At 44.2% G+C, this 144179-nt stretch overlaps 2 protein-coding genes across 3 annotated transcripts in view; both read right to left on the bottom strand.

Moving 5' to 3' along the window:
- LOC310636973 (uncharacterized protein) overlaps positions 1 to 17579 on the bottom strand; it is an 18259-nt gene extending 680 nt beyond the window's left edge. Inside the window, exons 1-5 of one of the 2 annotated variants that reach the window (XM_083357204.1) lie at positions 17324 to 17579; positions 9622 to 9741; positions 7527 to 7652; positions 2839 to 3969; positions 1 to 433 (exon numbers count right to left, since the gene is read on the bottom strand). The exon at positions 1 to 433 is cut by the window's left edge and continues 680 nt beyond it. In XM_083357204.1, the coding sequence (XP_083213330.1) occupies positions 1 to 433; positions 2839 to 3969; positions 7527 to 7623 (1661 nt within the window). In that variant the 5' untranslated portion in view covers positions 7624 to 7652; positions 9622 to 9741; positions 17324 to 17579. Of the gene's footprint in view, positions 434 to 2838; positions 3970 to 7526; positions 7653 to 9621; positions 9828 to 17323 lie in introns of those variants that run through there. The other variant, XM_083357205.1, reaches the window with a different exon arrangement.
- Positions 17580 to 40038: 22459 nt separating this feature from the next.
- On the bottom strand, positions 40039 to 129174 carry LOC310636105 (complement C4-B-like). Its single transcript, XM_083355632.1, has 41 exons — positions 129071 to 129174; positions 116650 to 116857; positions 113377 to 113566; positions 111988 to 112058; positions 111756 to 111844; positions 110698 to 110780; positions 108786 to 108882; positions 106441 to 106546; positions 104066 to 104189; positions 101689 to 101804; positions 99079 to 99249; positions 97660 to 97839; positions 94707 to 94889; positions 92787 to 92942; positions 91246 to 91372; positions 89180 to 89251; positions 88361 to 88552; positions 87186 to 87294; positions 85432 to 85502; positions 82995 to 83134; positions 81926 to 82135; positions 80766 to 80817; positions 77612 to 77701; positions 76145 to 76348; positions 75645 to 75720; positions 71972 to 72128; positions 71196 to 71336; positions 68596 to 68767; positions 64863 to 65050; positions 62980 to 63141; positions 62586 to 62645; positions 59158 to 59251; positions 57443 to 57614; positions 54805 to 54895; positions 53965 to 54039; positions 52050 to 52155; positions 50757 to 50846; positions 49752 to 49844; positions 45830 to 45913; positions 43655 to 43787; positions 40039 to 40471 (listed from the first exon to the last, which is right to left on the bottom strand). The coding sequence occupies exons 1-41, from the start codon at positions 129145 to 129147 to the stop codon at positions 40330 to 40332; spliced, it is 5154 nt and encodes a 1717-aa protein (XP_083211758.1). The 5' UTR covers positions 129148 to 129174; the 3' UTR covers positions 40039 to 40329.
- Positions 129175 to 144179: the final 15005 nt, after the last annotated feature.

Here is a 144179-nt window from a genome sequence, read left to right as displayed (position 1 = left end):
TGGAAGGCAGCATCCGAATCGCGCATAGCGGCGGCCATGGTTTGGCTGGAGACCCGGATGCTTTTTGCAATGTGCTTGGCGCACCACACGGCAACTTTGCGATCGTCAACCCGCCGCTGCGACTCTTTGCTGTCGAGCTCGTACAAAGCCTCGCGGATGTTCTCCCCCGTTTCTCGGGTGGCGTTAATTAGCTCCTTCGCCAGCTGGACTCGCTCAATTTTCCTCTTGTTCCTGAACCGGGCGGTTCTCTGCGCACTGGTCAGTGGAGCGTCGTCTCCCAGACCTCTAGCAGGCGGAAGACGGTCGATTGGCGGCCCTACGCTACCCTCAAAGCTGGCGTTCAGATCCTTCCGTCCAATGTTGCCCAAAGGAGCACAGATGATGTCGGAATTGTCAAGTGCTTCCCCTTCCTGCTCCTGAATGAGACTTTCAGCTGAGGAAGAGGAGAGAGGAGAATGTCAGGGTTCAGAAATACAAGGCATCCTTTATTTAGCCCAACAATATCACTATATTAACACCACTTAGACTTATATACCGCTTCACAGTGCTTTTACACTCCTATCTAAGCAGTTTTATAGAGTCAGCATATCGCCTGCCCAGCCCCCCCAAAAAACAACCGGGGTCCTCATTTGATCAACCTCAGAAGGATGGAAGGCTGAGTTAACCTTGAGCCGGTCAGGCTTGAACTCCTGGCTTTCGGCATTGAGTTAGCCTGCAGTAACGCATTCTCGCCACTGGTCCACCGTGGCTCTTAAAAGAAACAGAAGTGAGAGTGCTCAAGTAACTGGCTCACATTTATGGCTGCTTGCGGTGTCCTGTGGTCACGTGACTGCATTTTACAACAGTTTGGCCAAAACTGGCATTTAAGCATTATAGCAATATGGCAATAGCACTTAGACTTATATACCACTTCACAGTGCTTTACAGCCCTCTCTAGGCGATTTACAGAGTCAGCATATTGTCCCCCAAGGCCAAGTCAACCTTAGTCGGTCAGGATCGAACTCCTGGCAGTGGGCAGAATTGGCCTGCAATACTGCATTCTAACCACTGCGCCGCCAGGGCTTTGCACAAAGAGCAGCATGTGCAGTGCTTGGAATTCTTGGGCTCTTCACCAGAAAAGATGGCTAAAAATCCAGTAACTACATGAATTTGGGTTGGAAAAGCTGTGGCTGGCATTGAAGCCACATTTGCACCAGAGGATGAGACACCAAGGTACAACAGGCTAACGTGAGCACTAGTCCTGCCTGAGGCACCTTTGGGCTGGCCCCTCTCTTCCAGCCTTAGGAAGAAAGTGGCATGGCAAACCTTCTGAAACTGTCTCCAAGAGGGCTGAAGGGATTTGTGTAGGCAGTTGCGGAGGCAGAGAAGAGCTGGAGTGGCATAGTGGTGAGATTGCACTATTGCAGGCTAATTCACTGCTGACTGCCAGGAGTTCGATTCTGACGAGGCTCAAGATTGACTCAGCCTTCCATCATTTCCAGGTTGGTAAAATGAGGACCCAGATTGTCGGGGGCAATATTCTGACTCTGTAAACTGCTTAGAGATGGCTGTAAAGCACTGCAAAGAAGTATATAGCTCTAAGTGCTACTGCTGTTGCTTTCGCCAAGACTAATGGCTTGGGTCCGGGATATCTGAGGGAACACCTGCTGCCGGCATCAAGTTCCCTTCGTCCAGTGCGCTCCCACAGGGAGGGTCTTCTCAGGGTGACACCAGTAAGAGATTGCCGGCGGACGACACCCAGGGATAGGGCCTTCTCAGTGGGGGCGCCTGCCCTTTGGAACCAGCTGCCAGTGGAGCTGAGGACTGCCCCCGACCTCCGTTCATTCCACCGGGGCCTGAAGACCTGGCTCTTCGAGCTCTCTGGCCCAGGCTGAGGATTAATCTTATTTTAACTGGGGTTTTATTTATGCAGGGACAAATATATTTTAAAAAATTTGCTTTTAACTTTTGTATCTTGGTTTTTTAATCACCCTGTAAACCGCCCTGAGTCCTTCGGGAAAGGGCGGTATATAAATGTAATAAAATAAAATAAATAATAAAATAAATAATTAGCCAAAGACTAATTCAAAGGCCTTCAAAACAAACAAACAAACGCCACCTTCCAGCCTTACAGAATGGGAGCACTCTTGCAACGTATGGATTTTAGCTTTGCTCAAGAATTCTCCTGAGATTTGCTGGGAGTATGAAACAAGAGACTTAATTTTCCCACTTTTAGAAGGAAAAAGCTCCAATGTTTTTAAAATGCAATCCTTAATGAGGAACTGATTTTTAACAGCTGGAAAAAAGAGGAAAAAGACTGACAAACCAAATGGAAAATAATTACAGACTCTAAAAGCTAAATCCGGAGTGTTGTCTAGTGCTTAGACCCCGGGACCACACTTCCAAGAGAATACAGACTTAGAAGAAATAAGTTAGGGCAGCACACAATAATCCCAGTATCGATGGCCAACTCAAAGGGTTCTTAGGTAAAGGTAAAGGTAAAGATTCCCCCGCACATGCGTGCTAGTCGTTTCCAACTCTAGGGACCGGTGCTCATCTCCGTTTCAAAGCCGAAGAGCCAGCGCTTGTCCGAGGACGTCTCCGTGGTCATGTGGCCGGCATGACTAGACGCCAAAGGCGCACGGAACGCTGTTACCTTCCCACCGGAGCGGTCCCTATTTTTCTACTTGCATTTTTATGTGCTTTCGAACTGCTAGGTTGGCAGAAGCTGGGACGAGTAACAGGCGCTCACTCTGCTATGCGGCACTCGGGATTCGACCCGCCAAACTGCCGACCTTCTGATCGACAGGCTCAGCGTCCTAACCCACTGAGCCACCGCGTCCCTTAAAGGGTTCTTACCTGTAGATAAAGCCCTGGATAGTGGATGTTCATGTTTTGGTCTTTCCTGGTCATGGTTGCTCTCTTCCACCCCACCAAAGGAGGAGAATCGGTCTCCAAAACATTGTAGTAAATCCACGGGCAAGTCATCCACCCCTTCGGTCTCATCATACGGTTCTTCCGAATACTCTGAAAGCACGTCTGGGTCAAGACGGGTGCCAGTCGCCTCGGGAGGGTCACTGTCATCCACAAGTTCTCTTTCAAACTTGGCATCAAACTCTAATTCAGGATCATGAGCCGTTTCCTCCTCCTCCTGCTTGACCTCCTCGCACATGGATGACGTGACCGTGATGCCATTCTCATCGATCACGCGCACCTCCATGGGGAGGTGGCTTCCTTGGAGAACCGAGCACATCGAGTTGGGCGGGTCGTCTCCCTCCGGCGACTGTTCCTCGATTTTTGGAGTGACGACTGCCAGTTGGTTGGGGGCAGGCCACGGAGAGGAATGCCCCCTGTGTTTTTGCATAGCCAAACTCCGGTTGGGCTGCAAAAGGGGCCGGTGGCAGTGAGTGGGAGACACCGTCCCAGCCTGGAGAAGGCGAGGCTGCTTTTGAGGAGGCTGCTGCAAGTGGGATTTGCTTTGGCCGGCTGCCCCAGCGGACCTCAGCCCCGGCGGACTAATTAAAGATGGCCTGGCAAGCAAAGCCGCCTGCCCAGATGTGCCTGGAGCCGGTGAGGAAGCTTGCCTGGACCACTGGCCCTTATCGCCACTGTTTGAAGGGTGCTTGGCGTCCCTCCGGCTAAGGAGGATGGTGGCCAGCTTGTCATAGAAGGGCATGGTCCGCACTTCGCCAGCCCCGGGGCATTTGTTGTGAGTGGTGACCTCCTTAAATTTCTTCTTCAGCGCGTTCATCTTCTCACGGCACTGGCGAGCTGAGCGGTTGAAGCCTCGCAAGCCCATTTCATTGGAGAGCCAGTTGAAGACCACCTCGTTGTGATAAGTGTTCTGGAGTTCGTTCTGGACCTCCGGGCTGATCCAGAGGTCAACAAAGAGCCCGATCTCTTCTTTGCTCCAAAACTTGGCCCTTTGCCTCTGCGACTCCTGAGTGTCTTTTGCAACTGCAGGGTAATTTGGCAACAGGGGCGTCCGGCCTGCCACAGGAACACAAATGCAGATATTGTGGTTATTATGATTATTGTAAAGCTTCAGAAGCGTTAGAAGACTCTGAATAAGGTAAAGGTAAAGGTTCCCCCACACATGCGTGCCGTTTCCGACTCTAGGGGCCGGTGCTCATCTCCGTTTCAAAGCCGAAGAGCCAGCGTTTGTCCAAGGACGTCTCCATGGTCATGTGGCCGGCATGACTAGACGCCAAAGGCGCACGGAACGCTGTTACCTTCCCACCGTAGTGGTCCCTATTTTTCTACTTGCATTTTTATGTGCTTTTGAACTGCTAGGTGGGCAGAAGCTGGGACAAGTAACAGGCGCTCACTCTGTTACATGGCACTTGGGATTCGACCCGTCAAACTGCTGACCTTCTGATCGACATGCTCAGTGTCCTAACCCACTGAGCCACCGCGTCCCAGACTCTGAATACACCCAACCTATTTTTAGTTTGGATGCCAACTCACATTTAATCAAAAGCTCTTTTGCTATCATCAGATTTTCCTTCATATAAATGATATGATTTATAAATGATGAAAATGACATATTTAATGGATAGCACCCCCCCCCCAGTCTGTTAAATCAATATTTGGCTACATGTGAAGTACTTTCTCAACTGCCATTTGGGATAAATTGTCTAAGACAGGGGTAGGCAACCTTGGCTCTTTTATGACTCATGGACTTCAACTCCTAGAATTCCTGAGTCAGCTATGCTGACTCAGGAATTCTGGGAGTTGAAGTCCATGAGTCATGAAAGAGCCGAGGTTGCCTACCCCTGGTCTAGGACAAAGGTTGGTTTTTCTTTTTTTGTATCGCATCCCTTTCCTCCAAGGACCTCATGCTAACATCCAGTTTTCTGTTCCCCCCAAAGCCCGAACATCAGTGTTTCACAATTTTAGCAGTGTTAAGATGTGTGGATTTCACTTCCCAGAATTCCACAGCCAGCATACTACCTAGGGCAGGGGTCTCCAACCCCCGGTCCATGGACCGGTACCGGGCCGCAGCATGCCAGCAACCGGTCCACACAAAGAACCAAAACCCCATTTCACGGGATGCAGGCAGCACACAAAAGCACGCACCCTCCAGTCCACAGGGAAAAAACCCTCTCTCCACCTAACCGGTCCCTGGTGCCCAAAAGGTTGGGGACCTCCGAAACTAGGAAACTGCAAGAGTTGAGGTCCACACATCCTAACATTGCTAAAATTAAGAAACATTGCTAGACACTGTGAGAAAATTTTCTAATTGTCTCCCAGGAAACTGATGGATGAATGAGGATCAAAAACCCAGGAAGAATACTCTACTGCCAAGGAAAATCAGAAATTCTGAATAACCCCCTCCAGGTGGGACTTGTCCCATGAAGTGCTTTGTTTCTGCTGGCAGCTCTCAACCGGGGGCGGGGGGGAGCACTAGGCTGACCTTGTCTGAACTCAGAAGCTATGCAGGGTCTGGCCTTGTCAGTATATGGAGGGAAAATCCAGAACTATAGACTAGTCTAGAAAACTGGGGGTCGGGGAACAGTGCTGAGAAAACAGGACGAGAGGAGACAAGTCTATGAAACTGCCAGAAACTGGACATGACTTGAAGGAAAGCTCAGGTGAAGCCAATATAACGGAAGAAGCTGCGTCAATTTCTGATTGATGCCAGTCAGGATTCAGAAGTCAATTCCAAAACCTGGTTTGAACAAACCATTTAAATTAAACGCAACATGTTAAATTACAAAATACCACAAGGCCATTAGACAATCTCAGAAGATCCTCTCTTGTATCACCAGCAGAGGAACCCAGTGCAAAGTCCCCTACTAGCATCTCAAAGGTTTGGGAAGGCTTGTGTGGGAAGACAGAAGGCCCAAACTGAAGAAAACAGATCCTGCAGATAATTCCATTCTTTGGGATAAAGACCTAAATGCAATTTCTGTCTCAGGGATTCTGATCTAGAGTTAAGGAAGCCATAGTCCTCCAGAATGTGGAGGCTCTGTTCTCATCCTTCCTGACAAGCATTCTGGAAGAAACCAGAACGTTCTAAGACAAGTTTCTGAACCTTGGCAATGTTAAGATGGTGGACTTCAACTCCCACCATTCTCCAGCTGAGGAATTCTAGGAGCTGAAGTCCACTCATCTTAATATTGGGGTGGTGCCCTGACTCAGTGGTTAAGACTCTGGGCTTGTCAGCTAGAAAGCTGGGTGTCCGGGTTTAAGACCTAAGCGCCACAAGATAGGGTGTACTCCCTTCCTCACCCCAGCTCCTGCCAACCTAGCAGTTTGAAAGCATGCACGTGAGTAGATAAATAGGTACTTCAGTGGGAAAGTAATAGCACTCTGTGATGTCATGCTGGCCACAAGACTGCAGAAGTATCTTCGGGCAGTGCTGGGTCAATGGCCTTGAAACAGAGATGAGCGCTGAGCCCTATAGTTGGCAACGACTAGCGGAGTAAAACCTACAGGGGACTCTTTTAATATTGCCAAGGTTGAAAAACACCACACTAAGAGGAGTTAATCCTTGAGTCTTATCTTAATAGTGCCCTATTTGTACTCCTGGGAGTATAACACCATACCCCTCATGCAACGCTATACCCGGCTTTCGGGGCCAATCACATTGTGCAGACTATTTCCTAAGATTATGCATGCAGGTAGGGATGTACAGGTAGTCCTCAGCTTACAACAGTTCATTTAGTGGCCGTTCAAAGTTACAACGGCAGTGAAAAATGCGACCTGCGACCGTTTTTCACAGTTACGATCTCTGCAGCTTCCCCACGATCAGGTGATCAAAATTCAGAGGCTTGGCAACCGATTCATATTTATGACCGTTGCTGTGTCCCAAGGTCATGTGATCCCCTTTTGCGACCTTCTGTCGAGCAAAGTCAAAATGGAGGAGCCAGATTTACTTAACAACCGGGTGTCAACGCTGCTAACATTGAATGTTTTTGCATTGACAACAGATGGAAATGTAGTTTTTTCGCTTTCGCTTTTACGGCTAGATGATGCTGGGAGTGGGGGGGATGCGAATGAGAGTCCAGCTAGAGATAACAACACTAAAACGTAGGGTGAGAATCAAGGTTACTGAACTCAGAGCTGATAAAAGAACTGGAGAGCTGGAGAGGAAGCCCTCGCTTCAAGCTAATTGGGGAATGTGATTTATGACTGTTAATCGGAGGAGGGAATTGTGCTTTGATACTATGTGCCCAGGGAAGGGGAATTCAGTTTTTAGCCTCGATTACGTAAGTGCCGATGTTATGCTATTCAAATAAAAGATCCTTCAAGGTAAACAATGCCTTGAAGTTCTTTTGAAGAGTTTCACCTGTCGGAACCATGACACGGGATTACAAACTTATCAACTGCAGGGATTCACTTAAACTACTGTGGCAAGAAAGGTTGTAAAATGGGGCAAAATGCACTTCACAAAATTTCTCACCTAACAATAGAAAATTTGGGGCTCGATTGTGGTCATAAGTCGAGGACTACCTGTATAAAACAGCGGGTGGCACGGGGCAATTTTCATGCCAGAGGAGAAGAAGGAAAAGGTCCTTGTGTGGGGGACTATTGGTTCTTACCCAGCGCCATGACATTCTGATAGCTGTCCTGCATGGCTTCTTTTGGGAGGGGTCTTTGCGCCCGTTCAACAAAGTTCACTTTGCTTCTGAGAAACATATGACTGCATCATGGGACGACACAAAGCCCTGGAAATCAGGAGCGGGAGAAGAGTGGGGGGAGAAATGAGAGCAATTCAAGATCTAACTCAAGGCAAGATGGATGATGGTTGGAATCACCATAAATGTTCTTCTATTCCAGGGATAGGCCACCCTGGTTCTTTTATGACTCGTGGACTTCAACTCCCAGAATTCCTGAGCCAACATGGCTCAGCTTGGAAACCTCTCCCTTTTCCCTAAGCAGGGCTGGCTCAGGAATTCTGGGAGTTGAAGTCCCCGAGTCAAAAAAGAGCCAAGGTTGCCTACCCCGTTCTATTCCATCTTTATTTATTTTTATTTATTTATCATATTTAGGAACTACCCGTCTCCCTCATACAGAAAGTACATCTAGTTATGAATATAATCACAATCAAGACCTGTATTAATCATTTCCCTCTGCTGTTAAATTAAAACATGTCACCTTGGGAACAACGTTGGGAAGTCTCTGTTGAATGGGTCACCTTCAAGGCCTTTGGAGCCTAAGACCACCCAACGCTATTCCGAAACTATCAACAACCAGAAAAAGAAACAAAACCCATTGGAACTCCTGGCCCTCATTATTTAAGGTGTATAAAGAGCTGACCGGTTCTATTTTCGCTAGCGAATTAATCGGCTAGCGTTTATTTATCCAGACGTATCGGTTTTAAATTGGCCATACAGCGAACTAAAGGGGCATAATATGAGATGTGAAATTGGACTATACAGGAATTGACCCATGAATCATGCCATAAACAAACAAACAAAGGTTTCTCACTTCTAGGAAACCATGGTAGGATAAACACTAAGAGAAGCAAAGTCTAGTTTAATATCCTATTTTTTTGTTCCCCAAAAGGGTGAAATACCATCCAACTCATTACAGTGGGTCAGGACTTCTCATAGGTTTCCCTCAGAGCAATTCTCCTTCAAACACTTCCTGGATTGACCATGTGACCTTGCAACATTGTGTGGTCATACGGGCATTCCAGGAAGGCCCACAAAGCACCAGCTGCTGCTGAGAGCATGAAGGCCCTTTTGCTATGAACAGAAACGAAGCGTCAGGAGCTTTGGCTGTACTCTCGATATCAGTGTACCTTATCTTGGCAACTTTAAAATTTATTTTATTTATTTATTTTAATTCCATTTATATCCCGCCCTTCTCCGAAGACTCAGGGCGGCTTACAAGCTTAGCAGTAGCCTTCATTCTATGTATATGCCTGCTTAAAATGTGTGGACTTCCATCTCCCAGAATTTCTCAACCAGCCGTGCTGGCTGGGGAACTCTGGGAGTTAAAAAGTCCACATTATCTTACGGTTGCTGGGCATGAGTAACACTGATCTATACATTCAAAGTAATAACCCACGCCACAAACACAAGTTACATTTGGATAAAATTCAAATATAAATCCAGCAGAGTACAAATCTGTATTCTGAAGAGAGGTGGAAAAATGAACGGCCTTTAGACCGCTCCACATATTCATTGCAGAGGTATATATATATTATTTCTCATTAATATCTCATCAATACAAAAGCAGAAGGAGGAACAAAGCAAGGTGAAAAAAAAATTCCCTACAAAACAATGGGGATTTAATCCTAGGAACATTTAACTTCAATCAGTCTGAACCATAAATTATGTTTTATGGGCTATCCCAAAGCAGGCAGAGCCAAGATCTGGTTTACAATGATAGTCCACCAGCTTTCAGGGGTGAAAGAGTTGTTTTAAGCATCATATGTGACCCACTCTGCCCCTTAAAGGTCTCACATTTGCATAAATGGGGAGGGGGAAGCCAACCCCATTGGACCCTCTGATGGTAGAAAGATCTGAGGGCCACTACAGATAAAAGTCATCCAATGGGCTGGGGTGGGTTGTTTGGGGTTTGGGGTTTTTTTGCATCACTGTTTCATAAAATAAGCAACTCTGTGCTCAAAATCAACAAAAGCTTAAGCAATCAATCCACAGCAGCTGTAATTTTATGCAAGCTTACTTAGAAATTTGCCCTTTTGGGGACACAGTGATTGAGGCACCGATACGGAAGTAGGTCCAACACCAGGATTTAGGTCCTTCAGGAATAGGCTGTGCAAATCTTGTAAATTTGCCGATATTCCTAAAATGAAAAGAAGTAAAGAAAAAGTTATGAGTTGTTTATCTGAACTCACTAGAATACTGCACACGAAAAGACCCTTGTTTTTCTCAGCATATATAAAAGCACCTCTATTCCATTTTCCCCCCATCTTCGCCCTTAGCAAACTACAATCCTTTTGTCTATGAAGATTCTCAGCCATCAAGGACATGGTTGTCCCTGAGGCGCTTTTTAGCGGACTTCCTTCGTTTTATCTTTGAAGACATTTCACTTCAGTTTTGAAATGAAGAAGCTTCTTGGATGAAAACCGAAATGTCTTCAAGGAAAAAAAAAACAAAGAAAGTCCACGCCTCTTGAAAAAGCCACCTTTTCTCCACACCTTTCTATATTTCTGCTTTTCAACGCACTACTTCTCCTACCCCCCCGATCTCCGATTTATTTAGATTTTGTAATCCCACCTTTATTACTTTATAAGTAACACAGGGAGGCAGATATACCTAACATTCCTTCCTCTTATTTTCCTCTCAACAATAACTCTTGTGAGGTAAATTGGGTGGAAGGAATGGGACTGGCCCAAAGTCATTCAGTCAGCTTTCATGCCCAAAATGGGATTAGAACTCACCATCTCCTAGTGATTGGCCCAAAGTCACCCAGCTGAGTTTTCATGTCTAAGGCAGGAAGACTAGAAGTCACAGTCTCGCAGTTGGTGCTTTAAATACTAGATCAAACTGGCTCTCTGATCATTTGGCCATCCCTAGAAATCTAGAACCACAAATATTTATTATTCGTGTTTGGAATGGTTTTGTTTGCATTCTGCAGAAATAAATGGAATAGCTCCATTTTCTCTGAAGCGTCAGCAGACAAAGAAAAAGTAGCCGTTGATCTACCGGCTCAAGTTTGATTAAAATCAAACAAGAGCTTGCAAGCAGACAAGGGAGCGCAATGCTCTGTTCCTTTCTGTCTCAAGTAAAAACTAATCAGGTGTCAGAAAAAAGACGTCACTCACAGCCTAGTTAAAAATGTAAAATCATGCACGAAGAACACCGGAACTCCAGAGTCTATCAGCTCTTGGCGTAAGCAGTTTCTTCAGATGGGGACTGAGTTTCCATAGCATGCCAAGCCACATTGTGACTTGTTCAGCTTCAGAACAATGCAGTGTGTGAAGCCACCCATTGTTCTTTGTAAACTGTGGTCCATGGCTTCACACTCCAGGTCAACCAGTCCACCATGGCCTGTTCCAAAACTAGAGGTTAAACGGGTAGAAGAGTGTATAAGAGAGTTTTCCTCCCTTCAACATATTACTCCCTGTTCCTACAGGTAAAGGTAAAGGTTCCCCCACACATGCGTGCTAGTCGTTTCCGACTCTAGGGGCCGGTGCTCATCTCCGTTTCAAAGCCGAAGAGCCAGCGTTTGTCCGAGGACATCTCCGTGGTCATGTAGCCGGCATGACTAGACGCCAAAGGCGCACGGAACGGTTACCTTCCCACCGTAGTGGTCCCTATTTTTCTACTTGCATTTTTACGTGCTTTTGAACTGCTAGGTTGGCAGAAGCTGGGACGAGTAACAGGCGCTCACTCTGCTACACGGCACTCGGGATTCGACCCGCCAAACTGCCGACCTTCTGATCGACAAGCTCAGTGTCCTAACCCACTGAGCCACCGCGTCCCTTTCCCCTGCTCCTATATCTAGATGCAAATAATCCCTTGCCAGATTGGTTTTCTGTTTCTTTTCCCTACAACGTGGGAAAAAATCTGGAAACAAGCAGGGGAACCATCCCATAGCTGTGGCTGATGGGAGTTGTGGTCCAATACACGTGGAGAGCACTAGGTTGGGGGAGAGTTCTTTTAAAGAAAAGGGCCTGTCCAGGCAGTAGATGATAATCCATATTTATCCTTTTTTCATCAGCCCTTAGGAATCATAGCTTGCAATATTCAGGGGTTTCTTGGAAATGATCCAAAGACACAGATCACTCCTTAACCCGCGAGACCGTTTAGTCACTTTTATATACCAAAATTAAATCTGACCAGCTGGTCCCAGAAATGAGAGTTGATTTCAGTGTTTCTGAAGCTTGGCAACTTTAAAATGTGTGGGCTTCAATGCCCAGAATTTCCAGCACGCTGGAAGAGGAAATCTGTGGAGTTGGAAGTCCACCCACCTTAAAGTCGTCAAGGTTGAGATACAGAGGCTTAGACTGTCCTTTTAATAGCAGTCATGAGGCAAACTCAAGCTAAGCATCTCAAGTAAGCCAAAATGGAACTGACAAGACGCTTCTCAAAATCCTACACAACGTATTCAATTAAACTACACACATGGCTTTGAAATAATAGAAAATACTTGTAGCTCGGGTTTTAAGATTTTGGCACTGGTTGGCTCTCCCAGTTTGTTTCAAAATAGTTCCTGAACCAATCAGCTGCTCGGAATTTAAATATAGCTCCAAACAAACAACCCAATCGCATGACTAACGGACCACACCAGCACACAGGACATTTAGAAGCTGAGGAGAACAGGACGAGAAAATCCTGCTGATGATGTCACCTAGTCTGGTAACGAAATGCTCAGAAACTATATGGAAACAAGCTTGGAGAGTACACAGGTAGTTATTTCAGTAGAAAACAATCTCCGTAGCACAGGGCTGAAACGTGCGGAGACGGCGGTGCTGAGCTTGGTTGTGTTTGCAGACATTTCATTACGCAACTAGGTAACATAATCTGTGCAAGTGTGGGGTTTACTCCCTACTGATATACAGTAGCTTGCTCTGCCAATAGACCTCGATTTACAACTGTAATGGAACCTGCCCAACATAGTTGTAGGTTGCAATGGTAGTACACTGGGTCACCTATGTCAGAGGTCCCCACATTGTGGACTACAGCCTACTGGACACCAGGCTGTGTGTGTGGCTGGGTGGTGCGTGTGTGTGCACATGCATGCCCAGTCCACTCGCACGAGAGTTCGCAGCTCCAATCGTGCGAGTGCCATGGGCATTTGTGGTCCTACTCGTGTGAGCGTCATGGGTGTTTGTGGCCCCACTCGTGCAAGTGTCACAGGCGTTTACGGCCCCACAAAACCATTCCTTCTCCCCCCCCTCAGCTCCAGGCCGCCAACCCCGAATGGTTGGGGAACTCTGACCTACGTGACCCACCTAATTTTATGACCTTTTTTGTAGCAGTTGCTAAGTGAACCAATGATCTGCTATGGACCAGTTTTGCTGAAAACCTTCCTAAAATGTGGTCACGTGACCATAGGGCGCTGCAAACAGCTATAAATGCAGGCCCAAAATGACCATGCGGGAATGGAGGTTGGAACTTCAGAACTGGACTGCAGGTACCCTGAGGAGGTCCATCATAGCTTCAAATGGTCACTAAGCAACTTGTCATAAGCTGAAGACCCTCCATATTAGTGGAGGTATGGTGTTCTCCTTGGTAGATCCTTGATTAGGATACTGGTTTTTTTATTTTTGCTCCAGTTTTCTGTTTCAAGAAAAGAACAATACTCAAGGAACTACCAAGGAGAAAACCAGGCCTCCCTCGCACAACAACGCAGACAGGCACTGTATATAAACAGGGAGGAAATCCCGCACTCATTAGCTTTAATGTTGTTACCTAGCTGGCTAATGAAATGTCTGCAAGCAAAACATACAGGTCAGAGAGCACTAAGGACTCCACATGCAAGCTTTTTCCACCAGCCAACTCATAAGTAGAGCCAACAAGTGCATCCACAAGGTGTCTGTTTCAACAACTCAGATCTTTAAAGGAAAAATAAATAAATAGCAATTTCAATCTTCTGGAGTTTCACTAGTATACCTGCAATTAATTCTACCCCTGGTTCCTCTAGTTTTCCAGCTGGAAAACTCCAGACCCCCCCCCCCCCCCCGTCTGCAGCCCCTCCCTCCCCTTCCCTTATTTAGAGCAGGATCACTTTCTCTGGGCTTTGAAGGGGGGCTTCATTCAGAAATAGAAGAAACTTTTCTGCACTGCTGTTATAGAGGGAACATCCACTAAGCATCTTGGGCCATTAACTAGCAATTTCCTTTACAAAGGAATGGCTGAGAATACTATTCAGATCAGAGAAAATCCAAAGAAAGATAATCTCTTATGCTAGCACCCCATCACACCCAGGGTGATGTGCCAACCTTCCCATAGGTGATTAGAAGATTCCCTCAAGCTTTTCTTAAAATCATAGGACTGTGACATTGGAAAAGATTGTTAAGGATCATTTAGTCCATCCCTTTGAAATAGACCTACATCCTCCCCCCCCCCAAACAACACTTACACCATTGAACTTGTTCTGATCAACTTTCAGAAAAATTCCAAGTGCTTTGTATGCTGTAATTTAATGTGGCTGGTTATGTAGCTCCATACTCTAATAGCTCCTAAGTGTATTGGTAATTATAAGTCACCCTGTAAACATAGAAAGCAATTTATTTCCTGATTACACCCAGCTGACCTTGTCTGGGCTCAGAACTAAGCAGGGCTAGGCCTGCTACTATTAGTGTACTTGGACCTTGGGGAATCTCACAGCTATAGGCTAGGTGAGGGGTAGGATTTCCAAATGTGCTCCCCCTTATAGTGAGAAGCATGTGTGAAAAAAAATGAAAGATTGAACAGAATGGTATCTTTTTCCATTCTTCTCGTGTCACCATCGTCTCTGACAAAAGCAAGATATCTAATCCAGCATTTCCCCAACCTATTTGGCACCAGGAACGGGTTTCGTGGAAGACAATTTTCTATGGAATGGGGATGGTTTTGGATTCGCTTGCTTGCTGTTCCTAACAGGCCATCATGGCCTGGTCCATGGCCCACAGGTTGGGGACCCCTAATCTAATCAATCAACTATAACAAAGGGAGGCTTGGAATTGTAGCCACATCATATTCAAAACAAGTGAAGTTGGGGAAGGCTTTTTTATATAGTCAAACATGCAAAATACGGGTAGTCCTCCACTTACAGCCATTCATTTAGTGATCATTCGAAGTTGCAACAGCACTAAAAAAAGTGAGTTGTGACAGTCTTTCACACTTACAACCTACAGCAGCATCCCCATGGTCATGTGATCAAAATTCGGACACTTGATAACTAGGTCATATTTATGATGGCCGCAGTGTCCCAGGATCATGTGATCACTTTTTGTGATCTTCTGACAAGCAAAGTCAATGAGGAAGCCAGATTCACTTCACAACTGTGTTACTAACTTAACTGTAGTGATTCCTTTAACAACTGTGGCAAGAAAAATGGTAAAATGGGGGCAAGACTCACGTATCATAAATTTCGGGCTCCACTGCGGTCGTAAGTCAAGGACTATCTGTGATCAAGTTTATATAATTGTCCTAAGCAAGAGTACAGTTAAAAATGTGATGCTCCAACGTATTTCTGGGGCATCACAACCATTAAGTGACACTGCCATTGGTATCACACGTAGTAGTGTGTCAAAACCAGGATTTAGCTCCATGAGTGGCTCTTCCACCACGCACACATCTTTCTTTACACAGTGTATCAATGACCTCAGCACATACGCCTTTTGAATTAGTGCCCTACATTGTTTATGAAAGACCTACCATTCTGTGTGAACAAAACAAAACACACTGGCTGGAAAACCACGGTGTTAAGAAATCCTACTGAGCGCAATACTGCTTGCTTTTAAAACCGACTGCAACCATCTATAAAAAACCCATTGAATTCAACGGGAGCGCCTTGAGCTTTGGACAGAAATCCTAACCGTCGTGAAAGAATACCGTTACTTCCACCATATACACCCCATGCAGGAAAGACTTGGTTTTTTAACTTTTTTGTTTAAAAAGCATTTCTGTGTCCATTACCTAGGCCAGGGGTAGGCAACCTTGGCTCTTTTATGACTCGTGGACTTGCAACTCCCAGAATTCCTGAGCCAGCATGGCTCAGCTTGGAAACCTCTCCCTTTTCCCTCAGCGTGGTTAGCTCGGGAATTCTGGGATTTGAAATCCACAAATCATAAAGTGGCCTAGGCCTAGGGTAGGCAACCTTGGCTCTTTTATGACTCGTGGACTTGCAACTCCCAGAATTCCTGAGCCAGCATGGCTCAGCTTGGAAACCTCTCCCTTTTCCCTCAGCATGGCTGGCTGAGGAATTCTGGGAGTTGAAGTCCACGAATCATAAAAGAGCCAAGGTTACCTACCCCAGACCTAGGCTAAGTAAATATCCTTCCATGTGGTTATTAAGAGTTGACAACCTGATGGCACATAATCAATTAGCCAATTAATCTAGGTTCCCCACATTAGAAGTTCTCTAATTCTGCTTATACCTTTAACTATATTGTAGCATTGATCTAGCACAGACATGTCAAACACAAGGCCCGGGGGCCGGATCCGGCCCGCAAAGTGGTTTCATGTGGCCCGCGAAGCCATCCTGGAAACAGTGAGGGAACGGCTCCCACTGCCTTGGCCCTGGCCCAGAGACCCTCCTTCTGCCAGAGACCCTCAGATCTGTCCCACTCCTGCCCGGGCCCCCATAGGCACCCTTGATGCGAACGATGTAGAGCTGGCCATGCCCACCCAGTAGGCCATATGCACTTTAGCCACGCCCACCCAGTAGGCCACACCCACCCTGGCCATACCCACTTGGCCCCCTGAGGGCAACCGCAATGCTGATGCGGCCCTCAATGAAATTGAGTTTGACACCCCTGCGTCTAAGCAATTATGGACTATGGCAGGGGTAGGCAACCTCGGCTATTTTATGACTCATGGACTTCAACTCTCAGGAATTCTGGGAATTGAAGTCCATGAGTCATAAAAGAGCCGAGGTTGCCTACCCCTGGACTATGTATGGGGTTGCATTTTTTTTTTAAGAAAAAAAATATTCATGATTCCATGCTGCTAAAAGTCAAGGTAAGATACCCAACCCAACAAATAAATTAAAAAGGAGACCTCCTCTTCCGGATCAGACAAAGGCCTACCTTATGCAGCATCCTGTTTGCCAATGCAGCCAACCAGATGCCCGTGAGAAAAAGCTTCCCAACACCAAACACGCCTGCAAAGCCTCCCTCCGCCTCGGGTTACCCGACAACTGATCCTCATGGCAGCTTTTCTTTTCTTTTTTTGTAAAAATTTTTTTTAATCCAAGCACGCCTTAATTGTATCGCCACCCCCGGCTAAGGAGCAGCCGGTGGCCCAGCCGAGAGAGACAGACAGAGACGACAAAAGAGGCGACCTTCCTTCCCTCCGGAAAAGTTCTCTTCCAAAAGGAAAGTTGGGACCGCCAATCACTCCAAGGAGGGATCTCCCCTCCTGGCGAGCAAGACCCGGGTTCCAGCGATCGTCTGCATGCACTCCGGGAAAACAAGAGCCGGAGCAAGACACGAAAGCAGCTGGGATTTTGTTGTTGTTGTTGTTGGGTTTGGTTTTAAGCAAGCAAGCAATGCCGGGCAGGGAGAAAAAAAAAAAAGAAAAGAGAGGGGGCAGCAAAAGCGGGAAAGAGCGAGTCGGGGAGCCTAATCTCTCCCAGAAGCCGGACTCCAGCTCCCATCATCCCCAGCCCGAGCGGCTCGGGGAACGATGGGAGCTGGAGTCCGGCCCTTCCCGGAAGACGCCGGCTTTTGGAGAAGGCCGGGCGAGAAAGCTGGACAAAGAAACACCCTTACGAAGGAAGCCGGTGGCGGCTCCGGAGTCCAGAGCTGCTCCGGGGGTGGGGGGGGGGAAAGCTGGTCTCCAAGCGCCTTCCTCGTCTCCTCCCTAGCCGGGAGAGCTGCCGCTTCGGACCCCGAAATCCAGCGGGGAGGCACTTCCGCGCGCGGGGCCGGAGCCCGAGCCTCGGTCCCCCCCCTTCTCCGCCCTTCGCCCGCCAAGTCCGCCGCCGCCGGGTCGCCCGCTCGCGGCACAAGGGAGCAAAGGCCTCAAAGTGCAACTCGCGAGAAGGTTGAGGACTCTTCTTCCTGCTCCTCCCCCCCCTCCGCTCGGCGCGGGCCAATGAGAGCGGAGGAGACCCGCCTCGCTGATTGGCCAGGCGATGAATGGGGCACGCAGGGGAGCGGGAAGTGTAGTTTTTTTTTCTGGGTCAGAGAAAACTACAGCTCCCTAAAGACCTTGGGGTCGAATGGGAAGGCGCGAATTTACGTTCCCCGAAAGCCCCCCCCCCCAACTCCCGGTTGCTGTTGGGTGTTGTTGTTTTTTTTCTCTCCCTATGTTGGGAGATAGCCTTTTTATTTTTAAAGGGGGAAAAAAAAGAGAGAGGAGAGAGATACGGAGGGGGGGGGGAGGAATTCGGGTCCTTCTCTGCCTTCTAAGCTTCTTGTCCTCCAGAGCGGGTGCATCCCAATTCCCATCTGCCCCTGGGAGTTGCAGTTGCACACATCTGGAGGAGAGAGAGAGAGAGATACGGAGGGGGAGGAATTCGGGTCCTTCTCTGCCTTCTAAGCTTCTTGTCCTCCAGAGCGGGTGCATCCCAATTCCCATCTGCCCCTGGGAGTTGCAGTTGCACACATCTGGAGGAGAGAGAGAGAGGAGAGAGATAAGGAGGTGGGGGGAGGAATTCGGGTCCTTCTCTACCTTCTAAGCTTCTTGTCCTCCAGAGCGGGTGCATCCCCAATTCCCTCCCATCTGCCCCTGGGAGTTGCAGTTGCACACATCTGGAGGGCGCCCGCTTGGGGAAGGTTCCGACCGGGGAAATCCCGAGATAGGTGCAGTCTGCGGGCGAAGGAGGAAAAGTTTGGGGTGGAGTTGGGAATGCGGATGAAAAAAAAATAAATTGCAACTTTGAAGGAGTCTCGGAAGCCCCGTCCTAATTGCAACAACGTTTTCGAGTTTGAGGAATCCTTTAGTAAAGTTCCACACGCAACCCTCAATTCCAAATTAGAGGGAAAAGAACAATGGGTTAAAGCCACTTCGGCCTGTGGATTCTAAGACGGACTGCGGGAGTAGGTCGCAAAAGTGGACGGTGGTTCCTATATCCGGCTCAAAATCGTCGCGTTTTAAGTTAAATCCTCTCCTTCTCCGGCCAGGTTCAACCTGCTAAATGGCGAAAAACGCTGTTTTCCTCCAAAATCAATAATGCGGAGGAAGATACAGCTTCGCTCGTAGTTGTCAAGTCGAACGTTTGCTTTCGGTGTAACTTCAGTAGCCTACCCATCAAGGAACTGTATTTTTGACAGTAGATGCATATCCCCACCCTCACCCAGGTCCTCACTTGGCTGGGGGCATCATGGAGGCTGGCTCCCCTATAATGTTTCAACTGCAGTGATTAAACATGCGTGGGATCGCTTGCACGTGGGACTCGTCGAGTAACGGGAGCAACCCGGGGATCATGGAAAAAGCGGCCGACGGCCGCTCTCCAACGCTGCATTTTCCTATTTCCTCTCCTTTTAACCAACGTAACGGGCCTAACGTGATGCGAAAGATACACATAACTCTTGACTTTTCCTAACTCTATGCTCGCAGGTGCTTCCAAGAGGAAGGAGAAACGCCGAGGAGGAGCGCTAGTGACACCTGCGGTTCGCAAGGCAACCCGCCAGCTCTGGAGCAGGGAAGGGAACCAAGGCCGGGGCAGGATACATTTCTGGGTAGGCAGGGGGCTCCTCTCGGCTGCAGATGTGCCCTTGCCCCTTGTTTAATGTGCTGGGTAGAATCAAGATCAGGGAAGTACTAGTACCTCTTTATAAAGCCTGAGTAAGACCACATTTAGAATACAGATAGTCCTCGACTTACAACAGTTCAAAGTCACAGCGGCAGTGAAAAATGTGACTTCTGACCGTTTTTCATAGTCGCAAGCTTTGCAGCATCCCCATGATCGCGCGACCAAAATTCAGTCGCTTGGCAACTGGTTCATATTTAAGACCTTTGCTGTGTCCAGGGATCATGCGGATCGCCTTTTGCAACCTTCTGAGAAGCAAAGGCAAGGGGGAAGCCAGAATTCACTTAACAACCAGGTTACTAACTTATCAACTGCAGTGATTCACTTAACACCTGTGGCAAGGAAGGCGGTAAAATGGGGCAAAACTCACTTAACGACAGAAATTTGGGGCTCAATTGTGGTCGTAAGTCAAGGAGTACCTGTAGTTGGTCACCTGACCAGTTTTGGTCACCATATTATAGAAAAGATGTTTCAGACTCTGGAAAAAATGCTTTGGTAAGGCCACACCTGGAATACTGCATCCAGTTTTGGTCACCACGATGTAAAAAAGATGTTGAGACTCTAGAAAGGGTACAGAGAAGAACAACAAAGATGTTCGGGAGACTGGAGGCTAAAACATATAGGGAACGGTTGCTGGAATTGGGTACGTGTAGTTTAATGAAGAGAAGAGTGAGGGGTGACATGATAGTAGTGTTCCAATATCTCAGGGGCTGCCACAAAGAAGAGGGAGCCAGGCTGTTCTCCAGAGCACATGAAAGCAGGACAAGAAGCAACGGATGGAAACTAGTCAAGGAGAGAAGCAACCTAGAACTAAGGAGGAACTTCCTGACAGTTAGAACAATTAATCAGTGGAACAACCTGCCTTCAGAAGTGGTGAATGCTCCAACACTGGAAGTTTTTAAGAAGAGACTGGACAGCCATTTGCCTGAAATGGTATAGGGTTTCCTGCCTGAGCAGGGGGTTGGACTAGATGACCTCCAAGGTCGCCTCTTCCTCCTCCTCCTCCTCCTCCTCCTCCTCATTATTATTATTATTATTATTATTATGATGATGATGATGATGATGATGATGATGATGATGGTTGCCTACCCTTGGGCTAAAACATAGGAGGAGGAATTGTTGATGTCCAGTCTAGTGAAAAGAAGGACTAGGGGTGACATGATAGCAGTTTTCCAATATTTGAGGGGCTGCCACAAAGAAGGCGGCGGGGTGGGGTGGTGTGGTGTCAACCTACTTTCCAAAGGACCAGAAGGCAAGGCAAGAAATCATGGATGAAAAGTAATCAAAGAGAGAAGCAACCTGGAATTAAGGAGAAATTTTCTATCAGTTAACCAGTGGAATGGCTTGCCTCCACAAGTGAGTGCTCCCATCATTCGAGGCTTTTAAGAAGATAAAGGTTCCCCCCGCACATGCGTGCTAGTCGTTTCCGACTCTAGGGGCCGGTGCTCATCTCCGTTTCAAAGCCGAAGAGCCAGCGGTTGTCCGAGGACGTCTCCGTGGTCATGTGGCCGGCATGACTAGACGCCAAAGGCGCACAGAACGCTGTTACCTTCCCACCGTAGTGGTCCCTATTTTTCTACTTGCATTTTTACGTGCTTTCGAACTGCTAGGTGGGCAGAAGCTGGGACGAGTAACAGGCGCTCACTCTGTTACGCGGCACTCGGGATTCGACCCGCCAAACTGCCGACCTTCTGATCGACAAGCTCAGCGTCCTAACCCACTGAGCCACCGCGTCCCTAATTTAAGAAGATACTGTATGGCTACTTGTCTGGAATGGTGTAGGGCAGGGGTCTTCAAACGTGGCCCTTTTATGACTTGTGGACTTCAACTCCCAGAATTCCTTAGCCAGGCTGAGGAATTCTGGGAGTTGAAGTCCACAAGTCATAAAAGGGCCAAGTTTGAAGACCCCTGGTATAGGGTCTCCTGTTTGAGCAGGGAGGTGGACTAGAAGACCTCCAAGATCCCTTCCAACTCTGTTATTCTGTTTCCATCCAAGGCAGAATTGAAAGTTGTGGTCTTTATCTATTTTTGTGCACATGATTGTTTCCGCCCCCCCCGCCCCTTCTCTTTCATTCTATCTTTCTGAATGGGCTGTGAACTTGTCAGTTTTGCCCGAAGCAGTGTTTCTCAACATTACAACTTTAAGATGTGTGGATTTCAACTCCACATGCTGGGTGGGGAATTCTGGGAGCTGAAATCCATACATCTTAAAGATGCCAAGTTTGAGAAACACTGGCCTACAGGCCTTGGTACAAAACCACATGTGCAGAGAGAAGATAGGCACCTATGCAATTTACTGGAATTAAAAGAAGCAGAGCAGAATTCAGTAACATTGCCAAAATTCATTCTTCCTTCCTTCCTTCCTTCCTTCCTTCCTTCCTTCCTTCCTTCCTTCCTTCCTTCCTTCCTTCCTTCCTTTTTCTGTCTTTTTTCTTCTTTATTTTCTTTCTCTCTTTCACTTTCTTTTTTTCTTCCTTTCATAAATCACAGATATTTAATCTCCTTCCTAAAATGCTTGTTTACATTAGCTTTTCTATTTGTTCCAGTGTGTGGCTGCTCCTCTTGTTGCTACATATTTATGTAGCACCAAAACCTTTCAAAATGTAAGCTTATTCTGTGGGTGGTCCAGCCTCTATGTGGACTGGAATGTGTCCCATTTGGGCACGACTAGGCCTTGCAGGCCAAAGTGTTTTGCCTGCCAATCTTCACCCTGCTTCTTTTGGGAAAGAAATAAAAAAAAATTGCCATGCTGGCCTGGGGTGATGGGAGTTGTAGTTCAGAGGCATGAGTTGGAGGAAGCAGGTTGAAAAAGACTGTCTTACTTAGTTGTTTTCAAAAGCCTGTGATTGAGTTCATGCAAAAAACTGCAGTTACCAGACAGTGGGGTTAGTTTAGATCACTATTCAACTCTGAACTCGGAATAAAGTGAGACACTTATTAAGCAAATTTTGCCTTATTTTACAACATTTCTTGCCACGGTTATTTGAGCCTTGGTGGAGCAGTGGGCTAATGCCTCCTTAAGTAACACCAGCTGCCTGCAATTAGTGCAGGTTCGCATCCCACCAGGCTCAAGGTTGACTCAGCCTTCCATCCTTCCAAGGTAGGTAAAATGAGGACCCAGATTGTTGGGGGCAAGAAGCTGACTTTGTAAAAATGCCGTTTGGGGGTGTGTGTCCTGAAAGCCCTAATAATAAACAGGCATATACATAGAATGAAGGCTATTGCTAAGCACATTGATTTGTGCTTCATAGACTATAAGCCACCCTGAGTCTTTGGAGAAGGGTGGGATATAAATGGGATTAAAATAAATAAAAAAATTTTAAAAAATCACTGCAGTTATGTTAATAACATGCTTGTTAAGTGAATCTGTTTTCCCCATTGACTTTGCTTGTCAGAAGTTTACAAAAGGTGATCACATGACCTGGAACACTGCAACCGTCATAAATATGAGTCAGTTGCCAAGCATCTGAATTTTGATCACATAACCAAGGGGATGCTGCAACAGTCATAAGTGTGAAAAATGCTCATAAGTCACTTTTTTAGTGCCATTTTGATGAGCGGTCACTAGGCGAACTGTTTTAAGATGAGGACTACTGTACTAAGAACATTGGTAGATCTACAGTAGCAATTTATTTATTTATTTATTTATTTATTTATTTATTTATTTTTGGGACTTATATGCCGCCCTATCTCCCGAAGGACTCAGGGCGGCTAACAACCATAAAAACAACAATACAAAAGTTAAAAGAGATTAAATAAACAGCCCCAAAATAAATTAACTAAACAATTAAAAATTAAAACATTTAAAAAACCCGTCATCAATCCAGGTCAGCCTGGTGAAAAAGGAAAGTTTTGAGGCCGTGGCGAAAGGACCGAAGATCCGGGGCCATCCGGAGCTCAAGGGGGAGCTGGTTCCACAGGGCTGGCGCTCCCACAGAGAAGGCCCTCCCCCTGGTGGTCGCCAGCCAACATTGTCTAGCCGACGGCACCCTGAGGAGGCCCTCTCTGTGTGAGCGCTCTGGGCGATGGGAAGTCGTCCCCGGCAGCAGACGGTCCTGCAAATATCCCGGGCCTAGGCCATGTAGGGCTTTAAAGGTAAGTACCAGCACCTTAAATCTGATGCTGATGCTGACTTGTCTTCTGCTCAAAATGCCAGCTGCTGTCTTCTACCCCCAAAAGCCCTTCTCTGGATGGTTGATCAGTAGTCGAAATTATGGACGTGGTTGGAAAAAACATAATCCAGATGTGAAAAGATGCTCCTGGAAATTTAAAGAAATCACCAGATCTCCACTAGGAACCCAGCATGAGCAAAGGAAGAAGTTAACAGTCTGGGATTCCTGCTTGTACTGTACAGTATTTGTTATCAGGAGTCTCTAGAAAATAAATAATTATTTTTAATATTTCCTTTTTTAAAAGAAGTACAAGTATCAAAAGATTCTTACAATGCTCATCCTTTTGGAGAAAAAGGCTATTTTATATAAGCTCTTTAAATACTTTTAAAAATATAATCAAGATTTTAGAGTTGTATTGATGTTGTTATTTGCGTAGTCGTGTCTGACCCCCATCGCGACCCCATGGACAAGTTTCTTCCAGGCCTTCCTGTCCTCTACCATCTTCTGGAGTTCATTTCGGCTCACGCCTACAGCTTCAGTGACTCCATCCAGCCACCTCATTCTCTGTCGTCCCCTTCTTCTCTTGCCCTCAACCTTTCCCAGCATTTGGCTCTTCTCCAGTGAGTCCTTCCTTCCCATTAGGTGGCCAAAGTATTTGAGTTTCAACTTCAGGATCTGGCCTCCTAAAGAGCAGTCAGGGTTGATCTCCTCTAGGACTGACCGGTTTGATCGCCTTGCAGTCTAAGGGACTCGCAGGAGTCTTCTCCAGCACCATAGTTGAAAGGCCTCAATTCTTTGGCGCTCAGCTTTTCTTATGGTCCAACTTTCACAAGCATACATTGCAACTGGGAAGACCATAGCCTTGACTATACGCAATTTTGTTGGCAGGGTGATGTCTCTGCTTTTTAGTGTGCTGTCTAGATTTGCCATGGCTTTCCTCCAGAGGAGCAAGAGTCTTTTATTTTTATTTTATTTTTTATTTTAATTCCATTTATATCCCGCCCTTCTCCGAAGACTCAGGGCGGCTTACAAGCTTAGCAGTAGCCTTCATTCTATGTATATGCCTGCTTATTAGGGCTTTCATACACCCCCCAAGCGGCATTATTACAAAGTCAGCTTAATTGCCCCCAACAAGCTGGGTCCTCATTTTACCTACCTCGGAAGGATGGGTCAACCTTGAGCCTGGTGGGATGCGAACCTGCAATAATTGCAGGCAGCTGGTGTTACTTAAGGAGGCATTAGCCCACTGCTCCACCAAGGCTCAATTTCTTGGCTGCAGTCCCCGTCTGCAGTGATCTTGGAGCCCAGGAAAATAAAATCTGTCACTATCTCCATTTCTTCCCCATCTATTTGCCGTTGTATTGATAATTTTTCACATTAGCTTAAACTCAGCCCCAAACACTCGGTGCTAATACTAAGAGGTGCTAACAAAATTGCAACTTACTCCTTTATTTATTTCCTGTTTTGTTTTTAAATCACATAACCCATTTCCCCCCAAAATAGAGGCGTGTGGCACTGACATTTTCTAATGATCTTTAAAAACGAGCTCTCACAACTGAAGCGTGGGGACCAGGATTTTAACATTTAAATTTATTTTTTTAAAAAAAATAAATTAGCATTGTTATAAGGAAAACGGTTGTAATAGCACTTTGGATTTGGTTCCAAAAGGGTGTTGCCGGAGGCTCTCCTTTTTGTCTTTTCTTAAAACTGCTGAACCACTAACATACACACCCACACAAACCCAAACCCAGAGCCTTGGTGGAGCAGTGGGCTGATGCCTCCTTAAGTAACACCAGCTGCCTGCAATTAGTGCAGGTTCGAGTCCCACCAGGCTCAAGGTTGACTCAGCCTTCCATCCTTCCCAGGTAGGTAAAATGAGGACCCAGATTGTTGGGGGCAATTAAGCTGACTTTGTAATAATGCCGCTTGGGGTGTGTATGAAAGTCCTAATAAGCAGGCATATACATAGAATGAAGGCTACTGCTAAGCTTGTCAGCCGCCCTGAGTCTTGGGAGAAGGGCGGGATATAAATGGAATTTTAAAAAAAATAGCGTAAAATCAGGCCCAAAATATCCCTAAGGAAAGTACCGAAAAGCTTTGTGTGTGTGTGTCTGGGTTTCCCAATTTTGGCTCCTAGCAGCTACCTGGATTTCCTTGTAGTTTTCTTGGCAAGATTTTCAGAAATGTTTTGCTCTTGCTGTCTTCTTCCTTGGGCTGAAAGAGAGGGACTGTCCCCAAACCATCCAGCTGGCTTTTTTGCCTAAAATGTGACTAGAACTCACCATCTCCTGGTGTCTTTAACTAATACAGATAGTCCTCAGGTTTACAGCAGTTCACTTAGCGACCATTCAAAGTTACAATGGCACTGAAAAAAGTGACTTAAGACCATTTTTCACACTTACGACCATTGCATCATCCCAATGGTCACGTGATCAAAATTCAGGCAGTTGGCAACTGGCTCACATTTATGACAGTTGCAGTGTCCTGGGATCATGTGATCACCTTTTGTGACCCTTCTGACAAGCAAAGTCAATGGGGAAGCCAGATTCACTTAACAAACCTGTAACTAACTTAACAACTGTTGTGATTCACATAACAACTGGGGCAAGAAAGATTGTAAAACGGGGCAAAAGTCACTTAACAAATGTCTCGCTTAGGAACATAAATTTTGGGCTCAATTGTGGTCATAAGTTGAGGACTACCTGTATACAAATTGACTCTCTCTCCCCCCCCTCTCCCCCTGTCTCTTTCCCTCTCTCTCTCTCTCTCTTCTCCTCCCAACTTAAGATATGTGGACTTCAATTCCCAGAATTCTTCAGCTGCCATGGCTGGCAGAGGAATTCTGGGAGTTGAAGTCCATGTATCTTAAAGTTGCCACGGTGGAGAAATACTGGAATAGAAGCTGTTTCAGAATGCTGATGGGCCTCTCAGTTCCTGAGTCTAAGTAAGATATATATATTCTCTTGCAGCAAAATTGGGAGCAACAGAACATCAAATGTCACTTCAGTCAGGGATCATATTTTTTAACAGGTCTCATAAAATACTGTAGTCATTTCCCCTGCAGGCTGGAAAACAAATTCAGCAAGGATTTATGTGGTGGAAATCCAGAAATGAGTAGTAGAATATTTCAGAGCACGAATGGAGGAGGTGTTGTATTTGTGAAAGGTAGTTTATAGGAAATAAGGGGAAAAAATGTTAGAAAAAAATTGCAACTAGCTGGATTTCACTTTTCCACCTGTGGGTAGGAACGTTTTACCTACAGGGAACATTAAGATGGTATATCCTGCCTCCTTTCCAAAATGGTATGATCCAGTCTATCTCTTGAGAATTATGACACCTTTTGAAATTTATGGGTTTTTTTAAAAAAAAATCTGGAAGATTGCAGGCTTGCTGTCTGCTACTAGACGTTTCCTTGCAGTTTCATTGATCTGATAAGTTTGTAAGAAAAAGCCAATCAAATTATTTGCAGGATACCGGTAGGTAAGATAGAAATCCACCCCAGATATTAAGAACTACAGCTAACAACTGTTTTTTGGAATATAAATGCAGAGAAGGCTGCTATGAGACAATGAAATACAAACATTCTATCTACTTTCAAACATTCTAAGCCATTGTTTATTGAACCATGGTTTATTGAATAAAATAGGAAGTATTGTTTTTACCCCAAAATATAATCCAAACTTTAGAAATCATGATGAATGATTTAGCTCAAAAGGGCAAGTCAGAAAGAAACAGATCATGTTTTGATGTAATGTACTGAGAGACTCTGGCCAAGGTAGGTATAAAAAGTTGCTTTGACATCACGGCATATTTACACACGGTTGATTCAGGGCTTTGAACTAAACTTTTGTTTCCATAATAGCAGATTATTGAATAAACTATACTTGGCTGGGTTCGAACAACACGTGAAGCCAAAACCATATTATTCCCATTAGGGTTTAATGTGTTTTGTGAAGTTTGCTGGGGAAGAAACAGGCAATGCTTTGAGGTTATCAGTGAACTGGAGGTGGGGGAGAAGAAAGAGCCAACTTGTCTGAAATTATCTTGAATATTAAACATATTGCTGTTATGCTCTTAGGAAGCAAAGGGGACCAGCTAGATCGGTGTTTTTCAAACATGGCAGCTTTTAGGATGTGTAGACGTCAACTCCCAGAATTCCCTCACCAAGTTTGAAAAGCACTGATCTAAATTAAGGTGCAAAACCAAAGGTCCTCGTTGCTCTGGAAAGCCCCAGATAACTCCCAGAAGGGGATATTTATTAGTTGCCATGATAAAATGTAATTTTGTCAGCAATATTTAATTTGAAGTCCATTTGAATGTAGGCAAATTAAGAAACGTAGTTTTTGTGGTATCTCCGGCTATAACCTTTTGAAGAATTGTCCTCAGTATGATAGATAGTCATCCCTTGTGGGTCCCAGTCTAGAAGTCTGCTCATCTCAGATCTGAAGAACAGGAGAGAAGCTTGAGGTGGCCTTCCAAGTATTAGGCTACCACATTCACCAGCCCTAAATCAGTATGGCCAATGGTCATGCAAGATTGGAGTTACAACCCAATAGCTTTACAAAAATGTTTCTTAATCTTGGCAATCTTAAGATGTGTGGATTTTAACTCCCAGAGTTCCCAAGCCAGCAAAATCCCTCTATTGCAGGGGTAGGCAACCTTGGCTCTTTTATGACTCATAGACTTCAACTCCCAAAACCCCCGCTCTAGTGCAATATAGGGCATTTCAAACTTAGCAACTGTAAGATGTGTGGACTTCCAGTTCCCAGAATTCTCTAACCAACATGCTGGCTGGGGAATTCTGGGAGCTGAAGTCCACACATCTTAAGGTTGCCAATGTTGCAAAATACTTTTCCAGGTCATAAAAATCTCTTAGGGTCTCTTATCCCTTACAGTATTTTTCAAACCTGATAACTTTAAGATGTGTGGACTTCGACTCCCAGAATTTCCCAGCCAGCTAATGTGAAAAAGGAATACTTTTTCTCTGTAGAGAAGCAAGTGGGTGTGATACAGCAACCTTCTCCAAGTGGTCTTCTTGAAGAATGAACTTTAGCTCCTAATATCCACTGTAACAATGGCTGCACTGCTGGGGAATTCTGGGAATCAAAGCCCATAGAAGGTCAATTAAGAGCCATGGTGGCGCAGTGGTTAGAATGCAATATTGCAAGTTAATTCTGCCAACTGCCAGCAGTTCAATTTTCACTGGCTCAAGGTTGATTCAGCCTTCCATCTTTCTGAGGTCGGCAAAATGAGGAACCAGATTGTTGTTGTGTGGGGTGGCAATATGCTGATTCTGTAAACTTCTTAGACAGGGCTGTAAAGCACTTTGAAGTGGTATATAAGTCTAAGTGCTATCGCTATTGCTAATTGTAGCCAGATAAATGAAGCAATAATGTGGAGTACAGTGTGGGATAGTCACATATTTGGCCAAGTAGCTCCACCCTGTTAGGGAAATTCCTAATATAAAACAAAATGACACAATTGCCCCAGGCAGACGATTTTAGAGGTTACAGAAGACATGGGTTAATTGACATTGATTGATTTGCAGAGTTTATAAGCTGCCCCCCAGCAAGCTGATTCCAGCATATAATTCCCAAATCCATCACCTGGGTTCAAAATGGACAAGTTAAATAGGGTATATAATATTCTTGTGCAATTTTACTTTTCAAGAAGATTTCAACCATCTGTAAATTGCAATAGAGAGGGAATATATTCAAGACTGAAATAGAATCCCACTGGATAAAGTGCTAGGATAGTAAGTCTATCAGTCGAATACAGCTAGAGAGCTTGTTTGGAGACTTCTGCTGTGTTTTGTATCCCAGGTGATGAGGTTCAACCTGTTGCTTCTTGTATGGAAGTGATGTTATTGACAATGAAAACTGCACACGGATTTTAAAGATAATCTGTAAATTGGAACTAAAAAAAATCACAACACAAGTAGACCTAAAGTGGGAATCTAAGTGCTCAAAACCAAAACACCATGTTAAAGGACACAAACAGGTGGGAACCAGCATATATTACCATCATTGAGCCCCAAATTTCTGTTGCTAAGCGAGACAAGTTGTTGAGTCAGTTTTGTCCCATTTTACAACCTTTCTTGCCACTGCTGTTAAGTGATTCACTGCAGTTTTTAAGTTAGTGGCACAGTTGTGAAGTGAACCTGGATAACGAAGAGAAGAGTGAGGGGTGACATGATAGCAGTGTTCTAATATCTCAGGGGCTGCCACAAAGAAGAGGGAGTCAAGCTATTCTCCAAAGCACCTGAAGGGAGGACAAGAAGCAACAGATGGAAACTCACCAAGGAGAGAAGCAACCTAGAACTAAGGAGAAACTTCCTGACAGTTAGAACAATTAACCAGTGGAACAACCTGCCTCCAGAAGTGGTGAATGCTCCAACACTGGAGGTTTTTAAGAAGAGACTGGACAGCCATTTGCCTGAAATGGTATAGGGTTTCCTGCCTGAGCAGGGGGTTGGACTAGATGACCTCCAAGGTCCCTTCCAACTACTTCTTCTTCTTCTTCTTCTTCTTCTTCTTCTTCTTCTTCTTCTTCTTCTTCTTCTTCTTCTTCTTCTTCTTCTTCTTCTTCTTCTTCTTCTTATTATTATTATTATTATTATTATTATTATTATTATTATTATTATTATTTCTGTTTGTCTGAAGGCTGCAGTTGGTGATCATATGCTCCTGGGACACTGCAATCATCATAAATATGAGCCAGTTGCCAAGTGTCCAATTTTTGATTACGTGACCACGGAGGTGTTGTAATGGTGGTAATTGTGAAAAGCCGTCACAAGTCACTTTTTCCAGTGCTGTTGCGACTTCAAACAGTCACTGAATGAATGACTGTAAGTCAAGGCCTACCTGTATTGTGAGTTCTTCTACTTTCTCCTATGGTGAAGGTAATATTTCTTGACTAGAACTGAGCAAACGAAAGAAAACCAAGCAAACAGCTTAGGAAGGAACAACAGGCTTGGATTATGTTCTCTCTCTGTACTTTCTAGCTACCTACCTATCAAATATACTTTGGTGACAGAGGCTCTACATAGCTGTCAAAGGTCTGGCCCCCTTTTGGAAGTCTCGCCTGAACGCAATGACAGTTTGGGGCACAATCTAGGTTATAAAAAGCTGATGAACATGGCAGCCAAGAAAGCAAGTGGTGATGGAACTTGTAGGCCAGGGGAGATCTGTGAGGAGAAAGTCAAAAGGGGGTGAAAGGCAAAAGAGGTTTGGAGTAAGCAAAATTATTTTTATCCGAGCCGAATCGAGGATTCCTTTCTTTGCCCAGCTGTGTAATGGCGTCTCTGTTCATTGCTGTATTTTCCAGAGCTTGTTTGGAACTATTTCTCTTCCCACAAGAGATGACTGTGGTAAAGCCAGATTGCACAAAGCAGCTTTTAGTGGGTTTCAGCTGAAAGGGGGGAGGGAAGCAAAGAGAGATTAAAAAAGGAAAAGACGGAGTTGGGGGCTGGGCTGTTTCTTCTGCAAATGCTTCTGGCTTCTCTTTAAAAAAAACAAAACAATGTGAAATTGGAAGTTGGACATTTGCATTGCAACAAAAAGCATCCACTAAAGTCAGGTACACAGCTCATCACACTCATATTAACATTTCTCCAACCCTTCAGGAGAAGATGTCTTCTTCTCCCAGGCAATGGGCCTTTGATTCTCACTCTCTTCTGTTCAAAAATGAAGCCTTTCTTTGAAGGCACAATAGCAATTAGACGTTGAAGGGATGAAGTAGGATGCCCATCCCACAATACTCTTCTTCAGAGACAAGCTTCCTAGCCAGCCACCAGACATCACAACCTTGTATCATGGGTTCCTTGTGGTAGATTAGGATCTCCTCTAGTCTTAAAGAAATGCTGTGAATTACAGGAAGGAACCACAGTACTTTCAGATAGCACGTAGCAGTCATTTGAGGAGAAATCTACAATGGGGAGGAGGAGGAGGAGGAGAAGAAGAAGGAAGAAGAGAAGAAGAAGAAGAAGAAGAAGAAGAAGAAGAAGAAGAAGAAGAAGAAGAAGAAGAAGAAGAAGAAGAAGAAGAAGAAGAAGAAGAAGAAGAAGAAGAAGAACAACAACAACAACAACAACAGCAACAGCAACAACAACCCAAGTTAAGGGTTCTCCTCCTCCTCCTCCTCCTCCCTCCTCCTTCCTCTTCCTCTTCCTCCTTCATCAGCCTTCATCTTTGCCCACACCAGCTTTCTGTACGTGTAAGTCTATTGACTGTGCTCACTCACTAGCATACATACTAAAATTGGAACAATGCAGAAAAGATTAGCAGGGACCTGTGTGAGTGACAATAAATCCTCAGGAGCAACAGATGCAGACCCCAGAGGGCGGCGGGATTCTGCGGTTTTAGCTTTGTCTCAAAGACTGATTTGGCATGTTTGTAGGTATTCGGTTGGTTAGATTGAACTTTGGGTGTTCAGTACTTACTTCCTCTTTTGATTCCATCCTCTTTGCTAATTTTCACTCGCTCAGCTAAGGTACCAATCTGATTGACGGAGAGCTCATGCAAGATCTTATCTGTCCCTAGGCTTGAGTTAGGCCCTTTTCCTAACTAAGGTGTATCACTGTTTTTTTCTACAAGCACCAGCCTCAAGAATACTTTCTTACAAGTGTTTTTTCTCTCCACGCTTTCTTTCCATCTTCCAGAGTGAGATGATCTGTGGTGGTATCTATTTTTTTTATTATTATTTTGATAGATGAAGTTGCTTGGATGATCAATGAAACATCTGTATTTTTATTCTTGCCCTGTTCACTGCCCTGAGTCCTTTGGGAGAAGGGCGGTATAGAATTAGTATTAAATAAATAAATAAATAAATAAATAAATAAATAAATAAATAAATAAATCTAAGACAGGGGTAGGCAACCTCGGCTGTTTTATGACTCATGGACTTCAACTCCCAGAATTCCTGAGTCAGCTATGCTGACTGAGGAATTCTGGGAGTTTTTCTTTTTTTTAATCCCATTTATATCCCGCCCTTCTCAGAAGACTCAGGGCGGCTTACAATCTAAGCACAATCAATGTGCTTAGCAATAGCCTTCATTCTATGTATATGCCTGCTTATTAGGGCTTCCCCCCCCCCCCCAAGCGGCATTATTACAAAGTCAGCTTATTGCCCCCAACAATCTGGGTCCTCATTTTACCTACCTCGGAAGGATGGAAGGCTGAGTCAACCTTGAGCCTGGTGGGACTCGAACCTGCACTAATTGCAGGCAGCTGGTGTTACTTATTTATTTATTTATTATTTATTTATTAATGGGATTTATATCCCGCCCTATCTCCCGAAGAACTCAGGGCGGCTAACAACAAAACATATAATAAGTACAGAAATTAAGATAAAAATAAAATTAAAATCATCTGTGAAATAAATTACAATTAAAAAAACTAAAAATAAATTAAAAATTGTAAATATAATTAATTAAAATGCCTGTCAGTCCAGGTCAGCCTGGTGGAATAGGAGTGTTTTGAGGCCGCGGCAAAAGGATTGGAGATTTTGGGCCATCCGAAGCTCAGGGGGGAGCTGATTCCATAGGACTGGCGCTCCCCCTGGGGGTCGCCAGCCGACATTGCCTAGCTGACGGTATGGAGGCATTAGCCCACTGCTCCACCAAGGCTCTTTTGTTGAAGTCCATGAGTCATAAAAGAGCCGAGGTTGCCTACCCCTGATCTAAGATTTAACAAATTCTGGTCCAGTTGCCACGATTTAACTTTTTAAGATACTTTTGGCCTGGATGATTGCGTCTTCATCGACATAGCACAATACATTTTGGGGAGAAACCCCTGAAGTTGATATGACAAGAGTTGGTACGTTCCAATGCCTCTCTAACCCGCTGCCTATCCACTTTTTTTTTAAAATTTTGACTGATGAAGTTGCTTGAATGAGCCACGAAATATCTCAGATTAACAAGTGTTGTTCCAGATGCCATGATTTAACCTTTTTTTTTTAGATAACTGCAATGGTTGTTCTCTTGTGTCTTTCATCTTATTTATCTTAGAAAATCCATTTTTTTAAAAAAAAAACACAGAATAGATTAGCACAATTACTTTAGGAGCGTGCCTCTGTCTTTTTACTAGAGACATGGTTTCAACATGTCTGCAGTAACATTGGCAAGCAAGCCTGTGATCAGACTATTTTATCTTTCTGGAAGGGAACGACTGTTTCCTCCGTGTTCTTAAGCCAACAACTTTTAATTAGTTCCAAAATTTGTATATGGCTGCATTCTGCAGATACTGAAATTTTTTTTTTTTGCTGTGGCACTCCACTGACTGACTAATATGGCATTATAATGATCATTTTGAAACTGATTAACCCAACCCGCCCTGTTTCTTTCCGGCTGCCAATGCAGCCTAGATATTCGACCGGCTGTTTACGTGCAAATGCTCTGTAACAGGAGCAGAAGAGAGAATGTTTAAATAGAGGATGAAAATAATTGCAGAATAAGGTATGAATAAATGAAAGGTGTTTTTAGTTTAAAGCAATGTGTTTTTTTTTAATCTGGATACAAAAATAGCTTAAAATTGAGTGGGTGCTGTTGGAGAAATTGGTCCGCCAACTCTCTTCTCAGTAAAGGTTCTTTGGTACACTCTGAACTTGGTTGTTTTCTTGCAGACGTTTCATTACCCAACTAGGTAACATCATCAGTGCTAGAAGGGAATAGGGTGTTCTCTCATTTTATATTCTAGTGCAGGGGTGTCAAACTCAATTTCATTGAGGGCCGCATCAGCATTGCAGTTGCCCTCAGGGGGCCGGGTGGGTATGGCCAGGGTGGGCGGGGCCTACTGAGTGGGCGTGGCTAGAGTGCGTATGGCCTACTGGGTGGGCGTGGCCAGCTCTACATCGTTCGCATCAAGGGTGCCTATGGGGGCCTGGGCAGGAGTGGGACAGATCTGGGGGTCTCTGGCAGAAGGAGGGTCTCTGGGCCAGGGCCAAGGCAGTGGGGGCCGGTCCCTCACTGTTTCCAGGATGGCTTCGCGGGCCACATGAAACCACTTCGCGGGCCGGATCTGGCCCCCGGGCCTTGTGTTTGACATGTCTGTTCTAGTGCCTTTTCCTGTCAGTGTGGATGGAAGTGACCTTGGTAGTTCTTTGGCTGCGCTGTTTGCTGTTAACTTGTTTGGCAGTTCCTTGACTGAGCATTGTTTGCTTCTTGATTGTTAGTCTGGTATTAATCTGGGCTTTTTTTCTCATAGAACGCTTAGAACGGAGTTCCGGCACCTTTTTTGGATGGAACCTTGTAGGGTAGGCAAGGCGGGTTGTATGACATGTGTGAGTTCCGGCACCTTTTTCTTTTACAAAAAAAGCACTGTCTATGATGATCTGGTACTGATTGCTGCTGGGGAAGTGTTTTGGTTTTTTTGTTCCTTTTTGGCTCATTGATTATCTCTTTTGCAGAGTAATGTAGATATTGTTTATGTCTTATGTGTCTATTGAGGGATACTATGCCAGAGTGCCAGGCTTCTAGAAATTCTCTAGCACGAATATAAAATGAGAGCAGACCCCTTTCCTTACTAGCGCTGATGATGTTGCCCAGTTTGGCTAATGAAACGTCTGCAAGTAAACAAGCAAGCTCAGAGAGCACCAAGGACCCCCCCCCCATTTCAACCCTGACCTACAAATATTCTCTTTTATTGGTCTCTTTTCAATCTTCTGGAGAACTGAAGGTCATCTAATGTCCCTGGATAAGTGGTCAGGCCTAGAGTTTTCAGCCCCTCCTTTTTTTAAAGAGAAGGATGGAAGGAGGATGCTTTTGAGGGATAACTGTTCCCATACCCAGGCTTTTGAAAAAACAGCATTATTATTGCATCGTATGAATTCAGCCGTTTTCTCAGTGTGATTTTTGTGGTGCAAATGGATTACTGGAGGGAGGGGGGATATAGAAGTTGGAAGTTTCCCCTCCCTATTTTCAAAACTGTCAAAATTATTGTTGAATTGATCACATGCACTAATATGGGTGAGATGTAACAGAGATACATAGGATGAAGGCATGACACAGATAATCCTCAATTTACAGCCAATTGTTTAACAGCCATTTGAAGTTACTGTTGCCTTGGAAAGGGTGCTTTATGCTGCCCACTCATGGCCACATGATTACATTTCAGGTCCTTGGCAACTTATATTTACGACCAGTTGCTGCATCCCATCACATGACTATAATTTGTGGCTCTTTTTCTGTTTTTGGCCAAACACCCCCCTTAAACCCTATTCAAGAAAATGGAGCTGTCTCGATTTATGACTACAACTTCCAGCTGAAATTCCTGTCCCTAGAGGGAAAAAATATTTATAAAGACATCAATGAGAGTGATAATATATTCAATATATATTCATTTTTTCCCCTCATTCGTATTTTTTAAAGTCATATTTTTCAGAATGTTCATTGCAATAATGTTTATGGGGCAGTGGTAATTCGTATTCATTTTGTCAGCACAGAGGATGCTATCCCAACCACAGCCAAGTTTTTTATGCCTCAGTTTCGTTTCTTTTTTTGCAGGAAAGTTAAAACGTGTAAAAAAAACAACAACCCCACCGCTATATGAACCATGAAGGATCGTATCTTTCCAGACCTGCAATTTTTTTTCCTTCCCAAATATGAAGTTGTTTTTCTTGGCAAGCAACATCCTAGGACCGAATTGGACAGATTCTGGTTTGTGGGCCTAATGTGGTTTGTAAAGCTCTTCTCTCCTTTCCTGAGACCCTCCCGTTCCCCAAATCCACCCTCTGGGGTTGGAACATCAAAGCGGCTTGTTCCATTATTTTGGAACTGGCGGCTGAAGATATTTCCAAGTGGAATTGGTCTGTTGAGAACATCACCATCGCCACCACCAAAGTTGAAATGTTGCTTTTAGCTCACTTGGACATTCCTGCTCAGCGGCCCCCAACCTTTTGGGCACCAGGGACCAATTCCGTGGAGAGAGGTTTCTCCCCGGACCGGAGGGGGTGTGGTTTTGCATGCTGCCTGCATCCCATGGATGGGGCTTTGCGGCCCGGTTTCTGGCATGCCGCAGTGCTGGTCCACCGACCAGGGAGTTGGTGGACCCTTATTCTAGCTGATTTGTGGATTAGCTTCTCCAAGGGGTGGCCTTCTAGGTTGGGATAGACCACAGCAGGAATTGTGATGCTAGTATAGGTAGTCCTCGACTTACAACAGTTCATTTCGTGACTGTTCAAAGCTACAACGGCACTGAAAAAGGTGACTTATGGCCATTTTTCACAGTTGTGACTGTTATGTATTGGGCTTAAACTCACTACACAACAGTGACCTTTGCAGCTTCCCCATGATCATGTGATCCAAATTCGGAGGCTTGGCAACTGGTTCATATTTATGACAGTTGCGAGTGTTGCCGGGGCCATGCGATCAACTTTTGCGACCTCCTGACAGACAAGCAGAGTCAAGGGGGAAAGCCAGATTCCCTTAACAACTGTGTTCCTAGCTTAACAAGTGCAGCGATTCACCTAAGCTGTGGCAAGAAAGGTCATAAAATGGGGCAAAACTCACTTAACGACTGTCTCACTTAGCAATAGAAATTTTGGGCTCTGTTGTGGTCGTAAGGTGAGGACTACCTGTAGTCCACTCTAGTTGGAACATGTGATCTGTCATGTAAACCTTGTGTGATTCAGCGGTGTTGTTGTTGTTTTTTAAACAAAAACTAATAAACTGCCAGTAAACATTGTTCCACCACTGTCTAGACCAGAGGTAGGCAACCTTGGCTCTTTTATGACTTGTGGACTTCAACTCCCAGAATTCCTGAGCCAGCATGGCTCAGCTTGGAAACCTCTCCCTTTCCCCTCAGCATGGCTGGCTCAGGAATTCTGGGAGTTGAAGTCCACGAGTCATAAAAGAGCCAAGGTTGCCTACCCCTGGTCTAGATTTTTGCAACCTCTTCCATTCTAGAATACATGGTACCAATTACCTCCAGACTTGAGAGCCACTGCCAGCTCCATTGTCACCCCACCTGGTAAGCCACTGAACAGCTGATTGGTGTACCGGCTACAGATAGTCCTCCACTTATAACCATTTGTTTAGTGACCAAATTTATAACAGTACTGAGGAAAGTGACTTAGGACATATAGGCTTCCCTGCCTGAGCAGGGGGTTGGGCTAGAAGACCTCTAAGGTCCCTTCCAACTTTGCTAGGTCTGGTTTCCTGTTTCTGCAGGATAGTTTTTCACACTTGTGACGGTGGCAGCATACCCACGGTTATGTGACCAAAATTCAGAAATCTTGGCAACTGACTCATATTGAATGACATTTGCAGTGTTATTATCACCTTTTGTGACCTTCAAGTCAATGGGGAGGCCAGATTTACTTAACAACTGTGTTACTAACTTAACTGCAGTGACTCATTTATCAACTCTGGCAAGAAAGGTTGTAAAACGGGTCAAAACTCCATTTTTCCATGCCATGGTGGTGGCGGAGTGGTTAGAATGCATTATTTCAGGTTACTTCTGCTGACTGCCGGCTACCAGCAGTTTGGCAGTTCGATTCTCATCGGCTCAAGGTTGACTCAGCCTTTCATCCTTCTGAGGTTGGTAAAATGAGGACCCAGATGGTTGGGGGAAAATATGCTGACTCTGTAAACTGCTTAGAAAAGCACTGTAAAGCACAGAGAAGCTGTATATAAGTGCTATTGCTAAAAGTCACTTAACAACTGCCTTGCTAAACAACAGAAATGTTTGTTCCAATGGTGGCGGTAAGTCAAGGACTCCCTGTATTCCTTTGTGACCTATAATTTTTTAAGTTATTCATCTGGCCCTTTTCCCACTAGGAATTGTGTAGAGCTAGCCTATCGGTTGAGGAAATGCAAATCTGGAGACAATCTTGGACAAAATTTCCCTTCCACCTCTACCTTTCCAGCCTTTACATACAAAAAAGCTGCCATTACAGAAGGATCAGAACTGAGTGGCTAAGTCCTTAGCAGAATCAAGAATTAACAAATGGCAAGGGGAAACGAAATGAGAGTAAACTATTTTATTGCATGAAAAAAATAGTGCAAAACATTGCCAACTCATTGTCAGACATACCTATTTGGTCAAAACTAATCCAGATACATGGGATTATGAATTCCTAAATCCTAACCAACATGGCTAAGCAGATTACTGAAAGGGATAGCTCAAGGGTTGTTGTTTTTTGTGAGGTGTGTGTGTATGTGTGTGTGTGTGTGTGTGTGTGTGTGTGTGTGTGATTAGACTATTCAGAGGTAGGTGCTGCCCAGGGAGAGGACTGAAAATTTTAGTTTGTGAAATTGCAAACCCTGGGAATTTTTATACAGTTTTTTTTTATTTGATTAGGACTTACCAAAATTCAGGTTTTTCAGAAACAGACAGAAAGACTGTTGGATGGTAAACATTTGAACCTGGGAGAATGTGAAACTCGGAGGTCTGTCCAGCCAAACAGAAAGTTGAATGCATAGTGATAAGTCCCTGGGAAATCCAAAATTAGGGAAGAAGGAAAGGGGGTGGGGGGCATCCTCATTTTTAGTAACAAGAGACCCTCATTTGCTTTGGTTCTTTCCCCCCCCCCCCCAAGAAAAGGTGGGCTTCAGAAAAGAATTTGTTCTCGGATGGAAAGCACTTCAGATTATAAATAATCAATGCAGCGAATGGTGTGAAACGGGGCTTTGGCTAGGAAACCCCCACCCTCCGAAATTCACATCAGCACAAAAATGATTCTGTAGCAACAATCATTCTGAAGAGAATGAAAGACTTTCAAAGGAATGGTTGTCACATTGAGCCAAACTCTACAAGACATCCCAACTTAGAGGTAATTTAATATCTGGCTGTTTTCTGTTAAAAATTACTTCAGTTTGCCTGACCGAATGTCTTGGTAAGACCAGATTTGGAATACTACATCCAGTTTCGGTTGCCACGATATAAAAAAAAAAAGGTGTTGAGACTCTAGAAGGAGTGCAAAGATGAGCAACAAAGATGATCAGGGGGTTGGAGGCTAAAAAATGCGAAGAACAGTTGTCGTAGTGATGGCGAACCTTTTAGAGACCGAGTGCCCAAACTGCGACCCAAAACCCACTTATGTATCGTTGGGTGCCGGATGGGCGTGGCCCTTTGGGTAGGCATGGCTGTGGCGGTAACGGCAGACTGGGTGGGACTAAAAAGTTCAATCAATCAATTCCAACTCTGTGAGAACATTTTTTTCCCCGTGAGAAGTTGAAATTGATTGATTGATTGAACCTCCTTTTTTTTGCACATGGCAGCGGAGGCCTAAAGCGAAAAGGTTTTATAAAACTCAGCTGAAGGCCTAGGACTGGGATGATGGCACGTGTACCCACAGAGAGGGCTCCGTGTGCCACTTGTGGCACCCGTGCCATAGGTTCGCCACCATGGGTTGCAGGAATTGGGTATGTCTAGTTTAGTGAAAAGAAGGGCTAGGGGTGACATGATAGCAGTGTTCCAATATCTGAGGGGCTTCCAGAAAGAGGAGGGACTCAAGCTATTCCCCAAAGCACCCAAAGGCAGGACAAGAAGCAACGGATGGAAACTAGTCAAGGAGAGAAGCAACCTAGAACTAAGGAGAAACTTCCTGACAGATAGAACAATTAATCGGTGGAACAACCTGCCTCCAGAAGTGGTGAATGCTCCAACACTGGAGGTTTTTAAGAAGAGACTGGGCAGCCATTTGTCTGGAAAGACACTCTAGGGTCTCCTGCCTGAGCAGGGGGTTGGACTAGAAGACCTCCACGGTCCCTCCCAACTCTGTTATTCTGCTCTGATGTTGACAGACTCTTCGTCTTCAGATCCTCTCATCACAAAGCTTTAAGTGACTCACAACACAGCAGTGAAGAGGAGGTTTTCAGCCCGGGTGTGTGTGTGTGTGTGTGCGGTATTCCATAAAAGAGGTGCAGTTCCTGGTGCCTCAGAGTAGTCAAAGGCGCAGGGGGTTATTTGTCTCAGATGCGGCAGCCGTTTATACCAAAGGAGGTGGTGAAAGACTGAAGTTGCCAGCAAGTGTTGCGATACTGGGTGGCTTTACAACGCCGAGGATCTGGTTGCTCTTCTATCCAGGAGTTCTTATCCAGCAGGTACTGGGGGCTGCAGAAAGAGAGGTCACTGAGTGCAAGTCTGGCATGACGCCCCTTCCCTGAAGGGCTAGGAGAGGCAGCATTTGAGTCCCTGATGATCAGAACCCAGGTGAAATGGATGGGACATGTCATCAGAATGGAGGACCACCGTTGCTCTCTACAGTGTTCTGGAATCTAGGGAAGTGACCGTGAGGTGGACCACAACAAGCGCTAGGAAGGCCCTGTGAAAGAAACCCTGTGAGATCCACCCAAGGGACTTAGAAGCTGCAGCTGCTGACAGAACCCACTGGTGAGCTGTATGCTCTGAAGCCTCTGCAGGCTTTGAGGACAGGCGCTATGAACACTGATAGAAAACCATGAGCGGCATCATAGAATAACACCCCCAGTTACTACAAGAATGGGCTAGATTCTGTGCACAGCCACCTCTGTGTCCACCGATGAACGGCATAACATTCTGTCTTCTTAAAATCCCCCTCCCCTCTCTCTGTGTGTCTCTCATCCACCCACACACCCACCCACCCACTCGCCTGTCTGTCTGTCTGTCTGTCTGTCTATCTATCTATCTATCTATCTATCTATCTATCTATCTATCTATCTATCTATCTATCTATCTATCTATCTATCTTTTATATACTGTATACCTATCTATTATCTATCATCTCTCTCTCTCTCTATATATATATATATCGATCAGGACACGGGTGGTCTTGTCGATATCATCTGGGAGGAGTTTGATTCTGTGACTCCGGAGGAAGTGGACAGGATCATGGGGAGGCTGAGCACCACCACATGTTTATTGGACCCGTGCCCTTCCTGGCTGGTTTATGCAGCCCGGGAGAGGACACGCAGCTGGTTCCAGGCAGTTATATCGGCTTCTTTGAGTGAGGGTATCTTCCCCGCCGTCTTGAAGGAGGCGGTGGTGAGGCCTCTCCTCAAGAAGCCTGCCCTGGACCCGGCTGTATTGAATAACTTTCGTCCTGTCTCCAACCTTCGCTTTCTTGCGAAGGTTGTTGAGAGTGTGGTGGCGCATCAGCTCCCTCTGGTCCTGGATGAAGCGGATTATCTAGACCCGTACCAATCGGGTTTCAGGCCCGGGCACAGCACGGAGACGGCATTGGTCGCGCTGGTGAATGATCTCTGGAGGGCTCGGGACAGGGGGCATTCCTCTGTCCTAGTCCTATTAGACCTCTCGGCGGCTTTCGATACCATCGACCATGGTATCTTGCTGCGGCATCTCAGGGGATTGGGAGTGGGAGGCACAGTTTTACGGTGGTTCTCCTCCTATCTCTTGGGACGTTCGCAGTCGGTGTTGGCAGGGGGGCAGAGGTCGACCGCGAGGTCTCTCATTTGTGGAGTTCCTCAGGGGTCGGTCCTCTCGCCTCTCCTGTTCAACATCTACATGAAGCCGCTGGGTGAGATCATTCGTGGCATTGGAGTTGGGTATCATCAGTACGCTGATGATACCCAACTTTTCTTTTCGACCCCAAACCACCCCAGTGATGCCCTCGACGTGATGTCCCGTTGCCTGGAGGCGGTTCGGGTCTGGATGGGGAGGAACAGACTCCAGCTCAACCCCGACAAGACTGAGTGGCTTTGCATATCTTCATCCCGGGTTTATTCGGACATTCCACCTCTAACTATGGGGGGTGAATTATTACCCCCCGTAGATAGGGCTCGCAACTTGGGGGTCCTCCTAGATTCACGGCTCACCTTGGAAGATCATATAGGAGCCGTGACTAGGGGGGCCTTTGCACAGGTTCGCCTGGTGCGTCAGTTGCGGCCCTATCTTAGCCGGGATGATCTGTGCACGGTCACTCATGCGCTCGTGTCCTCTCGTCTGGACTACTGCAACGCTCTCTACATGGGGCTGCCCTTGAGGACCACTCGGAAGCTCCAACTGGTACAGAATGCAGCCGCGAGAGTGGTGTTGGGAGTCTCCCGATACTCCCACGTTACACCTCTGCTCCGTGAGCTGCATTGGTTGCCAGTTGTCTTCCGGGTGAGATTCAAGGTACTGGTAACGGTATTCAAAGCACTCCATGGCATGGGGCCGGAGTACCTCAGGGAACATCTGCTGCCGGCATCAAGCTCCCTGCGCCCTGTGCGTTCCCACAGAGAGGGCCTCCTCAGGGTGCCACCGATCAGAGAATGTCGATTGGTGGCCCCCAGGGGGAGATCCTTCTCTGTGGGCGCTCCGGAGCTGTGGAATCAGCTACCGGTAGAGCTCCGGATGGCGCCCGATCTTCGCTCCTTTCGCCGCGATCTCAAGACATTTTTGTTTGTACAAGCCGGCCTAGCCTGAGGGGGAGTGTTGGGGTTGTTTTATCTTTTGTTTTTTAATTTTTCTGGGGGTTTTTAGCGTTGTATTTATATTGTTTTTAACTAGGGCAATTGTTTAATCTGTTTTTAATGTTTGTATTGGTTATTTTATTCTGCCCTGTGAACCGCCCTGAGTCCTCAGGGAGAAGGGCGGTATATAAATGTTATTAAATTAAATTAAATTAAATTAAATATATATATCATCTATCTATTATCTATCTCTGTCTGTCTATCACCTATCTATCATCTATATCTACCTTAATCTCCATCCATCCATCCATCCATCCATCCATCCATCATCTATCTGTCTGTCTGTCTGTCTATCCATCCATCCATCCATCCATCCATCCATCCATTCTCTATGTATGTGTGTGTGTATGTATCTATCTGTCTGTCTATCTATCTATCTATCTATCTATCTATCTATCTATCTATCTATCTATCTATCATCTATCTATCTATCATCTATCTATCTATCTATCTATCTATCTATCTATCTATCTATCTATCCTACGAAAGTGGGGAGTCAGTAGTTTTTCTTATTATTTCCTTTTTTCTTTTCTGTTTTTAAGATTTTATTTTTTATTAAATTTGCTTTGTCTCATTTCCTTTTATCGATATATAAACACACACACGCACGCAAAAGTAACCGCACAATGGTGATCTTAATATTAGATTGTAACTATTACTTTATAACAAACTTTGATGTGAATTCCTTTGTTGTTCTTGTGTTGTTGTTATATACTTAACTGAACTCCCTTCTCCATGGTCATACATGTCAAGGACCTCTAACTGCACACTTCTGCATTTGGTCTTCCTGTCTGTCTGCCGACATACCACACACCGAATTTCCCTGTCTTGTTTCCCAACCTACCGCTCATCTGAGTCACGAGTTTCCCCGTCGTGTCCCATCAACAAATATTCTTTGCCTGCAGCCAAGCGGGTCTTGCAAGCAGCCCGAACCACAAAGCGACGGATTTGGCCGACTTCAATTCTGGAGTCTGCAGCTACAGAGAGAGAGAGAGAGAGAGAAAAAATCTAAGGTTGGAAATCTGGAAAAAATATATAAAGGCATCAAACAAGGCGGTGTGCTTTTCTGCTGCCCTAACATCCACAGGTAGTCCTTGACATAGGACCACAGTTGAGCCCAAAATTTCTGTTGCTAAGCAAAACAGTTATTAAGTGAGTTTTATGCCATTTCACGATGTTTTTTGACATGATCGTTAAGTGAATCACTGCAGTTGTTAAGTTAGCAACTTGGTCGCTAAGTGAATCTGGCTTTCCCCTTGACTTAGCTTGTCATAAGGTCATGAGAAATGATCACATGACCCCGGGACACTGCAGCTGACATAAATATGAGTCAGTTGCCAGGCATCTGAATTTTGGTCACAGGGCCGTGGGGAGGCTGCAATAGTTGTAAATATGAAAAATGGTCATGTCACTTTTTTATAACTTCAAACAGTCACTAAATGAACAGTTGTAAATTAAATTACCTGTAAATTAATCCTCTTCCTACTAGGGTGCCCTTCCACTGACCCCCTCAATGATCTGGTGGCAGAACTGTGTTTGCAGCCATTTCTCCTGAGTTAAAAAATTGTTGGCTGTACAGCCCAGTGGTCACAACATCACATGGTCATGTTGCGACACAGCTGACCAAGGCATGCTAAAAATCCTAGTGGCATCCTAGCCTTAAATTTCTGAAACTTGGTCAATATCTGACACTGAGAACGATCAACCAATGGAACAGATTGCCTTCAGAAGTTGTGGGAGCTTCGTCACTGGAAGCTTTCAAGAAGAGATTGGACTGCCATTTGTCAGAAATGGCGTAGGGGCTCCTGCTTGGGTGGGGGGGTTGGACTAGATGACCTACAAGGTCCCTTCCCATAGAATAACATTCTATTCTATTCTATTCTATTCTATTCTATTCTATTCTATTCTATTCTATTCTATTCTATTCTATTCTATTCTATTCTATTCTATTCTGTATTTTCTATTCTATTCATATTCTATTCTATTCTATTCTATTCTATTCTATTCTATTCTATTCTGTTCTATTCATTTTCTATTCTATTCATATTCTATTCTGTATTTTCTATTCTATTCTATTCTATTCTAGTCTATTCTATTCTATTCTATTCTGTATTTTCTATTCTATTCTATTCTATTCATTTTCTATTCTATTCTATTCTATTCTATTCATTTTCTATTCTATTCTATTTGTTTTCTATTCTATTCTATTCTATTCTATTCTATTCTATTCTATTCTATTCTATTCTATTCTATTCTATTCATTTTCTATTCTATTCTATTCTATTCATTTTCTATTCTATTCATTTTCTATTCTATTCTATTCATTTTCTATTCTATTCTATTCTATTCTATTCTATTCTATTCTATTCTATTCTATTCTATTCATATTCTATTCTATTCTATTCTATTCTATTCTATTCTATTCATTTTCTATTCTCTATTCTCTTCTCTTCTCTATTCTATTCTATTCTATTCTATTCTTCTATTCTATTCTATTCTATTCTATTCTATTCTATTCTATTCTATTCTATTCTATTCTATTCATTTTATATTCTCTCTTCTCTATTCTATTCTATTCTATTCTATTCTATTCTATTTTATTCTATTCTATTCTATTCATTTTATATTCTCTATTCTATTCTATTCTATTCTATTCTATTCTATTCTATTCTATTCTATTCTATTCTATTCTATTCTATTCTATTCTATTAATACATACACACATAATACAACAGGTAGTTGTCAAGTGCGGGTAATCGGGTCCAGGCCATTCACATGAATATATAGGTTCATTATATGCTAAAGTTCTCCACAAGAAGCTGAATTACTAACGGTCAAAACAAATTGGCGTTCGATAAGAGTCAAAGGAATTCAAGGTGGACTGGATGTAGATCTCTTGTTAGCGCGAGGGGACTCAAGACTGAGGACGCGTTTGATCCCTCCCTCAGGCTCAGCCCCATCATCTCCTACGGTAGTAAAATTGATGCAACAAAAACCCCGTGAAAGGAAGGCTACTTACTGAATTGCAGGAGATCCTTGATTTTAGCTTCGTAGACCCGGAAGGCACTTTCTTGGCTCTCACGCTCCACTCGAACCAGGAACGCTGTGAAGAGGGGACAAAAGCTGTCATCTTTTGCCCTACTAATGAGCAGAATTAGGGATGTTTCTCCACCGATCCCTGAGGCAGCAGGAAAGTAGTTGGCACACACAGTGTTGCCTTCAATGCCAATCCTTCTTCAGCTAAAGTAATGAGTCTAGCAAGCAGTGCTGACTTATTTTTTTGAGGTCAAGTTAACCAAAGGGAGTGGCGGATTCCCCTGGCTTTGTTTTCTCTCCCACTTAAACATCACTGACCAGCAAAGGGGTGTGTGTGGGGGGGAAACACTACTAACCACTTCCTTTAATTTGGAGGAGATGGGTCAAATTTGGATGGAATCTTAGAAGAATAGGTTGGGCCACCTGCCAAATCTCCCAGCTAATAGGTGGTAAGTGCTACAAGATCTCATTCTTGGTGAAACCAGTCAACCCCACCTACGAACTCTTAGAGGCTATTTCTGAGCATGGGCTCTTCTGAGAGTGCACTAAATCTGCATTCAAAATATCCTAGCTGACAAGAGGAGTGGAAGGGAGCTGGGGGTAAAGCAGGAGGAAGTCACTGATAATTAATGGGCTTCAAATAATAATAATAATAATAATAAATAACAATAACAATAACTAACAACAACAACAACAACAACAACAACAACAACAACAATAATAATAATAATAATAATAATAATAATAATAATAATAATAATAATAATGTTGGAAGGGACCTTGAAGGTCATCTAGCCCAACCCTCTGCTCAGGCAGGAAATCCTATATCATTTCGGACAAATGGCTGTCCAGTCTCTTCTTAAAAACTTCCAGTGTTTTTAAGTATTCACTGCTTCTGGAGGCAGGTTGTTCCACTGGTTAATTGTTCTAACTGTCAGGAAGTTTCTCCTTAGTTCTAAGTTGCTTCTCTCCTTGACTAGTTTCCATCCGTTGCTCCTTGTCCTGCTTTCAGGCGCTTTGGAGAATAGCTTGACTCCCTCTTCTTTGTGGTAGCCCCTGAGATATTGGAACACTGCTATCATGTCACCCCTCACTCTTCTCTTCGTTAAACTACACATACCCAATTCCAGCAACCGTTCCCTATATGTTTTAGCCTCCAGTTCCCTAATCATCTTTGTTGCTCTTCTCTGTACTCTTTCTGGAGTCTCAACATCTTTTATACATTCTGGTGACCAAAACTGGATGCAGTATTCCAAGTGTGGCCTTAACAAGGCATTGTAAAGTGGTATTAATACTTCACGTGAACTTGATTCTATCCCTCTGTTAATGCAGCCTAGCACTGTGTTGGCTTTTTTGGCAGCTGCAGCACATGGCTGGCTCATATTTAAGTGATTGTCCACTAGGGCTCCGAGATCCCTCTCACAGTTACTACTATTGAGCAAGGTACCCCCTATACTATACCTGTACATTTGGTTTTTCTTCCCTAAATGTAGAACCTTACTTTTTTCACCACTGAATTTCATTTTGTTAGATAGTGCCCAGTGTTCAAGTCTGTCCAGATCTCCTGTATCTTAAGCTTGTCTTCTGGGGTGTCATCTATTCCTGCCAGCTTGGTGTCATCTGCAAATTTGACGAGTTCCCCATCTATCTCCTCGTCCAAATCATTGATGAAGATGTTGAAGAGCACTGGGCCCAGAACAGAGCCCTGGGGCACCCCACTACACACTTGCCTCCATGAGAGTGACCAAGGAGCCCAGTTCTGACCTTGTGGCTGGCGGAACCCAAAGTAGTCAGTGATAGCCATGGAGGAATTGTGATTGGGGTGTACCTAAGAACAGTTATCAAAGCCAGAAAGGAATAGGAAATAGTGCTGGTCTACCACCTATGCACATATGTAACTGTGGCATATTGGGCAAAAAGCCACAAGAACTAATAACCAGTTAAGGGAAGCATTATACTGCTGTGTACAAGAATAGAACAGAACAAAACAGAACAGAATAGCAAAGAGTGGAATGGAATGGAATGGAACGGAACAGAATGGAATATAGAACAGAACAGAATTGAACAGAACAGAACAGTACGGAACACAGAACAGAACACAACAGAATAGAACTCTTTATTGGCCAAGTGTGATTGGACACACAAGAAATTTGTCTCCAGTGCATAAGCTTTCAGTGTAGAAATAAGAAACACTAAACAGTAAAATATAAAGGAGGGTGAAATGGATTATCAGTAGAAAATCTATCTAGCACCCAATGGAGACACAACTAATAAAATAAACATAGATCAACATGGCTGTTCCTTAAATGGACATTCTGTGCAGCATAGACCTATGCTCTTTCAAGACAGAACTAAACCATGTTTAAAAAACAGCAGTGTGTTCTTCTAAATGAGTGCTCAACCCGGGTTTATGAGGTCTGAAAAGCTTGATGGAAAGTGCCAGTAAGGTGTTCCGTGGATCAGGGCTTCTCAACCTTAGCCACTGGAAGATGCGTGGACTTCAACTTCCAGAACTCCCAGAATCTTGGGTAAAGGTAATGTCGGAATATAGCACTGTTCCAAGAAATGGATGATGATGATGATGATGATGATGATGATGATGATTTATTGTTATTATTATTGTTGTTATTATTATTATTATTAATGAGATTTTATCCCTTCCTATAGTGTCCAGCTTTTCCAGTATTTTTGGTACGGGCGCTAACTACACAGCTTCTATTGGCATTTCTACTACTTTCTATTATTACTGTTAATGGATCAAGTGGCCCAATAATAATACTGTGGAAGGAGAAAGGCAGGCCATTTTCATCTCCTTCAAATTCACATGTCACCTGAAATTATGTCTCCAACCCCCTCCCCCTCCTCCTCCTCCTCCTCCTCCACTGAAGTTACTGCTTCTCCTTCTCCTTCTTTTCCAAGTCTAGGCATTCAAATTCTCTCTGTCAATTTTCTTTACTTTCACAGCTTTTTAATTTCAAAAGTTCTCCTCCATGGAAACAATAGGGGAGGGAGGGAGGGAGATTTTGCAAAACTGCAAGGCGCCTTCCCTCGTGCCGAGGTTGGCCAAAATGTTTGCAGAAATGTAAAGAGGCCACAAGAAGGAAAGGAAAAGACACAAGGAACTGAACTGTGAGGTGTAGGTCTCCAGGAACGGAAGGATAAGCAATGGTTACACATTTTCATGGCATCCGGCCCTCTCAATTCCTGGCAAATAGATGGGGAAGAAATGGAGGCAGTAACAGATTTTATTTTCCTGGGCTCCCAAGATCACCGCAGACGGGGACTGCAGCCAAGCAATTAAAAGACGCTTGTTCCTTGGGAGGAAAGCCATGGCAAATCTAGACAGCACACTAAAAAGCAGAGACATCACCCTGCCAACAAAAGTGCGTATAGTCAAGGCTATGGTCTTCCCAGTTACAATGTATGGATGTGAAAGTTGGACCGTAAGAAAGGCTGAGCGCCAAAGAATTGAGGCCTCTGAACTATGGTGCTGCAGAAGACTGCAAGGTGATCAAACCGGTCAGTCCTAGAGGAGATCAACCCTGACTGCTCTTTAGAAGGCCAGATCCTGAAGCTAAAACTCAAATACTTTGGCCACCTAATGAGAAGGAAGGACTCACTGGAGAAGAGCCAAATGCTGGGAAAGATTGAGGGCTATAGAAGAAGGGGACGACAGAGAATGAGGTGGCTGGATGGAGTCACTGAAGCAGTAGGCGTGAGCTTAAATGGACTCCAGAAGATGGTAGAGGACAGGAAGGCCTGGAGGAATGTTGTCCATGGGGTCGCGATGGGGGTCAGACACGACTTTGCAACTAACAACAACAACAAATTTTCAGGGAAGAAAATTGACATCAGCTCAAGGTATCCGGGCTGCAGAGAGTGAGGGTCTCCATTCCATCCCTTACCATAATGCACACGGGGACTGTAGCATGCAAAGTTCATCCGGTTCGCTTCTGTGATTGCATCCTCCAGGGTACGCTTCAAACGTGGGCAGGCGCCTGTTTGGCAGAAGGAAGAAATATGGTTTGGTTCCTGGATACCACCTTCATGAACGGGGAGATCTAGCATCTAAATCCTACGCGGCTGAGAGACAAAATTTAATTTCACATGGGAGTTTAGCTAAGGAGTGGAGAAAGTAGACAAAACAACAAGACTTTTGCAGTGGCCTCACATTCTCAAAGAGCCTTTCCGAAAGTAGTAGTTCTTTTGGCATCAACCATCAGAACTTTTATGCTAACCATGAAGTGTGGTTACAGTGAGCAAACCCAGTGGCTATGGATATTTTAATACTGGGAGGGCCGTTCTGATACAGGCATTTACCAGATCTTGCATAGAGCATCATCATCAATGTGTGTGTGTGTGTCTCTCTCTGTGTACGATTAAGTCCTAATCTTTTAATATTGCACAGCCATGGTGTTGGAGGACTGTATCATAAGAAGAACAGCCTCACTGTAGGGTTTGGCAATTGCTAGAAAGGCTCAGTATTATTTTGATTCCTCCTTCCTCAGTTGCATTCCTGAAAAATCATCCTCAAGAACACTTGGCCCTTTTATGACTTGCAGACTTCAACTCCCAGAATTCCTCAGCCAGGCAATGGCTGCGTTGAAGTCCACAAGTCATAAAAGGGCCAGGTTTGAAGACCCCTGCTCAAGAACGTATTCCTGATTGCAAACAGAAGCTATTCAAACAATCCTTTGTCCAACTGCCCGGTTGTTCCAAGTGAGAGCAGATCATCTGCATTCACCTTAAACAATCCGTGAGAATCCACCTTTCTGGCTGACCTTGCAGAAGTAAACCTGGGCTCTCCTTGTGATGTGGAAGGAAGAGGGCAGTCCATGGTGCCTCAGGCCTTAATCGAAGGCCTTAATTCAGAGCCCTTAAAACCCACTGTCTTGTCCAGGCAACCTTACCTTCAGCACACTGGCAGACATCATCTGAGCACAACGCGGAGACATACTGTGGCTTATTTGGAGCCCCGTAGAAGATGCTGCAACGTTGATCTGCAAAGGGAGAGTAGAACAGTCAGAAACTAAAGATAAACAGCAGCTGGGTTAATATGAGGGGCTAAGCTTATTTGACAAACTGCCTCTTCCTAAACATCCCATCAGACCCAGTAGGAGAAGTGTGTTCTTGGTCCCGTCCATCGGAGACAACTGTATGGTGGGACCGAAAAAGAAAGTTTTCTCTCTCTGGCAGCTTGCTCTTTGAAACATCTCCCCCACTCCCAGAGATCAAACTAGCCTCAACCCTGTTGACATTCCCGACCTAAGGCAGGGGTCTTCAACCTTTCTGGATTGGCGGACTGGAGGGAAAAGGATGGGGAAGCATTTTATGCATGCGTGCGGACACAAATGGGGCCGTGAGCGTGCACGATGCAAAGGGGGCGGTGCTAGTGTCTGCGTGACAGTCGCTAGCACTGCCCTGTTTTTGGCACACGGTTGCCAGCACCGCCCATTTTCACCGTGCAGCGCCATGTTTTCGCCGCACGACGTAGTGGCGGTGGTACTAGCATGAGTGGGGATGAGTGCACGCACGCATGTGAGCGCATTGGCCAGCCTGTTCCATGGCCCGGTGGCCAGGAGGCCACAGCCCGGTAGTGGGCTGCAACCCACAGGTTGGAGACCTCTGTCCTAAGGTCTTAAAGACATGGTTGTGTTATCAGGTGTGTGTGGGGGGGGGGGGTGTCAGACTGCAGGGCAGAGTCTATGAAACAGTGATATTGATGAAGATTTTAGGGGTGTTTGTTTGCTTTTATCTTGGCTCCTGATTTGCCATGGACTGTACTATGTGGTTGTTTATGGGATTTTTTAACTGTGGTTAGACACTACGACTTGTGCTTTTGAGATGGGAGGACATATGCATTGAAATAAGCCAATAACAGACTAATAGACTGTGCGATCCGCTTAAGGACCACAGCGATTCATTTAACAACTGTGGCAAAAATTGTTGTAAAACCAGGTGGGACCTGATTTATGACAGAAATTCTGCTCCCAGTTGCGGTTGTTAAGTCGAGGACTGCCCATACTACAAAATTAGTCATGTCTTTTGAAACAGTCTTTACAAACATTCAGTCATGCCTGTTCAGGAGATATCACAGCATGTCTGACACATCATTTGTGCCCATCAGAGACTGATTTATTTATTTATTTATTAAAAATGCATCCTACCAGCTCCTTCCACAACCGTTGCTTGCTTTGACTTACTGGGTTCGTAAAAGTCATAGACGGTCGCACTGGCTGGTTGCAGTTTTCCCACAGAAACTACCTGTTTGGCCCTGAAAGCGATACACTCACGACCGGATTCTGGTGCCTGGAAACATAAAGAAATATTTAAACTTAAAATGCTATATTCTACCTTTCCTCTGTGATCTAGGATACAATCCTCCATTCGGGGGCAAATTGGATGATCAGTTTACAGGTGTGTTTGTTTCTTTGTTTATATTCCGCTTCTATTGTTTTTACAAATACAGATAGTCCTCGACTTACAACAGTTGATTTACTGACCATTCAAAGTCACAACGGAATTGGGGAAAAAAGGGACTTATGACGGTTTTTCACAACAACCATTGCAGTATCCCCATGGTCAAATGATCAAAATTCGGATGCTTGGCAACTGATTTATATTTATGACTGTCGCATGTCCCTGGGGTCACGGGATTCCCCCCTTTCCACCCCTTCTGACAAGCAAAGTCGATGGGAAAACTAGATTCACCGAACAACTGTGGAGATTCCTTTAACAACTGTGGCAAGAAAAGTTGTAAAATTAGAGCAAAATTCACTTAACAAATGTTTCACTTAGCAACATAAATTTTGGGCTCAGTCGTGGTCGTACGTCAAGGACTATCTGTAACATGCAGTTCAGCTCCCCCCCTTTGCTGACCTCTGGATGTGTTGGCTATAATTCCAGTTATTCACAGAAAACATAAACAAGAACGGTGCTGTGATGGGGTGTATAGTCCAACTTAGGGGTTGGGTGGGTGGGTTGCTGTTTGGAGAAGGCAAATGAAGCTGGGCATCAGTTTAGCTAGGTCTTTTGCAAACAATGATTAAGGGCAGGGAACCAAGATGAGCTTCAAAAGGGACTATGGAACCAACTGCCGGTTGAGCTCCGGATGGCACCGGATCTTCGCTCCTTCCGGCGCGGGTTAAAGACCCATCTATTCGAACAAGCTGGCCTGGCCTGATGGGGGAACGTTAGGGTTTTAATGTTTTTATATTTTGATTGTTTTAATTGGGCAATAATTTAATCCTTTTTTTAACTTTTGTATTTCTATTTATATGCCCTGTTCACCGCCCTGAGTCCTTCGGGAAAAGGGCGGTATAAAAATTCAATAAAACTTTAAACTTTAAAAAGAAAGTAACACGCAGTGCTTTTTTTGTAAAAAAAAAAAAGAGAGAGAGGTGCCGGAACTCACACACATGTCATACAACCCGCCTTGCCTACCCTACAAGGTTCCATCCAAAAAAAGGTGTCGGAACTCCGTTCTGGGCGTTCTATGATAAAAAAAAAAAGCCCTGGTAACACAGATGATCAAAATTAAGACTCTAGCCTTTGGAAGGAACTGTATTGTCTAAAAAGGCAGATATCAGTGGCTTGCAGATAGTCCTCAAGTTATAACCACACGTGTTTCCCACCCCTCCCCCGGAATGTCACAAATAACAAATCACGGATCACGGATGCTGCAATCATCGTAAATACATGATGGCTGCTAAGCACTGGAATTTCAATCACGGGACTGCAGAGATGCTGCACTGGTTGTTAAGCGAGAGGACCAGTCCTATGACACTTTTTTCCCAACATCATCATAACTTTGAACAGTTGTTAAATGAATGGTCGTAAGTTGAGGACTACCTGTGTGGTTTAGCTCCCCTTCCCACACAGGCATGGAGAAGTACAGCTGGGTTCAGCAGATGAGACCGTACGGCATAAAGGTCAGGGCTGATCTGTGGAATCCTTGGGGCCCTCTCAGCCTGGCTGTTTGCTTGCCGACGTTCCCAATTGGTGATGTTAGTCGATTGGATATGGAACCTCTTCAAGCAAACCAAGCTCTGAAACCACCAAGGACCCCAAAACTGTGCCTTCTCCAACAGCCCCTCTCTGAATAGACTGTTTTGTCACCTGGTCAAAATACAGGAGCAGCTGTTGTCCTTGAATCTCCCAGTGGTTGATGTATTGGTCAGGGACCTCTTGCAGCTGCAGAGAAAGGAGGGACAGAAAAGTCATAAGAAATACAAGAAGCAAGCAGATCTCCCAAACTGTAGGGAAGAAGGAAGATGAACTTGATGGAGATCGGCAGGAACATTAGCCCCGCAGAGCTGGCTGAGGAATTCTGGGAGTTGAAGTCTAAAAAGGTAAAGGTAAAGGTTCCCCCGCACGTGCGTGCTAGTCGTTTCCAACTCTAGGGGCCGGTGCTCATCTCCGTTTCAAAGCCGAAGAGCCAGCGCTCGTCCGAGGACGTCTCCGTGGTCATGTGGCCGGCATGACTAGATGCCAAAGAACGCTGTTACCTTCCCACCGTAGTGGTCCCTATTTTTCTACTTGCATTTTTACGTGCTTTCGAACTGCTAGGTTGGCAGAAGCTAGGACGAGTAGCAGGCGCTCACTCTGCTATGCGGCACTCGGGATTCGACCCGCCAAACTGCCGACCTTCTGATCAACAAGCTCAGCGTCCTAACCCACTGAGCCACCGCGTCCCTTAGTTGAAGTCTACAAGTCTCTAAAGTTGTCAGTTTGGAGACCCCGGGTTGGGTTTTCCGCCAAGCTCAAAGGTGGCTAGAAAACAGTAAGACATGGAGAAGTCCTGCCTTCTCAGTCTTTCAGCCTCCAGTCTCTGCCCATCTAAATGGGGACAAGTTGAGGGATAGCCAGATCCAAGAGCTTCTGCCGTGGAGGAGGTTGGTCTGAGTAACCACACTTGTTCTATATTAAAGGGAAATACAATACTTTGCCAAGATCTACCTGAGCAAGGTCCATCTCATCAGGCTGAAAGCCACTCAACAGGCTGATGTCAACAACGACCATGCCGGAAACACGAGCCCCCCTTTGTCTCCTGTAGAAAAAGGTTGGGAGGTGGGAGAGATCGTTCAATGTCTTTTGTTTGACCTGTGCGGTTTAGTAGAAACGAGGACATTGGATGAATTGGACCACATAAATGTTGCTACAGGTCGTCCTTCTGCTACAACCACAGCTGAGCCCAACATGCCCACTCTTAAGCAAGACAAATATTAAGTGTGCTGCGCCCAGTGGTGGGATTCAGCCGGTTCACACTGGTTTGGCAGAACTGGTAGCTAAATTTTGCTGCATTCAGAGAACTGGCTGGCTACTAGAAGTCCAGTCTAGGCCTCGGAGGCCTGGAGGAGTCCTCCCAGGCCTAGAACGGCCCGCCGGAAGTGTGTGATGCCACTTCCGGAAGTCCGTTCTTGGCCTCGGAGGCCCAGGCCTGCATCAAATAAGAGAACTGGTTGTCCAGGTATTTGAATTCCACCATTGGCTGTGCCCCATGTTACGACTTGGGGCCACAGCTGTTAAGTGAATCACTTGAAGTTGTGAAGCGACCCATGAGGTTGTTAAACGAATCGGGCTTCCCATATTGACTTTGCTTATCAGAAGCCGGCTGGGAAGGTTACAATTTGCCGACCACCCAAATTCTGATCACATGACCATGGGGATTTTTTAAAAAAAATCCCATTTATATCCCGCCCTTCTCCGAAGACTCAGGGCGGCTTGCAAGCTTAGCAGTAGCCTTCATTCTATGTATATGCCTGCTTATTAGGGCTTTCACACACACACCAAGCGGCATTATTACAAAGTCAGCTTAATTGCCCCCAACAATCTGGGTCCTCATTTTACCTACCTGGGAAGGATGGAAGGCTGAGTCAACCTTGAGCCGGGTGGGATGCGAACCTGCACTAATTGCAGGCAGCTGGTGTTACTTAAGGAGGCATTAGCCCACTGCTCCACCAAGGGATGATGCAGCGGTCCTTTTTGTATGAAAACTGGCCATTAATCACTTTTCCCAGGGCCACTGTGACTTTGAACGGTCGCCAAATGAATGGTTGTAAATCAAGGACTACCTGTACAAAGCATCATAATCACCCTCCACCCCAGGCTGAGTTAGATGTGGTAGAGCAGAGATCCCCAACTTTTGGGGCACGAGGGACGGGTTCCACGGAGAGAAGTTTCTCCGTGGACCGGAAAGCGTGTGGTTTTGTGTGCTGCCTGCATCATGTGAATGGGGCTTTGCTTGTTTGTGTGTTGCTGGCATGCCACGGCCCAGTACTGGTCCACAGACTGGGGGTTGGAGACCCCTGTAATAGAGGGAAGAAGGAATGGCCTGGAAGGGCAGGAGGAAGAGCCACTACTAAGACACAGTCAGATAAGAGGGACCAGAGCACAGCCAAGAAAGTAACTTGAGAAAAATGTCTCGGAAAACACCCCTACTAGTTCACGTAAAAGTAGCCCTGACCTGTGGCCATGTGGCAGAATGTAGTAGGTTGGATTCCCAGAAAAGGGGGAGGGGGGGCTGCATTTACTTACAGAGCAACGGAGTTGGAAGGGACCTTGGAGGTCATCTAGTCCAACCCCCTGCTCAGGCAGGAAACTCTATACCACAGTGGTCTTCAAACTTGTCAACTTTTAAGACTTATGGGCTTCAGCTCCCAGAATTGTCTCAGAGCTGAAGTCCATAAGTCTTAAAAGTTGCCAAGTTTGGAGACCCCTGCTATACCATTGCAGACAAGTGGCTGTCCAGTCTCTTCTTAAAAACTTCCAGTGTTGGAGCATTCACCGCTTCTGGAGGCAGGTTGTTCCACTGGTTAATTGTTCTAACTGTCAGGAAGTTTCTCCTTAGTGTTAGGTTGCTTCTCTCCTTGCGTTGGCTTTTTTGGCAGCTACAGCATACGGCTGGCTCATATTTAAGTGATTGTCCACTAGGACTCCAAGATCCCTCTCACAATTACTATTACTGAACCGGGTACCACCCATAGTGTACCTGTGCATTTGGTTTTTCTTGCCTAAATGTAGGACCTTCCTTTCTAGTTAAAATTTATTTATTTTATTTAAATTTATTTATTTAAAACAGTTACAAGTTAGTCCCTCAGTTGTAAAGGGAATCTGACTTCCCCCACTGACTTTGTTTGTCAGAAGGTCGCAAAAGGGGATCACATGGTTCCCCCCCCCCCCAGGATACTGCATGTCACAAACGTCATAAATATGAGTCAATGGCCAATATCTGAATTTTTGATCACAGGGACGCTACAATAGTTGTAAGTGTGAAAAACAGTCATGAGTCACTATTTTTTTCAGGGATGTTGTAAATTTGAATGGTCGCTAAACAGACTGCTGTAAGTCAAGGACCACCTCTATTTGTAAAAAAAAAACAACAAAAGTGGGAAAGCAAGAAGTAAATAAATAAACCCCTCAAAATAAATAAATAATAAACAAGCAAATAAAAATCAAACCTTTATAAATAAAAGTATAAAACTAGAAAGCTATAAAACTATAAAAATAATATAAAAATATAAAAATGTACCTGTCAAATAGCCCACTGCTTATTGCAAGCCCACTCTTAACAATTCTGACAACAACAACAACTTACCAGAAGCAGACCTCGTAGGTGACGTCATGTCTTGACTCTTTGGTGCTTTTCGTCTCCCTCCTTCGGCGCTGCCGGGCGTCAAATAATTCAATCCGTGACAATGGCTGGTTAGCAGGTTGTGATGTGGGCGGAAGATCATCTTCATATTCATAATAGTAATCATCCACTTCAGCTGCGGTAAGGAAAGAGAGGCAAATGTTAACAAGGCTTTTACACAGAGCACAGACCATTGGCGTTGGGAAGTACGGAACACATTTGCTTTCGCAAGGGCACACGCCAAATAGGAAGGACAGTTGCAGGAACTGGATCCGTCTAGTTCAGTGATGGCAAACCATTTATTTATTTATTTATTTATTTATTTATTTATTTATTTATTTATTTATTTATTTATTGAATTTCTATACCGCCCTTCTCCCAAAAGGACTCAGGGCGGTGTACAGGGCGATAAAATACAACATACAAAAATTAAAAATAAATTAAATTAATTTAGCCCCAACAATAAATAGTTAAAAATAAACCCTTAGTCCAGGCCCGCCTGTTCAAACAAACAAGTCTTCAGGTCACGGCGGAAAGAGCGAAGGTCTGGAGCCATCCGGAGCTCAACAGGCAGTTGATTCCAAAGGGCTGGCGCGCCCACAGGGAATGCTCTCCCCCTGGGGGCTGCCAGCCGGCAATCCCTGACTGACGGCACCCTGAGGAGGCTTTCTCTGTGGGAGCGCACAGGACGAAGGGAAGTTGACACCGGCAGCAGGTGCCCCTGTAGTGCCAAGTGCCCAAACTGCAAAACCCACTTATTTATCGTTGGGTGCCAGGTGGGTGTGGCCTACTGGGTGGGTGTGGCCTACTGGGTGGGTGTGGCTGTGGTGGTCATGGAAGATTGGGTGGGTGTGGCCAAGGTGGGTGTGGTCACCTGTGGAGAGCAGCTGGTTGAAGAGAGACAGTTGCCACCTCCGAGGCATGGCGCAGATGCCCACAGGGAGGGCTCTGAGTGCCACCTCTGGCACCCGTGCCATAGGTTCGCCACCACTGGTCTAGTTTAATGAAGAGAAGGACGGGGTGTGTGTAACAGAATAGCAGTGTTCCAATATCTAAAGGGCTGCCACAGAGAAGAAGGGGGGGGTCAACCTATTTTCCAAAGCCCCTGAAGGAAGGACAAGAAGCAGTGGGTGGAAACCTAGAACTAAGAAGAAATTTCCTGACAATTACGCCAATTAATCATCGGAACGGCTTGCCTTCAGAAGTTGTGGCTGCTCCATCACTGGAGGTTTTAAAGAAGAGATTGGACAGCTGAAATGATACAAGGTCCCCTGCTTGGACTATTAGAACAGGGCTTTTCAACCAGTGGTACGGGTACCACCTGTGGTACATTGGCACCTGGCAGGTGGTACACGACCATCCTAGAAAAGTGGTGGCGGGGGAGGGGAATGAGCTGAACCGGTGGCAGCACCGCACAAGCCTAGGCGACTGGTGGTACTCGGATGTTGCCATATCCTAAAAGTGGTACAATGGGTGAAAAGGTTGAAAAGCCCTGGACTAGAAGATAATTGCAGAATAACGGAGTCGGAAGGGACTCTGTAGGTTTTCTACTCCAACCCCCTGTGCACAAGCAGGAGACCCCCCCCATACCATTCCAGACAATTGGCTGTCCAATCTCGTCTTAAAAAGCCCACCAATCAATGATCAAAAAAGCCCACAGTCCCCAATGCCCGACGTACCATTTCGGCGAACGGAGCCGCTCACGGTCACTTCTAGCCCAAGGGTTTGACAGGTGGTGTTCTGGACAGCCAAAACATGAAACTGCTTGAGTACCTAGGAGGATCAAGAAGAGGAGATAAGCTTTCCCTCTCCCGAGTGATGCCGCGAAGTAGTGCCAGAACAATGTTTTTTCAACCCTGGCAACTTTAAGGTGGGCGGACTTCAACTCCCAGAATTCCCCAGCCAAGTTGCCAAGGTCGAGAAGAGCTGTGCTGGAAGGACGGAGAAACTACCTATGGTTTTAGTTATTCCAAAAGAGGCCCAGATGTACTGTATTAATCCCACTGCCTCCTTAGCTGGACATTGCATCTATGTTTCCAGCTGTGGCCCTCCAGCTTCCTGATGTTTTAAGTTCCCTGCTGAGCAGGAGCTGTGGACATCTCCTTCAAAGCCTAGCCCTGGTGGCACCCTTTGTACTTTGACTGGTGTAAGACTGGAGAGGCATCCCAAATGCAGGGAAGCAAAACATCCGTCCTTTCAAGGGATGGAAACATCCCTTCTGCTCTCGCCCCCCCCCCAACTACTGATTCCTGCATTAAGGACCCTTCCGTCCTCATAAGATGCACATCTTTATACGAGCTAAAGGGCGATAGACCTAATAGCTTATTGTAGTTAGCATATGGTAGTTTATGAGTGTTTTTTACTTTTATACCTTGTATTTAGCTCTGGGAAGTCGGGGAGGGGGGAAGGGGAGGGGGGGAGGGTTGGGCTGGGTTGGGAAGGGGGGGAGGGGGTTGGGGGGTTGGTTTGTTAAAGATAAAATGTATTGAAAAACTTTTCAATAAAAAAAAGATGCACATCCAGCAGAAATGCCGCAGGTGCAGACTTTCCCATTACTCTGAGGAAAAATTATTTGGTAGAATCTAAGTTGGATTCTTACTCTTTAACTGTCTTTCTTTCTGCCTTGCCCTCAGTTTCGGCCAATCAAAAGGAGCGCGCTGTGATTGTTGACCATTTAATTGTGTATGGAGATTCTCAGTCATTCAGGCCATGGTTGTCCCAAAGGTGCATTTTCCAAAAGGCAACTGGACTTTGTTTTCCCTTGAGGACGGATTCTCTTCTCAACCAAAGAAGCTTCTTCAGTTCTGACTGAACGGTGGATGGTGGAAGGATTTCTATCCCTCACAGAGGCACAGGTGAACCTCCAAGTGCCTCAGAAAGAGCGCTAACGACCAGATGATTGCAAGGAATATAAATCCTTCCTTCCTCCACTATTCAGTCAAAACTGAAGAAGCTTCCTTGGTTGAGAAGCAAAACGTCTTCAAGCAGAAACAAAGTCCAGTTGCCTTTCGGAAAAGCACCCTTGGGAAGACCATTTAATTTTTCTACAGTTAGAACAATTGCTTAGCAGGGGTGTCAAACTCAATTTCATTGAGGGCCGCATCAGCATTGCGGTTGCCCTCAGGGGGCTGGGTGGGTATGGCCTGGGTGGGTGTGGCCTACTGGGTGGGTGTGGCTAGAGTGCGTATGACCTACTGGGTGGGCGTGGCCAGCTCCACATCATTCGCATCAAGGGTGCCTATGGGGGCCTGGGCAGGAGTGGGACAGATCTGAGGGTCTCTGGCAGAAGGAGGGTCTCTGGGCCAGGGCCAAGGCAATGGGGGCCGTTCCCTCACTGTTTCCAGGATGGCTTCGCGGGCCGCATGAAACCACTTTGCGGGCCGGATCTGGCCCCCGGGCCTTGTGTTTGACATGTCTGGATTAGTGGAACAACCTGCCTCCAGAAGCTGTGAGTACTCCAATACTGGAAGTTTTTAAGAAGAGACTGGACAGCCATTGGTCTGAAATGGTATAGGGTTTCCTGCCTGAGCAGGGGGTTGGACTAGATGACCTCCAAGGTCCCTTCCAACATCATCATCATCATCATCATCATCATCAATCATCGCATAGTCAGCCAGATGTTCGGACTGGATTTGGTATTTTTGCCTACCTATCGAGTCCTTACTAAGGACCTGGGATAGGCAGATGTGGATGTTTGATGGTATTACAGATATTGTTGCAGGAAGCAGTTCCTAGTAAGGCCGCCTTTTGCAATTGTCTAATGGCGAATTTGTCAGTGCCAATGGTGTTGTGGTGCTCCAGTTGTTTTGGGACTGCACCCAAGGCACCTATTAATATTGGTGCTACCCTTGCTTGCCTTTGCCACAGTCTTTCTATTTCTGTTTGTAGGTCTTTGTATTTTGTTAAATTCTCCAGTTCTTTCTCGTCTATTCTGCTGTCTCCAGGCACTGCCAGGTCCACTATCCAGACTTTTTTTGTCTTTCTTATCGACAATTGTTAAGTCCAGGGTGTTATGTTGCAGATGATGATGATGATGATGATTTCAAATCCCCAACTGTCTGAGCCTCTTGTTTTGAACACAAACTTTCTATTTTCATCTCCATTGTGGGAAGAAAGTATCTTCCCAATAAAGGGAATTTGACTGAGGCCTCAGCTAAGCCAGGTGTGTTAGCTCAAAACAAACCATGTTGCATGCCATTCATTGACTCGCATCTTCTTTATTAAGTACAAGCTATAAACAACTCATTTCTAAAACAGGATCTTTCTTTGCCCTGAACTATCCTGGGACTAAGGCAGACATGTCAAACTTCCGACGTCACGTGATACCGCACAACCTATCAGAGCTTTTTCCCCATTGTCGGCAATGGGGTGGGTGCAATTTCCTGGTGTAGCCTCCAGCCTGTAGGCTGGCAGTTTGACACCCCTGGACTAAGGTTTAGCAAATGAACTTGATGGTTACACATAGAATCCTTTTTCCCATTTTTTTAAAAGGGACCGGAGGCCGGTGGATTTCAGAAAAAAAACTAGATCACCTGCGACTCCACCATTAATTGTTAGCATCACCAAACTCCCCTGTTGTGCTTTGGCCAAACACACTGTCTCATTGTTACAGATGGTCCTCGACTTACAAAAACAATTGGGACCAAAATTTCCATTGCTAAGCCAGGCGGTTGCTGAGTGGGTTATCACCGATTTTATGATCTTTCTTGCCACAGTCGTTAAGGAAATCCCTGCAGTTGTTCAGTGAATTACACAGCTGATAACAAATCCAGATTCCCCCATACTTTGCTTGTTGGACGCCAGCTGGGAAATTCACTAATGTCGATCACATGACTCTGGGACATCATAAATACATGTGCTTGCATTTGCTGTGCTGGCATTTTAATCGTGTGACCAGTCGTAAGTGTGAAGACTGATCATAAGTCACTTTTTTCAGTGCCATTGTAACTTCCAATGGTCACTAAAATGAACGAACTACCTATTTTTCAGCCCTGCTATGAGGCTAAGAGAAAAAAGCCATTAAGTCACTCTGTAATCTTGGTAAAAGCCGTAGTAGCCATCATTCAATACATCATTCAATATATAATAGTAGTATGAAATTACTTACCGTCAGAGTTCCTTTCCCTTTTCCTTGCACTTTTACGTCGATGTCTTGTCCCAAAGAAAACTGAAGGAAAAAACTCAGAATTACGTTGCATAATAACAACAAAAATAGCACTGTCCTTAAAAAAAGAGCAGCCTAACTCTTTGACAAAAATCGTGTGCTGTACGTATAAATCTCCTTGCAAACGCATGAATACAAAAGACAGTTTGAAACCTAATTGCAAAACATGTCCCCACTTTTTTTTTTTATACCCACACAAAAATTGCAACATCAGCCATTTGAGTGTGGCTATCAGTATTATTTAAATCAGCGTTTGCCAAAGTTGGCTGGATGGGTTTATATACCCATTTGCACGTTCCACTCCTCATCATGTAAACAGCCATCTCAACGTGAATACCTGAAGCTCTTCCTGGACTGGATCATTGGATCTTCCAATGAAAATCTGAATAGGCAAGTGTTTTCCAGGGACAGAAAGAGATACTGTTAGTTCGTTCCCTTCTTCTTGGTGGAAGGTGCTGATCCAGTAGGCGGAAAGGGCTTCCAAAGCCACCACTGTGTCCTGGGAAGAGAAGCCACCACAGAAATCAGTACTCTGGCACCTTTTAGGACAGGGGTGTCAAACTCAAGTTCATTGAGGGCCGCATCAGCATTGCGGTTGCCCTCAGGGGGCCGGGTGGGTATGGCCAGGGTGGGCGTGGCCTACTGGGTGGGCGTGGCTAGAGTGCGTATGGCCTACTGGGTGGGCGTGGCCAGCTCTACATCGTTCTCATCAAGGGTGCCTATGGGGGCCTGGGCAGGAGTGGGACAGATCTGAGGGTCTCTGGCAGAAGGAGGGTCTCTGGGCCAGGGCCAAGGCAGTGGGGGCCGTTCCCTCACTGTTTCCAGGATGGCTTCGCGGGCCACATGAAACCACTTCGCGGGCCGGATCCGGCCCCCGGGCCTTGTGTTTGACATGTCTGTTTTAGGAGAACCCACATAGAAAATACACAACTCTGTATCATCTCAGCCAAATGGTTGTCCAGTCTCTTTTTTTGGAAGCCTTCAGCCTTGGTGGAGCAGTGGGCTAATGCCTCCTTAAGTAACACCAGCTGCCTGCAATTAGTGCAGGTTCGCATCCCACCAGGCTCAAGGTTGACTCAGCCTTCCATCCTTCCGAGGTAGGTAAAATGAGGACCCAGATTGTTGGGGGCAATAAGCTGACTTTGTAATGTTGCCGCTTGGGGGGGGGGGCGAAAGCCCTAATAAGCAGGCATATACATAGAATGAAGGCTACTGCTAAGCACATTGGTTTGTGCTTAAAAATTGTAAGCTGCCCTGAGTCTTCGGAGAAGGGTGGGATATAAATGGGATTAAAATAAAATAAAAATAAAAATAATGGAGTACCCAGAACTTCTGGAGGGAAGTTATTTCGTTGGTTGATTGCTCTTACTATCAGGTATTTTCTCCTTAGTTCTACATTGCTTCTCTCCTTGGTTAATTTCCAACCATTGTTTCTTATCTTGCTTTTTTGGTGCTTTGGAAAATAGTTTGATCCCTTTTTCTTTGTGGCAGCCCCTCAAATATTGGAATGCTTCTATCATGCCCTAGGCCCGTGGTGGCGAACCTATTGCAGGGGTGCCACAGGTGGCACGCAGAGCCCTCTCTGTTGGCCCGTGTGACGTTGCCCCAGTCCTAGGCCTTCAGCCTGGTTTTATAAAACCTTTTCGCTTTAGGCCTCCGCTGACAAAAAAAAGGTTCAATCAATCAATTTCAACTTCTCACAGGAAAAAAAAAGATCTGGCAAAGTTGGAATTAATTGGTTGAACTTTTTAGTCCCACCCAGTCTGCCGTTACCACCGCAGCCACACCCACCCAATGGGCCACACACACCTGGCACCCGACGATACATAAGTGGGTTTTGGGTCGCAGTTTGGGCACTCGGTCTCTAAAAGGTTCGCCATCATTGCCCTAGTCCTTCTTTTTCCTAGAGTGGACATACCCAGTTCCTGCAACAGTTCTTCGTATGTTTTAGCCTTCAGCCTCCTAATCATCTTTGTTGATCTTCCTTGCACTCTTTCCAGAGTCTTAACATCCCATTTTTTTATTGTGATGACCAGAACTGGGTGCACTATTTCATGTGTGGTCTTACTTAAGCTTTAGGGAATGGTACTAGAACTTCGCATGATCCTGATTCTATCCTTCTGCTAGTGCAGCTGAAGATTACATTGGCTTTTTTGGCTGTTGCTGCATTTTCACTGCTCCTTTTCTGATAAGCAAGGGTTGGGTCACAGCAGCCAGTACCTGTGTTGATCTGAATCCTCCTCCGTAGTTCCTCTGCTCGGTCAGCCACTTAGCTATCTTGCTAGCTGTTGCAGAATCATTTTGCTTCAAGAAGTAGAGAAGGGCATAGCTTGTGGCCTCCACTGAGATAGCTGAAGGCACCCTTGTCCGATGGTCCTCATCCGCTAACCAATATATCATGGTGCTGTCTTGAAAGCCAAGAATGAGAGAACAGAATTTAAGGCCAAAGCAGAAGAGATGCTTATAGGTATTTTTGGATTGATTGATTGATTCATTCATTCATTCATTCATTCATTTCTTGCAGATATTAAACAATCCAATGGTTCACAGAACAAATCCATCCAGAGGTTCTCACTTGAAACACAAATACTGTAACCAGGCTCAAATTACAGGTAGTCCTTGACCTACGACCACAATTGAGCCCCAAATTTCTGTTACTAAATGAGACACTTGTTAAGTGAGTTTTGCCCCATTTTACGACCGTTCTTGTCACAGTTGTTAAGTGAATCATTGCAGCTGTTAAGTTAGTATCGTGATTGTTCAGTGAATCTGGCTTCCTCGTTGACTGTGGTTGTCAGACGGTCGCAAAAGGAGATCACATGACCCCCCTGGACATTGCAACGGTCATAAATATGAGCCAGTTGCCAAGCATCCAAATTTTGAACACATGACCACAGGGATGCTGCAACGGGGTCATGGGAAAAACGGTTGTAAGTTACTTTTTTCAGTGCCATTGTAACTTTGAAGGGTCACTAAATGAATTGCTGTAAGTCGAGGGCTACTACCTGCAACCTATTTTGGACACATCAAACATTAACTCCCTTGAGAAGTCCCTGTTGCTGGGAAAAGTGGAAAGAGCCTTGGTGGAGCAGGCTATGCCCTTCTCTACTTGGTGGGCTAATGCCTCCTTAAGTAACACCAGCTGCCTGCAATTAGTGCAGGTTCGCATCCCACCAGGCTCAAGGTTGACTCAGCCTTCCATCCTTCCGAGGTAGGTAAAATGAGGACCCAGATTGTTGGGGGCAATAAGCTGACTTTGTAATAATGCCGCTTGGGGTGTGTGTGAAAGCCCTAATAAGCAGGCATATACATAGAATGAAGGCTACTGCTAAGCTTGTAAGCCACCCTGAGTCTTCGGAGAAGGGCGGGATATAAATGGAATTAAAATAAATAAAATAAATAAAATAAATAAAAGACTTAACTCCCTTGAGAAGTCCCTGTTGCTGGGAAAGGTGGAAAGAAAGAGAAGACGGGGTGAACGCAGCCAGAGGGATAAACTCGGTTAAACAGTTGATGAAGGCATTATCAAGACACCCAGAAGGCCATGTTGGGGTTAGAGTGTCCAAGTGAAAATATGTCCGTGTGATTGTCAGTGGTCAGCAGTGAACTGAGGGCAGAAAATCAGTCCTAGTGGGGCATCTGATTCGCCTCAGTCTCTCTGCAGGAATTGAGGGAGGTTAGATCTATATATAGGTATAGGTACATGCATATATGTAGAATAGAATAGAATAGAATAGAATAGAATAGAATAGAATAGAATAGAATAGAATAGAATAGAATAGAATAGAATAGAATAGAATAGAATAGAATAGAATAGAATAGAATAGGAATTGGAATTAGAATTAGAATTAGAATTAGAAAAGAATAGAATAAAAATTAGAATAGAATAGAATAGAAATTAGAATAAGAAAAGAATAGAATAAAAATTAGAATAGAATAGAATAGGAATTAGAATTAGAATAAGAAAAGAATAGAATAGAATAAAAATTAGAATAGAATAGAATAGAATAGAATAGAATGGAATGGAATGGAATAGGAATTAGAATTAGAATAAGAAAAGAATAGAATAAAAATTAGAATAGAATAGAATAGAATAGAATAGAATAGAATAGGAATTAGAAGTAGAATTAGAATAAGAAAAGAATAGAATAGAATAAAAATTAGAATAGAATAGAATAGAATAGAATAGAATAGGAATTAGAAGTAGAATAAGAAAAGAATAGAATAGAATAAAAATTAGAATAGAATAGAATAGAATAGAATAGAATGGAATGGAATGGAATGGAATGGAATAGAATAGGAATTAGAATTAGAATAAGAATAAGAATAAGAAAAGAATAGAAGAAAAATTAGAATAGAATAGAATAGAATAGGATAGAATAGAATAGAATAGAATAGAATAGAATAGGAATTAGAATTAGAATAAGAAAAGAATAGAATAAAATAAAAATTAGAATAGAATAGAATAGAATAGAATAGAATAGAATGGAATGGAATGGAATGGAATGGAATGGAATAGGAATTAGAATTAGAATTAGAATAAGAATAGAATAGAATAAAGATTAGAATAGAATAGAATAGAATAGAATAGGAATTAGAATTAGAATAAGAAAAGAATAGAATAAAAATTAGAATAGAATAAATAGAATAGAATAGAACAGAATAGGAATTAGAATTAGAATAAGAAAAGAAAAGAATAGAATAAAAATTAGAATAGAATAAATAGAATAGGAATTAGAATTAGAATAAGAAAAGAATAGAATAAAAATTAGAATAGAATAGAATAGAATAGGAATTAGAATTAGAATAAGAATAGAATAGAATAGAATAGAATAGAATAAAAATTAGAATAGAATAGAATGGAATAGAATAGGAATTAGAATTGGAAGGGACCTTGGAGGTCATCTAGTCCAACCCTATACCATTTCAGGCAAATGGCTGACCAGTCTCTTCTTAAAAACTTCCAGTGTTGGAGCATTCACAAGTGTTCCACTGGTTAATTGTTCTCACTGTCAGGAAGTTTCTCCTTAGTTCTAGGTTGCTTCTCTCTTTGATTAGTTTCCATCCGTTGCTTCTTGTCCTGCCTTCGGGCGCTTTGGAAAATAGACTGACTCTTCCTTGTAGCAGTCCTTCAAATACTGGAATTCTGCTATCATGTCTCCCCTCATCCTTCTCTTCATTAAACTACTAGACATAGCCAGTTTCAGCAACTGTTGTTTGTATGTTTTAGCCTCCAGTCCCCTAATGTGTATGTGTATGTGTACAGTATGTGCATATGTATTATACACATTATTTTTATAAATACTGTAATTCAAGGTGGTGAATGTATCTAATACAGGTAGTCTCTGATTTGACCACAAGTGAGCCCAAATTTTCCATTGCTAAATGAGACACGTGTTAAGTGAATTTTGGCCCATTTCACCACCTTTCTTGCCACGGTTGTTAAATGAATCACTGCCGCTGTTGATCTAGTAACAAAATCCTCCCATTTCCCACCATCCAGTCAGAGCTGAAGAAGCTTCTTGGGTGAGAAGCGAAACATCTTCAAAGAAAAACAAGAAAGTCCAGTTGCCTTGTGGAAAAAAAAAGCACCTTGACCTGGATGACTGAGAATCTCCATGGACATTTAACTCTATTTGCGTTTGCAGACCTTAACCTTTGATATGTGGATTAGGCCTGGGTAACCTATTGGGGGTTTGAGGAAGCAAAAGTTGCTCTTTCCCGTTTGCCATTTTTACTTGATTAATTTAGTTTCAGCTTGACTGTCAATTATCTAGTGGAGACGCTGATTCTCAGAACGTTACGGATTTTGTTAATGTTTTGAGGGAAGATGGAAACAGTATAAAAAATAAAATGTATTTTGATATAAAATTTCCCACAATGCACACGCGCGCGCGCGCACACACACACACACACAAAATCCCAGATATTTTAGAAGGAAGAGTGAGAATACTTTTATCTTCTGAGGAAAGCTCCATTAGGCGGCTGCCAGCATGTTTAATGGCGGATTTGTCCTGAGAAGAGAGGGCGAGGGCGTAGCTGCTGATGGCTACAGGGTACGGCCCTAGAGACTGTTCATCCAGGGATCTGGCAAGATACGCCATTGCACGTTCCAAGCTATTTTCCTGGAAGAGAAGGAAATTACATTGGAGCTGGTTAGGGACCTCCAACTCATGTCTTGTGGCCTTTGGGTTATCCCAGGTTTTTTATTATTATTATTATTATTATTATTATTATTATTATTATTATTATTATTATTAAACTTCCCTCCGCCCAGTACGTGCACACAGAGAGGGCCTCCTCAGGGTGCCTCCGGTCAGGGAATGCCGACTGGTGGCCCCCAGGGGGAGGGCCTTCTCTGTGGGCGCTCCGGCATTATGGAACCAACTGCCGGTGGAGCTCCGGATGACATCAGACCTCCGAACCTTCCGTCGCGGCCTGAAGACCCACTTATTTGAATTAGCTGGTCTGGCCTGATGGGGGATTATGGGTTTTTAAATTGGTGTTTTTAGTATTATATTATTGTTTTTTAACTGGGCACTGGTTTAATTTCCTTTTAACTTTGTATCGTTATTTATATATGCCCTGTGAACCGCCCTGAGTCCCTAGGGAGAAGGGCGGTATACAAATCAAATAAAACATAAAACAAACATAAACATTATTATTATTATTATTATTATTAATTAAACTTATATACCACCCTTCTCCCGCAGGACCCAGGGCGGTTCACAAGGCAATAAAAACAACATCATGATACAAAAATTAATAACAATTAAAATAGATTAAATTATCCTTAATTAAAATCTAAAACCCCTATAACTCTGATTAAAAACCCAATTACAAAAAGTTAAAAAATTAAAAAATCCTGTTATTACACATTACACATCTTATTTACACATTACAGATAGTCCTCGACTTACAATAATTCGTCTAGTGACCATTGAAGTTACAATAGCACTGATTTATGACCATTTTCACACTACAACCATTGCAGCAGCCCCATCGTCAACATTCAGATGCTTGGCAACTGGTTCATAGTTACAGCTGTGGTAAGAAAGGCCGTATAATGGGGCAAAAGTCACTTAACAAATGTCTCGCTTAACAACAGAAATGTCGGGCTCAATTGTGGCCATAAGTCCAGGACTACCTGTACAGTATTTCTTGCTGCTGATCTGTGGAGCAGTTTTTTCTGAACCTCAGCAACTTTAAGATGTGTGGACATCAGCTCCCAGAGTTCCCCAGGCAGCATGGACTGATGGATGATGAATCCAGAATTCTCGCTGAGGAATTCTGGGAGTTGAAGTCCACACATCTTAATATTGCTGTGGTTCAGAAACACTGCTGTAGAAAAAGGGAATTCCTCCACAGAAATGGGAAAATAGTGTGTGGGGGCAGTAGAGCACTTGTGAAAGGGGATTGGCACAATTCGCTAGCACAGATTGTGCTATGGCAGTGCTGGAAATGTTAAGCAGGGCATCGTTCTTTGGCAAAAAAAAAATCTCACCAAAAAAAAGATTAATGCATGTATTTGGAGAAATGGTGTACATCTTTGGGGTGAAGCATATCTGGAATTTTTTTGTTTAAACCAGGGGTCTCTGAACTTGGCAACCGTAAGACTTGTGGACTTCAACTCCCAGAATTTCCCAGCCAGCTGTGCTGAATTCCAGTTGACTTCCAGTTCAACTCCACAAGTCTTACAGTTGCCAACTTTGGAGACCCCTGGTTTAAACAAAAGAAGCAAGAATTTTCTCATTGTACCAAAAAAAAAAAGCATTGTAAGGGAAATGGATATGTTAAAAAAGCTCGGTGTGTATATCATGGAAAGTTACACAAATAAGGTTAGCTAATGTGCAAAGAAATGTGGGCTTTCTAACAGGCTGGTTAAAAAAATCCAACCATTAAAAAAAATTAATAAAAGGGAGTAATATTTGTAATGGGTAACATGGGGCAGATTCCTTCTAGTGTGCATAAGATTGGAGTTCCCCAATCAAAGAGAACATATCTGAGAAATGAGCTTTACTTGAGAATGGAGTCTCCAATGCCAATTTTTCTATATAGGAGAGGGATCAGTAAAAGATATTTTATTTAATAAGATTTAAACCAGGGACGTCTAAAAGTTAACCATTTTACTGTACCAAGCTCTCATGCATAAGTACGTACAAGTAGTCCTCGACTTACAACAGTTCATTTAGTGACCATACAAAGTTACAACGGCACTGAAAAAAGTGACTTATGAGTGTTTTTCACACATATGACTGTTGTAGCATCCCCAGGGTCAAGAAAGGTCGTAAAATAAGGCAAAATTCACTTAAGAAACGCCTCGCTTCGCAACAGGAAGTTTGAGCTCCATTTTGGTCGAGGACTACCTGTAATTCCACTGACGCTTTAGCAGTACATGCAAACTGCCCGCTGGCTGGAACACTCATGAGGACTAGTAACTTTGTTTCCTTTTTTTGTTTTTTTGAAGGGGAAAGTAGAGATTTTCAGAGTCCTGGATGCCACGCCCTATATAGCAACATTTTCACATGGGAAAGCACAGTGGGGGCCTCATACCAGTCGGCTCAGCTGTTCCTGCTTCTGTCTTTCTGCCTCTTCTTCCTCCTCTTTGGGTTTGTATAAAGGCAAAGCTTGCTTCAGCGAGAGGGTGACAAAGGCTGTCAATGCGACTCCCTCACGGACGCCACCCACACCACCCTGGGGAGAAGGGGGGAAAACAAAGAAAAGCTCAAGGAGGACCAGAACACCGTGCTGAATTTTGAGGCACAAGTGTTGTTAGGCATATGGTGAGAGCCTATAATGTTGGGTTGAAAATATATTAACCATGATATTGTGACTTTAAGATGTTAATTGGTCAATGGGTGTGTAAGTGTTCTCATGGCCATAAGAGGGAGCTAGGAACATAGCTTCTCTCTCTCTCTCTGAATTCACTGCTCTCTACTATTACTGTTTTTGCTCTGTTTTGCTGTACTGTTGGTTTACTACTGTGATAAACCTGTACAACTGTGTATTTGACCTCTGGACCGGTAAGAAGACTTTGTATTAGGATTTGTACTTGGACTGTTATTTTTGTGTATGACCTGGACTGATTATTTTTGACCGTGCATTTTTGTTCTTACACAACCTCAAAGTAAAATACTTTTTGCTTTTACAACTCAGTGTACTCTTGTGGTTACTGTGTGACTCTTACTGCTCTTAGTACCCTTCCTTGTCTATGCAACTCCTTGGTAGCACAAGGAGCCCTCTGCACAACAATCCTTAACAAGAGTCTCCTTTGTATGTGTGCAAAAAGAAATTGAGAAATGAGCTAAACCAGGGGCCCAAGACCTCACCTGCATCTCCCGGTGATAGACAGGGTGGGAATCTCTGAAAGAACCATCACTCTGTTGCTGTTCCAGAATCCACTGCACCGATCCCCGGATCCCGGCAATATCCACCTCCTGGTACATCTGAGCCAGCGACAAAACCTTCAGCACAAAAGCTGTGAGCCTGAAGCAAAAGTGAAATGAGTAAACTCTCATGACTCCTGGAAGTGTGGATGGGGACGCTAGCAGGCAACCCGGTTTAAAAGGGAGGCTGGTGTGATGGGAGCAGGAGAAACAGGGCCTCTCTGAATAATTGTTTTTGGTAACAAGGGGTACCTTTGATTACTGATCCTAGTTCCCTTGAAGTAGCAAGCAAGAACATGAAATTCTGAGAAGACTCATCTCAGACGGACTACAGAGGAGAATCCCCTAGGCCTAGAAGGTAGAACTTTAATATCTCGTAAGCTCATTATAATGTACAAACCACACCTCCTAAATATTCAATTGGTCATTGACAAGTTAATGCTAAGATTATTAGGGGATGATATGAACTGATATGATATAGGATATGATGTGATGTGATATCATATGATATATGATATCAGATGACGATACGAAGAGGGCAGGACAAGAAGCAGTGGATGGAAACTAGTCAAGAAGAGAAGCAACCTGGAATTAAGGAGAAACCTCCTAACAGTGAGGACAATGAATCAGTGGAATAACTTGCCTCCAGAAGTTGTGGCTGCGTCATCACTGGAAGTTTTTAAGAAAAGACTGGACAGTCACTTGTTTGAGATGGTCTAGGGCAGGGGTGTCAAACTTGCAACATCACGTGACGTGTTGCGACGTATCGCAACTTTTTTTTGCCATTGCCGGCAATGGGGTGGGCACGATTTTGCTATGATGTAATCCGGACCACGGGTCAGCAGTTTGACCCCTGGTTTAGGGTCTCCTGCTTGAGCAGGGGGTTGGACTAGAAGACCTCCAAGGTCCCTTTCAGCTCTATTCTGATTGTTACTCGCTGGAGAAAACAATTACTGTCTGTTTGGAAGGGTTTGGTAAAAAGAAACCAGGCTGCCAAAGAACATGGTGGCCAGACACCATCAAAGCTGACACCAGCCAGGGCATAGAACAACTCAAAGAAGTGAAAGATCAGAAGATGTGGGACAGACTTGGCCCAAAGAGTTGCCAAGAGTCAGACATGGCTGAATAGATAACATCATCATCATCAACAACTGTTACATGGCACATGTATAATTAGTGGGCATGCTCTCTAGATGCTTGATGACTCAAACGATGCTGGCCAATTGAAGAACACATCCCAAACCCAGTATGCTTGATTGGTATATAAGGTGGTATTAAAGTGGTATATCTCATTCTAGGATCCTCCTATCCCACCCTAAAAGATATCTCAGCCTAGGACCCTTCCTAATGGTTGAGATGCTGGGCTAACAATTGGCAGGCTTGCGTTCGAAGCCCGGTTGCCGCATGATGGGGTGAGCTCCTGTCACTCACTCCAGCTCTTGTCAATCCCGCAATTTGAAAGTGTGTGACCATGAACAGATGGGTGCCACTTCAGTGGGCAACTCAACAGGAACATGAAAGGAGGCCCCTGTCAAGGTAATTATGATTTAGTGGCTGACCGGCAGAAGTGATATATAGAGAATGAGTCACCAGAGTATTTGGGGGTAGTATCCCTTTAAGAGACTGTGCCTGTGGAGAATAGCAGTTGGAACCTGCTTGCTCACTTCAACAGTTTGAATATAACTGACTATCTTGCATTCTGTATGCTCCTTGAATATTGTTGTTTCATATTGTATATTAAACCACGGTTCTTTTAACAAACCACTGTCAGATATTTATGCTCCTGTGTTATCACAAGAAGAAAATAAGAAAAAGACTGCAATAATTTATATTTTAAACAACACCCCCAACTGTCCCTCACACACACACACACACACACACACACACACACACACACGCCGCCGGGCAACAGTGATGTCACCAGCTAATCCTCTCAACTTGGAAGCACTTTAGTGTTCCGGACACGAATGTAGTATCGTCCCCTAGTTTTCCAGAGACTAAAAGACAAAGAGGCTATTAAGAATTGGTAACTTTTGCACGGTATCTAGCACTAGATACTGTGAAAATTGGCCACCACTGGCGTACCTCTGCTGTCATTAAGGAGCTCTTGGCAGCTTGACAGAGATTAGGGTGTCATTTTGTTGGTAGATACGTTTTTGATGTTATGCTTTTAAATCTCTTTGCTTGAGATAATAGTAAAGCTTAAAATCACCCCTTATTTATGACCCTTGTGGCGCAGTGGTTCGAATGCAGTTGTTGTTGTTGTTGTTAGCTGCGAAGTCGTGTCCGACCCATCGCGACCCTATGGACAATGTTCCTCCAGGCCTTCCTGTCCTCTACCATCTTCTGGAGTCCATTTAAGCTCACGCCTACTGCTTCAGTGACTCCATCCAGCCACCTCATTCTCTGTCGTCCCCTTCTTCTATTGCCCTCGATCTTTCCCAGCATTAGGCTTTTCTCCAGTGAGTCTTTCCTTCTCATTAGGTGGCCAAAGTATTTGAGTTTTAGCTTCAGGATCTGGCCTTCTAAAGAGCAGTCGGGATTGATCTCCTCTAGGACTGACCGGTTTGATCGCTTTGCAGTCCAAGGGACTCGCAGGAGTCTTCTCCAGCACCATAGTTCAAAGGCCTCAATTCTTTTGCGCTCAGCCTTTCTTATGGTCCAACTTTCACTGCCATACATTGCAACTGGGAAGACCATAGCCTTGACTATACGCACTTTTGTTGACAGGGTGATGTCTCTGCTTTTTAGTGTGCTGTCTAGATTTGCCATGGCTTTCCTCCCCAGGAGCAAGCGTCTTTTAATTTCTTGGCTACAGTCCCCATCTGCAGTGATCTTGGAGCCCAGGAAAATAAAATCTGTCACTACCTCCATTTCTTCCCCATCTATTTGCCAGGAATTGAGAGGGCCGGATGCCATGATCTTGGTTTTCTTAATGTTAAGTTTCAACCCAAGTTTTGCACTCTCCTTCTTCACCCGCAACAAGATTTTGAATAGCTCAGCTGGAATACTGTCACCTCCACTAGCTTTGTTGTTGCTCAGCTTTTCTAAGGCCCACTTCACTTCACATTCTAGGATGTCTGGCTCGAGGTCAGTGACCACCTCATTGTGATCGAATGCAGTACTGCAGGCTAATTTTGCTGCCTGCCGGCTGCCTGCAATTCAATTCTCAACCGCTCAAGGTTGACTCAGCCTTCCATCCTTCCTTCCGAGGTCGGTAAAATGAGGACCCAGATTATTGGGGGGCGGGCAATATGCTGAGTCTGTAAACTGCTTAGAGAGGGCTGTAAAAGCACTGTGAAGCGGCATATAAGTCTAAGTGCTATTGCTATCTGCTGGACAGTTCAATGTCTCTGGATCCAAAAGAACCAGTTGCCTGGCACCTGATCACTGCCCTGACCCTGGGCAAAACAGAGCTGTCACTCAGCAGAACAGGCAGCCATATGACATGGTGACTTTCTCTTCATTAGAGATCTTCACACTGTCAGAGAGGCGCTAGTGCATTCCACCCTGAGCACAGATAGTTGGTGTCTCCCAACTCTATGATCCCCACTCAAGGTCATTCCTCTCTTCCCTGTGGCTGACACCCAACCTCTTCTGCAGGGCTGGCTCTTACCAGGTGCTGCTGGGGGTAAGGGCCCAAGTTCCATAAGATCCATTATTTTTCCGATAAGTGAGGATTCTAGTATAGCCTGCAATGCAAACAATGAAAGAGAGACAAACTTAATGGTGCTTTTTGAGAAGGAGAAAGGCTGGTTTTCTATCTACGCTCTCTCTCACTGAGTGGCACGTTGAACAGAGAATTGTTGGTTAAGGAGAATATTATCAGCTGGTCATTGCTGATCAGGAGTCTCCAAACCTGGCAACTTGAAGATTTGTGGACTTCAACTCCCAGAATTCCCTAGCCAGCATGGGAATTCTGAAGTCCATAAGTCTTCAAGTTGCCAGGTTTGGAGAGCCCGGTTCCAGAGAAAGCCAGTAGGGTGATGATACAGACCCTTATCAATTAATGCCGGCGTTTCTTTTTGATTTATCAGCTGATATGGCTGATAAAGGGTATCCCCTCCAATGTTCTTAAGGATCATACAGCCTATTCCCCTTGTGTATCATATCTACCTGACTGGAGATTTGCTAAGGCAACTTCTTTGCTTTCCGGTTTCAGATTGAGCCACTGTTCTGTCTGGTCCAAGTACTGCATGGCATAGATTGCAGGGGCCATCAATACCATGGTCTGTTCCGCACATCCGTGTGGCACCCGCAGCAGGGAGGAGATGCCATCGGCATCCAGAGAACTCTGAATGGTGTCAGCAGGAAATAATCCTGTGTGAAGATGAACAAATGGTTACCTGATTGCAATTCACATACTTGGCAACTGACCTGTACTTATGACAGCTGCCCTGACCCTGGGATTGCGTGGCTGCCATTTGCAACCCTCCCAGCTGACTTCTGAAAAGTAAAGTCAATGGAGCAATCTGGATTCACTTAACTCAATGCAGCAAAAAAAATGTCTTCATTGGGCATGACTCACTTTATGACCGTGTCACTTAGCAATGGGCTATTTGTGGTCGTCATAAGTGGAGGACTACCTGTAATGAAATCCTGACAAGTCCAATAAAAGCTTCTTCGTAGCTTCACTCCTAATATGAGATTGAACTCCCAGGTGTATCAACTTGAGGTCCGGGCTATAAACTGTCACCTTTTTTCCCCACAGATAATATTTTTATTTATTCATTAAATTTATTTCCAGCTCATTTTGCCACAATATGCAGTTCTGAGCCAGCAAAGTCGGATCAGAGTCTGTTCAGTAAAAATAAGCAAAATGCAGCGATGCTTGCTATTTCATTTTGAAACCAGCAGAATAATATATGTCAGCATCTAAAAAATATCTAAGTAGCAACTTCAGACAAAATCTCCACCAAAGGCTAAATCAGCTTCCCCCGCTCCTGTATCCTGCAGCTATGTGGAATTATTCCCCCCCATTATTCCCAAGCAAGTATGATCAAACAGGCTGACTGCAGATAATGGACAGACGTAGGCCAATATGTTTAAAGAGCAACAAACTAAAACATACAGAGGCTAAAGCATACAGAGAATGGTTGTAGGAATTGGGCATGTCTAGTTTAATGAAAAGGAGGACTAAGGGTGATGTGATAGCAGTGTTCCAATATCTCAGGGGCTGCCACAAAAAAGAGGGGGGGTCAACCTATTTTCCAAAGCAGCTGAAAGCAGGACAAGAAGCAATGGATGGAAACTGATCAAGGAGAGACTATGGTAAGGAGAAATTTCCTGATAGAACTTGATCAGTGGAACGACTAGCCTCCAGAAGTTGTGAAAGCTCCAACACTGGAGGTTTTTGAGAAGAGATTGGACCACCAGATCTCTGGAATGGCAACACATAGGGTTTCCAGCTTGAGCAGGGGTTGGACTAGAAGACCTCCAAAGTCCCTTCCAGGTTGGTTATGCTATTATTCTGTTAAGAGGGCCTGGTTGGGGAAGCTTATCTGAAATGACACCACTGCAGCCCTGGTAGTGAATAGAAAGCTAAGCACTCTTCGCATCAAAAACCTCAAATTTGCTCTTCACCTGTCAGACGGACACTCATCTTGAAGTCTCCATCAGGAATGGCGTTGGATGGCAATTCACCTAAAATCTTCACAGATCTGGTGCGTTCATCTAACCCAAAAGAAAGAAAGGATGGCAAAAGATTAGCTCCATATTGCTCCGGTGTAGCATCTTCTAAAGCCCTCGCAAATCATTTAGAAATCTTGCCTCTGATAGCTTCCTTCCCTCCCTCAGAAATGTCATCCTTCATTCAGACATGCCAGATGTTGGAACAGATATAGAAGGACCACCCAGAAGAAATTTGCATTGGCTAAGGGCAGTAGCTGCCTAACTTTTCATTTCTAGTCCATTCGGCCTTCCTTATAGCCAAGTTAAAGAACAGTCAACATGCTCTGGAAAGTATATCCTATGAAAACTCTGGTTCCTGTCATTCCTTGTGTGTCCAATCATATTTGGCCAATAAAGAATTCCATTCTGTTCTAATCTACCTATTGTTAACTGGGCGAAATGGTGCACCACATTGTGAACCAATGTACTTCAAATGGGATAATTTACAGAATGCGTCCAAAATCTGGGTCCCATGAATTTCAGGGGTTTGAAATTTGGCAGATTTCAAAAAACATTTATGACATAAAAAGTTATCATAAAAGGGCCTGGGGACATAATACAAAATGTCCTAAAAGATTTCTTGTGTTGGTGTTTGACTGTGCCTAACAGTTCAACCGGATCTGTTTTTAAGACAGATACATCTCTGAATGAATACCTGAATTTTTATGGACTTTTAAATTACATTAGACATTCTGTCACTGTTGAAGGCATTCAGAAATCTGATAAGGAAATATTTCTGAAAGGATGAGCCAACAGGTCATGGGTTGTCTAGTATCGAACTAAAATTTGCTACTCCCACTATCAATCCTTATCTCAGTAATGGCGAACCTTTTAGAAACCAAATGCCCAAACTGCAACCCAAAACCCACTTATATATCATCGGGTGCCGGGTGGGCGTGGCCCATTGGGTGGGTGTGGCCCATTGGGTGGGAGTGGCCCATTGGGTGGGCATGGCTGCGGTGGTAACGGCAGACTAGGTGGGACTAAAAAGTTCAATCAATCAATTCCAACTTTGTGAGATCTTTTTTTTCCTGTGAGAAGTTGAAATTGATTGATTGATTGAACCTTTTTTTTTTTGCACATGGCAGTGCAGGCCTAAAGCAAAAAATTTTTATAAAACCCACCTGAAGGCTTAGGAGTGGGGTGACAGCACGCGTGCCTACAGAGAGGGCTCTGCGTGCCAACTGTGGCACACGTGCCATAGGTTCACCACCACGGCCTTATTCTGTTCAGTGAAGCTCTCCTTATCTTGGGCATAAAGAGTTTGTTAAAGACAGGGAGGAGGCCTTCTGGCTTTCCTCCCCTTCCCTCACATGGAAACATCCCCTGCTTATAGGAAGACATCCACCAATCATAGTGTAAGATAGATAGATAGGCTCGGGGCAGAGGGAAATGGATAGTCCAGCAGGTTGAGCTATCTTTCAAAACTTACTGCAGATTGACTTTAAGGATGCTGTTATATAGTGGGTTTTGGTGATACACCACGTGGGTTGCTGGAGCAGTTAACAGCTCTCCAGCAACCCAGACTAACTGTCTCCTGTCCTGCAATTGGCTAGCCCCAGGCGGCTTGAGTTGGTTCAAACCTATTGGCTGCCGCCTAGGGGCTAGACCAGGGGTCAGCAACCTGAAACAGTGAAAGAGCCACTCGGAACCGGTTCCCTCACAAAAGGAAAAACTGGGAGCCGCAAAAAATGTGTGCGCATGTGCGTACATGCGCGCATGCGCAGAACAGGGTTTGACTGAAGAGTGGAGCCAAGGCGAGATATGCACCTACCCTGCATATTTGAATTGATTGGTTGAACTTTTTTAGTCCCACTTTTTTTTTTGGACTGCACATGGCAGAGGACTGGGAGCCGCAGGAGACGGCTGAAAGAGCCGCATGCGGCTCCGGAGCCGCGGGTTGCAGACCTGTGGGCTAGACTATATATTGCGGCTGGTTGCAGCCCATGCTTCAGTACAGTTCTAGCAAGAAATAAAGTATGAGTTATCCTGTACTCAGCCTCGTGTCGTCATTCCTGCACCTAAGAGCCCACTATTTAACAGATGCCTTCCTGGGAAACGCAACCCTGTCCTTGACTTAATGACAGTTCATTTGGTAAACTATTCAAATTTACAACAGCACTGAGAAAAAGGGACTTATGCGAGATTGAACTGGGTTCGCTCACCGGTGAGCTTCTTGCAAGAATACAAGTGGGCAGTCAGATGAGGAAATCCGAGTTTATTGGTAGCCTCACATTGCAATGAACAAGGACCCACATTTAATTTCACAGCAACTAAGTTCATTGGCCATGCGGGTACAAAGAGAGCCAGGGATATGATGGAAGCCTGGGAAACGGGCCCCTTGTCAGTTAACAGACATGCTGATTTACCACCAGCTTATCAAATACTGCGGAGGGGAGGGTGCTTGGCAGCACAAGGAAACAACAGCCAATCGCCAGCCATCAACACACCAATCAGCCAATAGGAAGGCACCAGGTAAACACGACTCACAGAACAGCATATATTCCAGTAGAGAGAAATTCCCTCAAGATGGACTCCAGCAGGAGTCTGAAAGCTCGGAAGAGTAAATCTCTGGTCCAAATTCGACAGAACCAAATTCAATCTCGCCTCATTATTATCTTGGAACACGTGTATTTGCCTTCATTCGAAAGTGCCTTATAACGATTTTTCATCTCTCTGGTCGTGTGATCAAAGTTCAGACACTTGGCAATTGACTCATATTTATGACGGTTGCAGTGTCCTGGGGTCATGTGATCCCCTTTTGTGACTTTCTGACGAGCCAAGTCAATGGGGAAGCCGGATTCTCTTAACAACCGTGTTAGTAACTTAACAGCTTCAGGGATTCACCTTCACAACTGTGGCGAGAAAGTTTGTAAAATGGGGGCAAGTCTCACTTAACAACTATCTAACTTAGCACGGGAGCTTTGGGGCTCAATTGTGGTCGTAAGTCGAGGACTACCTATATTGGAAGGACTTAATTGCTGTTCTGGAGTAGTGAACACCAATTCTTGCAGAGCTATTTCCTGAAGTAATAAATACAATTTTTACCTCTGACACAATCTCTTACCTTTACTATCAAGAGGAATGCTATATTCTTCTATCCTGATGGCACCCTCTTTCTGAAAAGGGATAAGAAATAAAAACGCTGCGGCTAAGCATCAGATTCTTTTTTTTCCCTAACAGTATTTTTATTAAGAATTATAATTACAATAATAAAAAACACAACAACTATCAAACTAAAAAAAACCCTAAAAGGATGAAAAGACACAAGTCGAAGGTGCAGATAAGAAAAAAGAAAACGAGAAAGAGAAAAGAGAGAAAAAATAATAAAGGAAAAGAACTTTATGAAGAAGTGAATCTAGAAAGAAGCAAAGTGAGTTTGATCATTCTCCTTTAACTGTAATCTTTAGTTCCTTCTACTTCCAAGTTTTACTGTGGCATGATTATGTAGCTATTATTATCAACTGATAAAAGATGAATGGTATTCATGACCCAAGTGGGTGCAGTAAATATCTGCCCAGCTAGCAAATGTGGTCATCTGTCTGGAGGATTTTGCATAAAAGCTGCAGGATATTTGCGTCTCCTCGTCTCTAATCCAGGAAAACCCTGTAAAATTGCTGTGTAAATTTGGTGATTTTGCATTTTAGCAGGATTTGCGAAGCCTTTGTCATTTAAAATTGCTATGTTTAGCTATGATTAAGAGTGGAATCAGCCAGGATTTCCTTGCCGTTTCTTGATCCTCCTTCCTCCGATTTTGGCAATATGCAGCACCCGATTCAAAAGGCAAGTTTAACCCTCGGCTTGGAGAAGACTCAATCATGATGATGATGATGATGATGATGATGATGATGATGATGATGATGATGATAATGATGTTACCCATTCAGTCCTGCCCCTCTCTTGGCGATTCTATGGGCCAGGTCTCTCCGCATTTTCCAATCTTGCCCTGCTCCACTCAGTTGTTCTGTGCTCTGGCTGGTGTCAGCTTTCATGGTGTCCAGACACCGTGTTCTTTGGCGGCCTGCTTTCCTTTTTTCTTTTACCGCTAAATCTTCCTAACATAATTGCTTTCTCTAGCATGACATGGCCGAAATAAATGAGACACAGTTTTGTGATTTTGGAAGGTTTTTTTTTTTTAAATCCTGTCTTAACACCATTTTGCATCTGGAGCGAAATTATGGAGCCTTGGTGGGTTTGAGGCTGTTGGCTATATCTGAAGCTTCTTACCTCGACCAGTAATTTCTTGGAAACCTTGTCCCCTATCCCCCATTCACCAAGAGCAACAACAGTGATGGGGATGTCATTCGCCCCCATGGGCACCAGAACGAAGGGTATAGGAATTGCGGAGTTCCCTGGCACCTCCACCTTGCGTTTCCGTGCTGGGCCAAGCGTTGCTGGGGAACAAATGCCTTCAGCCGGCTCCAGATATACTGAGACCTAAGTCAAAAAAAATGAGAAACAAGATGTGTTCAAATATTAAACTGTATTAGATGTACAGTATTACAAAGTTTTGATTCTAGAAATGTGTTTAAAGAAAAGCTTAGTGTTTTAAAATAGATGGGGGGGAAGTACTCCTCCCTTAAAAGTTAAAGAATCTGAAAGTATACAGGGAATTTTGTTAATATAAATGGTGATAAAGATTATTAAGTGCAAAAAGAAATGCATATTATTTCCACAGCAAAAAAGTTGTAATTTGAGGAATACATGTAATACATATACATATACATATGCATATGTATGCATATATGTATATATGTATGTATGTATATGTATGCATGTATGTATTTTCAATATAGTATTTTTTCTATATTGCTTTTCTAACTCAATGTCCACCAAACCTAATATTCTAGAAACAGATCTGGTTTCATTGCAATATTAATCTGCAATATTTTTTGCATCATTGTATGGATTTTCGTAAGGGACGCGGTGGCTCAGTGGGTTAGGACGCTGAGCTTGTCGATCAGAAGGTCGGCAGTTTGGCGGGTCGAATCCCGAGTGCCGCGTAGCAGAGTGAGCGCCTGTTACGCGTCCCAGCTTCTGCCAACCTAGCAGTTCGAAAGCACGTAAAAAGGCAAGTAGAAAAATAGGGACCACTCCGGTGGGAAGGTAACAGCACTCCGTGCGCCTTTGGCGTCTTAGTCATGCCGGCCACATGACCATGGAGACGTCCTCGGACAAGCGCTGGCTCTTCGGCTTTGAAACGGAGATGAGCACCGGCCCCTAGAGTCGGAAACGACTAGCACACATGTGCGGGGGAACCTTTACCTTTACCTTTATGGATTTTCACGTCACTTACGCTGAGTGGATCAGATTGGTAGTTGTATAACACTGGACGAAGCTCTATCTGTTCAAACTGTTTCACAGAGTATGGCAGCCGGAGAGAAATGTGGAAGTCTTGGAAGACTGTAACTTTGAAAGGCTCTGAAACACAAATCCCTAAAAAACACAGGGAGAACTCAGCATTAGCAAAGAGAAGCAGGTTGTGCAACAACAGAACTCCATTGCTAAACAAAAGAGAAATAAGCAAGGCACGGAGCTAAGGAAACATCAGAATTATGGTACGGGAAGTTTAAATCTTGAACTGAAAAGCCATCATTTGGCTGGGGACGCCCTGAAACAGGTAGAAACAGAAAAAAATAAAATATTCAGACGGTCCTGGGGATGGATTGAGCTACCAGTTCATCTAAATCCAGCACAGGTAGTCCTTGAGTTATGACCGTAATGGAGCCCGCCCATTGAAGTCGTAAGGCATAATAGTTGTACACAGTGGTGGGATTCAGCCGGTTCTGTTCTGTACCAGCCTGCTACAGGCCCTGCAGAAAAGGCAGGGACAACCCCTTTTACAAGAAGGCAAGAGGCTGGAATTAAGCCTGCCAAATTTATTAACATAAAAACACAGAGCAAAGAGAGCAAACACGAACCATGAAACAGGAGCTTTTCAAGCGGTTGCCTTCAGCAAACCAGCCCTCCCACGCATTCCCCTTTTATACAGTTCAGGGCGTGGCTTCTCTCTGCCTCCTTACGAGGTGCCCCATTGCCTTCCTCTGTTTACTCCTGATTGACTGCCTCCTGCGTTGGGCGTCCTTGAACATGGCCAGCTGTGGGTCATCTTCATCCACGCTGTCAGGCTCACACAGCTGGGTCTGCGTCGTGACCAGGTGGGAGGGGCCTGGCTGAGGGCTCTCATCAGCAAGCTCTCCAACACCCTCAGCAACCTCTCCAACACCCCCCTCCTCCTCCTCTGAGTCATCCGAGCCAACTGCCGAACCCACAGGCTGACCCTGAATCACAACAGGTTCGCACCACTTCGGCAGAACTGGTAGCTAATTTTTTGTTGCCCAGGCCCAGAATGGACTTCTGGAAATGGCATCCACACAGAGAACCGGTTGTTCACATATTTGAATCCCACCACTGGTTCTGCACCTGACTGACCTGATTTTACAATATTTTTTGAGGCAGCTGTTAAGCAAACGCATCAGTCGTAAAATGAACTGCATGGTTCTGAAGTGGACCTCTTTGTTTGTTATGGCCTGGTTTTGCCGGAAACCAGAAGTAACTGACAGTTTTCAGTAAAACTGTTGTAAAATGCAGGCCTGTGACAGTGGGACACTGCCAACAGCCGTAAATGTGTCTCTTTTGCCAAGATCCTGAAGTGCGGTTACATGACAGTGTGGGTCATGTGGGTGGGTGTGTAGAACTTTGGATCCTTTTTTCAGGTAGGTCATAACTTCAAACAGCTGCTAAGCAAGTGGTCATAAGTCAAGGACTACCTGCATTTGATTTATTCTAAACCACCGGCCCCCAACATTTATGGCTCCCAGGATCGGCTTCAGAAGAAAAATTGTATTCCGTGGACCTACCGGGGGGAGGTGTGGGGGGAATGATTTCATGCGTGTGACCCAGGTCCTGTGCATGCGCAGATGAAACTTCACTCGCTGGTCTGTCGCTTGTGTGGGCCAGTTTCCAACAGACCACGGACTAGTACCAGTCTGCCCCCTGGGGGTGGGGGACCCCTGCCCTAAACCACAGAGATTTCCTCTCTCAGCTCAAGAGCCACTGTGGTGTTGTGGGGAAAGAACTGAACTAGGATGGTGTCATTCCTCTTGGGTAAACCAGACAGTCAGTTAGGGCAGATCCTTAAATTATGTTAAACAGAATGACAGAGTTGGAAGGGACCCTGGAGGTCTTCCAGTCCAACCCCCTGCTCAGGGAGGAAACCCTATACATTTCAGACATTTCATTATGGTTGTAAGTCGAGGGCAACCTGTACAGGAGAGATGGAGCCCAATGCATCTGGCGAGACAGACACAGTTCAAAGCAACCTTTTCTAGCCACAAGTGGGTGCTCCAACACTGGAGAAGAAGAGATTGGACAACCGTTTGTCTGAAATGATATAAGGTTTCCAGCTTGAGCAGGGGGTTGGACTAGAAGACCTCCAAGCTCCCTTCCAACTCTGTTATTCTGCCTCCAGAGTTATTGGATTGCAGTTCCCATTAATCTTAGCTAGCTTGGTCAAAGTCCTGAGAATTAAGAGACTAGAACAGGGATCTCTAGACTTGGCCACTTTACAACTAATGAACTTCAACTTCTAGAATTCCTGGCTGGCTGAGGAATTCTGGGAGTTGAAGTCCACAACTCTTAAATAGGTTTGGAGATCCCTGAGCTACATGTTTGAGAGGCAAAGTTTATTGGTGTCTGGTTCCTGAAAAAAAGCAGAAGTCATTAATGGTTACCTTTCTCAGAAGACATGCTAACTGCTTGTATCTCCCACGTGGTGATGGAATCGGGAAGATGAAATTGTTCTCTGAAAAAAAGACCAAGAAGAAGCTTTCTTCCTCTTTCTGTATCACAGACATTGCCACCAAGACCATCAAACTCTTCAAAATCTTTAATGCAGTCACTGGTTATCCTTAAGACTGTTCACCCTTGCCTTAATCCCTCATCCCAGACCCCCGAGACCCCTTCACAGATAGTCCACGTCTTACGAGCACAATCGAGGTCAACTTTTCTGTTGCTAAGCAAGACGGTTGTTAAGTGAGTTTCCCCCATTTTATGACCTTTCTTGCCGCCGCTGTTAAGTGAATCACAGCAATTGTTAAGTTAGTAACACCATTGTTAAGTGAATGTGACTTCCCCAGGGAGAAGGTCGCAAGAGGTGATCATATGACCCGGGGATCCTGCAACTGTTGTAAATATGAGTCAGTTGCTAAGTGTCTGAATTTTGATCACCTGAGGATGGGGATGCCACCACGATTGTGTTGGAAGAAAAGTCTTCCTCATGGTTCATCCAAGCTGGGAATAAACATGGCAACTGCTTTGGGAAGAAGGTTGTAGTTTATTGAAGAGGAGAACCAGACAGGAAGATGGCTGGCAGAAAGAAGGGCAGACCACATGTAGGGAGTGGGTTTTTATACCCTCTGGATCCTTTTGTTTGGAGTTGCTTCCTGTTCCTGTTTGAGGCTATTTCCTGTATCATGAACTTTGGACCTGAGTCTATGCCTTTCTGGAATTCTGATGGAATTCCTATTGTGTCCTGTCTTAGACTTTGGGTGGGGTATGTAGATTTCAGGTCTTTGTCTTCTTAATGTTCTAGCTCAGGGGTGTCAAACTCAATTTCATTGAGGGCCGCATCAGCATTGCGGGCTGGGTGAGTATGGTCTGGGTGGGCATGGCCTACTGGGTGGGCGTGGCTAGAGTGCGTATGGCCTACTGGGTGGGCGTGGCCAGCTCTACATCGTTCGCATCAAGGGTGCCTATGGGGACCTGGGCAGGAGTGGGACAGATCTGAGGGTCTCTGGCAGAAGGAGGGTCTCTGGGCCAGGGCCAAGGCAGTGGGGGCCATTCCCTCACTGTTTCCAGGATGGCTTTGCGGGCTGCATGAAACCACTTCGTGGGCCGGATCTGTCCCCCAGGCCTTGTGTTTTTGACATGTCTGTTCTAGCTGCAACCTTCCTAATGGTTTATATTTGCATATATATAGAACTGGTTTTCTGCTTGGGGGAAGGTGACCTGGGGCTTTTTTTTCTCATAGAACGCTCAGAACGGAGTTCCGGCACCTTTTTTGGATGGAACCTTTTAGGATAGGCAAGGCGGGTTGTGTGACATGTGTGAGTTCCGGCACCTTTTTCTTATACAAAAAAAGCACTGCCTGGGACTATTAAGAAATCTGGGCATGCTTTCCTGGTTCTTCGTTATCTTTTTAGGAAATATATTTTTCTGCCCTTTTAATATTTCCTTCTCTGGGGACCTGACTTCCCACAGTTGTGTCAAAAACATCCATAAGTCACTTTTTCCAGTGCCGCTGTAACTTTGAATGGTTATTAAATGAACTGTTGTAAGTCCAGGACTACTGCAGTTACACAGGCAAATATTTGGGCCCAGAGCCTAGTTTGAGGTTCCCTGGAGCCCAACATCTGACATAGATGAAGCATTCATCCTATCCCAAGAAAGGAAATGTGACTTGTAAATGGATTTCTCTTCTACTCACGTGAGGGTTTTATCCACAGTGAAGGTTTGCCAGAGCCAGCTCTCGGGGAAAAATCTTCGCAATGTGATATACTCATCATCAAAAAAGTCTTCTTCCTCTTCATCTTGGACTACATGTAGAAAGAGACAGTCACTGGCTAAAGATTACAGTTTGCTCTTTTTCCGAAAAACCTTAAAAGCAGGGTTCTCCAATCTTGGCAGCTTTACGACTTGTGGACTCCAACTCCCAGAATTCCTTAGCCAGCCATGGAATTCTGGGAGTTGAAGTCCACAAGTCTCAGAGTTGCCAAGGTTCGAGACCCCTGCCTTAGAGCAGAGGTCCGCAACCTTTTGGGCACCAGGGACCGGTTCTGTGGAGAAAGGGTTTTCCACAGACTGGAGACTGCGTGGTTTTGTGTGCTGCCTGCATCCCACGGATGGGGCTTTCCTTGTTTCTGCGGACCAGTTGCTGGCATGTCGCGGCCCGGTACCAGTCCATGGACCGGTGTTTGGGGACCCCTGCCTTAGAGGAATGGTTTTCAGGCCTCTAACTTCAGAAGTTTTAACAATTGTGTTCTCCCTGGAATTTCACTGTTTTATCACTACTTTAATATTGTAGGTTTTATGCTAGATGTATTGTTAAGATTATTTTTTATGATTTACAGAGGGACGATTGAGAGCATCCTGTCATACAGCGTCACAGTGTGGTTTGGAAGCATCACTGCTTCAGACAGAAAAGCGGTGCAGAGAGTGGTGAGGATGGCCGAAAAGATCATTGGCAGTTCCCTCCCTCCCATCCACGGAAGCGTTGTTTGAGCAGGGTCCGTAAGATTGTCTGGGACACTACCCATCCTCTTCACGACCTGTTTTCCTTCCTTAATTCTAGGTTGCTTCTCTCCTTGATTAGTTGCTTTTTGTTCTGCCCTCAGGTGTTTTGGAGAACAGGTTGTCTCCCTCTTCTTTGTGGCAATCCCTGAGATATTGGAACGCTGCTCTCGTGTCACCCCTAGACCTTATTTTCAATTAAACTTTAAAAGATACTATGGCTGCTGTGAGGAAGAACACTTAAGCTGGAACTCTTTGTTATAAAGCCTGTTTTGGGGGCTGACAGGAATTGATGTTCAAACACCAGGATTTCCTTTTCTCATCTAACCTTTTCTCTTCTCCTATTCAGCTGGCTCAGGGTACCATACTCACCCCTTGCAAGACCATGGGACCCCCAGGACTGGCGACGTAATTTAGCAGCATAGAGGCAGCAGTCAAGGAAAACTTCATGGCACTGGGTGTCCTTAATCCTTTTGGCACGTTTATCGCATGTCCAGGCATTGCGAAGCAGCACCATGCCACCCTTGCAGCATTTAATCTGATCAGGTGTACGGTATTTGTCAACTGCAGAAGAGAGGGGGGCGGGGAGAGAGAAGAAGATAAAATAATAGTGGATATAAAATGCAGAAACAAAAGAAATAAAGGTAAAAATAAGCCAACATTTCACGTTCCCTTCTTAGAATTCTGCTTAGTCTAGCCCAGCAATTTCCAAATTTTTCTTTCTGATATATCAGGCCAGCATTTCTTAACCTTTGCAACTTTAGGATGGGTAGACTTTAACTCCCAGAATTCTAGCACCATTGTAACTTTGAACAGTCTCTGAATGAATGGATGTTAAATGAAGACTACCTCTAGGCATTAAATACGAGCCTTGGTGGAGCAGTGGTTAAAGTGCAATATTGCAAGCAAAACTCTGCCCACTGCCTGAAGTTCGATCCTAATGGGGCTCAAGGTTGACTCAGCCTTCCATCCTTCTGAGATCAGTAAAATGAAGACCCAGATTGTTGGGGGCAATATGCAAATAATGCTTCTATATTGTAAACCACCCACAGAGTGTTGTAAAGTGCTATGGGACGGTATGCAAGCCTAAATGTTATTGCTATTCTGCCTCTCCCCAGTAAATTTCTTTGTTTAAATTGGAGCAACTGTGTTCCTAGAATTGCAACAGAGAACCTCGTTGTTTCATCTTACCCTTCTTCTGCATCTCAAGTTGAAATGACAGGGACCGCTTTTTCCGGGAAACGTTTTCTTCGCATCCATGCGCTGTGGGAACGAACAGGGCAAGACGAACAGAAACTCAAAACAATAGAATAAAACCCCACCAACAGTGTTAAAAAGGAATGATTCCTAATGGAAAAGGAGAGGGGCGGTTTCCTCAGAAACAAAAGAACAAAATAAATATTTGTCAAATAGTAAAGCAAGTGAATTAGCGCCAATGATTGCGGCGATGACGCATTCGAACGTCTGCCCTAATCAACTTTCAATGGTACTTTCCTGCTGTCATTATTTATTTATTTATTTATTTATTAGTTTTTATAAACCGCCCTTCTCCCGAGGGACTCGGGGCGGTGTACAGAGGAAGGGAAGGTATACAGACCGAACAATAAAATAATAAGAAACACTAATGCACACAAACTGGGACCCCAATTAACGCTATCATGCCAGGCCAGCCTGCTGGAACAAAAAAGTTTTTAAGTCGCGACGGAAGGTACGGAGGTCAGGGGCCATCCGGATTTCGGTAGGTAAGGTGTTCCAGAGGGCTGGCGCACCCACTGAGAATGCCCTCCCCCTGGGGGCCACCAGCCGACATTCCTTGAGCGGTGGCACCCTGAGGAGGCCCTCTCTGTGGGAGCGCACAGGACGGTGGGGTGCTGACATCGGCAGAAGGTGCTCCCGTAGGTAGTCCGGACCCATGCCATGTAGGGCTTTGAATGTCATTGTTAGCACCTTGAACTTCACACGGAAGGCAACCGGAAGCCAGTGCAGCGCACGGAGGAGAGGTGTGATATGGGAGTATCGGGAGGCTCCCAAGAGTGTCCGTGCCGCCGCACTTTGCACCAGTTGAAGCTTCCGAGTGGATCTCAAGGGCAGCCCCATGTAGAGAGCGTTACAATAGTCTAGGCGAGATGTCACAAGGGCATGGGTGACTGTACGTAAGGAATCCAGGTCTAGATAAGGCCGTAGTTGGCGAACTAGTCGAACCCGGGAGAAGGCCCCCTTGGTCACAGCTCCAATGTGGTCTTCCAGGGAGAGCTGCGAGTCTAGGAGGACACCCAGGTTGCGGGCCCTATCAGCCGGGGGAAGTAACTTGTCCCCAATGTTAAGCAGTGGGACGTTCTGACTCTCCTGGCTTGCCGGTACGTACAGCCATTCAGTCTTATGGAAAATTGATAGGGCAGACGCCACCACAGGGGCGGGCGATCAGCCCGAGGTTATCTAGATTCTAGAGCAGACATGTCAAACACAAGGCCCAGGGGCCGGATCCGGCCCACGAAGTGGTTTCTTGTGGCCCACGAAGCCATCCTGGAAACAGTGAGGGAACGGCCCCCACTGCCTTGGCCCTGGCCCAGAGACCCTCCTCTTGCCAGAGACCCTCAGATCTGTCCCACTCCTGCCCAGGCCCCCATAGGCACCCTTGATGCGAATGATGTGGAGCTGGCCACGCCCACCCAGTAGGCCATATGCACTCTAGCCATGCCCACCTAGTAGGCTACACCCACCCAGGCCATACCCACCCGGCTCCCTGAGGGCAACCACAATGCTGATGCGGCCCTCAATGAAATTGAGTTTGACACCCCTGTTCTAGAGTCACCAAAGAAGCTGGGGCGAGCCCGGGTCGGTTTTGGTCTGATAAATGCACGCGTCCCCGAAGATCAGCACTTGTCGGCATGTATTAGCTCTGGAATTACCACAGTTATCTGAGTAACGGTGGGAGCAACCAAAGGAACCATAAGTGATTTAATGAGCCATTCCCAGTTTCACTGTCAGCCTGTGTGTACTTAGGCATGCATGGCTTAATCTTTCAGTTGACAACATTTGTGAGACTTGGTTGAAATTTCAGACAAGAGGGCACAAATCTAAGGGGGTGGGGGGGGTGGGAAAGGCATTCTCCTTGCAAGATTTTGACAGCTTTAACCTTATGTCTTTTTGAGATGACCAAGAGTAATTTGTATTGCTCATTTTCTTTATGACTGTGAGGATAGAACGGCTGATAATTGCCCAAATTCCTTTATTTTCGTTTAGGATTTTTTACTTACCTTTCCGGAGTGGGCTTTGCTGCCCACCAGAACGAATTGAGAGACCAGCATCGGCAAAGACACCCAGGGAATCTTCCCCACTGCCAGCAGTACAGCCGAGATCATAACTTTTCATGGCCTCAAAAACCTGATTTCGAGAGGAAAAATAAATACGTGAAGAAGATGGTAAGACCAGAGAGAGAGAGAGAGACAGAGAGAGAGAGAGAGAGAGAGAGAGAGAGAAAGAAAAAGAAAAAGAAAAAGAAAAAGAAAAAGAAAAAGAAAAAGAAAAAGAAAAAGAAAAAGAAAAAATGCTCCTATTGATGTATGATGTTTCACTGGGCCAACATGTCTCGGCCTTGGCAACTTCAAGATGTGTGAACCATAACTCCCAGGATTCCCAGTCAACTTAACTAGAACTAGAACAGGTGCAAACATAACTAGCAAAGATTTCCTGTCAATATTTTTTTCCTTAGTTCTAGTTCGGATATTTCCTTAATATAAACTTCCATCTGTTACTTCAATCCTCCTGATCTTCTGCAAGAACTTAAAAGCCTGGCACCACCAACTGGCTTGGGGCTCCAATGGGGGGGGGGAGTGTCTTCACATTGGGGGCCATTGACAGACTAATAACAGATCCTACCTCACCCCCTCTTCATCCTATTCCCTCCCTATCTTTTGATTAGGGCTGTATACAGGTAGTTCTCGACTGGTAGTCACAACTGAGCCCAAACTTTCTGTTGCTAAGCGAAATAGTTGCTAAATGGGTTTTGCCCTATTTTACGACCTTTCTTGTCACAGTTGTTAAGCAAATCATGGCAAGGTGTTAAATTAATAACATAGTGGTTACTACTGTCTTCCCTCATTGACCTTGCTTGCCAGAAGGTCGCAAAAGGGGATCACCCGACTGGGGGACACTGCAACTGTCATAAATCAATCGTCATAAATCTGAGTCAGTTGCCAAGTGTCTGAACGAGCCGTGGTAACTTTGAACGGTCACTAAACAAACAGTTGTAAGTTGAGGACTACCTGTGTTTAGTTGTTTTATGAGTTAGTTTTTATTATGTGTAGGTTTTGTAAAATTTTATCTTTCTAATAGTGCAAACCACCCAGAGTTACCTTGGGATAAGATGGGCAGTCAATAAAATAAGATAAAATAAGATAAAATAAAATAAAATAAAATAAAATAATAAAATAAAATAAAAATAAAATAAAATAAAATAAAATAATAACATAAAATAAAATAAAATAAAATAAAAATAAAATAATAAAATAAAATAAAATAAAATAAAATAAAATAAAATAAAATAAAATAATAAATAAAATAAAATAATAAAAAAATTATTAATAATAATAATAATAATAATAATAATAATAATAAAGTAAATAAAATAAAATGAAATGAAATGAAATAAAATAAAATATCTTCTCGCCTTACCCTCAGGTGTTCAAACATGCCCATCACATTCACAACCATCACAACCATATTACACAAGGAGTCGAAGAAAGGCCTCGTGTTCCCAAACACCCCAGGAGAGTGGCTGAAGCAGAAGGGACCATACCTTCCCTTGTGTGAGCCGATTCTTCCCGTTGAGGGCGTAAACGGCAGCATCCGTGGCAGAGAGAGAGACAAAGGATTTGGCATCCGTGTTTATGGTGAGTGGCAGGCGTGACTGAGGCTGCAGGCGGTCTATGTTTGCGGAGGAGCGAATCTCCAGCTGAAGATTGGAAAGACAGAGTTAAGGGAGAAGTAGGACAGCCAACCCCAACCTCTTCCTGGATCTCTAGACGGGAAGAGGTGACAACTTCATAAGTTACCAGGGAATTCCAGAAGTGTTTTCAGAAATATTTGGAAATTAATGGAGGAAGTCTGCTTGGCCTGCTTGGCCTAAAGTTGGCCTAAATATAGGTAGTCCTTGACTTAGGTCCACCACTGAGCCCACAATTGACATTGCTAAACAACAGCATCTGTGAGTTTTGCCTCATTTTACGACCTTTCTTGCCACAGCTGTTAAGTGAATCACTGAAGCTGTTAAGTTAGTAACATGGTTGTTAAGTGAATCTGGCTTCCCCCTTTGACTTTGCTCCTCAAAAGTTCGTAAAAGGTGATCACATGACCCTGGCACACGGCGACTGTCATACATACAGGCCAGTTGCCAAGTGTGCAAATTTTGATCACAGGAAATAAAGTAAAATAAGTGAATGAAATTAAAGCAAAATAACATCTGGCAGCAGTTACCTATTTTTCATGACTTTCCATAGTTTCAAACACTGCCTCAACCCCATAACCCCATGAAGGTCTCATTTATTACTGTATGGTTATAGTCCTAAAACAATTTTGTCCGCTTTTTGTATTTTTGTTTTGATGATATTACACTTATGGTGACTATTTTAGTTAGTAACACAGTGTCTGTGAACATATTTAGGTTGTACAAATAGCCTGAACGGTCTAACTCAGGGATCTCCAACCTTGGCAACTTTAAGACTTGTGGACTTCAACTCCCAGAATTCTGGAGTTGAAGTCCACAAGTCTTAAAGTTGCCAAGGTTGGGGACCCCTGGTCTAACTGGTTGAGACCTGCTTAACACAATGATTTGAAGTATCTACTGTATCAATCCAAGCCCTGTTTAAGTGAATAAGTCTCAATTAATGGAACTAAAACATAAATCATGATTTAGAAATCTAAGCATCTGGATTTTCACCCTAATCACTCTGCTAAACAACTAATTCCCACAACACCGTCAAACTACCTAGTAAGGCTGTATTGCTATTCTTCTCCTCATCTTTCCTATAACCTATCTCCTTATCTTCTTATGACTATATGTTGCTTGTATCTTACAATTTATATTAATTGTTTCATGTAGTATCCTAGTACGATTTATGTTGTTTGGTTATTTAGTACCCTATGACTATCACTACCTGTTGTATGATTTATGATGAAGATATTTTTATGATGATTATGATCATGATTTATCATTTGTTGCTTGCTTGTATGTACACTGAGAGCTTAGGCACCGGAGACAAATTCCTTGTGTGTCCAATCACATATAGCTAATAAAGAATTCTATTCTATTCTATTCTATTCTATTCTATTCTATTCTATTCTATTCTATTCTATTCTATTCTATTCTATTCTATTCTATTCTATTCTATTCTATTCTATTCTATTCCACTCCACTCCACTCCACTCCACTCCACTCCACTCCACTCCACTCCACTCCACTCCATTCTATATTCCATTCTATATTCCATTCCGTTCCGTTCCATTCCATTCCATTCCATTCCATTCCATTCCATTCTATTCTATTCTATTCTATTCTATTCTATTCTATTCTATTCTATTCCAAAAGGAAGCCAAGCACAGAACAGAATGTGGTTTTGTGGCAATGTGTGAAACAGCTGACTATCTTAGAAAGAAATCACTAGCACAAAACACTGGAGTGGATTTGGGAACGCAACCCCCTCCTGAAAATTCAACATACCTTCCCCTCGCAGCGGGAGACAACCTCCAACCATATGGAGTTAGAGACAATTTCATCCCCAAGATGGTAATAGGCCACAACACGAAATGTTGGCATCAGACTAGTTGTAATACGAATAGGGGCTTCTGTAAGAGTGGCAGCCGGAGCTCTGTTTACAGAGATGATGTCCCCTTTGCTCAAAACCTGCAGGAAAATGGTCAAATCAAAAACAGGTTTTTTTAGCACAGAGGCAATATCTTCCAGATATTAAAAAAATAATCAAGTCACTCCGTATAGGTCGGGGTAAGCAACCTTGGCTCTTTTATGACTCATGGACTTCAACTCCCAGAATTCCTGAGCCAGCATAGCTGGCTCAGGAATTCTGGGAGTTGAAGTCCATGAGACATAAAAGAGCCAAGGTTGCCTACCCCTGGTATAGGTAGTCCTGAAATTACGGCCATACTTGAGCCAAACTTTCTGTTGCTAAGTGAGGTGTTTGTTGAGTTTTGCCCCATCTGACAACTTTTCTTGCCACAGTCGTTGAAGTGAATCACTGCCATCATTAAATTAGTGACACGATTGTTATATAAATCTGGCTTCCCCCTTGACTTGACTTGTCAGAAAGTCACAAAAGGCAATCATAGGATCCCAGGACACTGCAACTGTCATAAATACATAAATACACGCTAGTTGCCAAGTGCCCAAATTTTGAACCCATGACTACGAGGATGCTGCAGCAATCGTAAGTTGTGAAAAATGGCTACAAGTCACTCTTTTCAGTTAGGGTGAAACTTCAAATGGTCACAAAACAGTTGCAAATTGAGGACTGTCTGTATTTTGCTCCATAACAAGCCGCTATGGCACAAAGTTTAAAGTGCTGGAATCAGAATGGGAGCAAGTGAGAGGATAATCTTGGCTCTGAGTCAATCCTTCTCTCTCAGTTGAAAATCCATTGTGGTCTAAAGGTGAAGGTGCCCGACTAAGCATAGAGAGACCAAGGTTGTTCTTCCTGGCCAACTATGGGACCAGTCTAGAAAGAGTGCAGAGAAGAGCAACAAAGATGATTAGAGGACTGGAGGCTAAAACATATAGGGAACGGTTGCTGGAATTGGGTGTGTCTAGTCTAATGAAGAGAAGGATGAGGGGGGACATGATAGCAGTGTTCCAGTATCTCAGGGGTTGCCACAAAGCAGAGGTAGTCAAGCTATTCTCCAATGCACCTGAGGGCAAGACAAGAAGCAATGGATGGAAACTAATCAAGGAGAGAAGCAACCTAGAACTAAGGAGAAATTTCCTGACAGTGAGAACAATCAACCAGAGGAACAGTTGTGAATCCTCCAACACTGGAAGATTTTAAGAAGAGACTGGACAACCATTTGTCTGAAATGGTATAGGGTTTCCTCCCTGAGTAGGGGGTTGGACCAAAAGACCTCCAAGGTCCCTTCCAACTCTGTTATTCTATTCTATTCCTCCCTCTCATCTCAAAAGTTGATGTGGTCTGGTGAGGAATGTGTGGGGAAACCCAGGTTGTAAGCTGCCCTCAACAATGGAAGCTCTGAGCTAGCCATCTTTTCATCCAACCGATCCCACACGGTTATTGATGTGGGAATAAAAGATAGGAGGGAGGGAGGCCACCTATGATGCTACATATGTGATAATACATCTAGCTACAATATATTTGGAAAATTATACAAAATAATAGACCACTTTATAGGAGCTGGGGTGGCGCAGTTGTTAAAATGCAGCATTGCAGGCTAACTCTGCCCACATTCTGGAGTTCGATTGAAGGCTGACTCAGCTTCCATCCTTCCAAGGTCAATAAAATGAGGACCCAGATTGTTGGGGAATATATGCTGATTCTGTAAACTTAGTGAGGGCTAAGAAGCTTAGAGAAGGCTAAGAAACTTAAGAGAGGCCGGTAAAGCACTGTGAAGCGGTATATAAGTCTAAGTGCCATTGCCATAACCAGTTTTCATGCTGGGAAAAGGTAAGGAAAAAAAACATGTATTCATTACCCTACTAGGTTACATCATCAGTGCTAAAAGGAAATGGGGTTTGCTCTCTTTTTATATACAGTACTAGGAGCTTGGTGTGTCAGTATTGGTGGGAGAGGTCTTGATAGTTTCTTGATCAGGCTGTTGTTTATGGTTTGATTGCTTCTCTGTGTTGGTAGTTCTTTGATTGGGGTATTGTTTACTTCTTGATTGCTGATCTGACATTAATCTTGGTGTTCATCTCTGTTTATCAGGGAGTTGGTTGCTAGTGAGGAGCTGTTGTGGTCTTTTTATTACCCTTTTATCTTTTCGATTGTCTCTTTTGAATGTTATGTAGATGTTGTTTATCTCTGTGTATCTATTGATGGCTGATTTGTCTGAGTAACAGGCTTCCAGGAATTCTCCAGAGGTTTTGGTCTAGGATTCTCAGAGTTTCCCAATTGAAGCTATAGTTAAGTGTGTCCGTGTGATGCGCAATTTTTTTTAAAATTCCATTTATATCCCGCCCTTCTCCGAAGACTCAGGGCGGCTTACAAGCTTAGCAGTAGCCTTCATTCTATGTATATGCCTGCTTATTAGGGCTTTCACACACACCCCCAAGCGGCATTATTACAAAGTCAGCTTAATTGCCCCCAACAATTTGGGTCCTCATTTTACCTACCTGGGAAGGATGGAAGGCTGAGTCAACCTTGAGCCTGGTGGGATGCGAACCTGCACTAATTGCAGGCAGCTGGTGTTACTTAAGGAGGCATTAGCCCACTGCTCCACCAAGGCTCTTAATTAATTAATTAATTAATTAAGGCGTTTTCATCCTGTCTCCAGACTGCTAGCTGCAATTGATGGATGCCCTCTGCTAATCTTCTGCCCAGTTCTCCAAGCAGACTCCCACCTACACTAGCAGGACAAGCCACTTGTGTATAAACAGAGAAAACCACCAGGTCTCGTGAACACCTCCCATCAAACCCCCTGAAGGGATTCACCATGTAATAGATGTCAGTGACGGTATTTGATCCAACGGGTTTCAGTCCAATTCTGAGGGTATCTCCAATGTTCAAGCCATAACTTTGGGAAGTTTCAATGATCAGATAGTTGCCTCCGGGGGACTTGGTGGGTTTGGCGGTCAGGGTTGCTTCTGCTGGACTCTCTCTTCCCGCTGTTAGCTGTGGGAAAAACAAAAACAGTCAGGCTGTTTTATAGACACATAGACAAAGGGGAATCAAGAGCAGACGTATTGATTGTTTGTTGGTTTCTGGGTTGGGAAAGTGCCATGTACAGCTAGTCTTCGACTCATGGCCACAATTGAGCCCAAAATTTCTGTTGCTAAGCAAGACAGGTTAAGTGCCTTTTGACCCATTTTATGACCTTCCTTGACACAGTTTTTAAGAGAATCACTGGCTTTGCTTGCCAGAAGGTCTCAGAAGGTGATCACATGACCCCAGGACTCTGCAACCATCATAGATACATGCCAAATGCCCAGGGTCTGTAATTTTGATCACCTATTCATGGGGATGCTCCAACGGTCGGGAGTGTGAATTGTGGTATAATTCACTTTTTACCGTGCCATTGCAACTTTGAATGGGGACTACCCATACGGCATGTGTGTACAGTATGCATATCTGAAATGGTATAGGTCAGGGGTAGGCAACCTTGGCTCTTTTATGACTCGTGGACTTCAACATCCAGAACACCTGAGCCAGCCATGCTGGCTCAGGAATTCTGGGAGTTGAAGTCCACGAGTCATAAAAGAGCCAAGGTTGCCCACCCCTGGTATAGGTTCTCCTGCTTGAGCAGGGGGCTGGACTAGAAGACCTCCAAGGTCCCTTCCAGCTCTATTCTATTCTATTCTATTCTATTCTGTTCTGTTCTGTTCTGTTCTGTTCTGCTCTGCTCTGCTCTGCTTCTATTCTATTCTATTCTATTCTATTCTATTCTATTCTATTCTATTCTATTCTATTCTATTCTATTCTATTTCCATTTCCATTTCCATTTCCTATTCTATTCTATTTCCATTTCCATTTCCTATTCTGTTCTGTTCTGTTCTATTCTGAAATAAACCTCCTTTTGGTTACCAATGACGGATAGTCGCAGATACAGAACTGGTATTATACACATTAGAAAACGACAACATTACATTACTTTTGGACATAACCGCCATTCAAATTGAGGCACTTCTCGTAACGTCTTACAAGGTTTGAAATTCCTTCCGCAAAAAAATATATATATGTCTCCTGCCTGGGAATGAAACCACCCTGTAGCAGCATGGTGAAGTGCATTGTCATCATCAAAGCGGTGTGACACAAGCCACTGGTTCATTTTCAATTGATCTAGCAGACAGGTCAATTGCAACTGTCTTTCTCCCACCCCTCCTCTCCCCTCCCTTTGGATGGGTGGAGCAATACCGTGACAGTGACTGAGGAAGACCCTTGACCGACGTTGATTCTGTAGCTCACGATTCCCTGCTTATCGGTATTCATCTGTTGATCCATGGGAGATGCTGCCCCGGTTATTTGGGTTCTGAAGTGGACTGGGAGGTTGGGGGCTATTGAGCCATCCGGCAGAGTGATTCGAGCCTTGAGGAAGTGGAAGAAAACCCAGACAGTTTTTATTAATAATGATAAATACTCTGAAGTTTTAGAATTCAAACAAATACCTGCCACATAAGAGTCCAGACATAGCAAGTCTTGATAAAAAAGACAAAAAAGTCTAGATAGTAGACCAGACATGTCAAACACACGGCCCGGGGCCCAGATCCGGCCCATGAAGTGGTTTCATGTGGCCCCCGAAACCACCCTGGAAACAGTGAGGGAATGGTCCCCGCTGCCTTGGCCCTGGCCCAGAGACCCTCCTTCTGCCAGAGACCCCCAGATCTGTCCCACTGCTGCCCAGGCCCCCATAGGCACTCTTGATGCCAATGATGTAGAGCTGGCCATACCCACCCAGTAGGCCATATGCACTCCAGCTACGCCCACCCAGTAGGACATGCCCACCCTGGCCATACCCACCTGGCCCCCCGAGGGCAACCACAATGCTGATGTGGCCCTCAATGAAATTGAGTTTGACACCCCTGTAGTAGACATTGCAATACCTGGAGACAGCAGAAAAAGAAGAGGAATAACTGGAGAAAAATCACAAAATACAAAGACCCTCAAATGGAAGTAGAATGACCATGGCATGAGAAAGCAAAGATAGTACCAATAATAATAGGGTCCTTGGATAGAATCCCAAAACATCTGGAGAACCATTCGAAGACCACCGGCATTGACTAAAGCCCTACCAGTCAATTTCAGAAGTCTGCTTTTCTTAGAAAGGCTTACATCCTGCCACGATATCTTTAATGCCATCAAACAACAACATCTGCCTAGCCCAGGTCCTGGAGAAATACTTGGTTACTGGATAAAAATACTAAATCCAGTTTAAACCTCTGGCTGACTGTACTTCCCGTCATAATAATTCAAATGTATTGGCTGCCCAGTGAAACTTTATGGGTTTTAATTGCATACCTACAGCTGAGGCGTGCCACATATGCACAATTGCAATAATGAACACATTCACATGGGCAGATTGATCTGCAAGAACCCGCTGAGAGTTCTGGATTGAGGTGGGGTAGAAATATGGGCAATAAATCAATAAAAATAGATGAATGAGTTCCATACATGCTCCCTCATCCACAGAGCGCTGATTTGGACTTACAGATTTTGGTGAACTACATCTCCCACAATTCTCCTCTTATAGGTTGGGGAATTGGGATTAACTCAGCTAAGTGTGGATTTTTCTCCAATTTGTGAAAAGCTGTCTGATAATACCAACTCCAGTAATAAGCAGGGCAGGGCAGAAGCCCCTTAAAAATGCAATTCACCCCTCATCTCCCCAATGGATTCTGGCCCACTCTTTAAAATCTTTCCACAAACAGCCTGAAGAATTTCTACAGCTTTCCAATTGCATTTCAGATGATCCATTACGATGGTTCTGCTTTTAAAGATATGTTTCACCAAAACAATGACCTCTGGTGATTAGAAGCTGTATCTCTAAAACCCCAAAGAGGTGTCGGATTCACACAACTGACTTGCCCAGGATGCAAATTCAGCCCTGACCAGTTCTTGAGGAAAAATAACTTCCTGACAGTTAGAACAACTAACCAGTGGAACAACCTGCCTCCAGAAGTGGTGAATGCTCCAACACTGGAAGTTTTTAAGAAGAGACCGGACAGCCTTTTGTCTGAAATGTTATAGGGTTTCCTGCCTTAGCAGGGGGTTGGACTAGATGACCTCCAAGGTCCCTTCCAACTTCTTCTTCTTCTTCTTCTTCTTCTTCTTCTTCTTCTTCTTCTTCTTCTTCTTCTTCTTCTTCTTCTTCTTCTTCTTCTTCTTTTCTTCTTCTTCTTCTTCTTCTTCTTCTTCATCATCATCATCATCATTATATTATGATGATGATGATGATGATGATGATGATGATGCACACATTGTCCTTACTTGTCTCCAGCCTCTCAAAAGTTTATTTATTTATTTATTTATTTATTTATTTATAGGATTTATATGGCCACCTACCCACTCTCAGTGACTCTGGATGGCTTACAAAAGTTGACATCCTTTTTTCCTGTGTTTTGTTTTGTTTTTTTACTCATGCCACCTTAGGGTTTACCTGATTTACTGAATTTAATTGCAGACAGACACTTCTGATTCAATTAGTTCAGGGGTCTTCAAACTTGGCTCTTTTATGACTTGTGGACTTCAACTCCCAGAATTCCTCAGCCAGGGGTGCCTGGCGGAAACTTAACCAAAGGTGGCATTTCTACTGTACACTTTTCCCAAAAGGTTTCCACAATTTTGGCCACTACTGTACATTACACACAGCAGCGTCAAGCTGCTGAAGTGTGCAAAGCCCTGAGTTTGAAATTCAGAAATGTGAAGGACAACTAGAATCAACAGGCATCCGTTCTCTCCACCACACTTCTCAAGATGGAAGATGAACACGGCAAAAGAGAAAAGAAAAAAAACCACCACAGCACATACCAGCACTTCGTACGGAGCATTGGGCACAAAGTAACGTTTGGTTTTTGACAGGTCCACAGAATAAGGCGATGATATAAACTTCACTGAGGTGAGTTCTTGTTCCTCCAGTTGTCCACCTAGGAGAATGAGGAAAAGGTCAACAAGCCACTCTTAAACTTAACCAAGTTTTACAGAGATGCTGTAGTCTCAGGTGAGAGGAGAAGCAGCCCTTTCGGGGGGAGGTTAACAAATCAGTAACATGTACAGATAGTCCTTGACTTCGTTCAGTGACCATTTGAAGCTACAACAGCACTGGAAAAAAGCGACTTAGGACCATTTTTCACACTTACAACTGTTGCAGCATCCCCCATGGTCACATGTTCAAAATTTAGATGCTTGGCAACTGGTTCATATTTATGACGGTTGTTGTGTCCTGAGGTCGTGTCATCCCCTTTCGTAACCTTCTGAGAAGCAAAGTCAAGGGGGAAGCCATATTCACTTCACAACCGTGTTACTAACTTAATAACTGAAGTGAGTCACTTCGCCACCATGGCAAGAAAGGTCGTAAAATGGGTCAAAATTCACTTAACCACCGTCTCGCTTAGCAACGGAAATTTTGGGTTCAATTGTGGCCGTAAGCCAAGGACTACCTGTATTTGTTTTGTTTTCTGATCAGAGTTCAGGCTGGCTGGATTTATTTATTTACCGTATTTATTTATTTATTTATTTATTTATTTATTTATTTATTTATTTATTTATTTATTTGGTTTATATACCGCCCTATTCCCAAAGGGCTCAGGGCGGTTTACAAGGCAAAATTTAAAAACAATCCAATATAAAATTAAAATAAATTAAAATAAATTAAATTAAGTCTAGCCACAAAAATTAAATCACAATTTAAAAACATTAAACCCCTCAGTCCAGACCAGATAGCTCAAAGAGCCAGGTTTTTAGGTGTTGTTTTTTTTAGGTTTTACGCAGTGGAGGCTTAAACAAAGTGTATTAAACAAGCCCGAATTGATGGAGTTTACATATCATGCTCAGCTACAAACTCTAGTTTATAAATCACAGTGGCCAGGTTCATCCCACACTCCCAACTCTCAACCAAATAATCACATAATGAGGGTGAGGGTTCGTTCTACGAGCTTGTGGGTTGGTTTCTGAATGTTTCATTACCAGGCTTGGAGACATCTTCAGCAGAGTTTAGGGAATGTCCAGGTCAGTGTTCTTCCAACGTCCACAACTAGGCTGCCAGGCACTAGCCCAGGGGTAGGCAACCTCGGCTCTTTTATGACTCATGGACTTCAACTCAATTCCTGAGTCAGCATAGTCCATGAGACATAAAGGAGCCGAGGTTGCCTACCCTTGCACTAGCCAGAGGGACAGAATCCATTTTTGGATTTTTGGCATCCAAAAATGACTCCAGACACAGCAAGTTCCTTTGGCTAGTGCCTGGCAGCCTAGTTGTAGACGTTGGAAGAGCACTGACACAGATGTCCCCTAAACTCCGCCGGAGATGTCACTAGCCTGGCAACGAAACATTCGGAAACCAACCCACAAGCTCAGAGAATCAACCTTCACCCTCATCCGACACCCAAGCTACAGATATTTGCCACTATTACAAACCACACAATGGTTTAGCAGAGGGTACGAGTCCCCGCTGTGAAGGATAAAAATGAGATGGGGCAGTTTAGGTTTTCTGCCTGAGCAGGGGGTTGGACTAGAAGACCTCCAGGGACCCTTCCAACTCTGTTGTTCTATTATTCTGTTATGTTCCTTGTTCTTAAACTTATGGGCTACACTAACATTTATTACTCTTGTTTTAAGACCAGCCAGGCCTTGAGATCTAACACTGAGCTCTAAGCCCTCTCCTCCAATCACAGTAAAGCTAGGTGTCCTAAGTAATAAGGTTTAACAACTGACAAACGAGTCTCTGGCCTGTTTGTAGATCACTCCTTGTCAGTAGCTTATGAAGCCATCATGTTTCATTTCGGTAGGCTGCTCTCCTTTCATTAAACCAGGAAGTGAAGGTGGAATAATTTCCTTTCTGTTCCCTCTCTGACAGCGCAAGTAAATCAAGTAAACCCTGACAATACAAAGCCCCAAAGAGTGGATTCACCTAATACCACCTGACAGCATTTATTCTCACATGTGTTGGCTGAAAAGTAATATAAATTTCACACAAGCGAAGGGAGAGTCTTCCTTCCCACCATCAAAGCCTTGAAAAGCATGAACGATTCCAGCTTGTGTGGAATATGAAACCCCCCTTCCACCTTTATTTCTCCTTTATTGGTAGGCACCCTTCCACGATCTGATGTACTCAGGATGTCCGGTGCAAACCTAACACATCTGGCAAAAGACCAAACTGGAGAAACCTTTTTTATATTATCAAACTTACTTGCCGTCTCTATGACAGAGGCTGCGATGTAAAGGGATGTTCCAACAAGGTCCTGCAGGGGGTGCCCCACTTTCTCAGCGAGGACGCTGCGTTTCAAGATCAGCGAGCCCTCGCCATCCTCGATCTGAAACAGGGCAAATTAGGAAGGCGTTAAGGTCTAAAAATTTTTTTTTTAAAAATCACATCTGCTGTATGCCTGTTACCATAAATCCCATTTGCTTATTCTGTGATCGAGAAATAGGAGGTTCAGCAAGGGGGAAACCTAAACAGAAGCATCCAAATTTTGTGAGCATGGGCCCAGTCTGTTTCGTGCGATTGCTGGCGAGTTAGTGACTTCAGGACTCGCTCAGTTCCAAGTACAGAGTTCTTGTTCAAAGTGATTATTTTATTTATTTTATTTTTATTACATTTATATCCCGCCCTTCTCCGAAGACTCAGGGCGGCTTACAAGCTTAGCAGTAGCCTTCATTCTATGTATATGCCTGCTTGTTAGGGCTTTCACACACACCCCAAGCGGCATTATTACAAAGTCAGCTTATTGCCCCCAACAATCTGGGTCCTCATTTTACCTACCTCGGAAGGATGGAAGGCTGAGTCAACAGGATTTAGCCTGAATTTGTTTTCACATTCAGATGTGGGGCATATAAAGGTAAAAGTTTTCCTTGTCCAGTCGTGTTCCGTTCTAGGGGGCGTTGCTCATCTCTCTTTCTTAGCTGAGGGAGCCAGCATTGTCCAAAAACGCTTCCGTGATCATTTGCACAGCATGTTTATACACCAAGGCCAGTGGTGGGATTCAAATATGTGAACAACTGGTTCTCTGTGTGGATGCCACTTCCGGAAGTCTGTTCTGGGCAACACAAAATTAGCTACCATTTCTGCCAAACTGGTGCGAACTGGCTGAATCCCACCACAGACCGAGGCACATGGAACACTGTTACTTTCCTACTGAAATGTTACCTATTTATCTACTTGCATAGGCCATGGTGGCGCAGAGGTTAGAATGCAGGCTAACTCACTGCTCACTCCAGGAGCTCAATTCTGAACAGCTCAAGGTTGACTCAGCCTTCCATCCCTTCCAAGGTCCATAAAATGAGGAGCCAAATTGTTGGGGGTGGAATATGTTGACCCTATAAACTGCTTAGAGAGGGCAGTAAAGCACTGTGAAAGGATATATAGGTCTAAGTCAGTGGACCCCAACCTTTTGGGCACCAGGGACCGGTTCCGTGGAGAAAGGTTTTTCCACGGACCAGACAGTGTGTGGTTTTGTGTGCTGCCTGCATCCCATGGATGGGGCTTTGCTTGTTTGTGCGGACCGGTTGCTGGCATGCCGCGGCCCGTTTCTGGTCCACCGACCGGGAGTCGGGGACCCCTGTTCTAATTGCTATTGCTATTGCTATTTGCATGCTTTTGAATTGCTAGATTGGCAGGAACTTGGGTAAGAACGGGAGCTCAACCCATCCTATGATGCTTGGGTCTCAAACTGCCAATCTTCTGGTCGACAAATTCAGCATCTGAACCACTAGGCCACCCTGCTGGTGGATACAGTATATAGGGCGTATGCTATAAGGCAGGGGTCTTCAAACTTGGCCCTTTTAGAACTAGTGGACTTCAACTCCCAAAATGTCTCAGCCAGCCATGCTTCAGAGTTGAAGTCCACAAGTCCTAAAAGGGCCATGTTTGAAGACCCCTGTTGTAAGGGAAAATATTAAAGGAAAGATAAAGATGAGCAAATACATTACTCTCACTACTGAATGGCTATTGAGTCATGTGCAAAACATGCACTATTTAAATCAAATAAATAAATAAAAATAAAACTATTACATTTGTCCCATCCCTGTCCAAAAAATGCATTCGTCAGGGAAGGATTTATGAAACGTTGGAGCCGTAAAATGAAATCTGATCAGCTCCTACCTGGTTTGGCTTCAGGAAATCATTAAAAACGGAATTGTTTAAGAAGACCCTTGATTTATAGATGTTGCCATCTATTTTTTATTGCTGTTTGGTTGATTTTTTTTATGATTTTACTTGTGGTTTAATTTTTGGGGAGGTTAGAGGGGAAACTGCTGAAAGTTTATTGATTGTAATTGTATCATGGACATTTTTTTTGTTTCTGATTTTGTAACCTGAAGTCCCTGTTTGTAAATTGGATGGCTATATAAATGTATTTAATAATTAAATATTAAATAAATAAATCTGCTGAAAGTTTTTCTGTTGCAGGCAAGCAAAAAACCTAAAATAAATTAAAATAAAAAATAATAATAATAAAATAAAGTGAAATAAAAAATAAAAATAACAAACAATAAATAAAATAATAAAATAAAAATAAATAACAAAACAGAACAAAACGAAACAAAACAAAATCTCTGTTCCCTTACCGGGATTTGATGTACTAGTCCTGAGATATAGACCTTTTCCTTATTCTCACCAATCACACCAAAGCGCACATATGCTATGCCGGTGACCCCTTTCCCATAGAAAAAACTGTTGGGGAAGCCAACAAAAGGGGGAAAAAATATATCACATGATTAACTTAGGAATAAAAGCTGTAGATGACCAGAAAAAAAATTCCTCCTGCTGCAAGCTTCATCTAATCCACAGCCTGAAATGATCTTTCTGATTGATTATGTCCCATCAAGGTGATTTTATCTCTTAGCAACCACGCAATTAAGATTTTCTCCATGAGGATCTCTGCCTCACCTGGTCCTTCAGGTCTTGGGACTGTGTCTCCATCCCCACTATAACTGAGTCTGTCCTCCACACACACCCCACCTTTGGTTGCTCTCTTCTTCTCTTCCCTTCTACCTTTCCCAGCATTACAACCTTCCTCCTGGAGAGTTAGAATTAGGCCATCTGGCTGCTGGTAATGTTTTTTTAACCAAACAATGTTATACCACATTCCCTTTTGCAGTATAATCTTTAATCTACCCAAGAACAAGACACTAGAAATATTAACCTTCCCTTCTCTTCTATCAATCCACACACCTTCTTCCTTTCCTTTCCTTCCCTTCCCTTTCCCTTCCTTCCTTCTCTCCCTCCCTCCCTCCCTTCCCTCCCCTCCACCCTCCCTTTCCCCTCTTCCCCCTTTCCTTTCCTTTCCTTTCCTTTCCTTTCCTTTCCTTTCCTTTCCTTTCCTTTCCTTTCCTTTCCTTTCCTTTCCTTTCCTTCTATTCTATTCTATTCTATTCTATTCTATTCTATTCTATTCTATTCTATTCTATTCTATTCTATTCTATTCTATTCTATTCTACTCCTTTCCTTTCCTTCCCTTTCCCTTCCTTCCTTCCTTTCTCCCTCCCTCCCTCCCTTCCCTCCCCTCCACCCTCCCTTTCCCCTCTTCCCCCTTTCCTTTCCTTTCCTTTCCTTTCCTTTCCTTTCCTTTCCTTTCATTCTATTCTATTCTATTCTATTCTATTCTATTCTATTCTATTCTATTCTATTCTATTCTATTCTATTCTATTCTATTCTACTCTACTCCTTTCCTTTCCTTCCCTTTCCCTTCCTTCCTTCCTTTCTCCCTCCCTCCCTCCCTTCCCTCCCCTCCACCCTCCCTTTCCCCTCTTCCCCCTTTCCTTTCCTTTCCTTTCCTTTCCTTTCCTTTCCTTTCCTTTCCTTTCATTCTATTCTATTCTATTCTATTCTATTCTATTCTATTCTATTCTATTCTATTCTATTCTATTCTATTCTATTCTACTCTACTCTACTCTACTCTACTCTACTCTACTCTACTCTACTCTACTCCTTTCCTTTCCTTTCCTTTCATTCTATTCTATTCTATTCTATTCTATTCTATTCTATTCTATTCTATTCTATTCTATTCTACTCTACTCTACTCTACTCTACTCTACTCTACTCTACTCCTTTCCTTTCCTTTCCTTTCCTTTCCTTTCCTTTCCTTTCCTTTCCTTTCCTTTCCTTTCCTTTCCTTTCCTTTCCTTTCCTTTCCTTCTATTCTATTCTATTCTATTCTATTCTATTCTATTCTATTCTATTCTATTCTATTCTATTCTATTCTACTCTACTCTACTCTACTCTACTCTACTCTACTCCTTTCCTTTCCTTTCCTTTCCTTTCCTTTCCTTTCCTTTCCTTTCCTTTCCTTTCCTTTCCTTTCCTTTCCTTTCCTTTCCTTTCCTTCTATTCTATTCTATTCTATTCTATTCTATTCTATTCTATTCTATTCTATTCTATTCTATTCTATTCTATTCTATTCTATTCTATTCTATTCTACTCTACTCCTTTCCTTTCCTTTCCTTTCCTTCCCTTTCCCTTCCTTCCTTCCTTTCTCCCTCCCTCCCTTCCCTCCCCTCCACCCTCCCTTTCCCCTCTTCCCCCTTTCCTTTCCTTTCCTTTCCTTTCCTTTCCTTTCCTTTCCTTTCCTTTCCTTTCCTTTCCTTTCCTTTCCTTTCCTTTCCTTTCCTTTCCTTTCCTTTCCTTTCCTTTCCTTTCCTTTCCTTTCCTTTCCCCTCTCACAATCCACTATAAGACCTATGATGTTGTCATTGAAAAATCTGAGAACCTTCTGACCTATTTTGCATCTGTTTTTTTCCCCCCTGGGCTTCTAGTGACAATGGCAATTCAGCTCCCCAAAGGCAAAACTGCCTTCATTTCAGGCTTGCAGTTGTCGGTTGCCTTATTTTGGATTGCAGCTATCTCAAAGACTTTAGCAGGTTTCAGCAGTATCACGGTTAATGAATCCACTGAATAAGAATGAGTTGCTTACTTAGCCTGAATATTAATTTGCAAGTCAGGTGTTTGCTGTCCGGTGACCAGGATGTATTTCTGTTCTGGGACAATCTTCACTTCGAAATGAGGCAGGACTGATGAGACAAAAGAAGAGATACAAATTGGAGCTTCACCCACCACCACCTTCCAATCTGTATCTTTGATTAGCTTAAAAACAATATCATGCTCCCGTTTCTGTTCAAGCAGGAAACAATGCCCTAATCCAGGGGTGTCAAACTCAATTTCACTGAGGGCCGCATCAGCATTGCGGTTGCCCTCAAGGGGCCAGGTGGGTGTGGCCTGGGTGGGCGTGGCCTACTGGGTGGGCGTGGCTAGAGTGCGTATGGCCTACTGGGTGGGCGTGGCCAGCTCTACATCATTCGCATCAAGGGTGCCTATGGGGGCCTGGGCAGGAGCGGGACAGATCTTAGGGTCTCTGGCAGAAGGAGGGTCTCTGGGCCAAGGCCAAGGCAGTGGGGGCCGTTCCCTCACTGTTTCCAGGATGGCTTCGCGGGCCGCATGAAACCACTTCGCGGGCCGGATCCGGCCCCCGGGCCTTGTGTTTGACATGTCTGCCGTAATCCATGGACCATCAAGGAAAAAACCACACACACACACACTCACACACACCAAATAACACCGGCAGGGCAAGCTACTGTATGCAAGCAGAGAGCAAACCTCACACTCACTAGCACTGATGACGTTACCCAGTCAGGTAATGAAAAGTCTGCAAGCAAAAACAATCATGTTCAGAGAGCATCAAGGTCTCCCTAGCGCAGTCTTGGGCTACACATATTATCCGTAGCAGAACATCCAGATTCAACCAAAGTTTCATTCCATACAGCATTAATCTTGTGAATTCTCGGGCTTCCTCCTTCCATTATATATTCAAGATGGACAGTATTTAATATTCTATTGTTATGTATATGTAGGGGTGTGGGTCTACACATATTTGATTTGATTTGATTTATTAAATTTATATGCCGCCCTTCTCCTTAAGGACTCAGGGTGGCTCACAACAATAAAAATTAAGAGACATAAAATACAAAAATTAAAAAAAGAATTAAACAATGAATATAAGAAATACGGGACAATTTAGCACAATAAAATCCAAATTAAAAACCAGGGTCAGTCCAGGCCCGCTTGTTGGAATAACCATGTCTTCAGGTCACGGTGGAAGGATCGATGTTGTTTATAGTATGTTTTAGGTGTGTGTCATATATGTATTTCACTTTGAGAGTGGGCAACTAAATTTCATTTTTGATATGTGCCGTTGTGCCCACAGTAAAAAATGACAACAAAGACTATCTTATCTTATCTTATCTCTTCTTTAATGAAAATGTTTAATGAAAAAGTTTAACAAAAAGAAGGACTAGGGGTGACATGATAGCAATGTTCCAATATTTGAGGGGCTGCTACAAAGAAGAGGGGGGGGGTCAATCTATTTTCTAAAGCATCTGAAGGTACGAGAAGAAGGAACGGATGGAAATTCATCAAGGAGAGAAGCAACTTAGAATTAAAGAGAAATTTCCCGACAGTCAGAACAATTAACCAGAGGAACAACTTACCTCCAGAGGTTGTGGTTTCTCCAACACTAGAGGGTTTTACGAAGAGATTGGACAGCCATTTGTCTGGATTGATATAGGGCCTCCTGCTTGAGCAGGGGGTTGGACTAGAAGACCTCCTAGGTCCCTTCCAACTCTGTTGTTTTGTTATTCTCTTCTACTGGGACAGCACCATTTGCTGGCTTCGTACGTGGGGCAGGATAGGGATTGCCAGTGTGAGCCATAGATTTTATGGTGATACAGTTTTCTGCCAGCTCAGGGCCTGGGGGGGTTAGCAGAGCACTTTAATGTGCCATTAAAGTATATTTGGGAACAGAACTAGGATGCCGCTATCTCAGAACATACCATATTTTTTCACTTCAAACTCCGTGGTCGTGTTAAAGCTCTGCCCATGGGCAAAGTGGGCCGTGATGGTCCAAATGCCAGGCCTGAATAGGAGAGGAACAAGAACAGAAGGAAACCTTAGTTGGTGCACAGAAATTGCAGGGTCTGAAAAATCACACTCCCATGCTGCACAGCAAGAGGGCCAAAGCAGATACGCAAAGTCTGTTTGTGCTGCTGGCTAGAAACCTGGTAGAAGGTAGTCCTTGACTTACATTCATCATTGAGCTTGGAATTACACCAGCCCGCCGCTTGCACGAGTTGAGCTGTGTGCTTGTGCATGCATGCTGGCCCACCGCTCGTGAGGCCCAGTTCCAAATAGGCCACGGCCCAGATGTGGGCTGCGGCCCAGGCAGTGCTGGGATTCAGCTGGTTCCCACCACTTTGGCAGAACCAGTAGCTAATTTTTTGTCGCCCAGGCCCAGGACGAACTTCTGGAAGCGGCATCCACACAGAGAACTGGTTGTTCACATATTTGAATCCCACCACTGGGCCATAGATCAGGGGACCCCAAACTATTGGCTACCTGGCCGAGTGAGTGGCCGGCTGGTGCATGTGTGTGCGGGCGTTCACAGCCCCACTCGCAAGAGCGTTGCCATGAGTGTCACAGGCATTCATGGCCCTACTCATGCAAGCAACGGGTGTTCATGCATGTGCACCCACACATGCTTGCATTCACCCCCACACACACACACACAAAACCAGCCCTTCTTCCCCCCCCTCCCCTTGCTCCAGGCCGCCAACCCTGACCTAGATAACACAAACACTGGGAATTTCCCAAACTCGGGTAGTCTTGTGACAGTGAATCTGAGTCTGTTTCTCCCCATCCAAGCCCGAAAAGTCTCCTGGCATAATAACTAGAATGCCAAATTAAATAATAGACTTGGTTAAATACATCTGAAATAATTGCACAGTTAGGACTGTCAGATCAGAGTAAAAAAAATAATCCAATTTCACCCTTCAACATCACTGCATTTGGGTTTGGGGAAAAGCTGAAAGTATCAATGTTTAGTGAAACTTACTCAGCAATGTCAGGAATTGAAAGATGGTCATTTATGACAGTTTGAAGTGCGCTCCGTTCAATTTTCTTGACCTGAAATCCCCGTGGATTCTGAGGGAGTGAAACAGGAACACAGTGAGTGAATTTCATAAAACAAATGGTGTTAAAAGTAGCAAATTTCCTCACGTATAATGTTCCAATGAGTGTATGTATATCTGCTTCACTGCATTTTAATTGAGCCACTTGCTTATTACCTTCACAGTGATAACAACGAGATTGTTGGTTGGACGTAACTTGTGATCCAGAGGGAAGACTCGGAAGTTCACTGGAATAAATGAAGGAAAGTGGAGGGTGAGAGAAAGAAGGAAGCGAGGTGGTAAGGCAAATCCAAAACCTGCCCCACAGGGTTGTTGTAGTGGGGGGAATAGGAGGTTGGGATCATTGAAGCCACTCGGAGGCTTCAACTGGTCCAGAATGCGGCCGCGCGAGTTGTATTGGGGGTCTCCCGATACTCCCATGTAACACCTCTACTCTGCGAGCTGCATTGGCTTCCAGTTGCCCTCCGGGTGAGATTCAAGGTGCTGGTGATGACCTATAAAGCCCTAAATGGCATGGGTCCGGATTACTCACCGGAGCACCTGCTGCCGGCATCAACTTCCCTTTGTCCAGTGCACTCCCACAGAGAGGGCCTCCTCAGGGTGCCGTCGGTCAGAGAGTGTCGGCTGGTGACCCCCAGGGGGAGGGCGTTCTCTGTGGGCGCGCCAGACCTTTGGAACTGTTTACCGGTTGAGCTCCGGATGGTTCCCGACCTTCGCTCCTTCCGCTGTGACCTGAAAACTTACTTATTTGAACAAGCCGGCCTGGTCGGATGGGTTTGGGGTATTTTAATATTAATTTTAATTAATTTTTATTGTAATTGGGCTTTATATTTAATTTTATCTTAACTTTTTGTATAGTGTATTTTTATTGTATTCATTGCCCTGTACACCGCCCTGAGTCGTTCGGGAGAAGGGCGGTATAGAAATTTAATAATAATAATAATAATAATAATAATAATAATAATAATAATAATAATAATAACAACAACAACAACAACAATAACAATAACAACAACAACAATTATTATTATTATTATTTTTATTTTATTTCATTTTAATTCCATTTATATCCCGGCTTTCTCCGAAGACTCAGGGCGGCTTACAATTTAAGCACAAACCAATGTGCTTAGCAATAGCCTTCATTCTATGTATATGCCTGCTTATTAGGGCTTTCACACACACCCCCTAAGCGGCATTATTACAAAGTCAGCTTATTGCCCCCAACAATCATTTTACCTACCTGGGAAGGATGGAAGGCTGAGTCAACCTTGAGCCTGGTGGGACTCGAACCTGCACTAATTGCAGGCAGCTGGTGTTACTTAAGGAGGCATTAGCCCACTGCTCCAACCAGGCTCTATTATTATTATTATTATTATTATTATTATTATTATTATTATTATTATTATTATTATTATTATTATTATTATTATTATGCACTGTATGTACACCACCTTGAGTTGACCTGGAGATTCATTGATGACAAACAGGGTAAACGAAAAGAACAGAGCCCAGTGTATGTGAGGAAGGAATAGGAGCTGGGCTCACCCTTTTGCCGGGGTGTGTAAATGGGCTTGTCCGTCTGTAGCAAGAGGTACCCTTCTCGGGCGCTCCAACGCAGGTTGAGGGTTTGAATGTTCCTGGGGGTGTTGAGCTGAGAACTGTAGGCCACAAGTTGGATGTAGCGGTTTCGCCGCTGGTTGCTCAAACCACAAAAGTCAAAAAGGTTCTGGGTCACCTGTACGAATGGAAAACAGTTAAGCCAGAGAGTGAACGAAGCTTTCTGGAAGCAAGAGAACAGATAACATAGAATTTATACATCGTCAGAGAAATTCTGATATCAAAACCAGGACCCAGATTGTTGGGGGCAATTAAGCTGACTTTGTAATAATGCCGCTTGGGGTGTGTGTGAAAGCCCTAATAAGCAGGCATATACATAGAATGAAGGCTACTGCTAAGCTTGTAAGCCGCCCTGAGTCTTCGGAGAAGGGCGGGATATAAATGGAATTTTAAAAAAAACAACGAGGAGAGGGGCTTTCCCCACTATTTCTGTTCCTTCTGCGTGGGCATCGCGTGATAAGCAAAGCCACAAAACCTTATAAAAGGATATTTCATACTTTCGCATTACCACCTTATTCTACTGCACCAAAAGGAGTCTGAAGGCAATGCTTTTCTTTTTCCCCTATCTATCCTACCCTTCTCTCTCTTCTCCTTTTCCTCCCTTATTTCCCTTTTTTTTCCTTTCTACTTCTGTATTTTATATTTTGATAAACTAATAATATAATAAAATCCAAGGAGTAAATTGCAGTGTTTCCTATACTGTAGCCCGATCTTTCTCAACCTTGGTGAGTGTAAGCTGTATGGACTCCCAGAATTCTCCATCCACCTGGAGAATTTTTTGTTGCTACACAAGACAGTTGTTAAGTGAGTTTTGCCCCATTTTACGACCTTTTGAGCCACGGTTGTTAAGTGAATCACTGTAGTTGTTAAGTTAGCAACATGGTTGTTAAGTGAATCTGGCTTTCCCATTGACTTTGCTTGTAAGAAGGTCACAAAATGTGATCACAGGATCCCGGGACTGTCATAAATATGAGTCAGCTGCCAAGCATCCGGATTTTGATCACGTGGGATGCTGCAATGGTTGTAAGTGTGAAAAACCATCATAAGTCACCTTTTTCGGTGCCATTGTAACTTTGAACTGCTGTAAGTTGAGGACTACCTGCACATCATCCACATTTACAGTGAGGGATCCCTGTTTCTGAATGTTTTAAGGGTTAAAAATCCATTAGCACAGTGAACAAACTTTTAGACTCAGAGTGAGGACAGTCTACTTCCTGCTTGGCAGCAAAATGGGTTTTGTTCACCCTAAAGAACCTTGCAGGTGTGTTGCCAGAGTTCAGTGGGAAAATCCCTTTGTGGATTTTAGCATCCTGGGAAGAGAGATAAATCCCAGTGTAATAATCCTCATCTACAAAATACACAGTTAGACAATAAAACCATTCAGAAAGATGCATGATATCTCTGTAAATGGCTGTTAGCCTTCGTGTGAAAAGCAGAACTTTCCCCCTTATCACCGAACGGTGATCACGATGTCAATTTTTATTACCCCTTTACAGGAACTTCTGGCTATTTCAGGCGAGTGTTTCTCTTTTTCACGTTTCCCAGACGTTCCCCCCAGATGTCCAATATATCCTTTTTTCCCATCAACTTCCTCCTTCAAGTTCTGCATGGCCATTCAGGCTGGTACAGCAATTTTGTCTTGTCAGCATCCAATCCGGAAAACAACAACAGATCACAGTTCCATTTCTGCTCCTCTGCAACCTGTGTCTTGTTGGCCTCAGCACATTATTTCACAGACCGTCTTAAGAGCAACATCTGATCGCTTGGCAAGCTGGTGTTTTCAAAAGTCCAGGAAGAACCTTACTGAACTCTGCTGCTAACATTTAATTCTGGTTTGAAGAAAATAGTGGCTTGCAAACATCGAGCAAGCTATATTTTTCCCAAACCAGGAACTGAAGAGGAAAGAAACGGTGCATCTGAACTTGAGGATTTCATTATTTGTACGTCAAAGTAGCCAGATCTTGTCTTAGCCTGGTTTTATAACAGAGTAACAGTGTTGGAAGGGACCTTGGAGGTCTTCTAGTCCAGCCCTTTGCTCAAGCAGGGAACCATGTACCATTTCAGACAAATGGCTGTCCAGTCTCTTCTTAAAAATCTTCCATGATGAAGCATCCACAACTGTCAGGAAATTTCTCCTTAAATCCAGGTTTTATCTCTCTTTGGTCAGTTTCCAACCATTGTTTCTTGTCCTGCCTTCAGGTGGTTTGGAGAATAGGTTGGCACCCTCTCCTTTATGGCAGCAGTTTTGTTAAATCTGTCACAAAAGTAGAATTGAGGTATTGCTTTAAGAATCTGTGGCCCTTTTGTGGCCCTTTTGTGGCCCTCAGAGCTCACTCTTGGCTATGCCTCCGGAAATAAGAAGCAAAATACACGCATTATACTTCTGATTGGAAAAATCAATACATTACAGTACTAAACAAACAGAGAAGAAAACAGATCAAACATTGCCAAGCACTCAGATTGCGATCATGTGACATTGAGTGTTGTTGCAAATAGCCACAAGCATAAAGACTGGTCGTTAAGTCACTTTTTTCAATGCCACCGTAATTTCAAACAGTTCCTAAATGAACAGTCAATAAGCAAGGACTACCTGTAGTTTTTAAGGAAAAGTGTTGATTTTCATCCAAATCTTGTGCTGTAAAGCTGTAAAGCACAAGATCTGGTTTCACAGAACAGGGGTCCCCAATCCCCAGTCCATGGGCCGCGGCATGCCAGCAACCGGTCCGCACAAACAAGCAAAGCCCCATCTGTGGGATGCAGGCAGCACACAAAAACATGCCCCCTCCGGTCTGTGGAAAAATGTCTCTCCAGGTAACCGGTCCCTGGTGCCCCAGAGGTTGGGGACCTCTGTCATAGAACATGCTGAGTCAGCTTTCCCTAGCCTGAGTATCGTCCAGATGTGTAGACTTCTCGAGCAGTGTTTCCCGATACTGGCAGCTTGAACATGTGTGGCTGGGGAATTCTGGGAGGTGAAATGCAGACATTTTGAAGTTGCTAAGGCTGAGGAACACTGATCTGGAATTTCCAGCAGGGCCATTCAGACAAGTTGCAGGAGTTTAAAGCTCACACATCTGGGGAAGGACCCCCCCCCCAGGCTGCGTGAGGGGACACCAAGCCACCATCAAACAAATCCAGTGATGGTTTAGCATTTCTTTTCTTTCCTAGGGGTGGACATGCAAAGTTCCCAGTTTCCTGTCTTACCTTCAAGGTGACATCTTGCACAAGTTTTTTGGATGGATCAGGAGGTTTGGACAGAAGCTTGAATGATTTTTCTTCAGAACATTTTTTTCCACTCAACTCATTTTGGAAAAAGACGTTCCCTGAGAAGTCCGAGGAAGTACCGTCAACCTGAAGCGCAATCCGCACATCTGTTCCCACTTTCACCACACTGGGGGCAACCAGCACCAACCTGAAGCATCGGGAAAAGCAAGAATATTTCATAGTGAGGGCTATCATTCCTTTCAATGCTTAGCTTTTGCAACCTCAACAAAAAAAAGGGGGAGGGGGGAAAGGAATTTGGAAGATAAGACCAGAGAAGTCAAAACTAAGTAAGCCATATGGCTTAGCGCTATGTGTGGAGCCTAACCATGACCCACAACACACAGCTGGCATTCACACTAAGCAGGCCTCTGGCGGCTAACTCTGTGAGCTTCCAAGATGCCTCCTGGGAGTGGCTGAGAACACAAAGTCCCCTTAGGGCAGATGTGGTGTTGTGGCAAATTTTGTGGGACAAACTTTCAATGGCATTGAGGGCCACCCTTAACATTCCTGGCGAACAGCTGAGTGCAGTGATGCAATATAACAACAACAACAATGTTGGAAGGTATCTTGGAGGTCATCTAGTCCAAACCCTGCTCAGGCAGGAAACCCTATACCATTTCACACAAATGGCTGTCCAGTCTCTTCTTAAAAACTTCCAGTGTTGGAGCACTCACAGCTTCAGGAGGCAGGTTGTTCCACTGGTTAATTGTTCTAACAGTCAGGAAGTTTCTCCTTAGTTCTAGGTTGCTTCTCTCTTTGGCTAGTTTACACCTGTTGCTTCTTGCCATGCCTTCAGGTGCTTTGGAGAATAGCTTGACTCCCTCTTCTTTGTGGCAGCCCGAGATATTGGGACACTACTATCATGTCCCCCCTTGTCCTTCTCTTCATTGGACTAGACATACCCAATTGCAGCAACTTCTCTGTACTCCTTCTAGAGCAGGGGTGTCAAACTCAATTTCATTGAGGGCTGCATCAGCATTGCGGTTGCCATCAGGGGGCCGGGTGGGTGTGGCCAGGGTGGGCATGGCCTACTGGGTGGGCGCAGTGGCGTAGCGTGGGTTGGCAGCACCCGGGGCAAGGCAAGTAATTTGCGCCCCCTAACCTGTGGATTTTAGCACTCGAGTCTCTTCCACTAGCTCAGGAATTCTGGGAGTTGAAGTCCATGAGTCATAAAAGAGCCAAGGTTGCCTACCCCTGAGTTAGGTTCAAGGCAAAAAAGGGTCTCTGGAGAAGAGGGAAAATGCTAGTTTAAAACTGAAACAAGGCAACTTTAAGGTGCCTCAGCTGTGATTTAGGATGAGACAAAGAGAGGACATGGCGTTGAAAATGGTTAATGGGGCATGTTTGTTCCACTCTTAGTGGACGTCAGGATAAACCCCACGAGAGAATGACCTTACAACAGATGTGAATAGGCTTGGACTACGTTTGTAGATTGAGTGCATACATCACATGGAGCGATGATGTGCTTCATCAAGATTTATGATCCCACAATTGGCTAGTTTTCTCCATCTTGTCCTAAACCCTGGATACCAACCACGGTTTATGGCTTAGCATGTGGCGTGGGGTTGACCCAACATGTTAGGCGACAAACAATGACTTCCAACTTACAATGCCTCAGCTTCCCAAGGTTATTCCAAAGCCGGAAAAGCCAACCAACCCACCCTGCAGCTTTGCCTGCTTAGGCTGAACCCCAAGAGTTCATACTTGCTGCGGCGCCGGACCTATTTTCTGCCCAGACGCTGCTTATCCAAGCCAAGCCGCCTCCTTCTCTTTGGCACCTCACCCCAAACAGAAACTGAGATTGAAGGCAGAAGAAGAGTTCAAGCTTTTAATGGGGGGGGGGCGAGGGCTGCTTTTCTGCATTCCAGCAGGACAGGATTTATTTTTATTTTTATTTTTTTTAAAAAAAACGCCTTTTGCAGAACAGAGACAGAATGGGCGCGCCCACAAACACACACACACACGCACACGCACCCGACCACGTCCTCTCGCCCCCAAAGTCTGCATGCACGGTTGGATCGGCAACCTGCCGACGCAGCTTTCGTTCCAGAGCAAGGACCCCCGGAGAGACGCTGCAGCGATCCTCCCCCCGCGGGAAATCCACCCTCTTTCAAGCCCCGCCGCGCCCCCCCCGCCTTTGGCAACCCCGGGAGCGCCTTGGGGAGAGCCTCCGCAGCGGAGCCCCGGGCTTGCAGGAGGGCCGCGCTCTGTGCACGCTCAGGAGCCGCCTTCTCCTTTGCGGGGGGGGAGGAGGGAGAGAAGGCTTCCGTCCAGCACCGTCGGCCAGAGCGAAGGCGGAGCGGCCCGAAGGAGGAGTCACGCTGTGTGGTTGTGTGTTTGTGTGTGTGTGTGTGTGTGTGGCGCGCCGTGGGGCGTCAGGCCCTTCCCGGCTGGGGCTCCGGTGCCTCCGCCCTGCCGGATCCCGGCGCTGTCGAGCGCGCCCCCCCAGATGTTGCGCCCGGTGCGGCCGGCCCCCCCTGCACCCCCCACGCTACGCCACTGGGTGGGCGTGGCTAGAGTGCGTATGGCCTACTGGGTAGGCGTGGCCAGCTCTACATCCTTGGCATCAAGGGTGCCTATGGGGGCCTGGGCAGGAGTGGGACAGATTTGAGGGTCTCTGGCAGAAGGAGGGTCTCTGGGCCAGGGCCAAGGCAGTGGAAGGCGTTCCCTCACTGTTTCCAGGATGGCTTCGCGGGCCACATGAAACCACTTCGCGGGCCTTGTGTTTGACATGTCTGTTCTAGAGTCTCAACATCTTTTTTACATCGTGGTGACCAAAGCTGGATGCAGTATTCCAAGTGTGGCCTTACCAAGGCATTGTAAAGTGGTATTAACACTTCACGTGATCTTGATTCTATCCTTGTGTTAATGCAGGCTAGAACTGTGTTGGCTTTTTTGGCAGCTGCAGCACATTACTGGCTTATATTTAAGTGTTTGTCCACTAGGACTGTGAGATCCCTCTCACAGTTGCTACTATTGAACAAGGTACCACCTATACCAGGGGTGTCACATGACGTGTTGCAACGTATTGCGACTTTTTTTCCATTGCCAGCAATGGGGTGGGCACGGGCTGGCAGTTTGACACCCCTGACCTATACTATACCTGTGCATTTGGTTTTTCTTGCCTAAATGTAGAGCCTTATTTTTTTCACCATTGAATTTCATTTCGTTAGATAGTGGTTCTACATTTGTTAGACCCATGGTTGTGACCAGGATCGACTGAGCTTTTTTCTAGCTTTGGGATAGTATTTGCATGTTTTTGTCCCTTTACTTTTTTTTAAAGGACATCAGATTCTTACACAATGCCTTTTGTGTACTCAGAAGGGAAGAAAACAACTCAGTCGTTTTCCATAATTAAACTGAACCACATTTGGCATTTGATTGACCATTTACCAATTCGATTTTCACATTCACATTTTAACATTCACCAGTTCAACTTGGTGAGCTCTTGACAATTGCATTTGGTTTTATCAGACTGAACAATTACACCAATCAGCTTATCCTTATGTCAAGAACACTTATTATGGCAGGGGTGTCAAACTCAATTTCATTGAGGGCCGCGTCAGCATGGCGGTTGCCCTCAGGAGGCCGGGTGGGTATGGCCAGGGTGGCCGTGGCCTACTGGGTAGGCATGGCTAGAGTGCATATGGCTTACTGGGTGGGCGTGGCCAGCTCTACATGGTTCGCATCAAGGGTGCCTATGGGGGCCTGGGCAGGAGTGGGACAGATCTGAGGGTCTCTGGCAGAAGGAGGGTCTCTGGGCCAGGGCCAAGGCAGTGGGGGCCGTTCCCTCACTGTTTCCAGGATGGCTTCGTGGGCCACATGAAACCAACTCGCGGGCAGGATCTGGCCGCGTTTGACATGTCTGTATTATGGCATTGGTTGCAAGGCAACGCAGATCTTTAACAAAGCTCACTTCTTACTTTGCTCCATTGAAAAACTTGCCCATTAAGTCTTACCCTTTATGTTTTCTTTACTAACAAGAAAGCAATTTGTGAAAAGATAGGTCCTTTTAGCTCCATGGCTGCTCAGTTTACCAACAGCCTTTGATAAAGAAGAGTCTAAGGCTTTTTGAAAATCCAAGCATACACTGTTGACAGAGTTACCTCCATTCACTCTCAAAAAATGCTCAGGAGATGCTGGTACTCTTATTTATTGGTATTTCTTCTTCTTTTTTAGCTGCCATAATCAAGAGATTCTTGACGTGTTGAAGTATCAACAATAAAATGTCTGCAGTAATTTTACACAGCTGTAAACAATAATTAAACACAGATAAGATCATAAAACACCCAATCAAAAAGTAATAAAAATGTATAGTGGTATCCTTTAGCAAGTTTTTCCCCCCTCTGTGGCTTAGGAATTTTAAGTAAGTTTGGGGACTTTGGGGGAGGTATGGCAACTTGTTCTGTAGAGCTGACAATTTATTTTTTTAATTTTTTTAATTTTAATTCCATTTATATCCCGCCCTTCTCCGAAGACTCAGGGCGGCTTACAAGCTTAGCAGTAGCCTTCATTCTATGTATATGCCTTCTTGTTAGGGCTTTCACACACACACACCAAGCGGCATTATTACAAAGTGAGCTTAATTGCCCCCAACAATCTGGGTCCTCATTTTACCTACCTCGGAAGGATGGAAGGCTGAGTCAACCTTGAGCCTGGTGGGACGCGAACCTGCACTAATTGCAGGCAGCTGGTGTTACTTAAGGAGGCATTAGCCCACTGCTCCACCAAGGCTCACAGCAAAGATCAAGAAATAGGTGAGAAGAGCTCTTCCTTGGAATCTCTTTGAACAAGGAGAGGATGGGAGAGTGCCCACAGGTGCTCTGGATGCCTGCGCCTCTCAAAGACACCACAGTGGGTTTCTGTGGGTTTGAGCAACAGGAGACAATAAGATTAGCTATCTCACTTGCAATTGCTGCGGAGAATTTCCGAAATTGCCTATTAATTACTGCATTCTAAAGCGATTCGAAAGACAAGTTTGAAAAGTCTTCATTGGGCAAGTTTACTTCAAGCCATGAAAAACTCTGTATAACGGGCTAAGAAAAAAATGAAGAGAAATCAAATCCTATGACAACATTTAAGTGAACTAAAGATTAAAAGTGGGAGAAGTAAAAGGAAGGAATATAAAATTGGCTTATCTGATCAAGGTTAGAACAAGATACTGTATGTTGTTATTTCTGGAATTTCTGCTAACACCAGGATTGAGAAGATGGATGGAATAAGGAATTAAGAAAGAATTGTTTGTAATCTTACACGGGGTGGATTAAATTTTTTATACTTGCAACGAAATTTGAAAGTGACTTATTTACATACTTCTTTTCCCTTTATTATAGCCTTATTTTTTTCTTTTTGTTCTCTGTTCTCTTTTACTCCTTTCTCTCCACTTTTTAGAAATTTAATTTATATTAGATTTTACTATTATAAAGCAAATTCTTAACACAACTGTACTATTTTTTTAAGAAAAGGAATTTTTATTTTTTGTATCAATCTATTGAATTGGGCTGTTGTATTTAATATTTCTTTTAATTTTTATATGTTGTATTTTATTGTATTGCCCTGTACACCGCCCTGAGTCCTTCGGGAGAAGGGCGGTATAAAAATTAAATTATCATTATTATTATTATTATTTTATCAAGTTTTTAAAGTTTTTTCTCTGGGGCTCAGAAATTTTTTTCTCTGATTACCATTTCTAGCTACAAATTATGGCTGACATTTCAAAAAAACCTTCCCTAAATCTCTTTTTTTTAAAAAAACGGTAGCCTTTTGCAATCCTCTTGGCCTGGACTTGATTTGAGGGACAAGATACATATTTTTGCTAGCAAGTCAGCAAGTTGACATTTGCCAAACCGTTTGGGTGGATGTCTTCAGAACATAGTGTCTCTAAAAAGTCCTAGAACTATGATTGTCTGACCATCTATTATACTTCCCCACCATTTCTTCTTATTCCTTTGGTGTAATTATGCAAGCTTCTTCACCCAATTGCAGCTCAATACATCATTGGATGCATTTAAAAAAGATCTAAAGAAGGGGTGTCAAAATGGTGGCCCGCCGGCCGAATGCATCACATGCATGTCATGCGCACCCCAGCTCCTCAAAGGCAAAAAAGTCACGATATATCACAATACGTCATGTGATGCGATCGAGTTTGACACCCATGATCTAAAGCATGCTGGCTGGGGAATTCTGGGAGTTGAAGTCCCTACAGCCTAAAGTTGCCAAGCTTGAAAAACTACTGGCCTATAAACTCACATTAAATTTAAATTTATATAAAATGTTTTATAGATGGCATTTGCCACCAACAACATTAGCAAAAATGTTTAAAAACATGTCAGAGAAATGTTGGAAATGTAAACACAAACCAGGAAGTTATCATCATATGTGGTGGACATGTGTTAAGGAGATATTGGACAATAATCCACACTTGGTTAGAAAAAATATTAGAGATACACATAAACTATAAACCTGATTTTTTTTAACTAGGCATAATGCCAGAAAAACTTGATAAGCCATGTACATATTTGATTCTACATGTGATAACAGTGGCAAGAATTATATTTGCACAATATTGGAAGAATGAAGAAATGCCACCAGAAGAAGCAATAATCAAAAAAATATTAGACTGTGCAGAAATGGACAAATTTACTTTAAGCCTGAAAGAAGAAGAAGAAACAGAATATTTTCAAACTTGGGACCTATTTTATCAATGGTTAGAGAAAAGATTTAGGGATTAGGAATTTAATTTGTATTAGTGAATAAGATACTCAGACAACACATTTTTGTTGAATAATTATTATTGAACTCTGTTAAAAATAATAAAAGTTTAAAAAAATAAATTTAAATTTAAAACTGCATGGTGGAACAGTGGTTAGTAAAGTGAAATGGTAGGGCTGTTTTGTTACAAAGTACTGCAGATGAAGCAGTTATTAGGTATGTGTACAGTTTTATAGCTACAGGGTGGTGATTTTTACATGATAAGAAAGATATGTCAGAAGTTTTATATCCAAATATATTTTATTCTTTATACTGTTTCCATCTTCCCACAATCCACAATGGTCTCAGAATCAGAGTCTCCACTAGATAATTGACAGTCAAGCTGAAACTAAGTTAAACAACTACATTTAGTGTTGTTGTTAGTTGCGAAGTTGTGTCTGACCCATCGCGACCCCATGGACACTGTTCCTCCAGGCCTTCCTGTCCTCTACCATCTTCTGGAGTCCATTTAGGCTCACGCCTACTGCTTCAGTGACTCCATCCAGCCACCTCATTCTCTGTTGTCCCCTTTTTCTCTTGCCCTCAACCTTTCCCAGCATTAGGCTCTTCTCCAGTGAGTCCAGTAATTTACTACAATTAGTAAATTTCCTCAAACCCCCAAATAGGTTTCCGAGACCTAATCCGCATATCAATGGATAAGGTCTGCAAACAAAAAGTTAATGAAATCAGGTTTCCCAGAGGAGCTACATGTTCACAAGAATAATCATACCTACACACCTACACACACACACACACAGACCTCAAGTGTCACCTTAGAATCAGCACGTAGACACTTCATCCTGGACAAGCTCCCCCTATAAAAATCTGCTCCTGTACCCCATTTCCCCTAATGTCTAACTGTTTTGCTTTTAGGAATACATATTTCTTCTTTTCTCACAGTTGTCTGGATCTCATTTTTTATTTATTCTTGTGCGGCTCCTGCTTGAGTTGGAACCCCAAATTATTCTTCTGACAGATATTATATTATAGTGCATACTGAACTTATTGCTTTTGCATGATTATTTGTAAATTTTGATTGTAGTTGGACTGTGTTCCAATAGATAAACATTTTTTTTTGTTTATTTGGTTGATCTTTGCTTGGCCCAACAGGGGAAGTCAAGAATTGTAATCTAACACAGCTGTAGAATGCGGGTTTATAGAGAACTGAGTTAGACATTCAATCTGATTTAGCAGGGCACAAAGTATACATACATATATGCAGTGCTTTTTTGCAAAAGAAAAAGGTTCCGGAACACACACATGTCATACAATCCGCCTTGCCTACTCTACAAGGTTCCATCCAAAAAAGGTGCCGGAACTCCGTTCTGAATGTTTTATGAGGAAAAAAAGCCCTGCATATATGCAAATTCAGGCTGGTTCTCCTCCCCTCCCGAGATATGGTTGCAATCTATCAAATGTTTTTTTATGGACTGAATTTACAGCCTTTCCATTCTAAACAGACAAGAAGCTTTCAAAGACCAGAAAGTGTGATTTCCACGATTTCGCAATATTGATGTTGGCTGAAATGTAATTCCAATGCTTTTTTCCCCCTCTCCTAACTTCCAAGTCCTTTATACCAATATAAAGGAGGAGGGTCTCTGGGCCAGGGCCAAGGCAGTGGGGGCCATTCCCTCACTGTTTCCAGGATGGCTTCGGGGGCCACATGAAACCACTTCACGGGCCGGATCTGGCCCCTGGGCCTTGTGTTTGACACGTCTGGACTAGAGGACCTCCAAGGTCCCTTCCAACGCTGTTATTGTGTTCTGTTCAGTTGCAACCCCTGAAAAGGAGTAAACGCTTCTGCTTTTCAAAAACGCTGCACTGCCTTAGATGGATAGCATCACAGACTAGGCTAGGGAAACAACCCAAGATGCTGCTGCTTACTGTGGGTTTATTTACGTTTTTAAAAAATTTTATGTCAGCAAGGTCCTGCTCAACACTTTCCCCACTATTCTACCCTGGATCTGACAGGATGGAACTCAACCAGAGTCCCCCATGGAGTATCTGTGGCTAAAGAGGGAGAAAGAATCTGCATCCCACCACTCGTGGTCCAGCATCCTTCACATCACCGCACACGTGGTGGTAGTCCTCAGCTTATGACCTCAACTGGGTCCAGAACTTCCATTGTTAAGCAAGATCGCAGCAAGGTTAATTGCTTTTGATTTCATGACTTTTTGCCACAGTCGTTAAGCATATAAGAGAAGAACAGAGTTGGAAAGGACCTTGGAGGTCATCTAGTCCAACCCCCTGCTCAGGGAGGAAACCCACCTATACCATTTCAGACAGATGGTTGTCTAGTCTCTTCTAAAAAAATTCCAGTATGGAGCACTCACAATTTCTGGAGGCAATGTGTTCCATTGGTTAATTGTTCTAACTGTCAGGAAGTTTCTCCTTAGTTCTAGGTTGCTTCTCTCCTTGATGAGTTTCCACCCGTTGCTTCTTCTCCTGCCTTCAGGTGCTTTGGAGAATAGCTTGACTCCCTCTTCTTTGTGGCAGCCCCTGAGATATCGGAACACGGCTATCGTGTCACCCCTCGTCCTTCTCTTCATTAAACTAGACATATCCAATTCCAGCAACCGTACCTTATATGTTTTAGCCTCCAGTGTCCTGATCACCTTTGTTGCTCTTCTCTGCACTCTTTCTAGAGTCTCAACATCTTTTTTTTTACATCATGGCAACCAAAACTGGATGCAGTATTCCAAGTGTGGACTTACCAAGGTGTTATAAAATGGTACTGCAGTTGTTCAGCAAATGTGGGTTTCCCCACGGACGTTGTCAGAAGCCAGCTGGGAAGCTTACTAATGGCGATCACAGAACCCCAGAATGCTGCAATTTACCAATTGCCAAGCACACAAATTTTGATACTGTGATTCTGGGGGCACTGTGACAGTCGTAAGTGTGAGGACCGGTTGTGAGCATTGATGGGATTCAAATAAATGAACAACCGGTTCTCTGTGTGCATGCCGCTTCTGGAAGTCCATCCTGGGCCTGGGCAACAAAAAATTAGGTATTGGTTCTGCCGAACTGGTGCGAACTGGCTGAATCCCACTACTGGTTGCGGCTCACTTTTTTTTTCAGTGCCCTCGTAACTTCGAAGGGTTGCTAAATGAATGGTTCTTAAGTTGAGGACTCTCTGTTTCTGCCTGCTTGCATGCACGAGTGACTTAATAAGCAACAGCTTCTCCTGCACAACCTTACGGTATTTATCAACGCTCATTTATACAATCTTCTAAACCAGACATGTCAAACACAAGGCCCGGGGGCCGGATCTGGCCCGTGAAGTGGTTTCATGTGGCCCACGAAGCCATCCTGGAAACAGTGAGAGAACGGCCCCCACTGCCTTGGCCCTGGCCCAGAGACCCTCCTTCTGCCAGAGACCCCCAGATCTGTCCCACTCCAGCCCAGGCCCCCATAGGCACCCTTGATGCGAACGATGTAGAGCTGGCCACGCCCACCCAGTAGGCCATATGCACTCTAGCCACGCCCACCCAGTAGGCCACACCCACCCTGGCCACACCCACCCGGCCCCTTGAGGGCAACCACAATGCTGATGCGGCCCTCACTGAAATTGAGTTTGACACCCCTGTTCTAAACCCTTGTTTCTCCTTTTAATTTTTTCAACTGGAGTTTGTCATAATATAAAATACAAATAGAAACGAAGATGGTGGGAAGAAGGGGGGAAGGAGAAGAAGGGGGGAAGGAAAAAAAAAGGGGGAAATACAAAGTGCAGTCGCAATCTCAACCTTTTACTTTTACATGTTTAGTAAGTGCCAGCTATTTGTATAATAGCAAATTAATCTAATCATCAAAATCTAAGATCAAAGTTCCGTTTTTGTTTGTTTGTTTTTGAGTATAAAGTCCAGAAGTGGTTTCCAAGTACACACAAAGCTCAATCAATTCTTTTCTTTAATTAGAGCAGCTAGTTTTGCCATCTCTGCCACATACACCCGTGTTTCTCAATCTAGGCTACTTGGCTACTTTTAAGATGACATGGCTGACTGGGGAATTCTGGGTGTTGAAGTCCACATATCTTGAATTTGCCAAGCTTGAGAAATGCTGGATTCAAACAGAGCTTTCTAGCTGCTTAGCCTCAGGAAAAACTCAGCCATACCCAGAGAGAGTTTAGACAGCTACGTGTATTCAGGCAGAGATCATAGTTGACAAAACAGAATGGGTGATTCACAAGGTACATCACTGCAGCCGCTTTGTGGTGTATTGCAATGTGTGAACCAGTCCTATAACAGATGAGGCATAGTTTGTTCAGCCTTCATTTACTGAAAAGGTAGCAACTGGCTGCGTTCATGTATTGCACCAGTTTATACTGGCGGTTTGTGCAATACGATGGTGGCCATGTTATTTCACTAGAATATAGGTAGTCCTCGACTTATGACCCCAACTTATGAGCCAAAAATTTCCGTTGCTAAGCGAGACACTTTGAGTGAGTTTTGCCCCATTTTACGACATTACTTGCCACAGTTGTTAACTGAATCACCACAGTTAACCCGGTTGTTAAGTGAAAATGGCTTCCCCGTTGACTTTGCTTGTCAGAAGGTCACAAAAGAGGGTCACATGAGCCTCCTGGATACTGCAACTGTCATAAATACGAGTCACTTGCCAAACATCTGAATTTTGATCATGTGATCACAGGGATACTGCAATGGATGTTAAGTGTGAAAAACGGTCCTAAGTCACTTTTCCAGTGCCATTGTAACTTCAAATGGTCACTAAACAAAGGATTGTTAACTCAAGGACTACCTTTAGAGCAGGAGAATAAAATACACAGGAGTGCACAAACCTCTCTGTTGCTCACTGGAGGAACCAAATTTTGGGACTTTCAGGAATCAGAGGTGTTTTAAGGAGCAAAAGAGTGTTGTTGTTTTTAAGCTACAATTTTTACTTCTTAAATTCTGAAAATCTCCTTCATAAAAAGGTCCTGTTGCAAAACCATTGGGTGCAGCTTCCTTGCCAAACCAAAGTCACACCTTCTTTTTCCCCACAAAAATTTTTAAAAAAGGAATTGTGTATTTCATTTTCATTATGTAAACATACCCGGCGATATGCTTTCTTTTTTTCATTTTCCAATTTAGCTGTCTGCATTGTAACAACACATTACATATTTCCTTTTATGCAAAATAAAAAATGGACATAAAACTTTTTTTAAAAAAAATTGCGTAATAACAACACTAATAATGCAATAACATTCAGTTCTACTTTTTAAAATTATATTTTAAAGGGAGGACAAAGCATGTGTAGTTTAGGTAGCTAGAGCTTGTTTTCTAACAAGTTTTTTTCAACCCACCCACCCAAAAACATCAAAGACAATTAAACCAAGTGCAAACAGAAAGCGGAGGCTGAATTTATTAATTTACAGCATGCAAATAGATTTAAATAAAATAAAAGTTGCAGTCTCTTTTAGGGCCACGTCCCTGAGACTTTTTTTACTTCAGAGGCAAGGAGAAATCAACAGCTAAAGGGTTACCCAGCAAGATTGTGCAAAGACTGTAAGTAAGGGATTTCATGTGCTTGAGGGGTCTTTGCTGTGATCAAACAGCAGCTGGCTGATGAGAACTACAATTAAGGAAGAAAAGCTGGCATCTGAGTGATTACCCACCTTGGTGCTTGATGGCTAATCGCTATCAGAGCCCCCATCCATGATAGCCAAAGAAGGTACCGGTTCTGAGAGGACATCTCTGGACGACGTCTGTCCAGCCCAATGCTTTCTTCAGCTCTGGCCAAGATTGCCAGAGGATTTTGCAATTAATTCCAGGGACAAGGTGGGGAGGGGAGCCACTGTGTGAGTCAGATAACTTGGAAGATTTCCAGCTAAAAAGAAAGCAAAACTTAGCAAGAGGCAGCCCAGCTTAGCTGTGCAGTGAATTTTATCCAGTTCTGTATGAGCTAGCCCAGTGAAGCTGTCTCAAGCCACCTCAGGTTTGATGGAATTGAGTCATGTTCTTTCTCTCTGTCCCAGCTGGCTGCAGGTGATGGGAGCTGTAGTCCACCTCAAAGGTGCCAGCTTATGCTGCATCGAAAGGCTAGCTGTGCATATTGCCCTTAACTATGGCTTGTTCAGTTGTGGCTCATCAAACAAACCATCATGGGATTGGCTGGCTCAGCACATGAAGCCATAAACCAGTTTCAAAATCCTTCCAATGTTATCTTCAAGTTGAACTCAAACCAACCACAGTTTGACTTAATCCAGTTGATGGCTTAGTTACGTGACATATAAACAGTCAGTTGTGGTTTTAAAATTATTTAAATAGTTATTTAAATAATTTTAAATAAAATAAGTTTTAAATAAGAATAGTTATTTTAAAATCATTTACTTATTTAAATAAAGCAGGCTTGGTGCAATTCTGGGTGTGTACAACGTACTACCTTAAATGAAGTTCATTAGTTTGCAACTCAGTGTGTGAGATGAAGCTAAACTATGGTTTGTTAATGTGTTGCCATCTATATTCAAGTCCTTTTAACATTTTTAGCACAATGTTTTTAAAACTTGGCACTTTTGAGTTCTGTGGACCAACTCCCAGAATTCTCCCAGCCTAGGAGAATTCTGGGAATTGAAGTCCACACATCTTAAAGCCACCAAATTTGAAAAAAACCCCACCAGTTTTAGTATGACATGAGAACCATTCCATCAAGTGAAATCATTTTTTTTTACTTTTTCCCCTTCTTTCACTACCTTTCTTTAATTAACACCTGGTATTAATATGGATTAGTGACTTGAAACTGTAGCTTTTAAGGATTTTGGCCTGGGTCACGAGGACTTTTAGCTGTATGCAGGCTGGAAAGACAATAACATCCAAGCAACAATCAAGATAATCTTGAGTGACGGCAGAGGAATAGGGAAATTCCCTGAAATAAAAAGGGACCTGAGTCATTCCAGCAGATTAGCCAAGGCCTGCTTGTTATTCTGACAGCTGCGAGAAATAAACTTAACTTGATAGTTAAGTAAAATACAAGTTGATAAAGGAAAAACACCTTTCTTCTACTTGCTTGTAAACACATTATTTGTGTGTCTGCTGGAATGGTAAAAAAAAGTCAAGATGACAGTCGCAATTGGGTGATTGAAGTGTACTGCTGCAGCCATTATTTTGACTTGCTTTTTGACCAGACCCTGTGGATATCCCTGCAGAGTGCAAAGATGCCTGGGTGACCTCATTCTGTCATGTTCTCCATGAAGCTGTTTTCCTCTCAGCCCCTGAAGGAGATAAAATAAAGCGGTGTTTCTCATCCTTTAAGATGGGTGAACTTCAATTCCCAAAATTCCCCCAGCCAGCCATCTTAAAAGTTGCTGAAAGTGAGAAACACTGCTTGAGAGAAGATCCCAGAAAAAAAAATTGAACTGATAAACAGAATAACAGAGTTGGAAGGGACATTGGAGGTCTTCTAAGTCCAGCCGCCTGCTCAAGCAGGAGACTCTACACCAGGGGTGTCAAACTCAATTTCATTGAGGGCCACATCAGCATTGTGGTTGCCCTCAGGGGGCCGGGTGGGCATGGCCTACTGGGTGGGCGTGGCTAGAGTGCGTATGGCCTACTGGGTGGGCGTGGCCAGCTGTACAACATTCGCATCAAGGGTGCCTATGGGGGTCCGGGCAGGAGTGGGGCAGATCTGCGGGTCTCTGGCAGAAGGAGGGTCTCTGGGCCAGGGCCAAGGCAGTGGGGGCCGTTCCCTCACTGTTTCCAGGATGGTTTCGCGGGCCACATGAAACCACTTCGCGGGCCGGATCTGGCCCCTGGGCCTTGTGTTTGACATGTCTGCTCTACATCATTTCAGACAAGTGGCTGTCCAGTCTCTTCCTTAAAAGCCTCCAGTGTTGGATCACAATCCACAACTTCTGAAGACAAGCCATTCCACTGGTTAATTGTTCTCGCTGTTAAGAAATTTATTGTCAAGTTTCCGACCATATGGGCTTTTCAAGTGACTCTGAGGCATAGTTTACCTTAAAAGTCCTTTATTAGCCTAAGACACCGGCAAATGCTTGCTCGAAGGAAGCTGGAATCTGAAATCTCTGCCCCTTGCACAATAGATTAAAACACAATTCTCCACCTTTCTAATTTTGTCATTAATCATATTCTCCAATTAATTTAAAGAAGCAGTTTCCCTTCCGTTAGAAAACCCACCAAGGCCTTATCTTCTCTAGTTAGAGATGGCCTTGAAAGTGCAATCCTACTTGTCCCCCCCCAACCTTAAACTAAATTTCTTAAAGCAATATACAAGTTTAACATATGAAATGACTACTTCTCCATCTCTTGTCAAGCAATAACATTAGATGTTAGCAGCATTGACATTTATCCTCAGTTCTAGGTTGGTTCTCTCCTTGATTTAGTTCCCACCCATTGCTTCTTATCTTGCCTTTTGCTGCTTTGGAAAATGGGTTGCTCTCCTCTTCTCTGTGGCAGCCTCTCAAATATTGGAAAACTGCTATCATGCCACACTTACTCCTTCTTTTCACTAGACTAGACATACCCAATTCCTGCAACCGTTCTTCATATGTTTTAGCCTCCGGCCCCCCAAACATCTTTCTCTGCACTCTTTCCAAAGTCTCTACATCTTTTTTAGAATACGGTGACCAAAACTGGATGCAGGATTCTAAGTGTGGTCTTACCAAGGCTTTATAAAGTGGTACTAATACATCAGGTGGTCTTGATTGTATCCACTCATGCAACCTAGCTTGACACTGTTATTCATATAGGGAACGGTTGCTGGAATTGGGTATGTGTAGTTTAATGAAGAGAAGGGCGAGGGGGGACATGATAGCAGTGTTCCAATATCTCAGGGGCTGCTTCAAAGAAGAGGGAGCCAAGCTATTCTCCAAAGCACCTGAAAGCAGGACAAGAAGCAACGGATGGAAACTAGTCAAGGAGAGGAGCAACCTAGAACTAAGGAGAAACTTCCTGACAGTTAGAACAATTAACCAGTGGAACAACCTGCCTCCAGAGGTGGTGAATGCTCCAACACTGGAGGTTTTTAAGAAGAGACTGGATGGTATAGGGTTTCCTGTCTGAGCAAGAGTGTTGGACTAGATGACTTCCAAGATCCCTTCCAACTTTATATTATTATTATTATTATTATTATTATTATTATTATTATTATTATTATTATTATTATCATCTTTTAAGTAGAAACATTCAGAAACTGGATATAAAAATGAAAAGCCCAAGGAGAGAATATGGAAACCTAGTTTGGCATTATGGAAAGTTGGTGGGATGAAACCCATGAATGGAATTTACAGCTAGAGGGATTTAAATTGTTTAAAAGAAAGAGACCTAATAAAAGAGGAGGTGAAGTTGCACTATATATAAGAAATAACTGCATCTCTACACAAATACAGCAGAACAATGATGAAAACTATCTGGAATGCATTTAGGTCAATATAAAAGTGGGGGGAATGATATATTGCCATAGCTGTACATTACGGACCACTGGACCAAAAGGAAGAAATTGACAAACTTTTTGCTAATCGGTTAACTAAGATATGTAGGAAACACACCACAATAGTAATGGGGGACTTTAACTACCCTGACATCAACTGGGAGACATACTCTGCGCCCAGTGGAAGATCAAACAGTTCAACATGAGCCGACAGTGTGATCCAGCTGTTAAGAAACTATCCTGGGACATAGAGTTATGGGAAGTGTTTTTCTGATTCTACCATGGCCTGCTCAGATGTCACCCTGCTTAAAATATTAGGCCCTGATCTGGGCACATAGTTGAAACAGAATAAAGTGAATCGCCATGGTCAGCAAGCAAATCCATTGTCTGGCAGGATTTTGCTGCGAGGATTTTGCTGGAAACTCAGAGTAAATGCTGGTTTCAAGTAAAAAATAAAAAATAAAAAAATAAATTGTATATCAGAGCCTGGCTATTGGGATTTTGAATCCAGGTAGTAAGTACCGTTTTTCCATCACAACTAATGATCACTAACTGACTGGTTGTAAACTGACAACTCCTTGTAAAAGCAATAGCACTTAGACTTATACACTGCTTCACAGTGCTTTACTGCTCTCCCTAAGTGGGTTAGTGAGTCAGCATCTTGCCCCCCCCCCAAAATCTGGGTCCTCCTTTTACCGACATTGGAAAGATGGAAGGCGAATTGAACTGCTGGCAGTTGGCAGAATTAGCCTGCAATGCTGCATTCTAACCACTGCGCCACCACGGCTCTTATGGTAATGGCAAATTAGAGCAAATGCAGAGGGCTACTCAGGGGTTAATGATTTGTCATTTTGGATCAGTATTGATAGAACATCCAGTTGCAACATAGGGAAGTATGTTCCAAGTATCATGAAGGGCATCGCAGGACATGGCACTTGCAAGCAGAAATTTCCGCTTCCTCGCATTGGTTGAAAGCTGGGGTACTCAGTTCCCCAGCTGTCCTTCTCCACAGGAGTGCCTTCTAAGAACTGCACGCCGGGCAGGAATTCAATACAGGCAGCTTCCCTAGACTGAGTGGTAGCAAAGCTAAACTGAAACCCAGCTTTTCCAACTAGGAGCCTCAATCTAAGCGAAGGGGGGGGGGCTAAGCAGATATGCTTGAAAGGAGAATAACAGAATAATAGAGTTGGAAGGGACCTTTGAGGTCTTGTTCAGGCAGGAAGCACTATATATCAGTTCAGACAAATGGCTGTCCAGTCTCTTCTTAAAAATTTCCAGTGTTGGAGCATTCACAACTTCTGGAGGCAGGTTGTTCCAATGATTAATTGTTCTAACTGTCAGGAAGTTTCTCCTTAGTTCTAGGTTGCTTCTCTCCTTGACTAGTTTCCATCCGTTGCTTCTTGTCCTGCTTTCAGGTGCTTTGGAGAATAGCTTGACTCCCTCTTCTTTGGGGCAGCCCCTGAGATATTGGAACACTGCTATCATGTCACCCCCACACTTCTCTTCATTAAACTAGACATACCCAATTCCAGCAACCATTCCTTGTATGTTTTAGCCTCCAGTCCCCTGATCATCTTTGTTGCTCTTCTCTGTACCCTTTCTAGAGTCTCAACATCTTTTTTACATCGTGGTGACCAAAACTAGATGCAGTATTCCAGGTGTGGCCTTACCAAGGCATTGTAAAGTGGTATTAGTACTTCACGTGATCTTGATTCTATCCCTCTGTTAATGCAGCCTAGCACTGTGTTGGCTTTTTTGGCAGCTGCAGCACACTGCTGGCTCATATTGAAGCGATTGTCCACTAGGACATATTTATACACTATTTATACCTACCCTTGCCCTATAGTATACCATGTCATATAAACGGCTGTCCAGCCTCTTCTTAAAAACTTCCAGCGTTGGAGCATTCACCACTTCTGGAGGCAGGTTGTTCCACTGGTTAATTGTTCTAACTGTCAGGAAGTTTCTCCTTAGTTCTAGGTTGCTTCTCTCCTTGATTAGTTTCCATCCGTTGCTTCTTGTCCTGCCTTCAGGTGCTTTGGAGAATAGCTTGGCTCCCTCTTCTTTGTGGCAGCCCCCGAGATATTGGAACACTGCTATCATGTCACCCCAAAGTCTTTTTTCTTTCTTTCTTTCTAGTAGACATGCCCAATTCCTGCAACCGTTCCTCATGTTTTATCCTACAACCCTCTAATCCTCTTTGCTGCTCTTTTTTGCACTCTTCACAGAACCTCAATATTCTTTTTATACCATAAGCAGGTGACCCTACCATTTAAGACAAATGGTTGTCCAACCTCTTCTCAGAAATCTCCTGCGTTACGAACACCCATGACATCTGGAGGCAAGTCGTTCCATGGATTAATTATTGTAACTGTTAGCAAATTCCTCCTTAGTTCTAGGTTGCTTCTCTCCTGGATCATTGCTTCTAGTGCTTTGGAGCAGGGGTCCTCGGCCCCTGGTCCGTGGACCAGTACCTGGCCACAGCATGCCAGCAACCGGACCGCACAAACAAGCGGAGCCCCATCCGTGAGATGCAGGCAGCGCACAAAACCACACATCCTCCGGTCCGTGGAAAAACCTCTCCCCACGTAACCGGTCCCTGGTGCCCAAAAGGTTGGGGGCCTCTTCTTTGGAGAACAGATTGACACCCCCCTCCCCTCTTCTTTGTGGCAACCCCTGTTATATTGGAACACTGCTGTTGTGTCTCCCCTAGTGCTTCTCTTCATTAAACTAGACATGCCCAATTCCAGCAAATGTTCCCTATGTGTTTTACCACCACAAACCTGCAAGCCCACCCTTTCTCCCCCTCCTCTCATGATAAAAGTTCTCCCTCCAAACACAGCCCCCCTCCCTACCATTGCTTACTCCAGAACATTACTGGACATTGACCTGCAAATGTATTGACTGTCTGCACAACGCAGCCTCCCCTCTGCTGGGAAACAGGCAGCCCACATGATTAGCGGGAAATTCCTTCGCCTGAAGAAACGAAAGTTACTCCTGGTTGGGAAAGTTTTGCATCTGGCAGGGTGTGTGGAAATAGATGCGGAGGGAGAAGATCTGGAAGCATTTAGCAGGGTGGCGTGGGAAGGGGTGGAGGAGAAGAACAGGGGGAGCCCCATCTCTTTGGGGCAGCGTGGAGTAGTCTAGCTAGCAGGTGAGGAAAAGATGGATGAATCCTTCTGCTTCCCTGCTTAATTAGCAGCTCATTAAGCCTGCAGTTGGAGATGATATTAATTAGCGCTGATTGGGAGACAGGAGTGGAACTCCTAATAAATCCCCCCTTTCCTGTCTCCCTCTGGTTTTAATTAAGCAAAACAGCCTAGTAATTAGGAGACTAATTAGCGGAAGAAAAATGAGCCAGCGTGCCTTAGATTCTCATTGCTAAGCTGTTGTTAAACACGCTCTGTCATTCAAACTATTCCCTCCTCCCTCCCCCCACTTTTTTAATGCTTTCTGTGGCTTTCAGCCCTCAAAAGTTGGCTTTCTATAACAACTGTGATAATGGTGTTTCTGAGCATGAATAAAGTGGACAGGATAATTCGTTACTCTCCCAGATCTATATATGATTCAGACTGTCTCAAAAGGTATAGAAAACTAGGTGCAATTGGGCGGGGGCTTACAGATGTTGCTATATGGGAAGTCCCCGATTTAACAACCATTCTGTTAACATGATCATTGCAGCATCTGTATGGTTGTCTGATCAAAATTTGAATACTTGACAGCCAGCATGGATTTACTAATTCTTCATGTCTCAGTGAAGACATAATAGGCTCCTGAAACCTGTAATGCAGTGTTTCTAAGCCTTGGCAGCTTATACCATGTGAGGACTTCAACTCCCAGAATTCCCCAGCCAGCCTGGCTGGGGAATTCTGGGAGTTGAAGTCCACATATCTTAAAGTTGCCCTGGTTAAGAAAAGCTACTCTAGAACAGGGGGTCTTCAAACTTGGCCCTTTTATGACTTGTGGATTTCAACTCCCAGAATTCCTCAGCCAACGTGCCTGGCTCAGGAATTCTGGGAGTTGAAGTTCACAAGTCATAAAAGGGCTAGGTTCGAAGACCCCTGCTCTAGACTATTGTGAGAAACAGTGCTTGTACCCATTCATCCTTTTTGCAGCAGTTTTTTCAGATTGTGGTCAAAAAAAGTCAAGATGGTGGCAATAATGGTATCAGAGTTCTGCTCATTGTTTAATGTGCACTACAAAGAAAAAACTTGACATGAATATCCTAAACTAGAATGGAGTTGAATTTGGATTTCCTAAAGTTGGGGTCTCCAAACCTGGCAACTTTAAGACTTGTGGACTTCAATTCCCAGAATTCCTCAGCCAGCATGAGGAATTTTGGGAATTGGAAGTCCACAAGTCTTAAAGTTGCCAAGTATGGACACCCTGGTCCTAGACCAAATCTCTGCAACACACTGGAGAAATGCAAAGAACTTAAAGAAGAGGCAGCAGAGTTTGAATTTCACTGTCTTGACTTTTTTTTAACCACACCTGCGGACACCTGTGGTTTGGTAAACAAGTTGGTGTACATTCTTTGCCCACTGATGTTCTCTCTTAATGTTTAAGACATGGGTCTTCAACCTTGGCCAATTTAAGACTAGTGGACTTCAACTCCCAGAGTTCCTCAGCCAGCATGCCTGGCTGAGGAATTCTGGGAGTTGAAGTCCACTAGTCTTAAATTGGCCAAGGTTGAAGACCCCTGGTTTAAGACCTCTCAGAAGGGAAAGCACTAACACTGCAGTGAGGGTTGAACTTGATGTCTCAACAGTAAGTCCAAGTTTCTGAACTTTCTTAATCCAGAACAGTGTTTCTCACACTTGGCCATTTTAACTCCACTACCCTTCAACTCCCAGAATTCCCCAGTCAGCATTACATACACAGACAACATGGCCACTCATTTGGGTCTAGCCTTGCTAAAGGGAGATGATTCCCCTAAGCCAGTGTTACTCAACTTCAGCAACTTTAAGATCTGTGGACTTCAAGTTTCAGAATTCCCCAAGCCAGAGTAGGCTCAATTCATGCAGCCTGGGAATTCTGGGATTTGAAGTCCACAGATGTGAAAAGTTACTAAGTTTGACAAACGTTGGTCCAGAACAGGGGTCTTCAGACATGGCCCTCTTATGACAGCACGCTGGCTGAGGAATTCTGGGAGTTGAAGTCCACAAGTCATAAAAGGGCCACGTTTGAAGACTCCCCTGGTCCAGAAGGTATTGTAGAACCTGTGGAGGCCACAACACTGGATGAGGCCTCAGCACCTGAGTCAGCAGCCTCATCCATTCTTTCCAGGAGCCAAAGAATATACTGGTAGCCCTCAACCTGTGACCACAATCGAGCCCAAACTTTCTGTTGCTAAGTGAGACATTTATCAAGTGAGTTTTAACCCATTTTATGACCTTTCTTGCCACGGTTGTTAAGTGAACCAGTATAGTTGCTAAGTTAGTAACAGGGTTGTTAAGTGGATCTGGCTTCCCCATTGACTTTGCTTGTCTGAAGGTCGTAAAAGGGGATCACATGACTCCAGGACACTGTAACTGTCATCAACTGCCAATCATCCAAATTTTTATTACGTTACCGTGGGGTTGCTGCAAAAATGGTCGGAAGTCATTGTGCCATTGTAACTTTGAACAGTCACTAAACGAATGGTTGTAAGTCAAGGACTACCTGTATTAAAGATTTTTCTGATTAGTTGTGTCAGGGCCAGCCATGCTGAGTAAGGTTTCCAGGAAAGAGGAGCTACAGCTAAGAATGATGCATATGCCTGTACATTTGATTGGTTTGGTGGTTTTGTGGGGGGGTTTTTTGGCCTGGCTTTGCTGAGTGAAGGAAACAGCAGGACGAAAAGCTAAATAGGCAGAATTAAAAAAAGGAAAATAAATGAAGAACTTAAACCCAAGCGAAGATAAAAGGGAAGAAATGAGAGTATAAATAGATGTTATGCAAGAAACTTTCCCGTAGGTTTCGAATTTATATCCCTTCTTCTCTCCAGGGTTTCAAGGCAGCATCAAGTAGGGCTGCCTCCAGTTGTCCCTGTATTCACAACCCTGCGAGGTTGGACTTGGATCAGAGATGGAATGCATCATGGTCCAGTGTTAATTAGGGACCTTCTAGAACAGGGGTCTTCAAACCTGACCCTTTTATGACTTGTGGACTTCAACTCCCAGAATTCCTCAGCCAGGCACACGTGCTGGATCAGGAATTCTGGGAGTTGAAGTCCACGAGTCATAAAAGAGCCAGGGTTGCCTACCCCTGCCGTATACCATTTCAGAAAAATGGCTGTCCAGTCTCTTCTTAAAAACTTCCAGTGTTGGAGCATTTACAGCTTCTGGAGGCAGGTTATTCCACTGATTAATTGTTCTAACTGTCAGGAAATTTCTCCTTAGTTCTAGGTTGCTTCTCTCCTTGACTAATTTCCATCCGTTGCTTCTTGTCCTGCCTTCGGGCGCTTTGGAGAATAGCTTGACTCCCTCTTCTTTCTGGCAGCCCCTGAGATATTGGAACACCGCCATCATGTCCCCCCTCATCCTTCTCTTCATTAAACTAGACATACCCAATTCCAGCAACCCTTCTTTATATGTTTTAGCCTCCAATTTTTTTTGCTGGCTGAGGAAATTCTGGGAGGTGAACCCAAAGATACTTTTCCAAAAGATAACTGGAATTTTTCTTTCTTTCTTTTTTTGAAAAAGCACCTTTGAGAGAACGATGACCTGATGACTGAGAATCTCCACAGACATCTGGGAGGTGAAGTCTACATGCCTTTAAATGGTTAAGATTGAGAAATTGGTCTGGAGCAAGCGGGTCATTTCTGTATCTGTCAAAATTGTGAGATGGACACTTGGGTCTTTGTGGCAGGGTACACCATGAAGCGCCTGCAGTGTATGCCTCCCAGCATACACAAAGGACAGCACAGCAGGAGGCTGATGGTGCAGATCAGCAGAGGGGCTGGACAGCTCCGGGTGATAACTGCTCACTCAGGATAAGCCTAATGACTTAAGCTGTTGACAGCCCCAGGCATGGTCAGCCTGGTGGGAAGCCAGGATCTACACCCATTGTCACCTGCACTGGCAGGAAGTCCAGGTTTGAACTGATTGGATGCCATCCACCTGGGCAGGTACAAATAGACGCCAGGCTTCCCTGTTTCCCCAGTTCGTTCTGTTCAGAATAAACTCATCTTTACCCCAGCTCTGTGTCCATCTCTATGTGAAGCACGCGACTTTACAGCGCCCTAAAAAAAATGAAAAGAATGGGACTTCAATTGCTCACATCCTGACTTTTTTTGACACCCCTCCCACAAACATCTGCCATTTAGGGCTGCCCAGGGGTGGGGGCCACGACCCAGAATCCAGAGGAGGGAATTTTGAAGGGTCCCAATAGGCAGGATAAGGATAAAAGTTATCATCATATCATGTCAAAGATGAGATGATTGCAATATTCCAGTATTTGAGGGGCTGCTATAAAGAAGAGGGAGTCAACGTATTTTCCAAAGCACCAGAAGGCAAGACAAGAAACAATGGAGGGAAAGTAATGAAGGAGAGAAGCCACCTGGAATTAAGGAGAAACTTCCTAACAGTGAGGACAGTTAACAAGTGAAACAGCTTTGCCTTCAGAAGTTGTGGGCGCTCCATCACTGGAAGATTTTAAGAAATTGGACAACCATTTGTCTGACATGGTATAGGTCAGGGGTGTCAAACTCAATTTCATTGAGGGCCGCATCAGCATTGCGGTTGCCCTCAGGGGGTCGGGTGGGTGTGGCCAGGGTGGGCGTGGCCTACTGGGTGGGCGTGGCTAAAGTGTGTATGGCCTACTGGGTGGGCATGGCCAGCTCTACATCGTTCGCATCAAGGGTGCCTATGGGGGCCTGGGCAGGAGTGGGACAGATCTGAGGGTCTCTGGCAGAAGGAGGGTCTCTGGGCCAGGGCCAAGGCAGTGGGGGCCGTTCCCTCACTGTTTCCAGGATGGCTTCGCGGGCCACATGAAACCACTTCGCGGGCTGGATCTGGCCCCTGGGCCTTGTGTTTGACATGTCTGGTATAGGTTCTCCTGCTTGAGCAGGGGGCTGGACTAGAAGACCTCCAAGGTCCCTTCCAGTTCTATTCTGATTGTTTAAGATGGAGAGGGTTATATACCGCATGGGAAGAGATTTTTATTTCTTTTATTCAAAATATTTATACAGCTGTCCATCTTGTAACAAACTCTGAATGGCTCCCACCATTTCCTAGATTTAGGACCTTCTGTCCTTTTTTAAAAAAAAATAATATAACTTATTTACTAGATTATTTAGTATAAAATTGCCAAGAGTCGGACACAACTAAATGGTTAAAAACAACATTTATTAGATGTGCTTATCACCTCAGTTGACTTGGACTCTAGACAATCTACAAAATTGACATTAATAATACAATATAATGAAATAAAATATAAACTTCCTAACAGTGAGAATAAATAATCACTGAAATGACTTGCCTCTAGAAGTTGTGGGTGCTCCAACACTGGATGATTTTTAGAAGAAATTGGACAACCATTTGTCTGAAGTGGTGTAGAGTCTCCCGCTTGAGCAGGGGGCTGGACTAGAAGACCTCCAAGGTCCCTTCCATCTCTGTTATTCTGTTATTTACTGCAAACCAGTTCTGTACACTTGCCTGGAAATTTGCATGAACATGTCTATAAAACCACCAGGAGTTCATAATTATAAAACGTTAAGCCCGTTCTGAATTACAGTTCATTAAAATAACCACCCAAACCATCAATTCTTGGAAATTTGCCACCAGATTTCAGCAAACAACAGGATTGTGGGTGGGGGGGGGGGAAGAGAAACTGTCTAACTTTCTCTATAATGTGCATTTTTCCTTGTGTCTGACAGTCATGATATGGTGGCTGGCTTAACATATTTTTTTTGTATATAAATCACCCATTTCAGTTCCAAACGTGCTGTTGCTTATGTGTAACCAGGAAGAAGATTTTAACAAGCGGGGAAAGTCCCACAGTTGGCAGGCGTGTACATTTTGTAAAAAGAAAAAAAATGAAGGGTGGGCACTCCAATTGCTCAGTGACGGGTTAAGTATGCTTGAGTAAGTACGGTACAGACGAGGGAGTGGATATCTAAACATTGGCGAAGGAGGAAGGAAATACAAGGAGCTCCTGTCTAACATGATTCTGTTGTAAAGGTAAAGGTTCCCCCACACATGCGTGCTAGTCGTTTCCAACTCTAGGGGCCAGTGCTCATCTCCGTTTCAAAGCCGAAGAGGCAGCGCTTTTCCCTACTTTCTTCAGTTTAAGCCTAAATTTTGCAACAAGAAGCTCATGGTCTGAGCCACAGTCAGCTCCTGGTCTTGTTTTTACTGACTGTATAGAGCTTCTCCATCTTTGGCTGCAGAGCATATAGTCAATCTGATTTCTGTGTTGACCGTCTGGTGATGTCCATGTGTAGAGCCGTCTCTTGGGTTGTTGGAAAAGAGTGTTTGCTATGACCATCGTATTCTCTTGACAAAATTCTATCAGCCTGTGCCCTGCTTCATTTTGTACTCCAAGGCCAAACTTGCCTGTTATTCCGCTTATCTTTTGGCTTCCTACTTTAGCATTCCAATCCCCCATGATGATAAGGAGATCATTTTTTGGTGTTAGTTCTATAAGGTGCTGTAGGGCTTCGTAGAACCGGTCAATTTCATCCTCTTCAGCACTGGTGGTTGGGGCATAGACTTGGACTACTGTGATATTGAATGGTTTGCCTTGGATTCAAACTGAGATCATTCTGTCATTTTGAGGATTGTATCCCAGTATTGCTTTTCCTACTCTTTTATTGACTATGAAGGCTACTCCATTTCTTCTGAGGGATTCTTGTCCGCAGTAATATACCTGATGGTCATCTGAATTAAATTCACCCATTCCTGTCCATTTTAGTTCACTGATTCCTAAGATGTCGATGTTTAGTCTTGTCATCTCTTGTTTGACCACGTCCAGCTTTCCTTGATTCATGGATCTTACATTCCAGGTTCCTATGGAGAAAAAATCTTTACAGCATCGGACTTTCCTTTCACCACCAGACACATCCACAGCTGAGCGTCCTTTCGGCTTTGGCCCAGTCGCTTCATTCTTTCTGGCGCTACTAGAACTAGCCCTCTGCTCTTCCCCAGTAGCATATTGGACGCCTTCCGACCTGAGGGGCTCATCTTCCAGCGTCATATCGTTTTGCCTTTTGGTACTGTCCATAGGGTTTTCATGGCAAAGATACTGGAGTGGGTTGCCATTTCCTTCTCCAGTGGATCACGTTTTGTCAGAACTCTCGACTATGACCTGTCCGTCTTGGGTGGCCCTGCACGGCATAGGCATGTGTGCTAGTCGTTTCCAACTCTAGGGGCCGGTGCTCATCTCCGTTTCAAAGCCAAAGAGGCAGCGCTTGTCCAAGGACGTCTCCGTGGTCATGTGGCCGGCATGACTAGACGCCAAAGGCGCACGGAGCGCTGTTACCTTCCCACCGTAGTGGTCCCTATTTTTCTACTTGCATTTTTACGTGCTTTCGAACTGCTAGGTTGGCAGAAGCTGGGACGAGTAACAGGCGCTCACTCAGTTACTCGGATTCGACCCGCCAAACTGCCGACCTTCTAATCGACAAGCTTAGCGTCCTAACCCACTGAGCCACCGCGTCCCTTGATTCTGTGGTAGATCCCCTTACAATTGTTTCCACTGGGTGCACACATTGTCATAAGCCCTTGTTGATTTTAACCCTGGTTTCTGGAAGAAAACCCAATTGGATAGGCTCACGTGGATTGTCGCCCAGTCTCTTGAAACTCTTTGTAACATGATGCAGATCATTTTCCCAGGATTGTTTGTTGGAAATTGCATTCCTGAATTCTTGTGTGCTCTCTTTTCTGTCATCACTGGAAGTCATTTCACCACTTTCACTTCAGTTTCCCGTTTTTTCAAATTCCTTTAATTTTTCCGGGCATCAGGGTCTTCTCCAATGACTCTTGCCTGTGAATTATAGGTTCAAAATATTTAGAGTCCTTCGCTGGATTTCCAGAAATGAATTTAATATTGAATTATATTTGTCCTTGACTTACAACGATTTGTTTAATGGACTTCTGAAGTTAGAATGGCACTGAAAAAAGCAACTTCTGAGCATTTTTCACACTTACGACCACTACAGCATCCCCACGGTCACGTGATCAAAAAAATCAGACGCTTGGCCACTGACTCATAGTTATGACATTTGCAGTGTCTCAGGGTTGGGTGATCCCCTTCTGCAATCTTCTGACAAGCAAAGTCAATGGGGAAGCCAGATTCACTTAACAACTGTGTTACTAACTTAACAACTACAATGATTCGCTTAACAACCGTGGCATGAA

Source organism: Vipera ursinii (assembly GCF_947247035.1).
Source record: "Vipera ursinii genome assembly, chromosome: 2".
Lineage (NCBI taxonomy): Eukaryota > Metazoa > Chordata > Lepidosauria > Squamata > Viperidae > Vipera > Vipera ursinii.
Note: the sequence above shows the minus strand (reverse complement) of the source record. Positions and strands in the feature narration are given on the sequence as shown.

Coding starts and splice junctions, on each gene's coding strand:
- LOC310636105 (XM_083355632.1), bottom strand. CDS start 129,147: ATGTCCTCTCAGAACCGGTACCTTCTTTGGCTATCATGGATGGGGGCT. Junction 94,890..97,659: donor TCACTGACATCTATTACATG/GTGAATCCCTTC, acceptor ATTTTCCTGCAG/GTTTTGAGCAAAGGGGACAT. Junction 54,040..54,804: donor ATGAGATGGACCTTGCTCAG/GTAGATCTTGGC, acceptor CTTTCTCTGCAG/CTGCAAGAGGTCCCTGACCA.